General features: G+C 25.6%; 9 protein-coding genes across 20 annotated transcripts; 6 read left to right on the plus strand and 3 right to left on the minus strand.

Moving 5' to 3' along the window:
- Window positions 1–315: 315 nt before the first annotated feature.
- LOC132921225 (ABC transporter G family member 23-like) lies at window positions 316–12,315 on the minus strand. Of its 4 annotated transcripts, none has more exons than XM_060984118.1 (15): window positions 12,218–12,315; window positions 6,764–6,938; window positions 5,567–5,699; window positions 5,158–5,312; window positions 4,883–4,990; window positions 4,697–4,790; window positions 3,426–3,578; window positions 2,817–2,944; window positions 2,323–2,539; window positions 2,056–2,233; window positions 1,846–1,961; window positions 1,707–1,777; window positions 1,392–1,480; window positions 1,109–1,285; window positions 316–911 (listed from the first exon to the last, which is right to left on the minus strand). In XM_060984118.1, exons 2-15 carry the CDS (start codon window positions 6,904–6,906, stop codon window positions 592–594), a joined length of 2,082 nt encoding a protein of 693 aa, XP_060840101.1. In that variant the 5' UTR covers window positions 6,907–6,938; window positions 12,218–12,315; the 3' UTR covers window positions 316–591. The 4 variants fall into 4 exon arrangements, with proteins under 4 accessions (XP_060840101.1, XP_060840097.1, XP_060840100.1 ...); XM_060984114.1 differs by lacking the exon at window positions 12,218–12,315 and adding an exon at window positions 10,847–10,983; XM_060984117.1 differs by lacking the exon at window positions 12,218–12,315 and adding an exon at window positions 10,843–10,919.
- Window positions 12,316–24,732: 12,417 nt separating this feature from the next.
- On the minus strand, window positions 24,733–36,466 carry LOC132923313 (hamartin). Of its 5 annotated transcripts, XM_060987217.1 has the most exons (23): window positions 36,121–36,465; window positions 35,641–35,693; window positions 35,496–35,564; window positions 35,281–35,420; window positions 35,093–35,210; window positions 34,886–35,021; window positions 34,715–34,827; window positions 34,463–34,649; window positions 34,317–34,390; window positions 34,006–34,136; window positions 33,427–33,572; window positions 33,245–33,334; window positions 29,375–29,596; window positions 29,163–29,258; window positions 28,914–29,091; window positions 28,622–28,821; window positions 28,428–28,557; window positions 28,087–28,358; window positions 27,874–27,999; window positions 27,706–27,807; window positions 27,406–27,643; window positions 25,791–26,187; window positions 24,733–25,112 (listed from the first exon to the last, which is right to left on the minus strand). In XM_060987217.1, exons 4-23 carry the CDS (start codon window positions 35,381–35,383, stop codon window positions 25,109–25,111), a joined length of 3,063 nt encoding a protein of 1,020 aa, XP_060843200.1. In that variant the 5' UTR covers window positions 35,384–35,420; window positions 35,496–35,564; window positions 35,641–35,693; window positions 36,121–36,465; the 3' UTR covers window positions 24,733–25,108. The 5 variants fall into 5 exon arrangements, with proteins under 5 accessions (XP_060843200.1, XP_060843199.1, XP_060843201.1 ...); XM_060987216.1 differs by lacking the exon at window positions 35,496–35,564; XM_060987218.1 differs by lacking the exons at window positions 35,496–35,564; window positions 35,641–35,693.
- Window positions 36,467–36,659: 193 nt separating this feature from the next.
- On the plus strand, window positions 36,660–39,629 carry LOC132923322 (selenoprotein K-like). The gene is given in 5 exon segments (XM_060987233.1): window positions 36,660–36,925; window positions 37,949–37,977; window positions 37,979–38,031; window positions 39,009–39,092; window positions 39,193–39,629. Coding segments are annotated over 5 exon segments (276 nt in total). The 5' UTR covers window positions 36,660–36,906; the 3' UTR covers window positions 39,284–39,629.
- A 254-nt stretch (window positions 39,630–39,883) lies between these two features.
- Window positions 39,884–48,317, minus strand: LOC132923315 (phosphatidylserine lipase ABHD16A). Its single transcript, XM_060987224.1, is given in 19 exon segments — window positions 39,884–40,158; window positions 40,244–40,336; window positions 40,338–40,378; window positions 40,983–40,992; window positions 40,994–41,117; window positions 41,181–41,365; window positions 41,422–41,448; window positions 41,450–41,527; window positions 41,529–41,549; window positions 41,551–41,589; window positions 41,675–41,806; window positions 41,808–41,823; window positions 41,932–42,046; window positions 42,122–42,273; window positions 42,344–42,414; window positions 42,500–42,736; window positions 43,342–43,371; window positions 43,373–43,393; window positions 48,003–48,317. Coding segments are annotated over 19 exon segments (1,536 nt in total). The 5' UTR covers window positions 48,069–48,317; the 3' UTR covers window positions 39,884–40,080.
- On the plus strand, window positions 46,726–73,251 carry LOC132923316 (uncharacterized). 2 transcript variants are annotated; one of them, XM_060987226.1, is made up of 4 exons: window positions 46,726–46,879; window positions 64,762–65,686; window positions 71,463–71,891; window positions 72,046–73,251. In XM_060987226.1, exons 2-4 carry the CDS (start codon window positions 64,769–64,771, stop codon window positions 72,172–72,174), a joined length of 1,476 nt encoding a protein of 491 aa, XP_060843209.1. In that variant the 5' UTR covers window positions 46,726–46,879; window positions 64,762–64,768; the 3' UTR covers window positions 72,175–73,251. The 2 variants fall into 2 exon arrangements, with proteins under 2 accessions (XP_060843209.1, XP_060843208.1); XM_060987225.1 differs by lacking the exon at window positions 46,726–46,879 and adding an exon at window positions 62,044–62,538.
- Window positions 50,438–55,974, plus strand: LOC132923319 (sentrin-specific protease 3-like). Of its 3 annotated transcripts, none has more exons than XM_060987230.1 (4): window positions 50,438–50,548; window positions 50,624–50,682; window positions 55,247–55,685; window positions 55,743–55,974. In XM_060987230.1, exons 1-4 carry the CDS (start codon window positions 50,542–50,544, stop codon window positions 55,865–55,867), a joined length of 630 nt encoding a protein of 209 aa, XP_060843213.1. In that variant the 5' UTR covers window positions 50,438–50,541; the 3' UTR covers window positions 55,868–55,974. The 3 variants fall into 3 exon arrangements, with proteins under 3 accessions (XP_060843213.1, XP_060843214.1, XP_060843212.1); XM_060987231.1 differs by having other exon boundaries at window positions 50,440–50,548; window positions 55,247–55,530; XM_060987229.1 differs by having other exon boundaries at window positions 50,446–50,548; window positions 55,247–55,974.
- Window positions 73,252–79,421: 6,170 nt separating the features above from the next.
- Window positions 79,422–87,292, plus strand: LOC132923318 (eukaryotic translation initiation factor 4 gamma 3-like). Its single transcript, XM_060987228.1, has 8 exons — window positions 79,422–79,680; window positions 84,243–84,287; window positions 84,390–84,476; window positions 84,549–84,593; window positions 84,655–84,789; window positions 84,859–85,103; window positions 86,785–86,932; window positions 87,020–87,292. Exons 1-8 carry the CDS (start codon window positions 79,624–79,626, stop codon window positions 87,149–87,151), a joined length of 894 nt encoding a protein of 297 aa, XP_060843211.1. The 5' UTR covers window positions 79,422–79,623; the 3' UTR covers window positions 87,152–87,292.
- A 2,939-nt stretch (window positions 87,293–90,231) lies between these two features.
- On the plus strand, window positions 90,232–95,933 carry LOC132923321 (sentrin-specific protease 1-like). Its single transcript, XM_060987232.1, has 3 exons — window positions 90,232–90,413; window positions 90,487–90,543; window positions 94,484–95,933. Exon 3 carries the CDS (start codon window positions 94,499–94,501, stop codon window positions 95,096–95,098), a length of 600 nt encoding a protein of 199 aa, XP_060843215.1. The 5' UTR covers window positions 90,232–90,413; window positions 90,487–90,543; window positions 94,484–94,498; the 3' UTR covers window positions 95,099–95,933.
- Window positions 95,934–97,910: 1,977 nt separating this feature from the next.
- On the plus strand, window positions 97,911–107,076 carry LOC132923314 (zinc finger MYND domain-containing protein 11-like). Of its 2 annotated transcripts, XM_060987223.1 has the most exons (13): window positions 97,911–98,452; window positions 100,206–100,314; window positions 100,371–100,522; window positions 100,584–100,708; window positions 100,772–100,933; window positions 101,000–101,092; window positions 101,169–101,335; window positions 101,397–101,512; window positions 101,651–101,847; window positions 101,909–102,025; window positions 102,168–102,896; window positions 104,003–104,131; window positions 104,651–107,076. In XM_060987223.1, the coding sequence occupies exons 2-13, from the start codon at window positions 100,304–100,306 to the stop codon at window positions 104,771–104,773; spliced, it is 2,121 nt and encodes a 706-aa protein (XP_060843206.1). In that variant the 5' UTR covers window positions 97,911–98,452; window positions 100,206–100,303; the 3' UTR covers window positions 104,774–107,076. The 2 variants fall into 2 exon arrangements, with proteins under 2 accessions (XP_060843206.1, XP_060843205.1); XM_060987222.1 differs by having other exon boundaries at window positions 100,206–100,522.
- The last annotated feature ends 13,258 nt before the right edge of the window (window positions 107,077–120,334 follow it).

Below are 120,334 nucleotides of genomic sequence, written 5' to 3' on the forward strand. Positions count from 1 at the left end.
GAATGTCCTCCTCTTCTTCACCAATTGTTTGAGACGTTTGAGTGACGCTAACATTACAATAGTGGTGAATGACTGTATAATTCTATAATGTGAACTAGGTTACGACCCATTTTAAATTGTAATAGGTAGTTTAAGATGCCTTTTGACGCCTCAACAGGCGTATGAGGCGTTACGCTTATACGACAAGTAGAAACATCCTGCATGATGTTATTATATTCGTAAAAACCACAATACCACATAGACTAATAAAATAATTGTCAGCAATAAGATTCAGATATTATATATGGTACACAAATAAAGTTAAAATAATAGTAATTTTTCATCAATAAATTTATATAATTTGTTCAAAACTATTATAATTGTCGGTAATTCTATAACATTATATAATAATATAATATATATATATAATACATATAGGCTATAATTTATTATAATTATCTAATAACCGAGAAATTAAAAAAAAACGCTGATAAACCTAATTTTAACAGTATAAAACACAATCTGCATCATTTTGATACAATATAATAAACGGACGTAATCTCAACTTGTACATGACTTATAATACATTTATTTACATTTTATTTATAAATATTATTTGGTAACATTTCGTAAACCGTTGTTTTTCTTTACCACAATTATGGTAACCAACATAAATACACCAATCCATCCAGATGCGGACAAAAATCCTTTATAAACCGTTGGATGCGTAATCGACCAATCTCTGGCGGACAGGGCCCTGAACGACTCCGTGGACAACGTGATCGGCAAAATCCATCCAACCGATCTCAGTATCCAATGCATGCCTTCCAGCGGCCAAATCATTCCACTGAGCATAGCTAGAGGGAAAAAACTGCCCAAGCCCATGAACGTGGCAGACGTATCCGTGTTGCAGAACACCGAGACCATAAATCCTTTATTAAAAATAAAATGTACATATTTAGTACCTATTATATAACCACGAGTCGCCGAAACTTGAACGTATAGAATGCGACATAGGTAAGTTTCTAAATTCCGTTCCTATAGTGTCCGCTTTCTTCCGTGCTGGTGCTCTAGCTACTTTTTTATATATACCTTGTATACACCTATATAGTATATAGTGTTCACTTACCGTAACACATGCCACTGGTCCCCGTCAAGAATAGTAAAGACAGAGACCACACCAGACTGCCCACCATGGGATTATCGAAGAACACAAACAACACCAACATCATCAACGCCGTTTGAACGCTCAAAACGATGTACTGTACAACAATGTGAGACAATATTACTTCCGTCACAGTGACACCTTGTCAAAAAGAAAGATTCGATAAGTCGTATTAGATGCACGGGGTGGTTTCGGACCGCTTAAAATTTAAATATAATTAATTAATTGTATTTTAAATAATTTATACCGGCAACGAGACTTCGCTCCAACAATCCTCCCATTTTTTCCATCAATATCGCTCCCACAGTAAATACCATCGGGAGATAGAACTCAAATCTGTGAATTAAATTTTTTTTATATTAAAAAGGTTATTATACACGCCGTTATTAGTTATTCTGATAAGCGTAAAATTGTATCGTTTGTGTATTGTTGAACACCAAATAGTGTACATAAATACATTTTTATTTATATTTCTATAATATATTATATGTATCGTAAGAACATGTTTATCAGTGCACGTTGCTATTTAATTATTTATTATTTAATATGAAAATAAACCAACAATGATATTATGGCCGGAGCTGTGAAATGTCCGAAACTTGGGTTATTATCTCCATAAATCGCATCTTCCAACTAAACAAGTACAATGAAGAAACATATTATTATACTATAATGACCAACAATTATTTCCAAATTATTACCTTGATCGGTATATCAGCCAACGCAATGGGCCAATCACAGTCCCTGAATACACTTTCTAAAAACATCACATACCTTGAAAGCATATCCCTTCGTAACAGGTTACTCACATACTGGTCTGTAACAACAACGAAGAAAGATTTTTAATGTTAAAACGAATAACAAATTTCATAAAATAAAAATTATTTTTGAAAAATAATATATGTACTTACTGGACATGTCTTGCCATATATTGACATCGCTGATGTTTAAGACCCTATCTGTTATATTTTCGGGCATTTTGATACGTGCACCGAGCGATTCTGAATAACCTTCTTCGAAATATAACACTCCCCAAACCTTATTCTTCTTGACGGCGAATTTCGCTTCGTCCAGAGAATCGTACTCTATCTGTTTTTTTTTTAATCGTAGGAGTTATGATTTAATTTTTATCGACAATCGAAAAAGTTAACTAATAACTATAATAGTTTAATACTAACCAATTTGTAACTCTTGTCCTTTAAGTTTTGTAAATACCGACAACTTAGTGGTACACTGAAATTGCATCCACTCGACGGATAATTACTGCAACTTGACATACCATTTTTAAGCTCTTCGTTGACTACTCCTAATTTCAATCCTTGGGGATCACGACCAATACAAGTGCAAAATAAGTAACATTGCACGACAGGCAAGATCATTAGGAAACACATAATCCTACACAGAACATTTGTAAAATTAACATACGATGGCATTAATATACTTAGTTTTAATTCTTTTTTAATGCAATAATAAGTTGTATAATTTATATGCCGATCACTGCGACCTGTATTGTAGTACAAAATAGTAATTTATGAATATGATTGGTCAAAAAATAATAGATTTTTTTTATGGTTTACTATAACAATTTCAATTATTGAACTATAATTTATATTCTGTGGTGAGTGACAAAATATAGTGACTAAATGTACTTATTCTGATATTTAGTACTTACGGTATATTTCTTTTCATCCAGTAAAAGTTTTTCAATAATTGTGCTACAATTCTCGATTTTGAACAAATATTATCCGGTTTCAGTGGTGCCAATGGTTTTCTACTTGGCACGGGATATGTTTCAATATTCTAAAAATATACATTGATTATTTATAATTGTTTAGAGTTAATTCCATAATAAATTAGTAAAAAATATTTATCTCATTTAGAACTATTTCTATTGGATTTTACAATAGGCACGTTATACTACTACATTTGAATGTAAATTAAAATGATATACTCAATAGTTATCATACAACAAAAAATACCAATAAGTACATTTGGTTTTAAAAATATTTAAGAATAAAAAAAAATAATTCAGTAGTTACTTTTCTAAAATAATTTAATTTTAATTTTAATATGTTTTTTTCTCAAAATTTTCAGAATTTTTAACATTAATTTATTTAAAAAAATATTTGAAATAGTTTTAATCCAAAATAGTTGTGTTTTGCATAACAAAACTTTCCTAAGGATTTACAACCAATATTATGAAAAATAAAAATTACTTTAATAATTATTTTAAATAAAATCTACAAGCAAAATTAAACATAATTCTGGTAATTCTACATACACAATTTTCATCTTCTTTATCCATAATACTACTTCTTGTTTGGCGTTTGCTTAGTTCTAGGAAAGCTTGTTCTAAAGTTGAGCAATTGTGTTTTAAAAGAAGTTGGCTTGGAGATTCTTCAGCTAATAATGTACCATCTCGCATTAATCCAATCTGTAAATAAATAATAAAATAAATTAAACAACGTGTAAAATATCTTTATACCACCAATTAAAAAAGGTTTAAACATAAACGAAAAGTACTTTTGGAAAAAAAATTATGAAACATTTTTATTCATCGCTGCCTTTAGGAATTAAATCACCATGAACTTAAAATAGTGGCTCTGACATTATTCATTATCTAAATATCCCTTATTTGTTATTCTGTCCTCATTAAGTGTATTAACTCTCAGTATATTTTATACTCTTCCCAATAATTCAATAGACGCAACTGAAATTCTCTCTCGTATCAATCAAACTCATTTTTACATTCCTTCACAATTTACTTCCTACACCCACAATGATTTCGTGCACAGAATACTACGGTTAGCCAATCAAGTTTTACTTCAATCTAATTAAACGCTTTTATTCAATTCAAATATCATTCAATATTATTTGGTATCTTACCTAATTATAGCATACACTGTTGGGAGGATGTATATGATATATAGTATAATATTATATACACTACTTATAAATTCACACTTATATATACATACCTATTACCTATTAATTTCTTAATTGTATAATAGCCGACTTGCATTTATTCTAATGTAATATTAAAAAAAATTAAGTATAATAATTTATTAAACTATAAAATTTGACTACCCATTATGTAAAAATATAGATATGATAAATGGGCCATCATAAAGTACTTTATTTAAACTCAAACCAAAATTGTAATAATAATAATAATAATAATATCTCAACTTGTTAAAAATGATTGTCGAATTGAATGAAACTCGATTTACCCAGAAATATAATTTCAACATTTTCATAAAAAATTAATACCGAGGTACTTGCTCATATTTTTATATAATTTAACATAAGTTTCCTCAAAAAAGCTTTTCGAAAATAATTACAATAATATATTTCATTATATAATTATATTGTTATAATCATCAAAATACTTTAAATTTAAAATTAGATTAAATATACATTATACAATTAATATATTAATATATTAATTTATATTTATTATAACCATCCATTATATCCTGTATTATTTTATAATGTAGTATATTATGCACTGTTGTTCTCGTATAAATGTTTATTTAATTAATAATTACTTACCGTATGTGCTTGTCTGGCTTCTTCAATATAATGTGTGGTAATCACAACTGTTTTATTTCCATTAGCCGTCATGTCTAGAAGATGTTGCCAAATGCTACACAAATACAGTCATTTATTACCAAATAAATAAATAAGACAAACAAAACAATTGGTTAATTATAATTAACATTATATCTATGTACTTACCTAGCACTCAACACGGGATCTACCCCTACGGTAGGTTCGTCTAAAATAAGAAGTTGAGGATCGTGAAGTAATGCAACTGCAAAAGACACTCTTCTTTCTTGACCACCACTATAAAATAATATTACTATAAATGTCAAGTCATAAATACTTTTATATTTAAATACATGTTTATATTATCAATCTTTAATAGATTTAAAATTATAAATTATTTGAATATATTGTGAGTTTATGACTTGTGATAGCAATATACATAAACAATATACGTTTAAATTTACCTCAGTCGACTAACAATATTATTTTCATTTGGCAGTTCTAAAAATTTTAACAGTTCATACGTTCTGGTTTCTATTTGTTTATGGCTCATACCAAATAAACGGCCATAATAGGTCATTGTTTCTTTAATACTAAATTCTTGGTACAGAGCGAGTTCCTGAAAAAAAATATACATAATACTATTAATACTTAATTAAACTTATTTATCAATGTATCTACGTCAGGGGCGGATTTACGCATAGGAAACCTAAGCACATGTCTAGGGCGTAACATCTTTCGGGGGCGCCGCAATTTTTCTGTGTATTTCTACTTTTATTTATATAATATACCTAATAGTGTTGTAATGCCTTGGTGCGAAAAAATGGTAAATCAGTCCCTGATCTACGCCTAAAATATTTTAACAATAATTACTTGAGGCATATATCCGATGTTAGACTTCGTCCTAGCTTTGACTTGTATATCCCCAGCATCGAGCTGACACCGTCCAACCATACAGCTGAGTAAGGTAGTTTTACCACAACCACTGGGACCGAGAAGACCATATCTATGAACCCAAATAATCCAATAAATTATACAGATATATTATAACATTAATTGTTATATTATACTTTTAAGCTAATATAGGTTACGTTATTTACAAAGATTTTCTTATAAAATCTGATAGAGCAATAATATCATTATTTGTAGTTATATTGTATGGTTATTTAAGTCTAATAGCTTGCCATAAACAGTTAGGTACCTTTTACTTTCTAAATTGTAATTATATTTATTTTTTAAATATGTTATAAGAGGTTGGTTTTGCATACAAAATTGCGGCAGCTTTTTTAGCCGGCGTATGAATTCAACAAACCTATATTAACTATATATAGTATATACAAATTAAAAATCATAATATATTACCTAATATTATTATCAAGTCTTAATATTTCCATCAGTCGTTATAATTTAATTGTTACATTTAAAAAATATTATAATTATATGTGTTATTCAAAATGTTTATTGTTTCATATCATTGAGTAGTATGTGATATTTTCAACTTTTAAAAAATAACAATTCCTTTGTGTCAATTTTATTAAATACTACCTATCTTTAAGTTTTTATTGTATGGTAGATATATAAAATATAACTGATATAGAAAGTTTACATAATTAGTAAAGACATAATGATGTACAACATATTTATATTATGCCATTGCATCAATGACCCTGATGTATCGTTAATTGTAATCGCCTTTCTCCAGCTATGATATAATAGATATAGATATGTTCAATACAACACACAAATTGTTGATTAGTATAGGTACTTGTTACTTGTATATTAAGATAGGTAAAAATATTTTTTTCTAAATCATTTAATACCGTTCTGTCTTACCTACTAATTATTACTATAGAAGTAAGAGTAAAGATACTTTTTTTAAATAGCAATAATGTATTTTTTCGATTTCATGCAGATAGTATTATACATTCATGTTTTAAATCTCAGGAAAGTTTTTTCATCTAGAATTTTAACTATGGGTTTATATTATGACTATATAATAAATTATTTAAATATTTGTATTTTGAACTAATTTCCAATAGGAATAATAATATTTAATATTAATTTTCTTACATAGTTCCTTCGGGTACAGTCATGTTGAGACCTCTAAGAACGACACTGTAAGGATTGTATCTCTTGTATGCGCCTCTGACCATAATGGCTGGAGGATTATCACCCCCATACTTATCACTTAGAGCCATTCCGGGTGATTCCATTTTTAAACAATTCTATACTATCAACTCATCACCTGAAATAAAATCAATCATAAAGGTATACATTGTGTGAAAGAGTTAAACAAATTATTATTATTATACAAACAAATATACACAATATTATTTTCGTATTATTGCAATATGCTTTAGGTGTCTTTTCTGACTCTTACTATTTTCATTTTCATCTTTATTATTATTATTAATTAAAAATGTTCGTTACATTAATGCTTAATTCGAAGTTTTTGTTTCGTTAATGTTACCTAGGTACTATTTAGTATTTAGTACTGAAAATGTTCTACTATTTCACTAATTATTTATCAATTAATATTATAAGAATCAGTCAAGCATATATACATAGGAGCAGTAGAAATTTCATATTTATTTTACATTACAATCCTCGTCTACATATAGATATTAAATAATTATACTTAACTTTTTATAATTTATTTAATATGTCTTTTTTTAATTATTTAATTTTTTTTATTATTATTATTATTATATTTAACTAACCGTATTTTTGTTATCTTAATTATTTACCTACAAATTATCGATGTAATTTAATATACACACCTAGAGGTCAAAGCTCTCAATGCAATTTTTCTTAAAGTTCTTAAAGCATATCCCTATATACATTTTCACAATAATCTAGTTCTTTAATAATATTCTTGAAATTTTCTTTGACATTTCAAGCCAAATCACTGAGAAATTATGTGAGCATTATGATTTCTACAGTTATTATAGTTACGCAAACTCCACCGGAGGTGCGCATTATGCACAGATAATCACTAAGATTAATTCAATTGAAATTTCTTAAACACATCCAAGGCTATATAATCAAAAACAACCCACATAGAAATGTGTAATATTTATGTTTGTTACCTATTACACCTATTTATAAAAAATAAATAATTATTTTTGTTATAAATTTAAAATATAGCTACCTGTAAATACATATATAAAAAATGGTACCTATACAATAATACTTTAAATGCTTTAAATTTATAATACTAACTAATTAACTAACCCAGATTCGTCGTGGAAAAAATAAAAATATATAAATTATTCAAAAGCTTCGTCAGAATTAAATGAGCATTTTTTAAATATATATAATTGATAAAAGTATACGATGAAAATAAAAATAATATTGTATTGCAATAAAATAATACTGAATTGCAATTGAATAAAAATGTTAAGTACCCTAACCTAACTAGATATAAACAATATGGTGTATATTTTAAAACGTTAAACTAATCAAATAATTAATGATTTTCAAAATTGAATTAAAAAATATCATAATTTTTATTCCGTAAAATAAAATATTACTGTATTAGATAAATACGTTACATTTATTACGTTACCTAAATTTGTATCCAAAAATTATATATTATAATTCATATAATCTATACTAATAATTGATCTGTATATATCAAAAATTGATTTTTGTACAACTTTATTAATCTACTCAGAGTTATAAAAGACATATTAACTATTAAACATCTTATTAATAAGTAATAACAACAAAATGTTTTGTCCATCCTCTCTTGTAGTGTCCATTAAGTAGATACTAAAGTAATTAAAATAATTACCTAAATTCAACAAATATTTTTTTCAGTTTTACTTTTTATAAGCTAATTATAGATAATAAAATCTATATATATATAATAAATATCTTTATTACTTATGATTCATTTTTAGTTAAATATTTTCTAAACAAATTAGAAAATTTACAATAAACAATAGATGTATAGATGTATACTATGTATGTATATTTAAATATTATACAATATATAATATAAGTTTTCCAAAAACTACATTCTTCGTGTTCTGTGACGTGTTACCATGTAAACCACATCACCACAGCCCACAAAACCGCTCCCTCTAGTGCTCCTATGGATCCTAGTCTACCCGTTGCGTTAAATATTTATAGGTATCACCTTCCCATCCGCGTTGTGAGTTTAATAATGACATAGGTACACCAACCTATATTAAATATCAATTGTATATTAATATATAAATTTGATGTTGTATAATTAGATAATAAAGTTAACGAAAAATTTGCTTTTAAATTAATTTATGAATGTTTTTATGTATTTCATTGTATTGATTATTACGCTTTATGACTCAACGAGAACAAAAACTTACAGTTTTATGATTTTACCAAATGCAAAATAATATTTGTTGAATAGGTTGTCGATTTTCACATTGATATTTATAATATTTATGCATGTCACATGTATAATACGTGTATGACGTCATAAAGCATTGTATACATATTTCGTTAATCGAACTCGAAGTCAGTTTGAATGTAAAAAATATTATTATTATTATTATTATTATTTTGTTTTGTATTTCACATAAGTATTCGATGCAATATTTTTTTGCCTTGTATTGAAGTTCTCAATAAATATTTCGAGGACTTAAATGAAAGAATTCTAAATCTATTGCTATATAAAAATCTAGGTACTTTATTATTTATCATTTTCACCTTATTCGAGTTGAATTGGTTCATATAGAATACAGGCATATAGTACCTACATTAAAAAAAATATTTTAAAATTATAATACACACAAATCGTTATTGAATACTGAATAATAATAAACTCTATACAACTTTTATTCGTATCGATATTAAATCAAACGCGTTGATGAATGTCGATGTATTTACAACTATTGAACTAAGATTATGAAAACGTGTATATCTAAATAAACAGAAATAAAATAAAATGAGACATAACTGAATAAAAACTAGTATTTTATATCTTGTTTTATTATTATACGTGTATGTTATATACACGTGCGTTGGTATTTTTTATATTATTATTATTATATATCCTGGTATACGGAATGATTTCTGAGTGAAAGTGGTCAGCGCGTAAGAAACCAGTTGGGTGCTCATAACAACCACGTCTGTTACATAATTGTGTACAAAATATCCAGAGAGCAAGTGACCTAATATTATCGAACTCGAACGGGTTATTGAACACAGTTCCGACTTTTAATGATGAGAATTTCCGGTATCTAACCATAATTGTAATACACGATATTAATATTATAGCATTATGTACATATATATTATAATGTGACCACATTATATCTATAATAATATTATATTATAATTCTATGCATGTATATTTTAGTAGAATATTGTATCATACTCTTAAAATTTAAATTCAGCCCTATTGCGGAATGTATGTGCTGAAGACTTAACACTCAAATACTCGATCAATTTAGAAAACTTTGGAATATTTATTCAATCTACCTTAGTGGTACCTATCTATCTGCTTAACAATAATATCATGTCAACATTTTTATTATTATTATTATGAATGTGAGCTAGGTGTTTTATTCTAATTTAACACATGACATTTATCTTCAATATATTATGTTCTTTTAAATTTAGGGCGACTTTACGATTTAGAATACGTGCATGGAGGTACAATCTGAACCGTGATAGTGACATCTAGTAAACATTGCACATATAATTATAATATTAACTATACAGTACCTATATTATATTCATATTGTCTACAAATACTTGCCATTCATAATATCGTACAATAATTATCATGATTGTTATATGTTTTTAGAATAAAATAATTGTATATTATTTATTGATATATATTATAATAAATGTATCTATGAATTAATAATTAATAATTACTGATTATATTAATATTCAAATTACTAGAAAATTATTAAAACTATTTGCTTTTTTTTATAAACTATTCATAGATTTTCCAAATGTCAAAAACAAATTCAATATATTCAAAATAAAAACACTATATTTACTTCTCAAAAGTACAATTAATACAACAGTAGGTACAGTATTAATTAAATTGCTTCTTAATGTTCATTAATGTAAAATAAAAAAAACAGCCTGCATAATATAAATAGACTACAATTTTGACGTTTTAAATGTTAATTAAAATTATTACTTACGTACCATTAAAGAGTGAAACAAGTAAGAAAGATCGTACGGATTACACGTGTGTCTTACAAGACTAGAATACGCATACTGTGGTACATGTGACGGGATAACCAATTGTTGATGGTAGCTCAGAATAATGACGTAACCCTTTTACCGAGTCCTTCTAAGATAGTTCTGTTATAAACATAGGGAAGGGAGATGGTAGTAAATATCGCTCGTCTTAACATCAAAGGTGCAGTATTTACAATTTGGACATTACAAACGAAACGATAACATAATGAATAATAATTATAAATGGATGGTAAGGTTCGGATTGAGTTTTATCGAATTATTACACTGATCAATTATCTTATTATTTTTAATGTTGTAACATGGCAATAGAATATATCCTTATGTGAATATTTTTATTTAGATAATAAAAATATTAATTATTTTTGATATAAGTATAAAGATCAATATGTTAATACATATTATATGCAAGTGCAAAATGTATATCTGTGTGTGCTTAGATGAAGTATGAGGGGGGAGTTTTTGGGTGTGTTTATAATGGATCTCCCTCATATTTTATGTAATTTTTGACTAATTAATTTTATATTGATAATAATATTGTTGAATAAGTTATTAAATATGTGATTATTGAATTAGTGTATGCATAGGCGTATTTTGAGGATACTTTGTGAGTTTTAGCTCCCTTAAATCAGCCATAACCCTACAAAAATTCAGAACTTAAATTTTAAAACAATTTTTAGGAATATGTTTAATTCCTTAGTGAAATAATATAGTTTAAAATTTAAAAAATCAGATTTTGAATAGCTGTATTATTGAAGAAAAAGAGGAAGTGAACATATACTTAGTACATCACTCTATATATTTAAAAAAAAAAATATCTGAAATCTTTCAGTGGGTTGACATAAAAATGCATCAATTATTTTTTGATTATTATTTATTATTATAAAATTTCACGTTACTTACCATTTTCACGCCCCAAAAAATAATTTTTACCGTCACTTATCAACACTTCTCAAATGATAATCAGGATCCAAAAAATAACAGAAAGTTATGGATTTAAAAAAATTAATTTATATTTTAAATTATAAAATAGCTTTTTAATATATAACAATAGACAATCGTCTTAATACTATACGTCATATTTATGATCATTTAGAGTTATGCAATCCTTTAAATACCAATGTGATACAGTATAATTACATTTTTATCATTTAACTATGTGTTAAATACATCGATTAATAAGAAATAATAATAAAAGGTATGGCTGCAATATGATGACTGGCAAGACGCTTTAAACTTAAAAACACTTGATAGTAAATTAATCACATCATATTCAAATATTAATATTCAGTATAGTATAAAGTTATTATATGTTACCCAAAAGTGCCAAATGGTCAAAATGATGAAAGGAGTGATACTCGCTATATATATCTTCACTGTTTTTTGTCGTATTTTTGGAGAGTCACTGCAAAGAACTTTGAAAATTAAAGATTTAAAATGTAAAATAGTATATTAATGATCACATTATAAATCATATGGCCGATACCTACAACTGTTTTACTTAAGCTTTATGCACTTAAGATAGCAAGATAGCTACATCTGATTGTTTTCACCAGTTTCTATAGGCGGTTTATAATGTTAAAATTTCCGTCAATGTTTAAACATTTTCCTTTAAACAAAGTTAAGTATGAAACTATTCAAAATGTACATAAGACACAATACCGTACCATATCTACTGAAATACTGCACTAACTCACTAACTACACACGCAACAAAGCCAAAAAGGTTTTTAGATAAGTAATTTAAAATGTCTATTCGTAAGATAACAAATAATGAAATAATCAATGAAACATATATAATGTGTTTCCTATTAAAATTAATGATTATATCAATACAAGAATTAATTAAATGTTTATTAGTTACATAAAATCACATATTGCATACAGTTATACCATACCCATATTATAATTTATATAATGTACATATAAAAGGTTTAAAATTAAAAAGTTGATATTATATTGTATTATAAATACTTGTAAGACATAGATCTTAATAGTAAAGATCGTATTATATAAGTACTTAAACATTTGTTTATATTATTGGTTGAATAGAAAATTTACTATCCATATAAATGATACAAAAAGCCACTAAACAGGAGAGGAGAAAATTCCTACATATTTTATCGAAATATTATATAAAATATTAAAATAGATGATGTTCATTTGTATCATGGTATAGCTCGTACAAAATTAACTATGTAGGTTTAAATATTCGATATTTAATTTCGGTTTTGGTAGCATTAAATATAATAAGGGGTGGTATATATTATATTAAATATATTAATGGACAAAAATTGTTAATACCTAACTATAAGGCTTTAAATGTAGTGACAATTTTAAAAATGACCCATTAAAAGTATTTGTGTCGAATTTCCAATTTAAACTGAACCGTTCAACCGTAAAGAACTCTTGGAGCATTACTATCCAAAAATTATACACTGAACACTGACGTATTAAAATAATAAAATTAGCTACTAATCTAAAAATACGATCACATAGATAATTAAAGTACATATGTATTTAGAAATATATTTAAATATATTTTGTAGTATAGAAATAATTATACTTATAGGGTACATTGCATTTTTTTAGATTGGACATCTAAATACCAACTATCATATTACCATTATTACCTGTAATTCTTAAAAAATTGAGTTAAGAACCTAAACCTTGGGTAAAAAAAATATTAATTTTTCATATCACATAAATATATGTAAAAATATTAGGCCGTTCTAACTTCTAAGCCACTCAGTTATCCTTGAAACAAACAGAACCATTTAAATGCATTGGAGACTGGAGTATATGAATAAATACTTTTAGAAAGTTTATCCTTGAGTTTTATAAGACAGGTACGTACCCAAAATAATCGTTGATAAACTTCCTATATTAAAAATATTAAGGAACGAATTGGTGTATCGCATGGTCATAATAAATAATAATATAAAATACGCAACGTTAAGGTTACAATACGTATATTGTTGTTTACGATTACGATTGCTACGTATAGATAAATAAACAACTGAAGACCAAATGACCTATACCTAGTGTACCCATAGTGTGACTAAACGACTAAATCTATAAATCTAATATATTTATGTATTCTATATACATACCATTCATTGCATATTTGTATAGTTTACATGTTTATTTTAGTGAATCTATTTATCAATATCTATACAAAAGTTACTGACCACAGTTAACAAAATAATAAACAGATAATTAATTACGTCATTCGATGTTAGTAGTTGATGTAATAATTTAAATAAAATTTAAAAAATACCTGAAGACTGTAGTACAACTTTTCGAAAATTATAATTTTCATTTAAATAATAAAACTGTGTTAAAATTAACCTTTTAAACTATAACACATTATAATTTATAAGTACGGTTGATAAATTATTATTATATATTAATATGAAAACAATTTCACAGCCTCATACTACTTGTGTTGCTAACCGATCTATAAATACAAGTATGTATAAGCAATGAATAATAATAATAATAAAATAGGTGTATAATGTATAATAATAATAATTTAACCCACTATCAAATAAGTTAAAGTTAATTAAAAACGAATAGTAGTAATTACTTGAAATTTTCACCAAATGATTATGTTAGAATTTCTTAATCACGTATAATTTTAAATATATTTTGACTCTTTTTGAGCTACATAGACACATAGTCATTTGATATTTTCCATTTTTCTTAGTTCTTTTTTATACATAAATGGCAATAAAAAAATTTTCGCTGGATCAAAATACTTGAAAATGGTGTATATGATTCTTTATACATTTTTCATTTACTAATTAAAAAATATCCAAAATAATTACAATAATATTCTTTTATAAGAATTTAATAATAGCATTTTTACAAAATTCGTATAATTTCAAATATTTTTTAATTATACTTTGTACATTTTTTTTTATGAGGACGCATATTATGTTGTATTCATCTTATAAATAGAAAATATAGAAAATTTGCATTAACGGAATCAATTTTATGCTGTCAGTTTTCATATTGAGTTAATTGTCATGTTATGAATGGCTTTTCATAGGATTTTATTGCTATTTTAATTTTTAAGTAAGTTACGATCATTTTAAAGTTTTAATATCTTACATAATTATAACTCACTTTAAGTTAAAATATCAATAAAAACTAATGAGATTCCCTAGATAATATTATAACCTTTAAATTTGATAATAAGTAAATGTACTCTTGCTAACAGCATAAAACTGATGATAATAATAATAATACAAAAATTACAAGAAATCACATTAAGTATTTCAATATAACAATAAGTCAATCTTAATTCATTTATTCAATAGTAAGGATTAAATTGATTAAATGAAAGTAGTACCAATTTTAACATCTGCAATTTAAATTTAAAAAAAAAAATAAAATTTAACTATTTAACTATTACGTGTATAATATATTATTATTATGTAATGCCATCTTTTGAATTAAGATAGACGATAGTACTAACTACTACTAAGTGTAATACACGATCATAAGGATTTGAATTATGGATGTTTCTAATCAAATTTATTTCATGGACTGTCTTATTTTTTAGGATATGGATTTAAGGCTTAAGATTTTAAGTATACTTTGTTATTAGTGCATATAATTTGCATATTTTATACACTCTTAGTGAATGAATGAACTATTTCCTCTTTTTGTATCTAAGTAATATAATAATTTACGTACCTATAACCTAAACTTCAATAAATATTCAGTCTTCAAGTAAAATCTGTACTAATTTGGCAATTATATTGATAATAATATTATATAAAACAAAACCAAGGAACTTTTTGCCTTGTTAAATAAGCAGCTAGTAAAGTTGTGGATCGCCATTACAAAAAGGTTGGGAAACACTGCTTTTTGCTGTTCCAAACTAGCTAGTATAAATATTAAGATATTTTATGAACATAATTTGAACGGAACGTAATATTCGAGTACATATATTATATAATTATGTAGGTAATTACCTACAGTACGGTTTTACGATTTGACCGTTTATCGTATATACATATTTGTATATTTTTAAATCATTGAAATCGTTAATCTTCTCTGACGTTTGGAATTAGCCAAAGATAATAGATATTATAAATCACATGTTCATTTATAGAGTTCTTACAACTTAGCTAGTCATCTGATTTTCTATATCAGCTGATTATTGCATGCCAAACTAAACCATCCAAAATAGTCCATACGTTTGTAAAATAGCTGCAAGACCTACAATTTGTTAACCAAGTATGTTTAATTAATAATAATTATTAAATATTTATTAAAATAATTAACATTGGGCGCACATTATATAACATAGTACAATTTTACTTTTTTTTTAATTTAACAATTTAACTTAGTTAGATTTAACTATGGTGTATGCTTTGCTAATTACTGTACTGTCTGTACTTGTATGTTTGTCCAAAAAAAAAATTAAATCCAACCAAAAGGACAATCCACTTCTCAAATCTCGATGTTATACAATATACATTATTAATTAACAGTTAACGCCACGCGTAATGACAGTTCTGTAACATTTTCAAATATTAAATTTAATGAATTAATTAATATTTATTACTTATTCAGTTATAGTGTTAGGTATATAGTATATTATACCACAGAATAAAACAATAATTTACTGATAGCTAGGTGTAATTATTAGCTATATAAATTCTATTTTATAAAATATCTTAAAAATAAAGGATGATATACTACAGATAATGTATTTGTCATAACAATGCTAAAATAATTATAAGATAAAGATTAATTGACATGTTTAAACATTTTAAAAACTAGTTAATGGGTTTCCATGACAGCAATATTTTCATTTTATTTTTTTTTATCAAAAATAAATTTTAATTTCAATTTAAAAAATAAACTCTGCCAAGGAATTAAAAATCAGGTAGATTGTATAACGTAGAAAGTAAATAGGTAGATTGATTTTAGATTATAAAAATTGTTATAAAACTTAATATTTTTACCTACCTACCTACCTATATGAATAGAGATAATAATAAAATGTAGAACATTTTTTTTTTTTAATGTTGAAAGTATAGTAATAATATAACCATCACACTGCCTATTCGTGGGGATATCGATTGTACCCCATCATTGAGAATTGAGGAGTAAGTCACTAAAATGTATATGTTAAATTTAAATTCAATGATAAATTGTTGTCTATAAAAACAATTATGATCCAAGGCGATCTGTAGTCAGCCTATATTTTATTATATTAAAGTAATTTATATTTTACTATTATATGTATACTGTATAGGTAGTAATATAATAGGTTGAGCCGTTGAATTAATTTTTGCCTGTATTTTAAAATATCATCATAAAATATTAATATAAATTAAAAATTTTAAATATGTGTGAGCCATATTTTTAATTACAAAAAAGTTACTAAAATAAATATTTTTAGCTACAAAATAAATTACAAGTACATATTTTTATGACACTGGCAAATTAGGTAATAAATAATAATTTAAACTTTAAACACATAAAAAATGATGAATGTATTTTTGATATTTTTAAATTACTATAAGTTCAATTTAATATAAGAAACCTTAAAGACCGAGAGAGTTCGTTATTAAGAGGTTTCACTGTATTTGGTGAAAATTTCTAATTTCTATATTATTTAAAAATTTTGAGAAATTACCCATTTTTCCCAAATTTGTTTTGTATCTTACCCGATTATTTTTAATATTAGAGATAAACCTACTTAAATAGTCTTATATTTGACCACCCAAAGTTCCTAGAATGAATTTGCAACCAGAAACCACTCTTACAGTTGAATATCAAAGAATTTTTAATCCAAATGTGATGATGGATGACAGATAAATAACAATAAAAACTCGCATCATTATAAATTCAATACAATATGATCGCTCCGCTCAAAATCTAAAATGTATGCAGCCATTCAATTGAGTACTAAACTTAAAATATCATAAGGATAAATAGTTTTTTTTATTTTTTATTTTGCTAATAATAATTTAATCAAACCTATTTAGTTATTATTTTATGTTTCTATTATACCTATACAAAATTAAATTATATTCATAATTTATATCTATATTCTAAATAATGTTATGAATACTGTAAGTATTATATTACTATATGTCTATATCTATATGTACTGTTAATGTATATTCATTTTTAAATTGTATGATAAAATAATAAGTCTGTTTATATAGAATAAATAAAAAAATTTAATTAAATAAATAATAAAATCGTACATTTTTTGTAAAATAGTATTTACTTTTTTAAGTAACTCAATAGTTAATATTACTTGTGTAAATGTAATAATGAGTATCTCACGTAATTACGTTAAAAGCATTATTCGGCAGTATATATTATAAAGGTGCATCAGCTGCACATTACCTATTATTGTAAATTGTAATAAATATAAGAATGTATATTATTTACTATAAAATCGCCGAACATGTAAAAATTTCAAATATATTATGATTTATAACGTATATAATATTATATAGACTATATTATTATAGTCGTCAGCCATACAAAGTGAAATAAAAATTACTGACAAATATAATTACCTATACGGCTATACCTACCAATAAAATTAATAATATAAATAATTACATATTTTACAGTTGTCTCTGCAGCTATTACTATATAGGTACCTTGTATAAACCTATAGCTAATAACTTGTCATTACAACAAAAATAACTACGATGATATTACCGTCAAAACTGCAAGCGCAGGCGGTTTATAAAACGGTCATGTCGAAAACTTCCTGTATATTATATTATTATTATCATTATTATATAGATATAGGTACAGGTAACACGCCGACAGCTGCTGTTATAGGTACCTATACCGCGACTGCCACCGCTTGTGTAATGCATGCAAGTACGATACGTTCAGTATAAATGTGTATATTGCTATTATACTATATAGGTAGGTGCAGGTATTTATATATATATATATATGGTGTGTATATACATGCACGCAGATTTCTCCGTCTATAAAAACACTTTCCTCCGTTTCCGCACACCTTAAGGTCAATACAGGTACGGCCTTCTTTTTATTCGGTAACCGTTGCGATGATGATGATGATGATTACAACGCATTACACAACATATAATACATAGAGGTATAAATACCATCTGATCATATATTCTGTTTATTTATGTATTATATATATTTATATATAAGTACTATAGATACATTTACCCTACACATTAAGAACATATAATAATACATTTTATAATAAAACTGTGACGAGCCGTTCTTATATCACAAAACAATAAAATGTTTATATTAGTTATATTCAACTGTGTACCAGTGTATAATATACCCGCACCAGATCGACAGACATTATTTGTTTTAAAAAACAGAAATAGGCACTAATGAAATATTTTGACGAAGTGGTCGTTCATTACTGCAATATACATTGTTTTTGTTGTATAAATATGTAAAATAATGTAGTCATATATAGACATACGTATTATAATATGCATAAATTTATAATAGATTTCATCAATTTTAATATTGATAATTTTAAAAATATGGATACTAAAACAGTTAGAAACGACCATATATAATGTAAAATCTTTGATAAATAGGTATTTTTTAACGCAAATTTATTATTACTCTGAATCTACGTTGAACATTTTTTCATAATTATTAGCTATAATACCCACATGCTACCTAACCCGTTACAGCAACACAGGCCACAGCGTTATAATATTCTTTAATTCGTCCTGACAAAGATTTTGACTTTTAGAAGGTAAACACAAATTCATAGAGGTCAGATTAGTGTTTATCAAACAACCAATAGTATTGGTTGAGTTATATACTCTAGAAAAGTTCCGCACATGCCAAAAATGTCAAATTAAGTCATTTATTTTGTAATTTACTCTACTTAAATTAATTTATATGACAATAATAAGTTTTTATCACATTTAAAAATTCCATATTAAATCTATGCATAAGCTATTATAATTTATGATCTAGGGTTAAGATGTTTAAAACATTTTATATTAAACCTGTTATTTTTTTTAAAAAGAAAAAAAATGCAATTCGGCCTATTTGTATTAGCTATTTCAAGTTAAAGCTTATATTTTTTTTTTATTATTTGATTATTCATTTGAAATTCAGTCTAACATTTCTATACTCCTATAATTAAATTAGATAATAATTTTAATAATCCAGTTTATTGATACTATTAAATAAATAATACTTATTACTTACTAATAAGTTCCATCTCTTCTGATGAAATTATTATGTATAATGTTATATATACAATTAAAAAATTACAACCAATTAGTGTATACAATTTAATCTTACGAATAAAGAGAAAATAATACAAAACTTAAATTCAGAACAAGTTTACAAATTAAATTTCAATACATCTTAAAAGTATAGATAATCTAATTAATTATATTCCTTTAAGCTCATATAATAAGTTTACATTATTTTTTTTCTGGTACCAACAACTATACCAATATTTTAAATTCAATTAAATCATGTTTTAAACATGTTATTTAAAACCGTTTTAAAAAACCAATTGAAAAAATACATTATTTTTTATTTTTAGTTTTACATAAAAAACATGTTTTTATCAACTCAGTAATAAACAATTATACGTACAGTTATACATAAACATAATACAGTTATATATACCTATACGGTAAGCGGTAACTTTGTACGATCTATTGTTTAAACTGCATAACGCAAACACTTTTTACTAATTGTACTATTATATACATAAAGTATATATTATTGTATATAGTAATATACCTAAGTGTTATGTGTATATAATGTAAATTATTAAAATGTAAAAATTAAATATAAAAAAAGTAAATTTATTAAAAACGTTATAAAATATAGTATATTACTATTAGTCAAAATAATCAGTTTAAATCAATTAAAAATGTGTACAATATAAATAAATATGTCAAAAACGAGAAATAATGTTAAAACCGACATATTATATAATATGTGAAATTTAAAAATTCAAAATTATTTCTTTGTTTTGGTACTAACGGGCTATAGGTGCCATTACCTACCTTCCTACCTATAATATAATTTATAAATATCTACAATATTTATTTAAGAATCTGTGACCATAAAATATTTCATTTTCATTTAAAATGCGTTTATTTTAAATACAATTTTTTTTCAAAAGTAAAGTTTTCACTCATCTCAGCCTAAAAACTTGCGTTAGCGCAGATTCACTGCATCAATTACAAATTACAATTACCTAACATTTAATTTCTAATACTTCCATGCGCGATATAAATATATATATATATATATATATTGTGTATGTGTATGTGTGTGTGCGCGCGCGCGAGTGTGGGAACGTGTGGTGTGCACAATATACCTAATATAGTAAAATAGATAGGTACTTAAATAGTTATATATGAACACAAAAATGGAAAGCTAAGTATAATTATAAGTTAAAAAAAAAATGACTAAATTATTATAACATCATATAAGTTATATGTTATATGTATTAATATTTTATACAGGAACTAAATACCTAAGGAACGACCAACGTAATATAAGTTCATTTTTTCTTTATTTTAAAACAACATGAATGATTGAGATTTATTTTGAAAATAATAGCGATGATAATATATTAATAACTAATGTTGTTTTTTTAATTTAATCAAATAAGTCGTCCGTTTTATTGAATACTCCAGTTCTAGTTATATTCCTAGAATTTAGATTATATAATTATTAATTTAATAATCGATGCATTGGAAATGAGTTTTCATATGATGTCTGAAAAGTGCAAACGAGTCAATTATATATTATGATGATTGCCGATTGGTGACGTCTGACCGTCTAAAAGATTCCGAATTCATCATAGTGACATAGTACAGTATACACGCATTTATGATTGTATCATTAACGTAGCGAAGTGGGATGTTATATTAAGACGTGTAGTAAGTAGTAATATAATTCTCCTTCCACGATCGTATTGATTTATTACAAGTAGATATAGAATAAAATAATAAAAAATGTATTGTATTACAATATATACAATCATCATTTAATCCCTACTAGGCCTACTATCTCTTCCTTATTGTCCCTAATCCCTATCCATATTATTATAAATGGGAAAGTATAACTCTGTCTGTCTGTTACGCTTTCACGCCAAAACCACTGGACCAATTTTGATGCAATTTCGTACATAGATAAGACCTCGGGGGAAGAACATAGGCTATCTTTCTGAAATTTAAAGTAAAATATACTAGTTCCCCCATATTTTGCATATATATGTACAGGCTAGAGGCAAAATCTCGCACAGCACTCACTGTTGGGAAAAACAAACGAATACAAGTATCTATTAAATAATAAAAATTCTTACCGTAAACTTGAAATATATGTATATCCTTACCCATCTAATCTATTCTGTGTCCATTCATCGATGTAATTTTGAATAATTAATAATCGAATAACCTAAAGTTGAATAACCGTAATTGTGATTTGTGTAACACTGTAACAAAAAATATATGACTATGAATATACTTATACGCAGAGCCGTGCCGTTAAGATTTGGCGCCCAGGGCAAAATTAAAAATATTCGCCCCCTATTTTATTTATCATTATGCATTTCAATTTTTTTAGCGCCCCTTTAAACCATGCCCCCTAGACCCCCCCACCCCGACAGCACAGCTATGCTTATACGTAGGTAGGTACCGTAAACCCAAAAACGTAAATTCAATCGTAAAAAACGTTTTTCGACGTATATTATACAACATACAAGTATTACATGAATATTCGCTACGTATTTGTATACACCAAAGTTATTCTTATTAAAAACGCAAATTATACGTACTATAAGCGGAAATTTAATGAAGTTACTGAGAGGCTAATCATTACACCTATAAGTACTAGGTACTATACTAGTCACTCACAATTATTTATTTCAACAATACAATTTTTCCATAATAAAGTAGAATAACAATTAGATGTATTATCCTAAACATTTTAAAAATATTCTAAACATAAATTATTAGGTTACTAAATTAATTGAATTATAACCAGTTTGTCCAATTTAATATACAAACAAGAAATACGTCATACGTCATTATCGGTCCAACCATCAATACATCTAATCCCCATAAAACATAAGTTACTTACCTTATAAGTAGTATTAAAAAATAATACGATTTAAACCCATGCTAAAAAGTAAAAACTTAAAATATTAATTAAAATAATTTATTAAATCCCATTTGCATCAAACCTTTGAAGTTAGATGAATACTGAATAGACAATAGTAGTTAATAACGATAGATTATCGAACGATTGGTCACAAAACTCTACTTAAAAACTATGTGATGAACTGATGACTATTTTAATTATATGGGTAGGTAATCGATAAAATAGTGATGATTGGTAAAGGAAAATCTTTTCTCATTGTTTTACATAGCTGCATTGGCGCAACTAAGTCTAAAATATTAGGGGGCTGCAGGTCCACAAATAAATACCTAATTTAATTTACTTACTTTCATGCTTTCCAAAAAACTAGGAGGATCGTCTAGATTATTTTCATATCAATAGTAACAACTATATAAATACGGATAATTTTTTTTGTATATTAAAAATACTAAATAAGTATTTTTGTCCATTTTTAATCACCAAAAATTAAAATATTGCACGGTGACCTCCACAATGCCATTGGTTGATATGCCCGCATAATATTTATTAGAAAAAAATATTTTTATTAAATTATAATATGTATATTGCAAAATAAACTTTAATATTTTATATTTATACAATTTACTTTTGAATAATTCTGTTATAATAATTCTCTATGTTATATTACATATAGAATGTATCTCCTATTCTCACTATTTTATGTTTAAATTTTTATTTAATCTTAAATAAAAAAAAATGGGGGCGAGCTAAAATATATTTTGAGGGGGCTAAGCCCCACTAAGTCCCCCCCTAGTTTCCCCAGATAAAGATGACATTTTTAAAAATGTTTAGAATCCAGAAAAGAATTTTTCATGCCGACAAATGATTTACTGTTTGAAAATATAGGTAGATTAAAAAATAATTCTAGAGCCTTTGACAATTGGGTAGGTTGGTGAGCCACAGTGGCACTGCATAATATAAAATGCCCACATAATATTTATATATGTATATGCAATATCTTTTGTAAAAATTTGTTCAATATATCACACTATTAATTGATTAATATTCTACTCATTGCCAAATAAAAAAATTATAAATATCCTTAGAAAAGAGACTTACACACAGAATTAGTTTTTATATGTAATGATTTATCATTGAACTAATTAATTCAAATTTAACAGAAAATCAAAGAATAATTTTTTCCAAATAATATAAAAATATTATATATTATAGGAACGCTTATAGATTAAACAAAGGAAAAAGATTCAATAAACACTGAAAGATAGCTTGTGAAGTATCTGACATAAAAAAATAGCATTTATTGAAAACATTAATAATAATATATTTATGAACTGTAAGAAATGTTTGTGGAATAAAATGTGTAATTGAAATCATTCTATATATTAATAAGGGATAATAAAATTTGTCTTGTTAAAATATATGTTTAAAATGGTCACAAGACGTAATATTTTGATTAACAGTGCTACATTTGAACACAGTTATTTTTTTCATCTAAATTCATTGAAATTATTAGAGTCCTTTAATACATATACATATTATACATAGGCCAAAAAATATAAACTCTTCATTTACATTTAAATTCAAACTTATCAAAAGATATTTACAATATTACATTTTCAATAAGTGCATATTGATTATTCATTATTCATTTGAAATAAAAATTTTTCAAAATAATAGAAATAAAAATCAATATAAAAATGAACAATTTATGTAAAAAAAAAACCTACAAAGACAATAATTTTAAATTCATTGGTTAGACACAACAATTCAATAATCAATCAGACACATATAATATATAATAGTTATATAATACAAATTCACAGATTGAATACCATGCATTTATGAGTGTATGTATGGTAAAAATTATGTATGAAATAACTTTACTACTACCATAAACATAAAATATAACATTATAAACAATTAATGTTTAAAAATAAATGTATAATTTATGTAAATAATTATTCAACAAGAATGTTAGCTTTGTTTAATTTAATATCCTTGTACACAGTACGCTTAAATCCTTTATATAAATGATGTTAAGTATCCAGTACCATTGAGATCATAATGTTTACCTGAAAACATTAAAATGGATTAGAGCAATATAGTTATACCCTTCGGCCTACATCAAATTGTCTAATTAATAATTTTAATAGGTACAGTAAAATTATTTAAAAATAATATTAAAAATTGTATTAAGATTAATTATTTCAATTTTCAGTATTATAATTATGGAATATATAGATTTAATTTAATTTGTTTTTGTGCATATTTGAAATAAATGATAATACTTTATCTGAATATTAATAAAAAACCTTTTATTATAAACCTGTATAAATAAAAAATTTTAATAATTCATTGCTAATGAAGTAATGAATATCTAACAATTATCAATATTTGAAATAATTGATACAACATTCAGAAATCACAATTATTGATATTTTAAATAATTTGATTCACAATTATTATGTGTTTAATAATATGTCCAATATTTTATCATATTAAAATAATACAAATTATTATCATATACCAAATATCGAGAGAATAAAAAAAGAAAATACAACAATGTATCAATTAATTTACAAAACTTTATTTAAGACGAAAAATGTCAGGAACTGCTAATGATATTACACAACCGATTTATATTAAGACAATACATTTTTATTATTTTATTATAAATTATAATGGTCATATTGTAATGTTCAATACTATACATATATTAACTATTAACACTAATAATATTTTGTATTTACTTTGGAGTTGTAGGTATAACGGAGATATCGTCACGGCTGTCATCAATATTTGCCAACATCATACTAAGCCTAAAGTTTGCATCTTGATCACTTACTGAAGTGTTTGAGTCCACCATAACCAAGTCAGAACTGAATTTAGGAAGCTCTTCAATAAATTTTTTCTTAGATTCTTCTTCTTCTTTATTTTCTTTATATTGACATTGTATTTCTTTCAAAATTCTACATTCTTCTTTTACTTCAGATAATTGTTTGTTAAATTGTTTTTTAACCAATTCTATTTTATACTTATCATTTTGAATACATGCATTCTTATTATTTAATTTCAACTCTAAATCAGCTATACGAGCGTTTGATGCTTCTAACAGTGCAGATTTATGGTATAACATATTTTGAAGCTCTAATAAAGTAATAACAAAAATATTTATTAATATTAATTTATTAAAGAGAAATGGGCTTGGACCCAGCATACATTTATAGTAAATAGCAGTAAAAATAATAACAATATAAATATAAACAAATTATTATCTAAATTAAACAAGGAATTATGGATTGTCATTGGCAAGTTTTATCTTACAAGGGATAGGATTGTTTTTTTTATATAATTGAAAAATGGAAAAGTAGTATAAATTTCAAATTAATCAAGCAGGAACTTTTAAGATATTTATAAATGATAAAAGGAAAGAGGAATCTATAATACCTGAAAAGAACTTAATTCTAAATTGGATTGAATGTAGTCTAAATATAGTTTAAAATTTTTAATCCATTTTTTTTTAATCAATAATATTATTAATTAAAACTTAAATAACATGTGGGTGTATGCATTTATTACAAATAAAAATTTAAAATATAATTCAAGAGCATTTATAAAAATGTTACTCAATGTAGTTGTATTGTCAAAAACATAAAATAAATGATAATGGTTACATAAAATAAAAGTTTAACCTAAAGGTAAGAAAAAATTAAAAAAAAAGTTATATTAATTTATATTTATGTTAAAAATAACGAATGATTAATATTTTGATAATACTTGAACATTAGCAACAATTGTTAATAAATTAACTATAAAAAAAATATTATTGCATTTTTCAATAATATATTCAATGTGTATTTTGTTCTAGTATGTCAATATTGTCAACTATAAATCATCTAGTTAAAATATCTCATTATAATACTATATAAATAATATTATTAATAATAATTAATAAGTATAAAGTTCTTAACATATATTTTTTTGATTTCAAAAAAGATTTTGACTAGGGATATGAAATATAATAAATACTCATCTCATGATATACTCATCAAAAAAATACATTACTGTGACATAAGTATAAACATATTAAACTTACTAAAATCACTTAGTGATGATAACATAAGTGGTCTTTTAAGACATAAATAATAAATAGTACATATAATAATATATTATAGTCTGTAGTCTTTTGTTATGTCAATGACAGTTATTTTATTAAAACATAAAAATTATGACTAAAGCATATTATGGTGCATATTTAAAATGTTTTAAGTCATACTAAGTTTTTATTTAAATATGTCTTGGTGCTATCAAATTGTAGCCTGCCCTCGTTACGTATATAAGTAATAAATATTTCATAACACATACCGTTTATATTATGTTTGTATGATTCTTGACTTAACATAGCATTGCTGGCATCATATCTAAGAGCATTTACATGAGAAACAACATCACGCTGTTGGGATTGCATCTCACCACTCATAACTAGTTCGCGTTGCAAATTTATTACTGTACTTTTTAGTTCTTTACTAATGTTAGCTGTTGCTTGCACAATAGTTAGTTCACTTAAAGTATTGAACAACTCTGCTTTAGTCTCGGATAATTGCTAAGTAGAAAATAATGAAGTCAATTTTATATAAAAAAATCACTGTTTTTTAATACTCTTACTTTGGTAACCTCGGCAGTCTTTTCTCTCTCCCCATTATAAAGCTGTTCTAATGATAGACATTTATTTTTGGCTTCTTTAGTTTCCTCTTGATATTTTAAACACTAAATCATAACAAGTGATTAATTTTTCAAGTGTTATAATAAATAATATAATAAAAATGTTCCAACTTCAGTTTGCCAATGTGATACTCTTTCTTTAAGGTCTTTAACTTGTTTTAATGAATCTTGCCTTAATTTTTCAAACCCTGAAGTTGCATCTTCAATTTCAATTTGTAATGTTAAAACTTGATCTTTCTGTAAAAAAAAAAAAAAAATAATAGCGTATTTTCATTTTAATTTATTTTATTATTTTATGCTAATATTATTTAGTATTTGACTTACCAGAGCAGAATTGTGTTCATCAATGGCTCGACTACTTCTTGATTTACCTAAAAGTCTACGATTTCGTTCAGCATGAACTTCTCTACGGTTACGCTCAAATTGTAATTGTAATGTTAATAAAGCGATTTGGTCTTGCAATAATTTGACATCATCACTAGATTGTGCTGTATGGCGATGATTAAGAACTATTGCCGATGTGCGAACATATTTTTCGATTAAACTTAATGACTCATCTTCTTGATTATTAAAAATATTTTGTTGATTTTTAGCACCTTCAACAAATTAATAAAACAGTTAATAATATAATATAAAAAATGTATTAAAGTAATTTTAAAACTTACTATTGTGTGGATCATTATTATATGCAGGAAATATGCTATAAAATAAATGTTCATAAGGTAAAATATGTTCTGTTTGAGTGGAAACAGTCTGAACTTTAGTTATATTAATATCATTTTTTGATTTCTTTTTCTATAAAAATGTTTTGATTATAATAAATAATTTAAATGATTGATATCAGTTTTAATAAACTTACTGGTAATGATGTAATATGACCATTGCTAATATTTATACCACCTCCGTGATGATCCTCTTCAGTTTCTTCTTGTAATGGAGAAGTGCCAGAAGAAATACTACTCCCATTAGTTTTTTTAATCTCAGGACATGAATATGCTCTTCGAACACTATTTAATGAAAATTCGGGTCCTTTTTTAGGGCTACTATCAGTACTTTGTCCTAAAATAAAATTTTATTTCATACTAAATATTTAAAAACAAGTTGAATAAATCTATTAAAATAAATGAGGAAATTATTAATATTTTAAATACCAGAAACATTTATAGTTTTCTCTGGAGTACATTGACTATAATAACGTCTTCTTGTCCGAACACTCATTACAAATTCTTTTATTGAAGCAGAATCAGGCATATGTAATCCTCCCTCATAAGTTTGACACGGTGACCCATTGCTCTGTTGATCACATTCAATGATATCTTCGTCTCCAGTCTTATAAATATTAATCGCTTGTTATTATAAACAAATATTTAATAATATTATTGTAGTATTGAGTATATTACTTGTATTATTTCAGGATTATTTGGTGGTTGAGTTTGAGCTGCAATAGGTTTTGATTCAGAACGTATATTATGTTCATCTTTAATTGATTCTGTTATCTGAAATTTAAAAAAAAAAATGTTCCAAAATGTTCAAAAAAGATATGAAAAAACTTTATATAACAAATATATAATATATTTATAACACATTTCTTGATAATTTGACCTAATTCTACCTGATTACGTTCCATTATCATTCTGTCCACTCTACGAACAAGTGACTGTGATTGGATATCTTCTGAAGGAAAAATAAAACCTTCTTTTTTCAATGGTGAACTAGGCTGAGAATTTGGTGTTGATGAATTACGTCTAGATAAATTGTCTATGCCAAATGAATTCAATGCTCTGACTACAGTAGAGTTTATAGATGGCAACCTTGATTGTTGATATATATCATCCTTTCAAAATTGATTGAAATAAGTCATAATACATATACTTTTTAACATAAATGAAGCGATAGAAGAGAAAATTTGTTTGAAGATATTTAATCACCACATAGAATACTGTAATGTTTTTTATATAATATACTACAATTTATAACATTTATTATAGCAAAAACCAAAATCAAACAACATTAGTATTCAGTAATTATACTTTATAATTTGTCTGCATGTGTGATCATAGGCGTGCGCAGGGGGGATGCCGGGTATGACATGATATCCCCTGCAGGTCTGCGGAGTCACCTTGTTTTTTGTATTTTACTTTTTAGTAAGGAATTTATGATAAGGTTATTTTCACTAATAGTTTAAATTAATTAAAACATAGTGTTTAAAAATATTTTTGAATGTTACATTAGAATTTTATTATGTTACTGTCTGTTTTATTCTATGTTAATTTAATATTAGGTTTAATTTGTATGTATTTTGTATCCAATTATGTAATGTAACTCTCTACCAGCATCACAAGCATTGTGCTTAAAGGGGGTAGATTCTTTATTGTAAACATTTCAATAATATGTAAATCATCTTATTTATATATTTTACAATAAGAAAATAAAAAAAAAAGTACTATTTTTTACTATAAATACTTATTTTCTAACTACTATTTCAGACAACTAAAAATAGATAGTCGTAACCAGAGAATGATAACTTTATAGTTTTAAGATCCAAAATCAGTGTTACCAAGGGAATATAAAATTTACAAATAATATTTTAAATGTCATGTGTAAATATAAATCTTCAAAAAAATACACTTCTAATTAAATATAAAATCAAAAAAATTAGGAATTCAAGCATTGTACTAATACAAAATTGTTTGTCATTTAAATTGTGAAATTTTCGGCATATTAAAATTTTTATACACTAAGATTTAATAGAAAACAAACAAATTCTCAACAGATATAAAGTTTTACACAAAACTGTCAACCGATAAGAAAAAATACTCAACTATATAACAAAAAAAAAAACAATAATAGTTTACGATTACTATTAATTACTATTAATGATTTAAGGGTACTTGTTTGTTATCGCCCCGCCAGTATGCCGCATAAAATTTATCGCCCCGCCATATAGTGTGCCGTTATTATACCTACAATTATCATATTCAGCTCATGATGGATAATCTAATTTGGGAAATGGAAAAACTATTGTACATTTTATATTAAACCATATTAGTACGCTGCTGGCTTTCGTTATTTTATTAAACATTGACTTCGTTTGAAACCAATACGAAAAAATAAATTTCAATTTTTTTATTTTATATAATAAAATGAATTTTAATGAATTACTTACAGTTGTTTTTAACAATGATACTGCAATTACATTTTTACAAAAAAATAATATAGTTAAAAAAAGTGAAATATGTGAAAATGGCCATATAATGTTTATCAAGGGGTCGCGATGGCGTTGTCAGAAAAGAAGTTGCCGGAAGGAAAAGGGTTTAAGAGTTAACAATTAGTTAATTGGTTCTAGACTACCAATACATACAATTGTCCATTTCATATACTACTGGGCTCAAGAAATGTCTTCAGTAACTTTTTGTAAACATTAGCTTAAGATGGGACAAAGTGCTGTGGTCGATTGGAGTAACTATCTACGTGAAATATGTACATGGAAGTTAGAAAATAACCAAAATAAAGAAATTGGTGGTCCCGGTCTTATTGTTGAAATAGATGAAAGTTTATTTGTGCGCCGAAAAAATAATGCTGGACGTATTCTACCTCAGCAATGGATTTTCGGTGGAATATGTTTGGAAACCAATGCATGTTTTATAATAAGTGTACTTGATCGATCGGAAAAAACATTGTTACCTATAATCAAAAAATATATAAGACCAGGCTCAGTAATATTGTCAGATTGTTGGAAAACATATAATAATTTGCAGCAAGCGGGATTCCAACATAATACTGTAAACCATACATATAATTTTGTTGATCCGGACACAGGGGCACACACCCAAAATATCGAGACGTTGAGGGGTTCTGCTAAATGGGGAAATAAAAAGCGTCGTGGAACAAACAGAAATTTTTTTGAATCATATTTAGCAGAATTTATGTGGAGAACACATCTCGGAAAACAAGACGCATTTGAAACCATTTTAAAAGATATATCCAAGTTCTGGCCTCCACTATAATTATAACTATATTATTTATTTACTAATGCATTTATACATATTTTTTTAAATGTATAAACATATTTATTCATTTATTTTTAAATTTTTTATTATTAATACATACATATTTTATATTTATTTATTATTTTGTTTATTTTATTTAATTGAATTAAATAGATAAATTTTATGCGGCATAATGGCGGGGCGATAACAAACAAGTACCGATTTAAGATTTACGTCACATACACATTTTAAACGAAAGATAATATTACTATATCCTTATTCCTTAGTAGTGTGTAAAGATTACTCCACATCATTGTTAATTACTAATCTATAGTAATGACAACAATCAATATTAAAAATTGGAAAATAAAATAATAAAATCATAAACTTTTAGATAAATTATTGAAATATGCACATAAATTATATCAAAATAGAGAAAAATGCATTCTTTATAAAATAAATGAAATATGAATTTTTTATTTTTGTTTTTAAATCTGTCATTGAATAAAAATGTTTAGCTTGGTTTACTATAAATTAAGCACATATAGAAAAATACATACAACTCTACTACTTCCTAGCCTTAGTTATAATTTAATTAAAAATTAACGAGTAAATTATAGTGACTTCTCAATGATGAGGTACCTACACTTGACACCTATTATACAGTAGAACGGGTAACTACTTTCTCTTTTTTTAAATGATAATTTGCAACTTTTATCAAATTAATAATTAAATACAGGTTGTAAAAGCCAAGATCAATAGAAGAAAATTATTAATGGTTTATAGTTTAATTGAAAAAATTATATATACAAGAATTAACATGAAATATAAATATAATATTAAGTTTTTTTTTTAGAGATTTAATTTTTTGTGATTCATATTGTAAGGTGGGATATAAAAAAATAATGAATTAAATATGTAATATTTCATTAAATTTTAATATTTTAAAATTTAGTTTATAGTTTTAAAATCAATAAAATAAACCAAGATATTTTAAGTTTAAATTTAATAGTTCCTTAGGGCTTTAAGGAAGTAAAAATTAAAGAAAATAACAAATTTTATAAAAAAAATATATAATAACAAAATAATAAGTATTTTAGTTCTAAACAGACTACTTTACTTAAAGGATAAATTTAATTTAATTTGATTTTAAATTTATTTTGATGATAATTGATAATATTAAGAAAAATTTATAAAACCTAAAAATCAGTTTGAAAATAAATTAGTTGTTTTATGCACTATATATAAATAATTACAAGAAACATGTAATCTTATAGCCAATGTTAATGGTTAGATTATAAGTATAAACATTAATATTAATTTGTAGAAAAATTAATTAATTTTGTGATTTCACAAAAACAATGTACATTGTAATGTGTCATGAATTATTTTTGCAGTTAATATAACAGTGATGAGAATACAATTTTTATGCAACGGTATACAAATACAATAATTCTAACTAAGAAGAAAAACAAATAATTTTAAATATTTACCCTGATTGGAGTTGTTTCTGGTGTGGCTTCTACAGCTGCTTCTGGAGGTGAATGCTCATTATGGTTGAAAACCAATGGTTTATAGTAATTCTGAATTATAAAAACAACAGTTATACATTTTTTTTCAATACTTAATAATATTTGTTAGTTATTAAAAATATATCAATTATTATCAATTTTACCTGTATATTTGGAGTAGTGGGCATAGATTTAACAGTATCTTTATGAAATTCTCCACAATACAACATTGGACTCCATAGTTCTTTATCTCTGATACTATTAACACTAACAATATCTCCCGTTGCTCCAATACTTGACTTTAAAACTTCTAAATAGATTTCACATAAATTAAAAATTGATTGATTTTATTTAAAAATAAGTTTAATAATTTTAATTTGATCAACATATTTATTATTGCAAATAGAAATTATAATAAAACAAGGATTTTAATTTTGTAATAAATATACTAAAGTTACTAGATTAGCAAATTATTTAATTATTCTTATTTCTTAAATAATTTTACTATGGTTTATAATTCAACCAACTAAATTTCAGACTCATAAATAAGCTAGTGTATTATTATAGTAACTATTTTTTTACTATAGATTTTTTAGTAAATTAACATTTTGATAACTACAAATTCCATTTGTAGTCTTTATTTACCCATGATTACATGAATACAGTGTAAAATAGTAATAATTTAATAAATTAAACAACAATTAAAAAATATATTAAATATCATAATTTAATTTATATATTACCAAGAGCTGATGAAAAATTTGACCCCGCATTTGTCCAAGTTGAAGGATTTTGATAATTTCTATCCCCATTTTCTAATAGAGTATATCTTGTACATTCCATAACAACATCATGTTGCTCCATTTTCTTCCACCTGTAAAATAATTATATTTAAAAACTAAAATAAGAAATCAAAATTTAACTAATTTTTATATTATTAGTTGCAAGTAATAATCCGACATGTGTTTATTAGATTGAAGAATTTCATAATGATGTAAAGTAATAAACATATTTACATTATTAATGACATTGTAATAAAAAATATATTTTATACCTATGAACTGATGTTTCCACATCTTTGCTGCTCACTATTAAACTTGGATGCATACGCATTGTTTCTACCATGGGCTAAATTAAAAAAAAAAAATAATAGTTTTATACATAATTTAATAATTAACTTAATTCATAAATTAATCTTACTTTAATTGTATGAGTGAAAACTAAATGGTTATCAGATGTGCTATATTGTTGTTTTAAATATAACACAAATGAACATGGATACATACTATATAGCTGAACAAATAATACATATAATGATATCTGAAGATGGAATAAATGTATTTCTGAAACTTTGTTTTTTTGTGAAGTATTCCAAGCCGCCAAACGACTAAAGTTTAAAAAATATATATTTTATTATTTATAATAGTAAGTAAATAAAATAATAATACATACCTAAATCCTTCAAAAATATCGGGTAGAAATGAAGAAATTAGTGCAGGAATAACAGTCAAAAGAACATTAAGAGCAAGTAAAGCACTAGTAATAATAATTATTTCATTTTCGGACTGAAAAAAAATTGTAATTAACAAATAAAATATATTAAATTCAAACATTAATTCATACCTTTAAAAGTTTTATTAATTCCTTGAGTAAATGATGATTTGTAATTTTAATCAACCATGTTGGTTGTCTTTTTACTACGTGACCAAGTAATGTAAGTGCTTGAAGACGATTTGCACTTCGTAAGCCATCAACAAGCCTAAATAAATTATTCCAGATACATTTTAAGTCAATTTGTTTTTTAAATTTACGATTAATGAAAATATTTACCTATCAAAGAGATACTTGTCATGTGGTTCCCTAACAGCCACTAATACTTCTACAGCTCTTTGAGATCCCGTTGACATAAAATAATCGTACATTCCATTTAACAGCCATGGTTCTTTTACTGTATATTAAAATTATTAATAATCTATAATTTGCATTTTAATTGTTTTAAATAAATTTAAATTTTTCACCAATATTAAATTGATCATGAAATTTGTGTTTTACAACTTCTACTTCTTGTGGAATGTTGGATTCCAATGATGTGAACAGTTCCATTACCTCCATAGCAATCATTTTTCCAAATGAACATTCTATGTTAATGATAATTTAACTGAAATACAATTAAAACTTAAAATTATTATTCAAGTAAAACCAACAAGTTATAAATAATTATGTAAAAACATACATAATAGCTGTTAACCAACTTCCAGAACAATATTTCCAATTTAAAGTTACATTTAAAATTATTATTTGACTTGAAATTTATAAAAAAGTAATAACAAAAACATAAATTTCAGAAAAACATGATATTGCCATTCTACTTTACTTACTACCATCTAATACCATATCACATTAACTCATTGTCATCAATTAATTGTTTGTTCTGAAAAACAATATATTAAATTTAACAAGTTTATCAATCCATCACCACATTTTATCAATGATAATTCGCTACGCATTTAAATTCAGAATAACATGTAACTGGTTTATGTGGCGTATATATAAATAATAATAACAACTATGATAATAGGTACCTATTATTATTAGTAATACTGCCAATACACAACAAGTAGCATGGACTTAAAAATATCTCTTATAAAACATGTCTCTTAATTATATAAAAAAATGTGTTCACCATACGAAACAATAGCCATATATAGTTATATTCATCTACTTGATGATTATCTAATAACAATGATAGTAAAACATATAAAACGGGAATAGTTTAGTGATTTTCTGATCGATTTGAACAACTGAACAAGACAAAAAACAAGTATTTGATCTTTATCGTTAGTCTATACACAACTCACCATTATTAATTCGAATTGGCAGTAGACGTTATAAATATGTATAAATATGTATTCTACCAGCAGAACAGGCAGAATAATATGATCGGTTCAACGATGTTTTCCTGTGCACCTTGGAGTAAATTAAAATTTTCGAATGTATCGTGGGCTTAGATCGCACTCGTAAAACTGAAAATGTTGAAGATAAAAAATGACAGAAAAACAATGAAATAAGCTTTCATAGTTTCTTCTGGACGGTCGTTCATCGTTTTTTACTAGCTCGGTGCAATTAACTATATAGTACACCAGAACATACGTGCAAACTACAAGTCTACAAATTAAATATACCTATATATATATATAACAAAAATAATATCTATAATATGTTAAATTTAATAATTAATAATATATTAAACGGTGATAACAAACACAATGCATCCAACCGAAGTTGATCAGATGTTTAGCTCTTTCAAGGTCAGCTGTCGCCGACTGATGGTAAACATTATTTACGTGGCATTGATAACAAAGAAGAAGTAAATCAAACTAATGAAAACAATAAGCATTGATTATCATTCATCAAATCAGAAATCATCATAATAATAATTTATAATATAATGTTGTTGTCTTATTAATCTTATTAATATATAATACAGTTAACCGTAAACAATATTTAGTTATTATACTTGTCCGTCTTGATTATTATTAGTTGTTATGGAAATTTAGATTTTACATGAGTCTTAAATTTAAAACAATTTGACAAGGAATAACTTCGTTTTTATAGTATAAGAAAACAATTAACATCAAAGTAAAATGGTTTACATATCTCAAAGTGAGTCAAATTTTAATAATTAACTTGTTGTCTCTTATATAAATTTGTTTATGGAGACTGATTTAATGAATAATATTGTAATGTTTTAATGAATAATGCTTATTAATTTTATTACGAATTCATTCTAAAATTATAACAAGTCCAACAATTATATTGTGTATTTTATGTTTATTGCTAATTATTAATTAATTATTAATATTCTGAAGGCCAACAATATAATGTACAGTTTTGTACCTTAAAATTAATATGTATAAAATGTTTGTTATATTTGTAAAATAGTAATTCATTTTATTAGATTATGTGTGACATTGTGTGTTTTGTATTTCAGATTAAGATCTTGAAATATTTTTTTTTTCATTTTTAAATAATTCTTAGTTTTTATTCAAATTAATTGTAATCTATACCAACGGTTCTTAAACTGTGGTACGCGAAATACTACATGGGTGGTATGCAGAGCGCTGTTTTTAGATAATAAACTCATTCAATTATTTAATTCATATCTTATTTTAAAAAACTAATACATAAATAAAAAATTATTATACTGTAGTTGTAGCATTTTACTGCCTTATTATTTAAAATAAATGTATTTAACAGTACAATTTGGAATTTGAATCGTTCTATTTTTAGTTATTAATGGTACGCATTGATTGATAATATACCTATGTGGTACATAAAAAAAAAAAAGTTTGAGAACCGCTGATTTATACTAATATGTACAATAAGTACATGTTATTATGTAAATTATATTATATAGTTTGGATGGTGAAAGAAAAAGACAATAGATTAGGGTTTTTTAATTTTTTTAAATAATATTCATTTTTATCAAATATATAATTAGATAAAGTATAGCTTACCTCCACAGAGGTATTATTAAATTGTGTATTACAATTATTGTTGAATGAGTACTATGTTTAATATTTTTTTAAATCTATTCCACACAATTCATGTACGTTTTTAATTTATTCAGAAGTATTTATTATTAAACACAATATTAATAATACTCTTTTATTTTTTACATTTTAGGTGGAAATTTACATGAAACTGTTCCCATGAAAAAAAAAAATAGTGGATACATTTTGGGGTGTTATTAACTTTGTTTCATTTTTGTGAGTATTTTAATTATTAAAAAAAACTCCTTATGCCTTATTGATACATATGTCGTAACTTGTATGCTATCTATGCGAAAAAATGTCTTCATAACTTACCTAAACATTTTTCTTGGAGTTTGTAGTTTCACAGTTGTCATTTAAATTATAATTATTTTATACAAATGTCTTAGGTCTCTTAAAAAATTTTCAAAGGCAATGGTCAGATGGACTGAACACCATTATCTTCCTAAAATTCGAGTAGATTTGTTGCTCCACGTGATTTAACATTTTATTTTTAAGTATCTCCATAAACACCCAATTTTTTGTGTTTGAGCATCTGTGTGTGGATTTATGATGTTCTTGATGTGGTTAAAAGTTGGTGAAGAAATTTGTTATTTTTTAAAATGCTGTGTGCTCTCTTCTTTGAACCTATTGATCCTGGTTTTATTTATTGAATTATTATTGGTAATTATGATTCTCGATCCCTCAATTTTGACTATAATAAAACAGCATTCTAAAATCCTATTTTTACGCTAATAGCACATACCAAAATTCTTGAACTCTGCTGCCATAATTTCAATAAGTATTGTAGTTTTGATTTTCTTTGTCAGAATTATCCTTGGCAGTCGACAGTATCCATAGTATTACACCATCAATATCTTACAAATACCCACACGTTTATCAAACACCGTACTCATCTATACGTCTAGACGACAAAGCATATACGAATGATATAATTGTAACAAGTTATTAACGTATTAAAAATAGAATATGAAAATGTGTAGATAACTATTAGATAACATACAACTTATGTACCTGTCACACATGTATTAAACATACATTTTTAATAGCTTAAGAATATAAACATTTAAAATCTGCACATCGAGCATCATTTTTCTTGTTCGGCCATTCTCTTTATACCCACAGAAATTTACTGAGTAAAGCTTATTAATTTTAGTATTTATATAAAACAAATATAATTATCAATTTTTCAGTGTTCAAAGTTTAGTAAGGCCTAACTCAACTAGATGGGGTAATCAATATACAGTTACATACAGGCGCCCTGGTTCTTCAAACGGGTAAGAATACTTTATTGGAATTTGATTTTTATTAAAAGATTTCAAAATAAATTTCTATTTATCTCAATATATTAAAATACATGCATCATTTATTTTATAGGACTGTGAGACCTCAACGACGTTTTGGTGGATTTGGCCCTAGTACATCTGCTCCAGCTCCTCCATCAACCTGTAGTAGCTGTATGGGATAGATGTTTGTTGATCTATTATATAAATATTAATTCACTCAATCTAAGAACTATTAATTAATAAACAGATAGAAATTATTCTAGTCTTCAAAGTAAAATTTATTATTTAACATTAAGGTTTATTTAATTTAAATATTATCATCCAAAAATAATGATACTAATATTTAAAAAAACTATCTTTAATCATCATTTTATTATTATTTGTATTGAAATGATAAAGGACCAATAATTTAAGTTAAGGAGAAATAAAATAAAATTGTAAACCATAATAGTTTACTAACTTTTATATTTTATCATTTATTTTATTTACTTGACAAATATTTACTGAAATAAACACATTACTTGTTAATCATGAGAAATTATATTATTATTACTATTATTACAAGAGCCAAACTTAGAATTAAAGAATATAGGTGTTTCATTTTTATTTTTAAGTCTATTGGGTCATATATAAGCATATATTTTAGTGATTTTTTAGTTCTATAAGTCCTGAACCCTGATTATGAAGTTCCGTGGACCATTTAATTAGTAATTGGAATGTGGGACACTTCAAACTTTACATTAAAAGATGATAGCCCTCTTCAAAAATAAATACAACCAAAGTAACCTACTAAAATTAAAAATTATTATTTAAACTCACCAATAACATTTCACAATTATAGACAAATACAGAAACGAAACCTTATTTTACAATAACATAACTAATGAAAAGATTTTGTATAAATATTAAAAATATTATGACTGAAAATATTATACCAACATATTAATACAAAAAACTTAAAAATACTTTTATTACATATTTAAATTATAAATCCCAAGTAACGTGTTGGTAATGGAGTGCAATGTGTGGAATTATAATCTTTCATATAATAATCAGCCTAAAAATAAAAATATAAAAATTAATCATCCTAAGATATATATTTATGAATTTCCCCCAGAAAAGTCATGAAAATAATAACTCACCAAGTAAAGTAACATTTTTATTTTTTCTTGATCATTCCAGCCATCACCAAGATTTAATGGATAATTTTTACTAGATGAAGGAAATAGTTTTGAATTGATGGTTTAAGTCAACATCATATTGTGAACGTACTTGATCTGAAATAGTATCATTCAAGGAATTTTATATTTTTAATAAGTCAGTACCAATTAAAAATAACACAAATTTTAATAAATTCTTATAAAAACAGTCTGTGACATGAAAAACTGGCCCTTTACCATCACAAACTTGGTGGTTGTTTCACCTCAAGGATCCAAAATATAATTAAATTAATTGCTGCAATTTTTTTAAATAAAACTTAATTTACTGACAATACTTTAAAATATTTTATAAACCAATTAGTTTATTATAAATGTACTATAGTAAGGACTAAGGATACACAAAAAAAAGCCGGATCTACTGGATGTCTGTATTATACAATATGTGTAGTACTGGGATAGCCACACAATGTGTGATAAACAGTGTAAGTTGAGAACCCATGAGTAACTGGTGAGGTAAATAGTACTAAGGTATTCAAGAGCTAGTTTTCGTGCCGTGGACTTATGGTTATGTGAAATTTTTACATAGCTATTCACATTATTTAAAAATTCTCCTGTTGTTTTTATAAAATATTCATGTATTTATTAAGTAAATAAATATGTATTTATTTAAATGAGATATTTTAAAATGTATTAAATGCTACTTAGTATTGCTATTACATACTTTGTTGTTCAACCAGATGTAGATAACCAAACCCAAAGAGCTGATCGAGATTCATTAGAAAAAAGTTTTGGAAATCTTCTTTCTAATAATAATTCTAGAAGGTGATTTGCTCGATTTGTAGCTACATTTTGGGGACTTTAAAAATAATAAAAAATTGAATTAAGATAATATACATAAATTAATAGTTGTATGTATTACTCAAGTGCAATAATTTCATCACTGGATCGTCTAATTAATAGAACTGGTCCTGGATATTGAATTAAATTTTCAGCCACATTCAAGTTTGTAAATTCTTTTACAGTAAAATCAACTAGTTTCTCAGCAAAGCCTGGCATCCGTGGAATTGCTAATGGTGCCAGATCATCAAATGTAGCATCCAGTATCTAAGTATAAGCTAATGGATTAAATATTTTTAAGCACTTATACAATTAACATTTACCACAGCATGTACATCAGGAAACTTTTTTGGCTAAATGGGTTGAAGCAAAACCACCTATACTCCAACCGTATAATACAATATTTTTAGGACTAAATTTTAAATGCTTTTATAGCAAACTCTATCACAGTTTTCAGCAGCATTTCGTTCTTGCTCTATGTATGGTACGCCCTATTATTAAATAAAAAAAACTATAAACAATAGACAAATAATTATTATATATATATATATATTATATATATATATATGTATTTACAGTACTATATCCAAATCCTGGATGATTCCATCCTAAAACAGAATGATGAGTTTCAATAGCTGAACTCATAATTCCCGCTTCATAGAACCCAGCATTTCCTTCAGTACAAATAATTAATTTTGGATTCAAAGAAATTTATATTTGAATGTCTAGAACAAATGTATATAATTAGCTTACTACAACCATACAGTATCTTAATTTAATAGCTACTGAATTCATTCATATTATAGAAATATATTATATAATTAAACCATAACCTTTTATCTATGAACATTGAATCTACAAAATTTCCATCAATAGTTTTTAATTTATATCGTACACCTCCAAATGAAGTGATTAAAGCTCGTCTTCCTTTCTGTAAGTTTTGATTCACTGTAATAATATTAAGGTTACAAAAAATAAATGTAAATAAGTAGGTAATTAACATCAGTTATAAAATAACTTTACTTAAATAGAATAGAAGTGAAGTAGAACCAGGATAAATTAATGATATTCCAAAAGTATGTAATGCTATAAACCCAATAAGACGGCTAGGGCTACTTAGAAGTTTTAATGACATCTTAAAATTATTGTTTATTAAATTTGAATTGTAATTTTTTTCTAAAAATATATAAAGTTCATCAATTACATTCTTAACAATTAATACAATAAAATAAATTAAATACATACTCTTCAGCAGGAGTCCATGAAAAGTCGGTAGGCCATGCTGAAAAATCAAAATCGTAGCTGTGCAGTTTTTTCTAATAAAAAAAAAAAAAAAAAAAGGAAATATAAAATATAAATAGTTAAAATAAAATAAGATTTAACAAAATATTCTTTTTATACCTTATTATCAGTTGAATAATTCAATTTAGCATTAAGAAGATCGTTATAAAAAGTTTTATACTTTGGATTTATAGCTCTTCCATAACTTCTCAAAATAAATGTTGTCATCAAAGTTATACCTAATATTGATCCTCGAAAAAATAGTTTGGTTACAAATTCTGGACTTAACAGCCATTTACCATACATGTATAATAATGCTGGAGAAAGGTAAGTGGCTACTTGTGTAACAATGTAAGTCTAAAAAAAGAAAGAAATAGTAATAGATTTATAGTATAGTTTATGTTATAGATTACAAACATTGGTTTATTAAAAATGTTTCTATTCATAAACCTTCTAAATCTTGTTTGTTTTTATATACCGTATTCTATTACAATTTACTTAGTGAAAAATATAATTTTCAATTTTTTTTGTAAAATGAACAACTAAATATGTCTCTTTTAACTAAGCTAAATCTTAATAATTAAACCAACTATTTATACCATACTAGTTTACTGAAATCACTATTTTTACTCTAAGTATGTTTCAGTTCTAACTTCTAAAGTCTATAGTTCTATATTCAAACCGTTACCGTGTTTACTACTTTCATTGTTGTCCATTTTTAATAAATACACTCGCAAATTCAATCTACAAACAAATGTATTTAGATAATATACATAATATATGATGTCTTAAATTTGAATATTAATTAATAAATTTAATAATTAATAATTTTAATAACTATAATACATTACAATTAAAAATTACATATATTAAGCAATTGATTGTTACAAATTTAAAAAAAAAAAAACACTAATTTAATGATGTTAAACAAAAATAAAATTATATACATGTTTTATACATACAGTCATTAATATTTTGTCTGCTATATTTTCCTTGCCATAATTGAACATATTCCTGCAACAAAAGTTTAAAAATTAATATTTATTTTGTTTATTATTTAAACTTACTTTGTTATACAATTAGGATAAAAATATAAAAGTTCATTATACTATAGAGTAGTGGTCGGCAACCTTTTTGGACTCCCAGGCCACATTCATAAATTAATAAGAGTTCGCAGGCCAGAAAAAAATAAAAAATTTTAATATTCAATTAAACTTTGTTGTCATAGAATTTAAAGCGGGCCGTTTGACGGACGGGCTGCTGGTTGCCGACCACAGCTATAGAGCCATTGTAAACCATAGGTTTGTTGTGGAGCAAAAAGGGGAGTTATTCAATGAAAGTTTAAATGAATGAAAGGGAACTAAAGGGTAACCAAAAAAGAGGTGGAAGAACAATGTTGCATATTTCCTAGAGAGATTAAGGTTATGAAACCAGAGTTTTAGTGATATAGTTGGGGATATATTTTTTATACCAAGTAGCGAAATGGAGTGGTATTGTTTCCCATTATTAAAGCCATAGGTAGGTTATACAAACCCTGTGGTTTGGGATGAAATCTGACTAGGGGAGAATTTAATATTAAAACATTTTAATAAAATGTATGTCAAAAAATTAAAAATTACAAATATATTGACTAAATCTAATCTTTAATTTCTTTATAAGAACAAAAATAATTATATTACTTAAATACAACAAGAATAAATTTAAAGACATGCAGTAAACAATTGTGTAGATTAAATGACCGATGAGTATACAATTTAAATATCAATGTTTTATAAAAGATCTTATAGGGATCTTATACTTTTTTTTATGATTTTCTCCTGCAGTTGTTAAAAATAAAAATATTCTAACATTTAAAATAGAACTGGAGTTCAGGGATATAAAGATTTTTTTTTAAATTTTTTAGTTAGAAAACTTTTCCTAATCATTTTATTTTAATATTTTTTTCTGATCTTTAATTATATTATTTTTAGCACAATTAAAAATTATATCCAGTACCTATTATATCATGTAAAAAGAATTTTATTTTTTGATTAAATATTTTTTTCTTAAATTTAAGTTTTTTTAATGCTTATTTGAGTGCTTATAACAATGTTTTTAAGCGCTTATTTTAATGATTTTAAGTGCTATAAGTCCGAGCCATGTTTATATATATATATACATATAAATACATAGTTATACAACTATAAATAGATTTTTTATGGCACACTTCAAGAGCCCTTATGACACAACGGCTGAAAACCACTGTAATAGAACGTATGGCCACTTATAAACAATGTATAGGGTTGTTAGATATTATGAAAGAATAGTTTAGATATGAGAAGGTTTGCATATTTGAAGGATTTTTTATGAAATTAATTATAGTCATTATAGTCAAGTATGGATATTATTGTTATGCTGAAATCATGATGTAGAGTATAATTGCTGATGAACCAGAAAGCATTAAAGAGGAGACAAAAATTATTGCTTGGAACATTTAAAATTTGGTTAGGTTTGAATTTTTTGATGTTTGGTGACAACATGTAATCCAAAAAACTTATGCTACCGTATCCTACTTTAACCAGAAAATTCCATACCTAATAGTCATAGTTACCGAATAATAAAAAAAAAAACTAGGTTAAAAATCAATAGTTGTTACTTATTTTAATACCTTTAGATTTTGAGTGTGAACAATGATGTATCATTTTTACTAGGATGTGTATTGTTTATAGCTTAAACTTTGACTGTTTCTACTTCCTTATAGGAAATTGAATCTATATGGTACTTTTGAGGATTAAAATTCTTATTATTTTCCAAATTAACAGGGGAAAATAAAATTAATAAATTAGGGAATAGGATGAAAATTGTTATACAATATAGTTATTGACAAAAACAAATAAGTAATTTAAGCGACTTGGAATTTATTCACCAAATATTTATATTATCATTTGCTAAGCTTGACATACTTTTCAATAAAATGAATACACTTTTTGTAAAATCTTTTTATTCTTATACAAAAATAAAATTTTTGATTTTTTTAAGTAAAAATGCTTAAAAATGTAATATAAGATTCCTCCAAAGGTTTCTATTAAGTCTTTCATATCCCAATTAAAAAATATCGTAAATACAATTTGAATTTAACAAAATTTACATTACAGTGACCTACATAATGATGAGTACACAGTACACATATCAATATTATATAGCAAGCAACTTTCTAGTTTTATTATTTTTTCCAAACAGATTAATATTTTACAACTCTCAATTATTATCAAATACATTTTAAAATATTAAACAATATAATATAAAATAGTTAAAGAATACAATTTATTACATGTATACAGCTGCCTACATACTAACATTAAGAAATTTAAACGGTTTTTATTAAACTTTTAGACATATAACTACCTATACAAATATATTTTAATAATCATGACTAGGGAGCAGATGTTTATGTATTTATCATATTTTTTAATGACATCTATAAATTATAAATTAATGCTGAATAATATAGAAATTTGTTTTATTGCCCAAAGAATTCAAATTTATCAATTTAATTTTGCATATTTGTTTAATTTTTACTTATTTGATCATATTTCTATATTTATCATGCTTTTAATTCATATTTGAGGTTTTTTGTATTATACTTGGACTCAACACGACTTATATTAATAGATCAAAATGTCCCGAGGCTATAGGCTTATGTAATATTCGCGCAAACCGGGAATAGCAAGTAATAATCTAGATTCTAGACATTTCGATTACTGTGCTTTATCTTCTTATTGGCAATGTCCCACAACAAAAATATATAATATATTATATATTGGTTTCTAGTATACATCCATGTATATTATTTTCAGATTAACAAAAAACTCAACAACAGTTTGCAAACATCTTTTTAATTTTTAATTTTAATAATAAAAAATTTTATTTTATTTTTTAAATTATTAATAATTTATTATTATACATTTTTAATAAATAAAAAATGTCATTGATGCATATTTTTAATAAATTCTAAGCATAGTTTTATAGTTTATAGTGCATAATTGCATGCATATTTTTAAATTTTTTAGAGCATAAACATCCGCTCCCTGATCATGACTCATCAATTCCTAATGAAATAGTAAGAATAACTTTATAACCTTTGTTATATATAACAAAATATAACTTATATATAGTAAGAAAAATGTTAAAAATAATGCATGATGGTTTGTTTTTTATCTTATTATTTATTTATACAAGGCGCATTATCTAATCTATAATAGTTTTTCTAACTTCAAAGGTCATATTATTGATTAATTATACAATAATAAGAATAATAGTATAATTAATCAATGCTTATAATATATTGGTAATTTATCAGACAGAACTGAAAATAGAGTAAATACATGCTGTATTGTAAAACCTTAACTGTAATAATTTTGTCCTTGGTCACTAGTACTTCAGTACCATACCAAGTGTTAATTTAAAATCTTAATTGTTCAATTTTTTTTATTGTGTATACACCTTAATAACAAAATGGCGGTAAGTGTAGAACATATTATTTTACTTATATTTAATTTATAATGATTATTGATTAGGTTAGGTTAGATTAAGTTTGGTAAAATCAAAGAATATTATGTAAAATAGTATAACAGTTATAACTAGTAAAGCTAAAATTGTACTTATTCAATGTTTTTACTAATTTGTATAGCTTTATTAAAATGAATTAGAAAAAAAATTTAAATAAAATTTAAAGTTTAAAACTATATTTACCATGTTTTTATTTAAACATAATTAATAAAAAGAAAAATACAATAAAATAGAATTTAATATGAGGTACCCATGTTTCTTATAATTAAATCAAATTAACCTATATGGCCACATATTTGGTATTATGGTTGCAACACACAAAAATAAATCTTATGTTTGTTTATCTATTAACTAAGTAAATAAATATGTTTAATAACTATCTATGTACTTATCCCTATAGGCTATAAATACTAACTAGTTAAAACAAATTCATAACAATTTGCATTTATTATAAGACATTGAATCATATACCTTTTAACAGAAATTAAACATATTAATGTAAAAATATATTTAAGTTTCAATAACCAGACAATTTCTAATTCATTAATCTAAACTATATTAACTTATTTTTAACAAATAACTGCCCATAAATAAAATAAACAAAGAAATTATTTATAAAAATGTTCATCAAAAAGTTATTTTTATTTAGAAAGAACCTTGTATAATAAACTATTTATGTATTATACCTAATCTAACCGACTTAAACAAAAAAAAAATAATAATTATAATTCATTGAAATTAACTAAGTATATATTTTTATTAATTCTTCAAGATGATTATTAATTATGTATTGCATAATTATAACCTAAATATGAACATTTTTTAAAATATCTTAATAGGTAGTTAATAATTACTAGATACAACAATATTTATTACCTAAATAAAAGTACAAATCTAAAAATATTAATGATAAAGCTATCAAATTTAGTAATATAACTATGAATGATCAATTTGTTTAATGAAAAATAGACACATTTTTTTAGTGGTTTATCCATTAAAAATTACTTGTGATTTTGAAATACAAAGGCATGAGTGTATGACAAATTGAAATAAACAACTTATAGTTTATGCTTACATCGTTTCTTCGTATTCCGGTATATACTTTATACAGTTTAGGTGTAAATATATAGTCGGTAAACATTTTATATTATATTGTATGTACACTTTTAAATTTTGTAAAATAATGTTAACTAAATAATCAACTAATAGTTGTTAAAATTATTAACAAACAAGTCCATACTGAAGGTTAAAAAATTATACAAAACCCGTTAGTCAAGAATCAAGATTTTATAAACCTTGTATAACTATGATATAATAACCAATTTTTAAGAATACTGAAGAAAGTAGTGACGAAAAGGCATGACTCAAGAGGTCAAAAACTCCATAACTATAGAAAAATATTATTGTGATAATCACAATGTGATTAAATGTGATATTTAAGTGATAACCATGGTTACAAATAGAACCATAGATAATAATATCAAGATTAGTAAAAAAACAGAAATGCATAATCACAATCAAAAAAGCACAATAAATAATAATATAGCCAATATAGGTACATCTAGAGAGCCTAGATATAAATATAACTATATAGGCTCTCTAGGTACACCCACGAATTAAGATATATATATATATCTTAATTCATGAGTACACCGTACAAACTTCGGGAGAATCAGTAGTTATAACAGCAATGCTATGGAGCTACTTACTGAGTAGTGAGTATAGTCACCTAGCGTTATAATAGGTTGTCGATATGATTATTTTTAAATTGGTATGGTACATTGTACATATTATTGTGATATTATTATGTCATACAACCACAATATTTTCATGCTAGATTATTTGGATGTAATTTTTGAATTGTTGAATTTTTATAAAAATGTTGCTAGATGGCGCCAGTCTGTAGTTCCACAGCTGTTTTCGCGACTAAAGGTATCTTAAAAAGTACATTATATTCACGGTATTACGGTATTACTCTTTCACCGTGTTATATCATTGATTTTATATTTTTATATTTTATAATAATTTTATCTTAGGCCAATAGGCATAAACATGAACCTAGTTTAGCGCCCTCATGAATTTTCCAATTTTTTTTTACTTAACTAGATTTTATGTTGAATCTGAATATCTTAAATCGTACTTACAAGTCGAGAATTACTGTAAAATTAATTCTGTATTTCTGTAGCATTACGACTAGAAACTTTGGTTACCTACCTACTCTGCTTTTCAATTAAAACAATAATAAAAGCAGTAATCTTATATAATAATATAAAACATATATAATATGCATTTATGTTGCATTCGCTATATATTTTCCTCGTATTTTTATTTCTTTTATTACACTATTCTATAATCAATAGTCAATACTATTTTGTTATATAGTTATATAATATTTTATCAATGATTGTTATTTGTTACTCTAGTCTTCAACAATATTTAACATTAAATTTCCTAATCGGCCTATAATATGAAAAATAACAAGTTCTCACAGCAATACAGCATGTTTCAATAGTTCTTTTTATTATTATAAGCTCTGATACGGTCAATTTTCCAGCTTGCGTTACGTAAAGACTGACATCCGCGCATGTCTGGGAATCTGGGACAATCTTCCAAATAGTACCGTATAGATATTTGTAATTTGTATGCCCCCGGTGCAAATTGATTTAGGTGCCCCATAAATTTAAACACTATTAATGAGGCTCCTTAGTCACTACGAAAGCCACCTAAAACATTTTAATTTTGGCTTTTCAAATTGCGCTTATGCCCATAAAGTTATATTAGTTAATTTTGGTATTTGGTATGAAACTTATTAAAATGTCATTTTTTATAATAATAGATATCAAACGGTCAAAATTTACCTGTAAATTATAATTACTTAATTAGTATAATTTATAGTGTACCATTTACAAATATATGTATTAGATTAAATATATGGAGACAAACAAATTTACACAAGTTTTATATATATAATTTAATAATTTAATGTATTATCAAAGAATTTTAATAAGTTAACATCTATATAAAACGTTATGAAATACATTATAATAATATAACTATATTATATTAGGTATTCACTATTTAAAATTACTAGATCACTAATATTAATGATTGTATTACCTACCTATATTATATTCATATACATTTACAAGACACTAGTGGCGTAACTGAGGGCCCGCATACCACGCTTTGCGGGGGGCCCACGGTAATTTGAAACCTTTGGTTAAAATAAATTTAATTCTCGTGAAAAAAAAATTGAATAATTGCTTTTTTTAAATTACATTAGTGTTAATCTATGCACAGTTTTATACGAAACACAAATAATACCAACCGGACAAAATGTGCATGGAATGATTCATTTATATTTATTATTTTACATATATTCTCAAATAATCTCATTCACTCTGCATATAGATACTTACTATATTTTATAAATTATTATTTATATACAACATTTTAATAGGTACTCAGTGCTTAATGTATTTTAACATATTTTCATTTCATACGTGTTTTTGTATTATAATGTAATTTAAATTTATCAAAGTAAACCACATTAAAAAGAAACATTTTATACACACAAATTTAGACAAGTAGTCAAGTAATAAATATTTAAATATATGAAAGGTAAGTGACTTTTTACTATAATATAATATACTATAATAATTGTTGTTTATTTATTTATTTATTTTTTTTTTTAAGGTAACTTACGATCAATTAATTTTTGTACAGCAGCTAAGTTAAAAATGACATCAATTAAGGTACTCTTAACTACAATAATTTATCAATAAAATGGTTTATCAATCTCTATCACCAAGTGTTTGCTTTTGATAAAGTTAATAATTGTCATTTATTTTACTTTTAGTATTATAGTAAGCTAATATAATTTCTTCTGAAAATATTGGATTTATTATTTAATTTATACTTGAACCATATTATTTCAAGACTTCAAGTTAAATAACTAAACATTTAATTTAATAACATCTTTCTGTAAATTTTGTAAAACAGTAAAGTAGATTCACATAAATACATGTGTATTATACATAAATAAATAATATTTTAAAATACATCAAAAATGTTTAGAAAAATTCATAAAATTATAAAATACGTATGTTAACTTTAGATTGAAATACTTGAAAACTATTAAAAAACCTTGTATTAATTTTTTAAATCTTAGATATAAAAACAAAAATGTTTATAAATTTCTAACTACAAAATAATTTAATTAAGTAGGTACTAATTTTTGCGATTATTATGAATTTTATTGAAATTTGAACTTGCAAAATGCAAAAACATTTATCGCTCCATTTAGAATCTAATAGGCGGGCAAGTGCTCATCATGTGTACCGCTCTGTTGTACGTTAGGTGTCAAGTGGGCGGTGGGCCACTGCAAATTGCAATGGATGTGCTAAATTTGATTTCGATGATTTTTATTGGATACTAGCACACATATTCAACGTTATACCCATGAAGGCTAGATATATCTAGTCTTCATAGTTATACCCAAGGTTTATAGAATCTATAAACCTTGAATCATGATTAACAAACTAGTTAATCATGCCTTGAATTAGTTGAATTATATCGTCGGATTTCATGACTTTATCAACTACAAAATCTTTAATCGTGTTATAAAGTTTGCGTTTAAATATTCCACGTTATTTTTTTCATGGAGTAAACGATATTATTGATTAGGTTTTATATTGTTACAGAATAAATTAAATTTCATTTATTCCGTGATATTGTTCTGTGATTATATTTGTGTTCACTGGAGTTTGTTCGTTTTATTCCATGGTTACTGGTTAGATTAGGTTACCTCGTTTTCTAGCTAACACAGTAACTTAACGGGTTGCTATAGCCTATAAGTATAGTACAAATAGTACAATACTATTTAAGTATTTGTGAGTTGAGATATTGTTTTAACTTTTATTATATACGATTGAAGTGTCTAATATATATTTTATTGTTTATTATATTAATTTTAATATTTCATTAAACATTGGTTGAAAATTTTATATCGAGAGAAATACCAATTATCTACCTATATATTTTGGTTTTTTTTGTAAGGTAAATTATATTATATAAAATTATATTTTAATTGTTTTCTTTATTTTAACGGTTCTAAAGACTAGAATGATATTCCTATAAAGATGTTAGGTAGGTAATATTATGTTATTAGATTATAATTTGATGTCCTTTTGCTCCTGTAAATGGACATTTGACATATAGTGGTAATATATATATGTAATGTTAGAAGAGTGAAAAACAGCATTTGAATAGAAGGGACTGAGGTTAGAACTAAATAAAGCTAAGGCAATTTTCTATGATTTTGGAGGAAATAATCTAGAAATTAATGGAACAAGACATAATATGTAATGAAGTTAGGAGATGTGTGTGAACTGTGAAGTGAATACGTTTAAACACCTTGTATAAGTGGTACTTAAATAATGGTGGTTTTGAGAATTGTATGTGGATACAGTAGTTGAGACAAACATAAGGTATTTATGTTAGGATGACGATGCTATTAAAAAGTAAATTTTGTAAAGCAGTTGTATGGATTGAAATATTGTGCTATAGAGTATAGACATTAAAACAGAGCAGAAGGTTTTTATAGCATAACTGAGAATACTAAAGTAGTTGTATTGACTAGAGAGAATAGAATAAGAAATTAATTTATTGGTGTAGTGTAAGAGTGGCATAAATTGTAGACAAAATGAGAAAGAATAAGTTATGATGGTTTAGTTATGTTCCGAGGAGAGGAGACAGTAAAAGTGGCAATGGGAATTACAGTTGAAAAAAAAAGTAGAAACTGAAGAAAAAATAGATAGGCATATTAGGTAAGAGTAATGGTGGGATGGGGAATATAATTCTATAGAACTAATGGACTTTGATAGCCAATCTCATATAGTGTAAGTAAAATATGAAAATAAGAAAACGTCGTAGAATAACAAATGCCAAGTACGTACTGTGTACTCTAAGTCTTTGTTTATTATTATACACAAACACAATTAACATAGCATTTGTATATTTTATTTATGGAACAAATGCTATCTCCAAATTTGATTAGAGTATTCTATCAATTAAATACAAAAAAAAAAATACATTCTACGACTAAGAAAAAACATGAAAATAAATGTACAGTGAAAACTCTGTAACAAATTTGAAGAGACTGAAAGATTTCTTTCGTTATAGAGAGTTTTCGTAATAGAGAGGGTGTAAGAATTATATAATAGGTTTTAAATCAAACCAATCATAATGTAATATTTACGTTCTATAGAGATTTTTGTTGTAACAAGTTTCGTTATAAAGAGTTTTTACTGTATCATTTAATTCTAAACAGAGTGATGAATGTATTGTCTTTACAATGTTGTGTGGTTTTAGTTTTTTTTCTATCTATCGTCAGCTTTTTGGGCAGTATAAATGCTTTGATTTTTAACTTAGGGTATTGTTTCTGGTACAAAATTGGATCACTTTATCATTATAACTGGGGACCCCCCTCCCCACCCAAAAAAAAAACAACTAAAAATTTGAATTTTTTGTGCAAATGAAGTATTTGACAAAATAGATTTTTTCTTTTGGCACAGCTCAAGAACAAATAACTGATAAATACTTGAAATTTTCATATTAGCATTGTCTATTAATAGGCATTTTCAATTCCCCCTCCCTTAAAATGTTGATCAAAATGTTTGAAAATGTAATACTAGATTCTTTATAAGTTATACTTTTACAAATTAAAAAATATAAAAATTACATAGGCATTTAGGAGTTTTATAGCTATTTAGGAGAACAAAATTCACAAAAATTTGCAAATCATTTTGTATATAAATTTATATCAAAAATTTGAAAATATAACTCGGGGTTCTTTATCCTATTATTTATAAATTCTTCAACAAATATAAAACAAATATCTGCAAGAAAGTTACATTCATTTTTTTTGTTCACAATATGACATGCTTTTAATAGCAATATTAATATATAATACAATATAGGCTGACAGATTGTTCTCTCTGAATTATTTTTCTTATACTATGATTTATCATTGAATTCAGTTTTGAATATTTGATATATACTTTACAGCAGTGGGGTGCTGAACATTTTTCAGACTTGAGGCAAACCATAAAATTTGACCACCCACCTTACTATCATCAGTTCTTTTGCATATTTTTTTTTTTTATTACCTATTAAAAATTATAAATACTAATATCTATACGATAAAATAGACCATATTCTTGTAAAAAAACATCAACCATTATAAGATTATATAACAGAATAACAGGTGCTAAGTTGCACACGACACACCTAAACCCATCCCGAATGTTTTTCCTTGAGGCAACTGCCTCGAAAAATGACTGTTTAGCATGCCACTGCATTATAGTGACTTACTTAAATACTAATTTTACTCAAAACCTTTGATATAACAAATCATCTACTTTCTCCCTTTTATAATTTAAATTAAAGTGTTTTAAAGTTTTACAAATCCTGTACATTTTTGTGTTAACCACCTTAATACTAAGCTATTAGTCTTCTATTATTTAGAATTTAAACCCAAATTAATATTTTATTATTCTATGTATCACATGTCCAAGATAACAGGGAACAAAAAATCTAAAATTTCATAAGTGAGAGATATTTTAATTTTTTTTTTTTTTTTTTTATAAAATATATTTAAAAATTGGTTTTAATACGTACAATAAGTAAAAAATACTAACAGTTATATTTACTAAACTGGTTAGATTGATTTAAAGGGAAGTCCAGTGATACTACTTAACATATTTAAACTTAAAAAAAATAAATATCTGCTGGAAAGTTACATTCATTTTCTTATCTTTATTTTTATGATATTTGATATTCACCAGTAATCAGTATAATAATTAATAACTTTCTCCTCAGGTTATTTTTTTTTATTTTAATTAAAAAATGTATAGCGATAGATATTTGAAATTTTAAAACCTAGTCATTACCTACTGTTATTGTAAAATATTAAGGGAACAACTGATAAATAGGGACAGAACTTATGGCACGACTAGGTAATATAGTTTGTTTAAAAAAAATATGTAATGTATGTGAATACTACAACTGCATTTAATTGTTTAGCTTGTATACATCATTCATTGTTTTGTAAAAAAGTTAGATTTTGTAAACATTTAGCTCAGTTATTTAAATCACTCCTTATTATACATTAATTTTTATTTATAAATTAACTTCTAACATTTCTAAGCTACATTGAAATCTGTGTTAATAATTATGTACTAATCATTTTTTAGATATTGATAATGTCTTAGCATCAAACAAGTTATATTTGTAATTAAATATTTTTCATAATTTTAGGTTGAGAACAGAGATATGGATACAACCAAAGATACAACAATAAATTCTGAAACAAGTTTGGACTACTATGAATGTCTAAATGATATATATATTAATAAATATATGGATCTAATCACACAACGTTCCGCAAATGAAGTATATGTGTTCGATACTTTTTTTTTCACTGCCTTTTCTGAAAAGGGATTTTCAAGTGTTTATCATTGGACAAAAAATATTAATATATTCTCAAAAAAAAAATTGATGATCCCTATTTATACCAAAGAAGAAAATCGCTGGAGCTTAGTGTATGTTGATATGACAAAAGAAAAAATGATATATTATGATAAATTTGGAAAAAATAATTCCAAACACATGAGATTAATAATGAAATATTTGAAATTAGAACATTTTTTGAGGAATGGAGTGTTTCTTAAAACATTTTTCATCCAAATTCCTTCAAGTATATTTAGTTCTAATGTTTTTTTTGACTGTGGATTGTTTATTTGTGTTATTGCAGAACATCTATCTAGAAATGCGCGGTTGCTTTTTTCTCTTACAGACATGAAGAGATTCCATAAACAAATAGTATGTGATGTGAAAGATGACAATATCTCATTCTTAATCTCAAGTTACAATACTTAAATATTTTCTGAAAATTTAGCATATATATTATTATTGTTGAAACATCTTTATGTGTTATTTAATTTTATTGTTAATAACTAATAAATAATGTACTTTGGTAAATTAAATATTGTTATACTTATTATAAAATTTATTTATAAAATTTTAGTATGATTTTCTTTTATTATTAAAAATTTTAATAATAAGATAAGTATCTGAGTACTTAGTCTCATAGGGGGTTAAAAAAAATGTCCATTCTTAAATTACAATATACTATACAACCAAAATCAATGCCCATACCAACCATACATTTCGAGAGGGAGGAGGTGTTTGATCCCCTAAAACCCTGCCTATGTACTCCATTGCTTAGTCTGTATATTTTAAATGAAAACTAAACTATATATATTTATTTCATAATAAGTAAATAATTATACTTCCAATATTTTATTATTATATATTGAAACAATTAGTTTCTTCACTATCTCACCAAATTTAAAGAATAATAATATCTTCTTATTATGTTATTACATACAATTTTATGGAAAATATATTTTTATAAACAATATGTTATATGAAATAAATAAAAATTAAAAATGTTAAACATGAAAAGGTTCAGGTAATGGTGTAATTATACAGAGTGATTCTTTTATCATAAAACACTCATTATTTCAAAAAGTATTCATGTTTTTGAAAATATTTTTTCATAGTTTCAAATTGTTAAAAAAAAACAACGTTGCGAACGGAGCCCTTGATAATCCATTGCGGAGCATAGTCTGGGAACCGTTGCTTTAGAGGATGGCTCTCAATCTACGACGTCCTTCTCGTATTTTTAAATTACGCGCCAATTGTTTTTAGAAGTAAGAACACAGACGATTTTACCGATAGGTTCGCGGCGGTCATATTCCAGTTTTCGTCTACACAACTTTTTATAATAAAATCTATAATACCTAAATCAGGCTATATTATAAAGATTATTTTTTAACTGCACAAATAATACATTTATGTTATAACTTGGAACATAACAAATAATTTAGGGTTACCATCAGTACTTTTTAAGAGCACATGATGACTATATGTCTATATGTACTCTTTTGAGCTCTTAAAATTTTTATACTTTTTTTATATTGGCAACAATGTACTCTTTTTTTCTATTTATATATTTTAATCCCGAAGATACTGAAATGTTATATTTCTAATCTTATAAAGTTATAACATAAATATAAATATAAATTTTGATCAATTTAATGTTCTAAAATTGATGTCTCTAAAAACCAAACCCTTGTGGACTGATATAGAAAACGGCATTTTATTTTTAAACAATTATACCCAATCTAATTATTTGATCAATCTCAAAACTTAAACGTTTTTTTGTCAGAAATGAAGATTTCTCATCGTTATTATCAAACGCAAAAAGTTGGTAAGATATTTTGAGCAAAGAAGCTTTGATACATCTACAGTACTTTTAAAAACATGCACGTTATACTTGCTCGAAATGACAATGTCGAAAGAATATTTAGTCTTATGAAAGCACAATGGACTGATGATAGAAATAGACTTTTAAGTCACGTCCATACCAAAGAAATATTTGTCGAAAACACATGTTTTTGACATTCTCATCGACGATGTTTCCGATTTCCGCTCATAAGAGCTAATATAAATATTTATCGACGACAATGTCGGAAATAAATGTTGTTGACAAGTTTTTCTTGGTGTGGACGCAGCTTTACCCGATTCTGTAAAACATTCGTTGATGACACAATACAATTTTAAGAATTTTGACTGTATTTAGTTATGACTACTGTATTAAACATTTGTTATCAACAATTCGAAGCAATGATAAATCTTAGATCTAAATTCTTAATCTTTTTTCTTTATTAAGTATATAAAATGCATAGACCTTATACTAATAGACGGGTATAAATAGCTCTATATGATACTATGGTACATGGTAGTAGTTTCGGCGTCCACACGTGGGAGCGATGATCAAGGTAGTACATATTATACACAGTGGAGTAGCCCTGGGGGGTGGGTTGGGTGTTGACCAAGTATTTTTATCAAAAATATAATGTTTATAATATAGGAATACAATCATTTATTCGTGGGGAAATGTATTCTGTTATGCCGTAGGTATTCACGTTTTCGACTGCACAGGTGCAGATAATAATCATTGTCATTCAATTATTCTATTATTTTACACAGTTTTAGATTTATTTTATTAAAAAAATCATGGCTACGCCACTACATGTACACCGCACGTGCGTACAAGAATCATGGGATTGTACTATCATTGTAACCGTGTGCCTTACCAATACTCACGCCGCGTACTATTACAGTTATGAAAGACCGACACAACTACCCCGAATTATTACGTCTATTAGTATAAGGTCTATGATAAAATGTCATGTTCATTAAATAAATATTAGTTTTTAACTATAAAAGTAAATTTTTCTTATTACCTAGGTATATGGTATTATATATTATGACTCTTTTCTTAAAGACACATCTGGTAATTATGTTACATAATAGAAATTACAAGTTTATCATCGATTCATGGGCTATCACAAACTCCAATACTACACTTACTTACACTACGTCTTCTATACTATTATATAGAAATCTGTGTGGGCTATTATCATTTATCAGTAAGAAACAATAATTATTAATTTCTTGCATAGACATATTATGATATATTATCATAATATGTCTATGATTTCTTGCAAGCAAATAATTTTTTTTTTTATAGTTTTAAAATATAAAAAGCCCAAAAACGCCTAAAAATATTTCTTGAACCGCCCAATTTAAGGGAGACCACCAAATACAATTTATCACCGCCATTCGGCTTTCCGAGGACCGAGATAGTCATTGACAACTATTAAAATCCCATTATTCACTGATAAATATTTCAGTCGACCTTGAAATTTTGCTGTATACTCGCCACTCGGTATGATGTACAGATATATAAAAATACTAGATATATAGTCAACTTGGAAATGATTTTGAAGCCGACAAAATGGCAGAAAATCTCTTATATAAGAGGCGAATGTTTACATTTTCACAACACTGATACAGATATCATTGTTATTTGTTAGGTATCAATTTATCATGTGAATTATTAGTATGTATATTTACATATCTGTGGCATGATGTAACCGTAATGTCATTTTAAATCCAATGAAAACAAATCGATCAGCTGTTTGACTGTCGCTTCTATTCTGTTCTTTGGTATTACGGTTATAGTGATTTTAGAGGGCTTTCCACCATAACCTCGCGTATTAAAAAAATGCTTTAAAAAAATCTTGTATAATATAGTTTTTAAAAATAAATTTTTTTTCTATATCTTGTATTGTTTTTTTTCTAATTCATCTCGGAAATGTTTAAGTCCATTACACTGCACCAAATAACATAAAGTTTATATAATATTAATTATTTTTTTTGCAACCCGGGTTGAAGGCCGAAGGTTGGTTTACAACTCTAATTCTCCATTCTAACCGCGATTACTCGCCTTTTCTTTAAGTTCCTTAAAGGTTTTGAGTGTTTTGACTTTTGCATCATATTTATTTTGCCATTTATAAGAATTCCGGGGACGTCCTGCAGTTTTCTTTCCTTCTATCATACCATCTAATATTATATTATGCAATTTTTCTGGGTGTCTCAGGGCATGTCCAACCATTTTCCAGCGTCTTCCTCTAATCGCATCTATGAGTGTACATTTTTCTCACACTGTTCTAAGTATTAATTATTTGTTAATAATAATTGCCATTATTTTACAACAATTACATACCTATTAGTTTATTTGTCTTATATATTATTATTACATTTATTTATAATAATTTATAATTATATTTGGCTCCCTTTTCCCTCTAAAAATTTAACTTCTAGCACGGCGCCCCATTTAAGAGACTCATAATTTGGCACGAGGGGTGAATGCCACCCTTCCTCCCCCTCCCTATAACGCCACTTTTAATAATATAGGTACATAATTATATGAGAATAAGATATACTAGGTACCACATAACGGTTCAATGAGAATTATTAATATACATGACTTTAGAGTACAACAGAATAAAAAATGTTTATTTACAAAAACCAAATATCATTGCCCCAGTATCCAAATAATGTTTACATTTTTATTTACGGATTTTAGTTTTTGTATTTTATTGATTATTGTTGTTACAATTTCATTGAAGTGGAAATTATTTTATTAATATTCTTCTTTTTCATCAGCTGAACCATTCAGGACCAGCACATTATTACAATATTTATACATAAGATTATTTAGGTTATTATACTAGGCTTTGGAGAAATTTCCGGGGGGGGGGTACAACCCCTTAAGCCCCTCTACTGGTTGCGTCATTGGTTTAGTAAATTGCATGTTTAAAATATTTAAATAAGGTAGTGATTTAATTTAAAAAATGTGCACCCCCGAAATTTAACTCGATTTGCACTTATGTATATAATAATACACGTATACATATTACATATAATAATATAACCTATATATATAGGTAATTGGAATTTTGGATTTTTTTTTTATTAGACCGATTATTATTATTATTATTATTGCTGGTAGAAAAGAAAGAACACTGCCGGTGCAGGCGTGCAGGGTGCAGCAGCTGCAACGTGCTGGGCGCTGTATGTCTACCGCCTACGTGCGTATATTGCGCATCTGCAAACTGTAGTTATCACGAATCGAGATTCGTAGTCGTAGGGAAAACGCGGAGTATAATTTTTTCGTTTTATTTTACCGATTACTATTCACAGAACAGGGGATTGTATTGTACAATAAAAACCATTACATTAAGCTTACGAGGTCAGCTTTACCATTATCTAACGAAACATGTGGCTAGCAACTATAAAATATATACCTACCTAATATTATTATACGTAGTATAGATATTAATATATCATCATTATTATAGATTTTGATACCTTTATAGCATTATTGCATATGCCATATTATACTATTATTATACTATTATACTATTTTGATTTGTATTATAATTACTACTACTATTATTATGTATTTCACATTAATTAATAATATAAAAATGTAAATAATTAAATTTATTACACATAAATAAAAAATAAAATAATAAATGCATATATTTTATTATATTAATATAATAATTATATAGGTATATTGAAATAAAAATATGGGGGGGGAAATGTCCGCATCAAAACATTTACGGGAGGAAAATGTCTTACTATGCCGAAAATATCCGGGTGGAAAATGTTCACTTGACCACTTACCCAAATCAGGTATATAGACTAATATAGTACAGTACACCATTAGAAGTCATAAATCTCATATAATATGTTGTTTGGTCATTTGGTGGTTTGGGTTTGGCAGACCACTCTAAAGTCCAGAACACGATACCTATATTAAAATAAATAAATATTCATATATTATATGTATGCCAAAAGTAATATCTACTATCTAGTATTCTAGTACAATAGTTCAGTAGTATATTGTATATATATATAAGTTATTATAGGTGTAAATGTTCGAATAATAAATTATAAATATGACATTGTATAGTCTATAATAAAATATAAATCCTTTATTGTGATTTAGATTAATAATAATGACTCATCACTCATTGGTACTCGATGTCGTTTTTATGAGCGATAATAAAAGTAATAATGTAATATACCTATTAATTATTATTATATTTAACTTATTTAAGTATTACAGCCGTATAGGTAATAGGTATCGTTTATATTTATAATAATATAATATTATTGTAACTGTAGTTGCACATATTTCGAAGTATTATGAATATTATGATTGTCTTTTTCGTGTAGGTACCTACTATTTCCACTGGAATATTACAGTAAATAATAATCTGTTATTTAAGATAGAAACCGAGAGGATAATAATATATATTATTATTTAATAATCTATAATAACTATACAGTCATCACGAGTTATAGTTAAAACCTTTTTTACGAGTCGAGTCGAGTAGTCGAGTACCCCGAGAGTAACCTCATTAGCCTCTAGGCTCTAACTGTGCCGAGGCGAATAAATTGTGCAAATTGCATATTGATAATAGTATAATACGGCTCAAAAGATATTTCTTTATCTATGTTTTTGCGGCGTTTGAGCGTTTCCCCTTCCTGGAACGTCGTGACAAAGGGCGATATCGTCTTCATTTAGATCGAACGTGCGCGCGCGCAATATTGCTACTCACTAAACAGACCGGCGCAATCAGGGACGGCGGCACGGCGCACGTTTTATTGGCAATCGTCGACGATAGTAGCATAGAATAAAGATTAGAGTACCACTATAGAACGACCACGCACAACAGTCGTCACGTCGTCATACATCACTATATACATCTGACATCAGTCGCGTCTCACTGCTCGTTCGGGTTTATCGTTTATACAGTTTAGCGGCGTCGAGCGTAGTTCCCGCGATCCGACGACTAAATTATTATTACTATTATTACATTGTACTCGGTGTAGGTAAAATACCGTATATAAATTTTTAATCGCGTCGTTTACTCATTTCCCTTGGTCGTACGCAGTTTTCTTTAGTCATGTTTTTCTAGCTATTTTCGTTCGGTTTCTGTTTTACTGCCCGCCGTGTTTTGTATTCGTTACGTCATATTATTTCGGACGAGGTATCTTCATCCGAATTCACGTCGATCTCCATCATTAGCCTGCAAAGCATCCAGTGAAATAAAATACAGGTAATTGGGATTCGGAGCAGAGTCCGCCGCTTGGTCTAGACACGGTAGACGGTGGGTAGTAACTAGTGTGGCAAGATACACCTGGGAAGATATACCTTCCTATAAAATATGTAATAATATATTATACTAAATTACATCTACATATGCAGTCCTACTATAATTTTATAATTTATAAATAATATAATAAGATATTTGTTTATAATTTTGTTCTCTGACCCTTTTTCTGAATAATATTGTTATAACTTATACAGCTGTTATCCTTGCCTACACTGTACTTTCAGTATAATATAATAGGTACACTGGTTCTTTAATTATTATTTTGAAGTTTCAACTTTTTTGAAAATATTATTTTTACAAATTTCTAAAAAAAATGTAACGTTACAATTTTCATTATTACCTATAGGTATATCAAAAAATATTTTTAATTTTATTTTCACACAAGAAGAATATTTTCTGAGTACTTTGATACTTAAAAATAGAATTTTAAACTTGTAGTTATACCTAATTAATTTGATTATAATTATTAAATTATCAGATATAGATCAATTTTAATATTTGTTGTACCTTTCAAAATTCTTTGTAATATTAAATTTAAAATGTATATTATCATTAAAAAAAATAAAATATAAAAAAAATTGTTTATAATAGGGTAATTATTGTACAGAATTAGATAGTATACATACATATTGCTTAGAGAGGGCCAGGGGGTCCTAAACATTTCTAAACAAAAAACATATTATACTTTATACTATCGACTATCATAAACACGTATACAAATATATAGATAGAGGTATGACGGTATGTACCTGCTATCTATATTATGTATATTATGAAGAATCTATAATAATAAATTAATAAAATATATACTATGACTGCGTGTTAAATTTTATTATGTTTAAACGATTAATTGCGTAGCACACATTTCTATATGGATTACGGAAATACCAAAAATAATAAGAAAAATTAAAACTAAGGCCCCCCTTTAACCAAGTCTCTGGAGGTTATTTTATACTTTCTAAATCTAGAAATAATGTGTATACATATATATTTATCATGTACCCAAATTGATGTATAAAATAACTAAAAAAGGCAAATTTACTTTTAATGCGAGCTTGTCAATGTTTTTAAAATGTTTATATGGGTAATTTAAAATTTAAAAAAAAATCAAAGGAAACTTTATATTGTGATTTATGAGTTCCCACTAATTAAATATGAAAGTTAATTTTATTAGAGTGATGTATCCCATCAATGGGATAACTTTTGAAATATATGTAATTTTGTATATTATGTAAGTACCTACTCAAGTTAATTCATTAAACAATTATTAAATATCTAGATAATCATGTTGTTTACTATCAACATTTTATTTTTACTATTACTAGAATGGGATAAAATTGTTTCAGGGTCTTTGAACGAAATTAGTTTTGAATTTTGGCTACTGTTAATAGGTAGTAGAATACACAGTTAAACAAGACGTCATAAAATAACCACGCTATCTTTCAATTTAGTACCTAATAATGAAAATAACAACTGTCAGTTGAACAGTTTATTAATATAAATTGTTGAAGTATTTTTTTTAATGCCAATTAGGTAATAAACGAGATATTAAACTAAATGGCACTACTCTATAATAGGTGTTTATTTTTTTTTATTTTAAATTAAGATCAAAAATTCTAAACTACATACCTTATACATAGAAAAATGTAACATCAAAGTAATAAATGTCATACTGTTTTTATAATTAATAATGTCAGTAATGTTTGGTTCTATATACTTGTATTATTATTGGGTGGATATCTTTATAGTTTTAGTAGCTTACCACTATTCTAAAATTAATTATTTACTGCTATCGAGTAAATAATTTTTTCCAGATTAGAGCCAAAAGCTATAATTTCTGGTTAATAATATTGTTTTATAAACGTGAATAAAAAAAGCTAAATAAGCCTACTAAAATTTAAAAATAGATACCTATATATTGATTTTTAAATTTAAATATTGTTATTTAAGCCAAGTATATTTTAAATCTTAATTAAATTCATATAAATAGTAGGTAGGTACTTAGAAAATATCCTAGAGTGAAAGTACAAATTTTTCAAAAAAAATGTCTTTATCTATTATTAATGTAATATACAGATTATTTTAAATGCTGATGAAATTATTTAAGGATATTTTTGTATTATGATATATTACCTTATACTTTTATTTTTTTTTTTTTTAATATAGTTCCACGATGGATTTGGAATTCGACTCTCCTACAGTGTTAATTGAAGATGTCACATTGCCTTCTTTGTTGACCAGTTTTAGTACATCAACTACAAGTTCAGTAGAATTTACATCATCAGAATCAGAGTCAGAAACTACTCGAGTACCCATTACAAAACAAAAACCTTACAAAGGTCCAATAAAATCATATTCACTAGCTGATTTGACGACAATAAAGTCATTCAAACCCCTGATACGAGAAGATTCAGCTATTTATTCTACAGAAACATTAACCAGTGCCATGACTACTAGAACAGAATCAGGTATTCATAATTCTAATAGTTATCTGACTTCATTAGGTAAAAATAAGAAAAAATATGCACATGTTGAAAGTAAAGTAAAACAATACATTAAGGATATTAAAGACAATGAAGCTAAAAGTAAAGCTACTAGATATAGTTTACAACCTTCATCAAGAAAACAGCAAGTAAATAAATATGTTGATGAAATGATTAAAACTGAAGGTGAAGAAATTATAAATTTAAAAAGCAATTTGAAAAAAATGGAAATTCAATTATTGGAGAAAAATAGACTTATAGAACAACTTCAATACAATTATAAAGTAATGGAAAATAAGTATAATTCTGCAACAAATATCATTTTAAAATTGGCTAAACCTAGTAGAGATGTGTTAAAATTTACTGAAAACGAATTAATAGAGCCATTATCCCCGGGTTATAGTATACCACCACCTAAAGAAGTATGGGGCCGTGGTTATAAATTAAAATCATCCAATACGTTATCAGCTATAAGAAAAGAAAACTTAAATCTAGAGAAAGAAAATGGCCTTAAAGTTCGAAAAGTGAAATCAGGAGGTGACTTAATAAATTATTCCAATATTGATGCCTATAAGACACCGAGAGATTCAAGATCTGCTATACAAAAGGTGAGTAATGTTTTATGTCAAATAATTAATAAAGTTTTAAATTCTAAGAAAATAAATAGTTGTTTTACTTCAACTAATATTTAAATTTAAAATACTTTCAAAGAATAAATAAGATAAAAGTTTAATACTATAAATTATATTAAGATGTTTGGTGTTCATCTAAAATATTAATAACAGGTAATTCTAGTTATTTATATTGAAACTTTAGTAAATAAAAGAGCTATTACAAGTTTGATTTGAGAAGGTACGAGGTCAATAAGTATATGATTTAATTTGAAATTTTAATTTATGACTAATCATTGCATCTAAAAAACAATTCTGAGTAAAGCTTTATTCAAACTATGCTTGCTTATAATTTTTAATCCGCTAAAACTATGAATAAAATTGAGAAGCGATCTCTTCTAAGTTTAAAGTACCAATTACCAACTAGATCAAATTTCTAATTGACATGAAACTTGGAAGGTAGAATTCATTTTTTTCAAAAGCATCTCCATAAAAGTTCAATATTTTTGCAAACTAGTAATTATTTTTTAATTTTTGTCATTTAAAAATATTAGCAACTCGTAGTCTGTAAATTTGATTTTCTTTAATTGAATATTTTTTTAACTTGTATATTAATAGATAACTATTTTAAATAATATCTATGTTTTTATTTTTTTATTTTAATCTTAGTATAAACACTAAACAGTTTAATACATTTTGTTTTGTATCAAGTTTTAATGATTATAGGCTATAATATTATTGTTGGTTTATTACACATTAAATCATAAACTTGCAATTTTTATTCTTTAGTTTATATATTATATATTTAAATATATATAGTATTGCTACTTTATAATGCTTATATATATTATATTTTTACTTTATGTGTATACATATTTTAACAGATGTTTTAGTGTATATTTCAAAGTATTTAAAATAATTTACCCTTAAATCAAGTTTAATATTAAATTCTCAATTCTTTTTTTTTCCCAAAATATATCAAATTACACCTCTGTTGACAATACTTAATAAATATTATTACATATTATGATACAATGTGAATCAAACACAGTTGAATTGGCAAATGTTTATTTTTTTAAATATATTTATATAAATACAAAAAAAATGTATTCAAAATTTTTATTTATATAAGTATATAATTTGTGAGTAGTTTAAGTACCTACTATATTTTTAATTGAACTTACCTACACATTTTCAATTTCATACAAATACTTGTAACATAATACATTTGGCTATGTGTCCTTTTGGCAATCTCCCAGTGGTCTCCCTGTCTACTAACTTTTACATAAAATGTGTTTATTTTTAAACATCGAAGACAGCTTTCGAAATGCCACAACTTCTAAAAAAATATTCTAAAATATACACAATAAGAAAACTTTAGTATTAAATGTTACATCTGTATAAACTTTACTTTATTATTAAATATATTAAATATATTTACTAAAATACTAAATAACTTTTGAAAATTAAAATACTATAATAAGTATCTTAGCTAATGTAAATCTTAGATTTGTGTATTATATCCCATAATATATTAATATTTAATATTAGTTTAATATTTGCAATTTTCTAACGCTTGTATATTTGGTTAAAAAGTCTTTTATATCTAAAGAAAAAGAAGTGATAATTGTTTTAGTATAACAATCATTAACCAATACATATAATATATTGAATTATATTACGGTAAATTTTATGTACATAAGAAAAAAAATTATTTTTATTTCGATAGCTTATATTTAATTTAACAATAGACATTATGTAGTCGGCTGACGCTGAGATTGTTACATAGGCTATCAATACTGCTTGCGTACCTTTTTTATACAATAGAAATAACACGTGCTTGTCATTGTACGTGTTTTTGAGGCCATCTGGTTGCAAGCTGTAAATAACCGGAAACGGATGAAGTCTTTACATCCCTTTTAGTTCGCGCATGAATACAAATCTCATATGAAATCTAGTTATTTTTGTTCAAAACTGCCACATGCGTATACCTACGTCCTGTAAACTATTATTTTGTTTTTCAGGAAAAGCAACTAGCAAGACATTAATAAATACACACGTTGTTTATAAAGGACTTACTATACACATCGTGTGAAATATGCATTTAGTATTAGTAGATTTTTTTATTAAATATCTGTGTGACTATATTATTAAATATAACACAATAATACTAAATACAACTAAAGAAATATTTAAGTTCAGATTTTGGAACTTGAAAACTTTAAATTGTCCCCACGAAACTTTTGAAGTCTCTACAGTCCTACACATTAATATTTAAATTTTCGTTCCGTTTAGTAGGTATTAAAAATAAGTATATTTATTTATACGTTTTAAAACATAATATATAGTAATATAGTATTTTTGTTTTATAATTTATGTAAAATCAGAATTCTTGACATTTATTTTTAACCATAAGTATTTCAGATTCTGAGTTGAGCGATTTGTAGTTTATAATTTCATATTTCATAATGTTTCTTTTATGTGTGTTTTCGTGTAAAGAACAAATATATAAATTTGAAATGTGAAGGTGGTTTTTGGATGTTTAGTTAGTAATTTGTGGTTAAGAGTAAAAAGCTCAGTCATTTTCAAAATTTTTGGGAAAAAAAGAAAGCACGGAACTTCAAAAATAATATTTGTAGCGTTTTATTTTTATCAAATATTTATTTTAGCATTTTAAAAATATTTTGGTTATTTTTGCTATCTATTTAACATTTTATTTTTCGTGTAAAATTCTTTAAATTTAAGTATTGAATACAAGGCTTATCATAAGTTATTAGTACTTAGCTGGTAAAATAGGTATTAATTACTTACTCTCAATTTTTTTTTTAAGCGTTTCAAGTTAAAATTTTTACAAAATTCATTAAAATAATAAAACTTAGCAAATTATTTTGTAATTAAAATTTATGAAATTTTCAATAATCATATCTAAGGTTCAAAAATGCAGTACAGGGGTCTTGATTCTTAATATATTGGGTTTACTGGAGTTTTAAAAAAAATAACTTCGTATATTTTTTATTGATTCACGTGTAAAATAACAATTTCTCCTCAATTAATTGATTTTTGTTGTAACTAAAGTATTTGAAAAATATTAATTATAAGATTTTGAAACATTTCGCTTTTATTGAAATTATAATATTCTATAAAAATTATGTTAATATTAATTAACTAAACTATTTTATCATATTTTTTCCTATAAATGTTGATAAAAATAATTATGTTCAATAAATAAGTTTTAAAATTTAAAAGATTATTCTGAATATGTTTTTTAAAGACATTTCAAGCGACATTTTAACGAAATAGGATATTAAACGAAAAACAACAACTTTACTTATTTTGTTTTACCTTATTCAAAAATATTTGTAAAATAAAAAATTATTCGTAGGGAATTGAAACGTTTCACTTTTATGTATATTATTATTTCCTATATACAATGACATTTTTAGCGTTCAATAATAACTCAAAGTTGTTTTACAGATTTTTAAACGATTTTAGTTATAATATATATAAATTCTTTTTTTTCATTTAAGATACTGCATTTTATAATATTTACTATTTGAAAAATTGTCATTCCATTAAATTCTGATTGCAAAAGAACCTAACTTTTTTGGAGGAGTAAAAACTAAAAATGATTCCATCGTCAACTTTTAAAATATTTATTTTTTGTAGAGACTTGAATTATTCAATAAATATTTTACGAGTATTTATCTAGGCATTATAATTTTTATAATTATAAAAATATATCGTCTTTTATTTTTCGATTTAATTATGATAAAATTTTTGTCTGCAGACAATTCACATGTGAATAAAAATATTGAAAATCTGATGAAAGGATCCTAAAGTTACATTGGTATACCTGTTTTTATTTACACTACAAAATTGGGTATTAAAATGTCTTAAGTTACTTTAAACATAGTTTTATGTTTAATGTTAATTAAAAAAATAATATCTGTAGAAAATTGAGTATTTTATATTAAAAATTAGTATTTAGTATATACAATGAAATTTTCACAATACTTAGATTAATTTATTTAATTATTATTTTTATCACGAATTTCCTTTTCAGTGTTCCAATCACCAAAGTATATTGACTTAAAACATATTAATAACTGTAATCAGGGTCGGCCTGGCCAGGGCCGAAGGGCCGGGATTCCTGCCTGAGCCCCTGTGTTACCCCAAAATACAGTATAAAATTATTATTGGGCTCCAGAAAATAATTCCTGCCTGGGCCCTCAGGTACCCAGGCCGACCCTGACTGTAATCATAGTAATTTTAATAATGAATATGTTTTATTAGGTATACGATTTGTTTTTAGCAAAAATTAGTTTAACTTGACAACTTATCTTATTCCTTAAAACATAATAGTCTAATACTCGGTATCATTTTTCGTCGTATTATGCAATGATTTCTCAATCACAAATATATAGGAAATTACATTATCCTATAATAATAGGCTAATATAATATAGGTCTAATGTAGGCTATATTCCAAGAAGGTGAAATTTGTCTTTTATAATATAACAAGCACGTATTCAGGACATATGAGTGCGCACAGGGGCATCAGGGCGTGCAGCTCTTGCTGCCCCTGGACGGTTTGAATATATTTGTAAGGACCTAACAGGTCCAAGTTGGGCCGCCGGTATAATACTGAATAAAAAATAAGTCGGTTATCCAAAAAGTGTAGTATTGAATTATTAAGCTAATCTTTTCTGTGTTTAAACTTTAAATAGGTTATGCGTTACAAAAAAACATAGTGATAATAGTCTACCGGGAGGGTGGGGGGTAAAATATTAACAATACATGAATTAAAAGTACATTATACATTTTATTGTTAATTTGTTTCTACTTTAAAAATTGTTGGGGGTTTAAACCCTTAACCCCCCCCCTTATTACGGGCTTGCTTTACAGTATATTTTTTGTTGCCTGATGTGGGAGATAAATATAATTTATATGAATAAACATAAATTGCGGCGTTTTCGACCAATATGTGACTAATGAGTAGGTAATGAATATTGTATATAATTGCCACATGACGTAAAACAAGTCTGTAACAAAACAATACAACAAGACTTTTCCAGTTTCCTACTAGTTGCTATTTTTAGAATATTTACGTATTATTGATAAATGATAAGAGATTTCATTTTTCCATAGACTTATAATATATGCATTTTTCGCACAATATTTTATCAATTGGACATTTATTTCATTATTCATTGTTTATTTACCTTGACAGTGATAGATGCGTGGTAGTGTGGTACACTACGCACACTTCTTGTAGGTACTTAAACTTGAATTTTTTTTTTTTTTAATGTTGAACATCACTATACCGAGTATTAAATTTTGAATTGAATAAAACCTTCACTTAGATAATCTATTGAAATTGCTATAAAAATCTTTACAACCATTCCGATCCTTCTTTTTATTGATTGTATAATCTCAATTGGCTTAATTTTACTATTATTTTTATAAAATGTAAGACCTTTACCGGCTACCAATCTCCGGTTTTTCTACACTCTACTCAAATTGTATTTCCTTAAATTTTTCTTTAACCCCCATTCTACACACCCCTCCAAAAATGTTATCAGTTTATCATAAAGCTCTTACTCATTACTTATGCAATTATGTGCTTACCTCATGTCATTTCTTTTTTATTTCACAATCATAAATAATAATACATACAGATTATTATAGGTACTAATAAATATAATTTTAAAAATTTTTTTTTCATTAAGAAATTATTTGGTACCTATTTAAGTTTTTTCAATTATGTGTTTTAGGTAAAATTGTGGCAAGAATCATTGGCAAGCACTGATGTATCTGAAATGGATACAGATCAAGATGTAGGATTTCCATCACCACATTCATATTCTGTATCATCTAATGATTTATCGTTGAGTTCATTAGAAATTGCACCAGTGATGAATAATAAATATCCCAATAAACATGAATGTCGTAGTGATTCATCTGGTTGTGGTATGTCTTCAACCAGAGTATCTAAAGAAAATACATTAGTTAGCGGTATTAATATATTAATTGATAACAATGAACTTTGCTCTCCCTGTGAAATGGTAAAACTACATTCTTCTACACCTATAAAACATATTGGGCATAATTTATATTCAACTAAAAACAAAAACACAGCTGGATCAAATAAACAAAACGATGAATCACAAAAGCGCCGTTCATCAAAAAAATACAGAAAAACGGTAACTATATTATGACTTAATTTATTATAAGTAAAGTATTGATTATTGGTAATAATTTTATGTTTATGTTTGAACTGTATATATAATATAAATAAGTTAATTTTTTTTTGTATTAACAAAATATTAGGTAATATTTATAACAATTTGATTATAGAAATCTAAAATTGAAGAAAGCCAATGCCCAAATGAAGTCGATGAATTTATGTGTCAATTTAAACATTGTATTGGCGTCATAAATGGTGTAGTCACAAAAATGGAAGAAAGCTTTATGTCACAAAGATAAATTTTTTTTATTTAAAATTTGTTGTGCCTATTTTTGTACTCCAGTGTTATATAATAATGAATTTAGTTTAAAGGTTTATTAAAGGTTATCATTTATACCTATTTATAACTATTTTTATATTGAAGGGTTTCTTATATTATTATAAAAATTGTTTTGTTATGATTTTTGTTTAAATGTTTGTTTTTTTTTTTTACATATTGTCATTAAAATAAAATAAAATAATTTAATATTTTATTATATTGTTAGGTATATAACCAAAACTTATATTAGACTGTTAGGCTAGTTATCTTCTCTTAATACAAATTTAATATAATATTACATTAAAAAACTGTATTCCATGAATTACTTTACTATATCTATTTATTTTAAAACATATTGAAGTTCAAAAACTATAATTAAATGTCTTAAATTCTAGACAACCCCCCGTGATAAATTATGCATATATATATACAAATAAAATTTCCCCAGAAAGTACATCACCTTATCATCCATATTATCATGACTTATTAATTGTAGTTCTTATTGAACTTATATGATATATTAATATAAATTATTATAATAATAATGTAACAATTATATAACTTTATATGCAAGCTTTTGCCAATTAATACATTTAAATTTAAATTATTAGTGTATGAAAACATTTTTCTAAAAATGCAAGTAATTATTTTGTAAACTAAGGGTAGAGAAACTTTTCGTATTTTGTAACTTATGTTATTAAGTACCTATAATTTAATTCATATATGTATGTATTTATATTGTTTTTTAATTTAAGTTCTACATCTTTAACAAAATATTAACTCTGTTAATCTAATTATTCTTGTGTTTACTATTTAATTCTTTTTTTTTTTTATTAAGTGTTAAACCTTATGTTTATTTTTTATATGTTAAGATTTTGTTTATTTTTTCATAACACAATTATTTGCTAATTCATGTTTAATTATGCAAGCAGACATTTTTGACTAATTGAAATAATTGTAACTTTAAGTGCCATATTAGTATCTGTCTATAGGTGTGTTTGATTGTTAACGACAAGACTGATTCTACATAAATAAAACACTAATTTATTATTTACAATTTCTATTTATGATTTGTTATATGTTCAAGACAATATATTGATTATCTTGTTTGAACACATGCTCAGCATACAAAAAAAATTGCTGTTATTTAAGCCGTATTCATAATTCATAGCTCACCAATCATCCCATTAATTATAACTTATAATTTATAAGTTTATATAAACAGTGACAAATTTAAGGTGGGCACAATATATATCCAAGTTAGGAAAGGAGTCAAAATACTATTAAGTAATGTATAAGTAGTAAAACAATTATATTATTATTATCTCTAGCATCAAACTCTTATTATTTCATACTTCATTTTATTTTCATTTACTTTATTTTACTTGATTACTATTTAACAATTTAATTTCTGTGTTTAAGGATGGACTCCTCTTATAGGCCAAGGCCCTAGGACTCACCAAGTTAAATGCCTAACACATACACAATATACAATACCAGATACCTATTAAATAATTTTTAAAATACTTTATACAATTTGTATGTTATAATCTTGTGAATTCAAATAGGTATTAAATATGAGTTATTAGATGTTGCAGCCTGCAGGTTATGGTGGTTTAGTACATGCCACATGGTATAAACATTAAATCTAAAATTATTGACCCAGTTGGCTCGCCACTAAAGCCCTGAAAGATTAAATTGTACCTAATCAATAAATATAGTGACTTCAAATTTTAATAACTCATATTTCAATGATTGATTTAATGTTATAAATTCATATTTTTTTTATTAAAACGTCTATGAACAAAAAAATTGTGGGCTGAGTAAATTATTTATGTGATTAGATGTGTTATTTCCATAGACATGATAACTAGTATATTCTTTATATTTTTAGACATTTATATAACTATTTTATATAAATTGTACACAAGGCTGTAGCCAGCAAAATATATTTTTTGGGGGTAAATATATATATATATATTTTAATATGTTATATTATGTAATAAAATATGGAATCTTATTTCAAGAAAAAATTTCAGGGGTGGGGTCTAAACTCTCTCCCTGGCTACGGCCGTGATTGTACAGATGTATATACTGAGTAGTGATCCATTTAACATATAACATTCATTATTTTATTTCATAAAATATTAATATTTTTCTTACATAATTTTGTTAAAAAACAAAATTTTCCTTTTTTAACATCGTTTATTTACTTTTTTAATGACAAGACCATATGCATTTTTAATTTCTTATTTCAAATGAAATACTTTTAAGTTTATCAGTGAATGGAAATTGAATTCTAGATCTTGTGAGAAGTACTTATTTAAAGTTTTAAAGAGCAGAATGGAGTTGTACATGCAGAGGTAATCTATAAAATATTTGCCTTCTACTACACTTGTTTGTATTTAATTAATAAACTAGGTATATAGCGCTACCATAGGCGCAATTTGAGTTTTAAATTTGGGGGGGGGGCTATTATAATTTGCATGTATATACTGTGTGTATGCTCCCTGAGATATATAAAGGTGGAAGGAGATATATACAAACCATTTTAGGGAGATTTATTTTGAGAGGGCTTAGCCCCCCCAAGCCTCCTGAAATTGGACTTATGGTACCTACTTTTCCAAAATTTGATTTGTATGGATTGAAGTATTCTGCTTTTAAATACAAAATGTATGAAAAAAATAAAAAATGCATGTTGTCATTCAAAAGAATAAAATACTTAAAAAATAATAACAATATAATTTATTAACAAAGATGTTTTGTAACAACTTAAAATTATGTAAAATAAATATATTCAAAAACACTAGTTTTCTGAAGAAAAAAAACTGCTTTTTAATAGAGTGCAATAAAATATTTATTTATTTTTTTTTTTATTAATTAAAATTTCCTTGATAAAGTTATCTAAACTTATATTGTAACAGAATTCTTTGTAAGTAATTAAAATTATTAAAAACAATGTTGGTTTTAAATTTTTTTTTTACAATAATTAGATACACATAGAATAAAAAATATTATACCTAACTAGTAACTGTAGAAAACAATCATTCAAATCATTGTCAATTGAACATAAATAATATTAATTAAATAAATAATTATAAATAATTATTAAATTACTAAATTAGTATTTACTGCTGGCTGTGCTGCAGATTCTATATATGCAGTACTAACTTTGGACTCTGGTACCTACCTATGTCCATAACCTCTGGATTTTATAATTTCATCTTTGTTTATTAATATTGAATGATGTATTGTTGGCTAATCAAAGATCTAAGTTTAAAGCTTTGACTTAACAGTTACTTATGTGCTCGGAAGTATAAGAATTTAATACTGTGCACTATACATTTAAAAAAAAAGTTTGAAATGTCTTATTCACGACTCATAAATGATTTAAATATACGAGTAAATTTTACCATTTGGCTATTAGTCTCCAATATTGAAAAAATATCTAAGAGCCCGTTACAATAACCTGATGACCAACACTAACAAAGTGACAATTGACATCATCAATCACAAATCACAATCATACTTTAATATAGGTACCTAGTAAGAATCGCGGGCGAAAAGTTGGAAACTTTTTGTCCGGATTCAGTTTTTAGAGTCTGATAAAAAGTCCGAGCTCCGAGCACATTTTTAGTGCTAGACAAAAAGTCCGAAAATACAAATTATCTTATACAATTAATATTTATTTTAAATATTTAAAAATGTTTATACACATACACAATACACAAAATATTATATTGTTATATTTTCGTATAACCATTGATTATAAATACTAGTATATACTAGTTATATAGGTAAATACAATCAATGGTATAACTACTACTATAGACTATAGTCTATAACTAACAAAAATATAACGGATTTCCAGTATAGTTAGGTATCTGGCGTATCTATAGTAATAGCAAATTTATTTATTTTTTATTATATAAACTATTTTTTTTTAGTTTTAGTTGACGTGTTTATAAATAAAATAAAATTCATTGATTGTTGAAATATATTTAGTTATAAATAAATTTTGATATCGTTGTTTCTAAGATATCGTGTGATTCTATGTTAATATTTTCAAATACATTTATCTACGTACCTATTAAAATTAATTAAAATTATATAGTTATAAATAAAAATAAGAAAATAGAAAAAAAAAATATAATAATATAAATTATAATGTGTATAATGCAAATATTTTTAAATTTTTAAAATAAATATTAATAATATAAAATATTTTATACTTTCGGACTTTTTGTCTGACACTAAAAATATGCTTTGAAGTTTTTTCTGACTATAAAAACTGAATCCGGACATTTTGTCCAACTATTTTTAAAACGGACTTTTAGACCGATTACCACCTAGTAGCTAGGTTGTAAACGGTAGTAGGTATATTAACATCATATATAATAAGTATAAAGTATAATCTTTCATAATATAGTACAACATTTCTGCATTTCTATAAAATATTTGTTGATGTTATAATTTACGATATCTCACGTACCTACTATTTTTATAGGCCTAATATAACCATAATAATATCTAAAATCGTAGCTAACAAATTAACAAATATATGATTCGTCAGTTCGTAATACAAACGGAATTCGTTTATGTAAATGTATTACATTTAAATTTACAGTGACTATATATAATACTATTACTATACTGCAAGGTGATGCATTTCCGCATTTCATATCATTCATATACCTACAGCATCTACTTTTATTATTTATAGGCGATTGTTAGCGAGTAGCGACTAGTCACTAGTGCAATAAAAAATTAATTTTTGGGTACTACTATTTATTATATATATATTGGTATATTTTATTATACAATAATATTTGCATTTTTTTTCAATACCTACCATATTTTGTTAGAAATATGTCCAAGGTATATGAATTTATTATGCATCATCTTCGTCTGGCATTATTTATTAAATTAAAAAAAATACCAATTCGGTAGGTATTATTATTTATACTGCAGTTGATAATAATTAATATGAAATAATTTTCAATTATACCTACTTAAATTATTATATTAAGATATTTAATGGTTTTATTTATTTCGTTATAGGTCTATACCTAGATGGCTAGAATACTGTCTCACGTGGGCTGCTTACATAAGCAACGAACTAGATACTAGTTTTCAACAATCGTCAAAGACAGCTTCGCCCCCTCTTTTCGTCCAAACATTGAAACATGTCATTATGTCACTCTACATAATAAAATTCTTATCTCAGTTCTACAAGCTAAGTACTCCTCAAACTCACCTGGTCTTACGGAATTCAACTCTGGGTTCAGCCAAAGACTCAAATTTAAACAGAATCCAAATATTTCAATCCAAATGCCTCCGGCAGATAACTAAAGCTTCTTTTTATGTTTTGAATGATAATCTCTACAGAGACCTCCTTATTACGACAGTCAAAAACTTTGCTAAAACTAGAAAATTATTGAAACCCCCTCATCCTCCAAAAACTCTCTTCCTAAACAATTCCAAGTAACCCATGGCCGACTTCTAAAACGTTTCTAGTGTCTAGTCGACTAACCACTACTACCCACGCCATGAAGTACTATTATTAAATAGTTTCTTCAATCCAGCCAACCAAGCCCTTTTATCTAATTTCCATCTATTGTACTCATTGTAAAATTTTTTTTACAGATTTTACAAACAAAAATAAACATGATAAAAAATAAATTTATTTCGTTTGTATATTATTAACCACGGTAATTAATCAAAAAGTCTAGAAGGCAAAATAGTCCGTTTTAAAAAAAATTGGGTACATCTATTTACTGTCGGACAAATAGTTCAAAAATGAAAATTAGGTGTTCAATTTACGAAAATATAATTCAAATTCAAAACTTGTATCTTCACATTTTTCAAATTATAATTGTATATGAGTATAGGACATAGGTATAACTGTGTAAGAAGTAATAATTAAATAAAATATTCTATAAGAAAATTAAATTCATATCGATTATTATTATTTTTTTATTATTTTAAATTTAAATGTTGTGAATTGATTGTATTGGATAAGTAGTTTATATTTTCGGACTTTATGTTCGATAACATAAAAATAAGTCCTGGTTGTTATAAAATTGAACTTTTTGTCCCTAGATTTTTCGTCCAAGATTTAGTAACCACTTGCCAAGCGGTCAAGAAATATGATAATTGAATAAAGAAATATAGGTCCCTATACTAAATAGATGTATATCCCCAGTAGTTGGCAAGCATGACAAATACTTATGAATACTCATGCATTACCCAGCTAGAGGTCGAAGAGTTGTTCTAATATATTACTACTGTGTCTCCTATTTAGATGTATAAATACATATGTTTGTGTAATATATATATATATATACACTATATATCATATATTTATATCGAAAGAATGTAACTAGAATTCTATTTATCACCAGCCACCAACAAGTTAACGATCAAGAAGTGAATGTCACTCTGTCGAGCTAAAAAAAATTCAAATCCTAAACCGCTGGTATAGGTATTTAGTGTCAAATATGCCGCCTGCATAAGAATGTTCCTTATACAAACTGTCTGATGTTAAATGGGAAATAGCCAATGCCTAATGAAGAATTAGATACCAGTGAAAAATAAATTTATTCTTTCGATGAACTGTAGAATATTCTAACTACTAACCACTAACTAGGACTTTTAACCGATATGAGTTCCTCTTAAAAGTTTAAATAACTGGTGAAAGCTACTCGATTATCAAAGATACGTAGATTTTTTAGAATTTTTTTATTTTTAATGTAAAATAATATTTACAATTTGTACGTCATTTTAAATAAGCAAATTGTTGGAAGCACAATATATATAAATACATAAACACTTAAACAGGAGTTATAGTGAGTTATTGTTAGTTATAGTAAGTTATGGTTCTATCCAATGATAGAACCTAATTAGTTACCTTTTGGCTCAATCATTGAAATTAATGACAGTTAAGATTTTAAAATAGATTATACACTTGTGCTCTAGCCCTTAAGTATAATCATTGATTATAGAATAAACTATTCTATTCTATAATCAATGGTATAATCTACTAATCTAGTACTAAAAAAACGGACAGATTTCTTTAAAGTTTGTACATTTGGTGGCCTATCCACGGCACCGTGTGATCGTTGTTGAATGTTTGAAAAGCAAAATAAATTTTTGCTTATCTTTTACTGATAACAATATTTTCACAGATTATATAGGTACCTATCATATTATATTTTTTAGAATATTAATATATTATATTAAGTAATTTCTTAATGATTTAGTATTTAAAGTTTACCTAACATTTTACATTAGTAAATTTTGGAAAGTGTTAAATTAAATACATTCTTATAGTTTGTTTCAATAAGAACATTTTATTATTATTTATTAATTTCAATTTATATTTCCAATTTTCTTAAATTTATTCATAAAACAAAATTACATTTTTATAATGGTCGTAAACAATAGACATAAAAAGAACGTGTTGAATAATTTTAGAATAAATGAGGTAATGTCTTCTTTATCTATACCAGGTTAACGGTCCATTAAGGACCTGCACTGCCACTAATAAGCCTCTCCATTTTTCTCTGTCCAGGGTCCAATTTAATGTTGCACTTCTTTCTACGAGTCTTATATTCTTTTCTACTATGTCCTTCTATCTTGTTCTTGGTCTTCCAAGTTAATATTTTTTATTTACTTTTCCTATTAGGACATTCCTTAATACATCTCCATTATTTATCCACACATGTCCCAGCGACGTTTTTATCTTATGTATGTAAATATATTGGGATTTTTCATATAGATCATATAGTTCTCTGTGTCTTTTTTTTATATTATATTCTTAGGTTGTTATTTTACACCGATCCATGCATATTTCTTAAGATTTCCTTTTCCTATATAGCAAGTTTTTTATTATTTTCTTTTGCCTAGGACCAAGTCTCACTTGCATAGATTACTATCGGTCTAAGATAACTTGTGTACAACGTGATTTTTGATAACAAAGTAACATTTATTTCCATTTGCTATTCTTTCTTTTTTTCCCCACGTATTTTGTTATTACTGCTTATATTAATACCTAAATATTTGAAATCATCCACCTATATAAAACTCATACTTCCTACTTTCAGGATTGTTTCTAGTAAAAAAAAAAAAAACCATAAATAGGTCCTTATCAAACTCATAGTATTTTTCCATTCTTTATTTTAAGGTAAATATGTGGTCAATTGTGGACTTCCGCTTTATAAAGCCACATTGGTATCTTCTTATGATGTCCTAAGTGTATGATGTTATTCTTTTCAATAGGAGTGTCGATAGTATCTTATAATAAGTATCCAATAAGCCAATAAGAAAATCCATCTATAATTTTTTGGGTCTAATGTGTCCCTTTTCTTAAATATTGAGCATAATATTGCTGTGTTCCACTCTTTTGGCATAACTTCATTTTCCTAGATTACCTTTATCATCTTCCAAATCTCAGTTTCAATCAACTCTCCTCCATTTTTTAGTAATTTCACTACTCACTACTATGTTGTTTTCTCCAGGTAATTTGTTGTTTTTATTAATTTCCTGTTTTGTTGGTTTATTTATTCGGGTAATTATGTTGGTGGTAATTTATTAAGTATGTTTTCAAAATGTTTTTAAAATTCTTTTACTACTAATTACTCTTTTGTCACTTATTCACCTAGATCATTTCTTAACATTTCTAGTCTGTGGTTTATTTCCTCGTTGAATACTAGAAGTATTGCTGAAGAATGTTCTGGGGTTATTTTTATTTTTTTCAATTTATTTGTTTTTTATTTTTTTTAGTCATATTTTTTTACTTTTTAGCACTTTACTTATTTATTTTTTTAATGTTTTATACTTTTATATGTTTATGTTATTTGGTTCCTTGATAGAATTTTATCATATGTTGTTTCTCCTCTCTACTGCTACCTTGCATCTATCATTAAACCATTCATTTTTTTTTTATTATTATTTCTAAACAATAATTGGTACTATACTCTGTCCAGCGAGAAAACGCGCCGCAGACTGACCATAATAAGTTTTACCGCGCATTTCCAAGTAACACCCAGCTATAGGCGAAACAGTTTTGATAGCAGGGTGTCAGGGTAACGTGGGGGGTTGCGCATAATCGGCACGTTCTCTTGCTGAACAGAGTATAGTAACTACTGCTATTCTGATTCTGTTACATACCTGTTCAACATCTCCATCTTCATCAGTGTTGAATTTTTCTAGTTCTTATGTTTTACAGATGTACTCCTCTAGAACCTCTCTTTCTGGCAGTTTTTCTATATAGTCTTTTTTGGTTTCCTTCCTTTTTACTTTTTCCATCTTCCAAAAAATACTCTATGTGTTGCAATGGTCTGAATTAGCATCCTGCATCTCTATAGCTCTTGGCAATTGTTATGCATTGTTTGTGTATATTTTGTATCATTATTTGGTCAATCTGGATTTTTATTACCCCATTAGGTGCTATTCAAGTCTGTTTGTAGATATTTTTTATTCTTTCCTCGGAAAGTATCTACTACTTAGGGTAAAGCTTTTTGTTAAGCACATGTTGATTAATCTGGTTCCATTATTCTTAATTACGTCATGTAAGCTATTTGATCCAATTGTTGGTCTGTATATATCTTTTTTCATTATTTTTACATTGAGATCACTTATTAATATTTTGATATAGTTCGGTGTTGTGTCGAGTATGTGTTTCAGTTTATCATAAATTTCATTCTTAAAGTTTTCTTCAGTTATTGCATATGCGTTTATCGTTTATGATAGTGTCAAAAATGCAACCTGTTAGTTATTTTAATATGGCTAATATGTTTGAATTATATTTTTTAATAAATAGTATTCGGTAAATACTGTAAAGTTTCCAGTTTGTTTAGTCATTTCATGTACCAATTTTAATTCTATTATGTGAAGGTAATGTAATAAATTGTTAAGCCGTTTAGGAATGGTTGATTAGTTTTGAGCCTTTAAATCACAGTTATCTATAAAACTATTATTTGGATTGCTTTATCAGCTGATTGAAACTAAGTACATACAATAGTTATAATATTTAGATACATTTCAATAAAATTAAAATATTTAAAATAATTCGAGGTTTATAAATTTATTGAATTAAGAAAAATAATTATTGATCAGAAATAATTTATAACAATTGATTTATTAATTGTATAACTTAATCTTTAACTATTGTTGTTAGTTATTACCATGATATTATTGAGATGTAATATTTTGTAATTAATTAAAGCTAAAAAACAAAATTGCTTTGTTATTGGTACTGCACTATAGGCATGCGTAGACTTTAATTTCCGGTCGAGCCTGGAAGAATTAGTGCCCCTAATTTTTTTTGACACATTAACATACTAAGTACATACATTTTAATTGTAATAATTGTAAATTCAAAGCTGACAACATTAATGTGCTAGACATAGGTACTTGTTTATTTCTGAAGTTAAAAATAAAATAAAATATTATATTAATACATCCCTAATGCATATTTTTTTATGTAACTATACATAAAAAACTTAGTAGGTAATATATAAATGTGTAATTATATAATAATTGGTAAATGATTTTCCTATTTCCCATAAGTGATAAGTTAAAACTTAAATGTTTTTTTTTTTTCAAAATATTCAAAAAGAAAATTTAGAAAAATCTATTATTTATTTATAAAATACTAATATATTATTTTAATTTTACATTTAGTTAATTAAAGTATGAAATGTATATAAAATAATAGTATATTAAAGTCAATATTATTTTGTACTAATATAATATAAGAAAGGTCAATATTATAATATTAAAAGTCAAATATTATATTACTTTTGAATGTTATAATACCTTCTACAGGGCCGTCCCTAGAGCAGGGGAGCGGGGCTCTCGCCCCGGACCCCACGCTCTCGCCACAATGAGAAGGCTCCGCTTCATAGATACAATAAAAAAAAGCCAAGTTGATGAGCAAAAAAAAAATTTACATATCATTTTTTTCATGTAAAATTGTAAAAGAAAATGTCACTAACTCAGCTATAATCTCTATAGAAAAAGAAATTGCTGACCAATTAAAATATGATTATATTATTGATCAATTTGCGGATTGAAAAAGTAGAAAAGTTAATTTTATATTGTACCTATTATTATATTTTATATTTATTGTTTTATTTTTTCAATATTATTATTTATTATATTATGACATGTAGGTGTGCAAGGTACTATATTTGCTTAGACTATTTGCGCACACATTTGAGTTTCAAATTTGGGGAGCTATACAGGGTAATTCTTTTATCATTAAACACTCATTATTTTGTCAAGTATTGACTTTTTAAATTTTTATTTTCAAAATATTTTGTTTAATGCTTTTCTCAAACTGTATGAAATTTTTATTTTTGTCACCCTTTTATTTAATAGGTAAGCCACTATCAACTTTTTATTTTCAAACGGCAACCTATATTTAAAATGTACTAAATTAATAGGGCTATTTTTTTTTATGAATTTTAATGTTCAAATTATTATTTTCCGTTAATTGTTTAGCGAGATATAGCTTTTAAAAATTTGTTGGTTTTTGGATTTTATAATACTTTTTGTTTCATATCTCAAATGTAATAAACTCGTTTGCACCTGTAGTTACCAATGCCTCACAACCGTAATTATCTGTAGGAAATACACCTAAAAACCTCAAACCACTCAACTTTGAGTAGCTATAAGTCACGGTTAAATGAAAAATAATAATTTTAACGTTAAAATTCATAAAAAATAGCCCTACTATTTTATGACATTATAAATATAGGTTGCTGTTTAGAAATCAAAAGTTGATAATGATTTCACTATTAAATATAAGGGTTAAAAAAATAAAAATGGTATATAATATATATAGTTATAGAAGAGCACAAAACTAAAAATGTTGAAAAAAGTTAACACTTTTTGATATAATAAGTATAAATATAATAATATTCCAGCTTGCCCTGTCCGCACACAAACGTACTGCACTACTACTGCCATTGATAATAGAATATTCTACCTACCTTTTAATTTAATTTTTTGGTGTTTATAATTTTATAATTCATTTTTAAGGTTGATTCGGAAGATGTAAGCTTAGAGAATCTGAGTATCAATGAAGTATGTAATATTTATGATATGAAGTTGTAGTTTATTAATTTTTTAATAATTTATTTGTAATTCATAAAATACATTAAAATAATATAATTTTTATAATTTTAGATACAAACAAATATAATAAAGCATTCTTGGCAGTATACTGTTCAATTAAATCCAATTACATTCTATGAAAATAATTCAGATATACAGGTAATTATCAGCTAAAAAAATTTATAGATAATTACAATTTTTTTCATTATATTTTTATTATATTTATTATAGCCAAACAATGAACACCAAGTCTGGAAAGAAACTCATTACTTATCAGTATGTTGCAAACATATTTTTATTTTTAGAACACTGTTAATTTATTATTAATCATTTTAAGTTGTATAAAAGTGTGTTATCTATATTAAACAAACTTACATGGACAACATTTGATCAGCTAGTTGAAGAATTTCAAAAATTGCCAATAGAGAATATAGAATGTCTTGAAAGTATTGCTAATATTGTTGCTCTTAAAGTAAATAAAATAGTTACATTTTTACATAAGCTTTTTAAATAAATTTTACTAAATCAAATTTTGTTTCAGGCTTTTGACGAACCTTCATTTGGATCTTTATATGCTTCTCTATGCAAGGTTCTTGACATAACTATAAGTTGTCAAAATGGAAATGGTTTAACATACCAGATGACATTTAAAAAGTGTGTAATTACAGTTTGTCAGAATTATTTTCAAAAGCAATGTATAGATGATAACACTGAGACAATAGTTATGTCTATTGAACATGAACAAAATCAAAGAAGACTTAAAATGCAAGCAATTGGTTGTATCAGGTACATAACTTAAACTAAATACTCACAAACAGATATTTTATGTACTCTCATGCAGTAATGTATGCAGGATTTTAGTTCGGTTAAGGCTTTCATTATGGATTGATCAGAGACCAGTGGGGGGCTCTGCCCCCCATACCCCCACTGTTCTATAGCAAAACTAGTAAATATTACCAACATTTTATATCACTAAATAATTCTTTCAAATTTCTATTTTAGTATTAATTGTCTTCTCTTAAAATATAAAATATTTGATAATAACATAATATATTATTAATATGTTATTAAAAAAACAAAATAATAAAATAACTAAACAATATTCATATAGTTATAAAAGTAACAATTTTATAAATTATATTTATTTATATTTTTATATTTAATTTATAATAAATTATTATAGATTCACTCTTAAATTTAATCTACGATTATAATATTTAACTAAGTCATTTAGGACCTCTTCAGGTATTACACTTATATCTGTATAACCACGGACTAAAAAAAAAAAATTATTAATAAGTCTATTGTCTATAATGTAAACCCCAGTTGTAGGCATAAACATTCATCTAAAACCTTGGTGTAAACATTACTAGTGTCACAAAGGAGGCCATACTTCAGTGATAATGTTGAGTCAGTAAGTTCAGCCATGCTCACTATCTTAGTTCATGGTTCAGCTAGTTGTTTGTTCAAAAGACCATAGGTCCATAGATAATAGACATATTATGTAACAAATAAAATAAAAAATTGGGATGAGGAAGAATGTTCATTGTTCAGAATAATTAATTTTTATCTGTCATTTGTAACATTAAAGGATACTAACTTACTGTCAAATTTAAAATGAAAAATATAATCTAGTGCCTCACTTACAATTTTTTTGATATTAAAATTTTAAGAAAGTTATACACATTTTAAAATTTTAATTTGTTTGTAAAATTTAAAATCCACTGTCCAAAAAGATAACCTACAATAAAAGAGTTTAAAAACCTACAAGATTAACATATCATAATTTACAATAAAATAATAATTTATAAATGCAATATTCAAGTATGTTTAACCATATAAAAATAACAAAGTTTTAGAACTTAAAAGTCAAACAATTATTTTACTCTACATAATTATTTATGTTTAAACACTATAGTAATATTTTTAGAGAATAAACATTTCAATAAAACACATTTTATTACCCAACTGTTTATAAAAAAATTCATATTTTTACAATGTTTAAACTTTAAACAAGTATAATTTACTTTATTTATATAGTTTTACATTTATCTATTATCTATGTTATTTACTGTGCAGATTATAAAAAAATAAAGTTATAATTGAAAATATAACTTAAAAATAAAATTTTAATTTATTAAATTCTAAATTGACTAAACTAATAACTATTATAAAAATTTTTTAATTTAAATCAAATATTAAAACAGTTTTAGATATTTTTCCTTTGCTAGGTTAACTTTCTCTTTAAGTTTTTCTTATGTACATTTTTTTATAGAAAATTGTTTCCTTCATTTACCATTTATTGTATGGAAGTCTACCAAGTCTAAAATATATAGATTCCTTTAACTTATTTAAGTGGTTTTTTTTTTTCATGATTTCTATAACTTAATTACTATAAAATAGTATGATACCTAATTTTTGTTTTTATTTAAAAATTATTAATTGTTATTTGTATTTTTGTTTTTAGATTTATTGGTGAAATTTATAAACAGTCATTATTATCTCCATATGTTGTCCATTACTGTATAAAAACGTTGATATGTAAAACTAAAGAAAGGTCACTTGAGTATCTCTGTAATCTTTTAAAAGTTGCTGGCAAAGAGTTAAATGAAAAAGTATTTTTTATTTTAATTTGCTATTCAAATATATTAAATAGTTAAATTTAATGAATATATAATTAATTTTTTCTTCAACAATTGCAGATAAGTTTGGAAGATATATTTGAACATTTAATATATTTAATATCTGATGAAATGAAATCAAAAGTATCACCTAGGATACGATTCATGGTAAAAGATGTAATTGAAGTGATAATGCCTTCAAGATTATTTTGAATGAAACTGATTCTAATGCACAATATTAGATTATATTTTATGTATAACATAAACTTTTAAAAAAAGTAAAAATTATATGAAATAAAAAATTGTATTTTAGAATTATTACAAAACTATTAATATATTTAATGATATAAGTTATATGAACTATATTTAGTCTTGGAACTTACAATATCTTACAAAGTTCACTTTTCTAAAGTTTACCACTGTGCTTTATTTTGATGTTTGATTGATTGTTAGTAGCAATGTTCACAAAAATAACTTAAAATAGTATTTCAATTTGAACATTTTTAATTAGTGTAAAACCTAATAACTGTTTAAAGTAATCTGTGATATATTAATACAAAACTAATAATGTATACAAATGTGACTTCATTTTTTTTTTACATCTGTTGCTAATATGACTTTAGATTATTATAAAATAAATATTTTCCATAAAAAACAATGTTGATTATTCAATTTAAAATGTATAATCTATGATAAATTTGTACTCATTTAAAATTAAACTTATAGTGTTCAATATATTTCATTAAATACAATGATTACATTTGAATTTTCAATCTTCAAGTATATTCTCAAATAAGAAAATATTACAAAATATTGTTTGTTTTGTTTTTTGATCAAGTTCATTGGATGGTCAATGATTGAATTGGCTAATTATTACATGTGGCAGGCTGTTAATAACACATAATATAATTAAATATATTTAAACTAAGCAATTATTATTATTTGCAAAATATATATAAAAAATATGAGTACTCTATAGACTAATAAGTAATAACCAATTAATTTTGATATCAATATTGTTTTCCTTCATTATTAAAATAATATTATTATAATTATAGAATAGACTAATAGAGATTATTTAAAGTATGAAAGTATTAAATTGCTGAAGTGCTTTCATATAAAAAAGTCACATGGTTTCAAAAACTTTATTTGGAGACTTGGAGTACCTCGAGATGAGGTAAAAAAAGAAAATATTGCAAATCTTAAGTCCTGGTCCGTGCTAATAACTGCATTTCCCCTGGAAAGTGGAAATCTATGAGTTTCATAGTGATACTATACTATGTAACTTAAATATACAACAAGTATACTCGTGCATGTGCAGACAACGCACCTCAATGAGACTCAATATGTCCATACCTCAGATATAAATGATATATCTTATGTATAAAAATCTCGTGTCACAGTGTTTGTCCAGGATGAACTCCAAAACTACTGGACCGATCTTGATGAAATTTTTTATATTGTGTGTATTTTGGTCCTAATTAAAAAATATGATAGTTTTTATCTCGATTAAAGTCCTCAATATTTTTGCATTGCAATAATTGTGAAAAAGAAAATTATAGAATTATTCAATTGTCAATTATAGTTAATATTTCTTAAAAATAACTAAGTAAATAATGTATAATATTTTGGATATTATTTTACATTCTAATATGCAACAAAAACTTATAAAAATTTAAAATAGTCTCAATGTATAAAATGTAGACCTAATATAAAATATAAATTAATCTATAAGTGTATAATATGGTTGAACTATTATTGGAAATAATTATAAATTAAAATTACTCAATCCAACAAATAATATATTAATTATATTATGTAAATATGATTATATAAATCTATATAAATCTGAAATGAAAATCTTTGTACAGGGTAAATTCTGGAACTACTTATCAGATCTTTTTGATTTTTTTTTTTTTTTTAAACGAAGAGTATATTACGGAGAATGTGTCTATTGCAATAGCATTTGTCTAAATTAAAAAACCTCTGAGTTATCTACTAATTAAAATAAATGTATAAATTGTATACTTATAAATATTCGAGTAGGTACATAATATACGCATATTCTCGGTGCATTCCGAAACTACTCAACCGATTTTGATGAAATTATGATCAATGTGTGTAATTTTATCTCCATCATAAGATAGGATAGTGTTTATCCCGGTTAATGACCTCAATATATTACCTCTTTATTATGTTAAGGGCTGTGCGATTATTTTATCGATTATTCGAATAATATATTATTTTTAACAAATGGTACATAATCGGTTAATCGATTGAAAAAATGCAACTCTAGGCGGGACAGTTATGTAAAATTGATATGTCAGAGATATCATCTATACTCTACAGCAATAATAAGATTATTATGTCTATGCTCTATAGTCTATACACCAAATAAATCAGAAAACCAAAAATAATTTTTATTCTTTCGTTAAATGTTTGTATTGTTAGCATTATAGGCAATTAATGGGTGCATTGCGGGTGAATTTGGTACGGGCGATGAAGTTCACGGAGACAGCTAGTAATAATATAAAATAAACATGGTTGACAACTGTAGTAAGACGTATTCTATATATATTTTATTCTGTAGTAGTCTTGCTAATATGTGATTCAAATTTGTTTACATAATAATATGATCTAATGTTATGTCATGGCTGGGAGCTAGGAACTGAGTAGGTCCTAATAGCACAATATTAAAGATATACTATCTTAAACCGTGCGTACTTCTTCTAGAGGCACTGAACTAAATAGTAAATTCAATTCAGTGCCCAGCACAGATATATAATAATATTTTATACATATTCTGTGCTTCATCCAAATTCCATAGTATATGATAGGATATCATTATTGCATTTATATGAAATAAACTAAAGAATTGTATTTTGTATTTCTTAAATTAAATTTATATATGCTTACGCCTATTGGTGCTCCTAGCTCACCTATTCTACTTTAATTCTTTTTTTTTTTTATAATATCCTTTTAATATTTAGTTGGCTTTGGTTTTCAAATAAAAGCGCGAAATCATTGTATTACTTTTATCATAATACATTTTTATCAATAGGTGTAATATAATTACTATAAATCTACTAATAAAGATTACTATAATAATTTTTTATTTAGCTATAGAACAGATTAATCTATTCTTCTATTATAATATCTATGATATATATTTTATTTGCATGATAATTTTAAAATTAAAAATTGGTGGTACTTTTTGATTTGTGACACTTATCATATTTTGTCGGGTCCTTATCATTGTTTGAAGTGTTCATCAATGCAATAATACATTACAGGCAACAGCACTATACAATACACGCTTTAGCAACAAGCAGACTATTGACTGCTGAGTGCTGACCATGGTTGTTGTGTACAGTGCACAACCGCGTTACTGACTACTAACTAGCGAGTGCAGTACAGAAATGCTGTTGTGATGTTATAAAATAAAAACATTTTTTGTATTGTTCTTACCTTAATTGTAATTATTTTATTTTTAATTGATGTGTTTGAAACTTATATTTATATAAGATAAATTTAAATACATTTTGTAGATTGATGATTTCATTTCGGGAAGAATACCTTTACATTACAGTTTAGTGATCTAAAAGGTAAATGGTATTATTTTATATTAAATTTTAGTAATTAGTTTGCAAAAATTTTTTTTTAAATATTTTTATTTTGGTTTTTATAATGCTTAAATACAGTGGCACAGATGTCAGTTTCAATTGGTATTGCATGATACTAGTAAACAGTTAATTTATGGCACTAAAATACTGGACTAATTCCATGTGCTTATATCCATTTACCATGTAAATAATAACTTACCCATTTCTTAAGGACTACCATCATCCACCTAAATTAGGTATTGCATCTATAATACTTATACTTAGTGATCGGCACCATTACTTATATGGACTTATAACTATGATAGCATTATATTATTGGATTTTAGTATTTACCATTTGCGGCCACTTGTGATTATTTTTCTCATGTGAATGGATATTTGACATATTATAATGGTAATTGGTAATAATAATTAGTTATGTAGATAAATCAATTGTTCTAAATAATTATTATTCAATTTAGTTTTTCTGTATTAATATGACAATAACATTTAGTTTTTAAAAGATGTAGTAATGAGTGACAAATGCTGTTTATTATTTATTTTAAATATTTTGCACAACTAACATAACAATATAACATTTGTATAATTGTATATTTGATTTTTGGACAAATGTTATTTGTTGGTACATTTTATCTATTTTTCATCTTCTTAAATTTTTTCAGAGAAAAATACATAAACCTCATGTTCATTTAGCCTAGTTAAAAACCTAAAATTAAGTTAAGAATAAATGTATTATATGTTAGAATAATATTTGGTAGTATGGCATTTTTATTTATTTTATTATACATATTATATATTATCATTTATTCACGGAACAAGGAACACTGTTTCTACCTTCTATATATAATATATATATATGTTACGGTAATGTTAACATTTGGATAATGTCGACATTAGCCAACTGTTATCATTACCCGCCATGAATATTATTAAATGTTGGCTAATGTTAACATTAACCGGATAATATGATATTAGCAAAGAACTTTTGGATAATGTTTTAACAACCATAAAAGTATAACATGCATGAGATAAAATCATTGTAAATCATTAAAAATATTAAATATTTTTAACATACAATAAATTAGTAATTACCATAAAATACATAATATTATTAATATGAGTTTATTTTCTTTTTTTAATAATCTAACCTACTAATGATACAATATTGAATTTCATTTTATATTATAAATTATTTCTTAAAATATTATTTTATGTACCTATAGAATTAAAATGCTAATGTTTTAACCTTTGTGTTGACGTATGTTTATTGTTTTATTGCAAACGCTATATACTTGTAGCACGACGATGCATATAAAAGAAGGTTTTGTTCATTATAATATTGGACACCCATGTCCATGTATGGTAGTTTAATATATTATACTCTGGGTTTTCTTAGCTTGCCATCCTAGGCCAACCGCCTTACGTAGGAGCCTGGTGGTCCAAATATTAAACCCAAAAATCGATATATTGTTCACTTAATCGGTAAGATAACTGACTAACTCGGTTACAAGTCAAGATAAGATATTATACTCTGGAAGTCCGATGCTTTATTATTGTATAGAATGCTAATAAAAACTCTATAGTCTATTTAATATACAACTCATCAACATACTCATACAACATTATCCAATATTAACTGGTTAAGGTTAACGCTATCCGGATAATATTAATAATTTCTGCTTATAAACGAAAAATTACACATTAGCCATAACAGATGGTTAATGTTGACATTATCCAAATGTTAACATTACCCGTAACATATATATATATGATTTTGGTTTGTGGAATATGAAATTAAACTACTATACCTTAATGACTTATCATTTTTATATATTCAAGTAATTTTGATGTTTTAACTTTTATTTTAAGTCCATAACTGCATAAATTAGAGGTATTTAAATTAAGTGAAAAATTTTTATTTTTTAAAATATAATTATTCTTTTATTTCAATTTATATAGCGTATTTAAATTTATAAAAATGTATTTTTTGTTATTGTATGGAAGTAAAATTCTATGTTTATAATATTTTTTGGTACTTGTTTGTTATCGCTCCGCCAGTATGCCGCATAAAATTTATCGCCCCGCCAATTAAATAAAATAAACAAAATAATGAATAAATATAAAATATGTTTGTATTATTAATAATAAAAAATTTAAAAATAAATGAATAAATATATGTTTATAAATTTAAAAAAATATGTATAAATGCATTAGTAAATAAATAATATAATTATAATTATAGTGGAGGCCAGAACTCGGATATCTTTTAAAATGGTTTTAAATGCGTCTTGTTTTCCGAGACGTGTTCTCCACATAAATTCTGCTAAATATGATTCCAAAAAATTTCTGTTTGTTCCACGACGCTTTCTATTTCCCCATTTAGCAGAACCCCACAACCTCTCGATATTTTGTGTAAAAAAAATTAAAAATTAATTTTTCGTATTGGTTTCAAACGATGTCAACGTTTAATAAAATAACGAAGCCAGCAGCGTAATAATATGGTTTAATATACAATATACAATAGTTTTTCCATTTCCCAAAATAGATCATCCATCACGAGCTAAATACGATAATTGTAGGTATAATAACGGCACACTTTATGGCGGGGCGATAAATTTTATGCGGCATACTGGCGGAGCGATAACAAACAAGTACCTATTTTTTTAATAGTATCTAAGTATATTTATTTTATTAATTTATGACAACACATTTGATTAGTTCTCATTTATGTAATTTTAGATTTAAAATACAAGTTTTGTATTAAAATTAATTGAATTTTTAGCCAATCCAATAATTATTTAAATAGTAGTTTTTCATAAAAAGTTAAAAAATTGTGTTGTACATTTGCTGAATATATTAAAAACATGCAATTTAATTTAATTTTTTATTAAAAAAAAATATTAAGAACAAAAAATTTGATATGAATATGTAGGTATACATACTCCGATTTATGTATGAAATATATTTGGCTTATGTCTGCTTTGTGGGCAAACTTCAGTTCTAGCCACAAAATTGCCTATCACTATTTTTTGGTTGAAAAGTGATCTGTGACTGAGTTTTAGTATCTTGCACTGATCCAGTTTCCACAAATTTAGTCATTAGTTAACAAACTGTTGACTCATTAGGCACCTCATTTTGATCCAGGATCCGCCAAAGATTACTCATTGTTTCGGCATAACATTCATTGTGACAATAAAACATTGTAATGATCAAAACATGTTCTTCAATAATAAGTCTTATGATTACACAAATAAAATAAATCTCAAAAACTTTCATAGTATCTCACTGCTAAGAGATAATTGTTGAGATTTTTAAACAAATCTAGTCAACCAACCCACAAAACAATAATTACTGGGCAATTTAAATCCAGTGTTATTAATGAAACACCCTAAATAATTAATACAAATTATAAGTCAGAATAGTTGATAGTTTAGTACTGTTTCATATTCTATAAACAAAATTAAAAAAATATGTGCAATGTACTGGGTTAAGGATATTTTATTTTACCATGTACATACAGAATATAAATACCTATATAAAAATACTTAATGTTATTCAGGTATTATTTAAGTAATAAAAAAAATCATATTGCTTACAATAAACTAATGAATGTATTGATTGTGGAGGCACATGCACAATAACTGAATTATAATTATTTTTCAATAATGTTCTAATAAAATAATATTTAGTCCTCATAATATATTTTTTAGACAAATATCATATTATTCTTACCCAACATCAATACTTATTAAAAATGTCTGATTTCCCTTGATTTTTATTTTATAATTTTGTGAAAATTGTAGTCTACCCTACTAACTTGCATATTCTTAGGCTGTTATAAAAACAATTGTGTATTAATAATGTCTAACTTAAAGTTGCATGAAATAACCTATACTTTATATTAACTATTTTTATGATTTTAGGTATAAAACAAAAGTATGGGTTCCGATGATAATCAATTTGATTCTATGGTCGACAACAGTCATCTTTATTTAAATGATGAAGTTATAAACAAATATATGGATCTAATAGCAGCACGTTCACCCAATACAGTGTATACATTTAATACATTTTTTTACTTAGCTTTGTCTGATAAGGGATATTCTCATGTTTGTCGGTGGACAAAAAAAATTGATATATTCTCAAAAAAAAAAATATTTATCCCTGTTCATATTGAAGAAGACAATCACTGGTGTTTGGTTTATGTTGATTTTGTTCAGAAATTTATTAAATACTATGATAGCCTAAGAGGACGTAATTTTAAATGCCTAAAATTAATATTGAAATATTTGATGATGGAACATGTTGATAAAAAAGGAGAAGAGTTTCATCCTAGTGGTTGGTTATTAATGAATGTGAAGAACTGCCCACAACAACTAAATTATTGGGATTGTGGAGTATTTGTTTGCATGTTCGCGGAATACTTATCAAGAGATGCTACACTGAATTTTTCACAAAAACATATGGATAGATTTAGGAGACAAATAGAATTTGAAATCAAGAAAAAAAAATTAAGAAAATCTGTATCGGAAACTTAAGCTTCTATAACAAAATGTAAATGATGCATATTTCTACCTTATACATTTGTAGGTGTTATTGATGTTGGAATATCATTATGCATAATTTGTATTTAATGTTAATAACTAATATGTTATAAGTAATTATAGTTTGACATATTATTTACTTAAATTATATATTGACGTATTTAAGATATAAATGTATAATACTTTATTAAGCTTTATTTTTAACCCAACACAATTCCTATACAATACAAACAATTTTTTATAATTATATAACTGATTTTAATTTATAGTTGAAAGTAATACATATTTAAAAAAAAAGTAATTTGATGAATATTAATGATTCAATTTACTTAAACTGTATTTTTAAATAAAGTATTTTAAATTAGATGTATTGATTCCTCAATAAGTAAATAACTAGTTCATTGTTTAGTTAAGTGTATTTGTTAATTATCCCAGCAATTTATTATAATATGTTAAAATAGTTAACCCAGCCAATTTGATAATAATAATAATAATAATTTAATATTATTTTAATATTAACAGCATACAAATTTTTAGAAAGTACAAAATAATATTTTGTATAAACTATATAGAACATGTTTTTAGAGCACGAAAAATGCAAATAATGCTATATAGGTATTTATATAAAGCAGTAGATTTATTTTTTTAAATAGTTTTAAAAGATTGTTCAGATTGAAAAATATTACAATGAAACCTTGATTATCCGGGGTAATGGTGGGGAGGGGTCACACGAATAAATGAAAACCACGGTTAATCAAGACTTATTATAATAATATAATTTTTTATTTAATTATAATTAGAAATATATACAATAATGTTATACACCTACTGTAGTCCATACTTATTTTTAAATTTTTGGAAGAGTGAGCATGGTTAATCACGAACACAGATAATCGAGTTTCTATTGTATATACTATTTTAAAATTTAAGTTAAAACAAAAAAATAGTTGAATATTTTTGGGATATAATGTATTTCATTAAAATTCTTAATTTAGTCGCTTATAAAAATTATTTCGATTATAATATATTTTAAATATCTTTTAATTAGTATTTGAATAACTCGTACTTTCCCGTTATACGAGCAGGGTTGGGCAGTATCAAAGATACAATTGTATCTTGTATATTGTTTCATGTACATAATTTTAAAGTATCAAGTATCATGATACATTGTTTAGAAGTATCTTGTATCTTGTTTTGCCAAAAGATACAAGATACTATTATTGTATATATTTGTACTGAATAGTACCAAGAAATTTGAATTTGAATTTCGACCTTCAAAACTTAGATAAATGAAACAATAATAATTTTTATTTTGTGTTTATTGTATTGTAAATAATTTTGTCGTGGATTGTATTTTTAATTTTTTACAAATAATAATTCTCCAGATGCAATCTAATCGAAACTAACGATAACAATTTACAACATAATGACATAATGAGTATGGACAGTTTTGTGTATTGTGTATACTGTATAGAACTTTTACGTTTAATAGTTAATAAAATTCAATTGGAAATATAAAAGTATCATGTATCAAAAAGTATAAAGATACATGTATCTTGTATCTAGATATACTAAATGCATGTATCATGTATCATGATTCTTTTTTTTCAGTATCTTGCCCAACCCTGTATACGAGACTACCTTCTTTTAATTTTTATTTTATATTAAGAGGACGTCGCACCCGTATGTACGACGTCCTCTTAACAATTTAATCATAATTATTTAATTCTTTGATATTTTTTTTAATCTGGTGGTATTGTGGGGATAGCCACATTCGAATTATATACATAAAAAAAAGATTTAAATACACAGTAATCGTTAGTAATATATTTTACACGGCGTACGCCACCGCCACGGCTGGTGCCTGGTGCTACACTGCTACAGCCACATTTGACGTACGGTTAGGTAGAAACCACATCATAACTTTCATTGGACTATAATATTATAGACTACTGCGAAATTACTGTAAAACAGTCTACTTTCCATCATCTAAGAAGCATCAGATAAAAACTGATAATATATAGTGATTGACTTGGAAATAAAGTAGTAGAGGTACTCTACCTACTTTAAAAAAAGTAGCGTCCCTAGCATTTTAATAAAACTTATATAACCATGGTGGTGGGGGTCACTCCACACCACCCTTTATGGTTAAGTAGGGGTATGCTAGCGTATCCAAAAAATTAGTTGAGGTACTCAGTCCCCCCCAAGTCAACCACTGAATTAATATAGGTAATGATAGATTTAACAATTGTGAATTGCGACGCTAAAACCAAGGTGGATATGGTTCAGCTAATTGTGGTAGTCGCGATAAGCCGATAACGGATTTAGTCTTGGCCACGATTAAAGATATATATCTATAATATATATCTTTAATCGTGGTCTTGGCCGTTGGGTGGTAATCACTAGTCACGACTCGCGAAAATAGCCGTAGTCTCGTATAACATATGAGGAACTTCTTGTAATGAATTTTCAAGCACCAGTGAATATTTTTTTTATCGACATTTATAAAAAAAAAACAGCTAAATACAAATGGAGAATTTAAAATATCTATAAAATATTTTGAAATATATAATATTATATATAGAAAATAACCATATAAACATTAGGTGAGATTCAAGCACCTTTCTACGGTAACGATTATCTGTTTTTGGATTATCTTAAAAACAAAAAAATTGAATATTAAAAACTGAATTCTCTCAATGCTAATATCTAAATGACTGGTATGTGGGCTGTGGATTAGTGCCGACTATTGACTATAGTACTATACTAAAGCTAATAACTTTTCGCTTTATAGTATAAACTATAAAGTCAATGGTACCGCACTCGGAACTACCGATTGCCGGCCTCGGGCCTAGTGGGCTCAGCTTGTGTATTTTTAACTACATCGTATTTATGATCAATGGTTATTGAAAAAATGATAAATAGGTTCTATCAGTAGTTTACGGAAACCGATTGGTCACACTGATGTGCTTATGCTTCGACAAAATTGGTTGGACGGGTGGGTAGATTGTTCGATAGAAGAGAAGAGCGGAATCCCACCCAAAAACGGCAAAACCTAAACTCGAGTACTCGACGTGCCCCCTTCCATATCCCTTTCATTTTCGTTTTATGTTTGTAAACAACAATATTAATCACTGTTTTCATTTTTGCGCTATAATATTTTTCACATCCGTGAAGTTTTTGATTTGAACGTGTCCAGCGATGTCGTTTGAGTTCGATGCTTTCCCGCCTGTGACGTCCGTCCGCCAACGTCGTCATCACCGCAATGTGTTTGCCGCCATTTTCGTGTGAGCAGACGATCACCGGACAACGGGCGCCAACTCCAGTCAACTCGACGAAACCAAAAACGTAATATATTCACGTCTAGGTTTTCTATGTTTTCAATACCCACTTGCCCATTTATGAGATATTATTCTATAAAAGTATCAATTTCTAGTGCCGTTTATGTCGATTATACGACTATATGATCCTACCTTTTCAGTGAGTCAATTCTATGAGATTTACGTGTACATTTATACAAGTTTTGAGTTACGCACACGACTGTTACGCTGGGTATTTAAAGTTGAGTCGTCATTTATATTTTTACTGAAATCGTTTAGGAACTCAAGTATACTGGTATTAAACAAATTAGATACATCTATAATGTATATTTTGATCAACTACAACTTGTTTTACTGAGGTCACGATACTTACCGTTATGTCAAATATATTTGATTCGTTTTTTATACCATGTCTTTAAATTTGATTGTGTAGTGTAAGAATTTAGTGAGGTTTGCTTGACATAATCTCATTGACTTGTTTAATTATTAGTTTTTATAAGACTTATTTAAATGTTATCCTAGGTACTTACAATATTAATATTTTAACTAAGTATTAATCAGAATAAAATCAAAGAATCTTTGTATCAAGTTGCGTATTGCATATTTCATAATAGATTAGGTTAAGGAAAAGATGCCATACAGTTAGTTTCAATCTAATATTGAGTTCAAATTGACTTAAGTAATCTATAACATAAGACATCTCTTACAAATCAAAATGTATTTGTCACTATATATTTCTATGCAATGGTTATCAGTTATCACTGATGTATCAATAATATATTTATATTTACCTATACCTTGATGCTTCTTTTTTTTTTACTGATTTATGTTTTATTCTTAAAAATATTTTATCTCAATATCATTATGATTTATAATTATCTATAGGTATATCACAATATTTTCTTACTTAATTTTTTATTTGTACATCAATAAGTATCACTATTGAATTTTATATTGTTTGTTATTCTATGAAGAGCATAAATGTGTTATGTATAAGTATAATAATAAATTAGAGTCCTTCGTGTATCTTAAATTAAAAAAAAAATATATATTATATATTATTATTTAATCAGAAAATACAATTTAGTTATAAACTTAATATATCTATGTTTATTTTGTCTAATAGTTATTAGGTTGTTATTTATTGCATCACATGGTTTGTTGTATATAAGGTTCAGATTTTAGGTTTTTACACAATATAGTTATTGAACATGACTTATTTTTATGTTTAATAGAGTAAAATATTTCAACTCAAGTTTTTTTTTGTATTTTTGAGAATTTTTCTGAGGTTAAGGAATATTTTATGTTGTGAGAAAAATAATACTATATTTATTATTTAGTTATATATTTTAATTTTTGTGCCTAACTTTACAACATTTTTTATTATACATCAATAAACTAAACAAAATATTGAGTTTGTGTTCTATTTTTATTATTATTATTATTATTGGTTTTTCATTTTATACATTTTACGAAAAACAAGTTTATTAAAAAATTATAAATTTATATATAAAAGCATATTTTGATGTTTATTGATTATTTTTGCATATTTTTTTTACTTAAATGAATTTATGGAGAATTTGTATATTTGTTTTTAGAAATTATTAATGTCATATTTCAACTTAATTTGAACCTAAAAATTTGAACCTTAATTGTAAATATTAGATTATTGCCTATTATTTTTAAAATGTCATTTTTACTTTTTAATATATACTTAAACATATATATTTATTAGAAAATTGTTACTTTCTATATATTAATTAGTTTTGTTTTTCTTTCAGATTGGTTTTTATTGGATATGTATTTAGGAACAGTCATTGTGTAATTAGATCAATAATTACAAATTTGACAAGTGTTGCTTAACTTGCATCATTTTAAAATGAATAAAAAGTATACACATTTTTTTCTTTGTCAATAACTGGTGTACTAATTGACATGGGTGATAGATTATTTATGGCAATGAGTCGCCGCCGTATATCATGCCCATTGGCTGTTCAACAGCTGTGGGATGCTGTGAAAGTGATACGTTTTCAAAGGCAGGTACCAGATATTGATCGCATCACAAAATATATGACTAAAGTCCACAATATGTCACCGGGTATAACATTAGTTTTATTTAAATATATATTTTTCTAAACTAATTATTTTTTATTCAACAGAGGAAGTGGGAAGACAATTAAATTATTGTGTACGTGATGGTCTTTTGATTTTAACCAAAAGAGTTGGTAACAAAGGTTCAAAAGCGGGAGTTGAAACTGAAGGATATAAACTTCCAGAAGAAAAAGTTTGTGACTTATTCTGCTTGAATATATTAATATATTTTACAACTTGTAATGTTTTTCTTTAGGCTGACAAGGATAGTCATGATTGGTACTGTTTTCAATGTCATAGTGCTGGAGATGTTATAAGTTGTACATCTTGTTATCGAGTATTCCATCTTTCATGTATTGAAAAAAAGGACTTGCCAGAAAATGATGTTAAGCATAAGTTCATTTGTAATATATGCAAAGTAAGTATTACTTATTAGTGCAATAAATATTATTTAAAATGATATTAAATAACCGTATTCTTTTAGAATTGTGCTTCTACTAAAGAAGCTTGTAAAAAGATTAAAAAAAGTCAGCTTAATAGGCTTCTTTATCATACTACTGGCAGATTAAGAGAAAAAGTAAATATCCTGAATACATTTTAAGCAGAATATATGGTGTTTGATATTAGTAATAAATATATTTTTTATTAATTAGATACCTTTACCATGGTCAGAACGAAAAATTGCTACCACAGCTCCATCAACATATGTTTCAGACAGACTTCAGTTTCAGAGTCAATTAAAAGGTAGTGATTTACACTTTAACATGAAATCTGCATTAAAAGACAAAGATCCTTGGAGGATAGATCTTCTTATTTTCAAGTAAATTTATTTTGTACTCTGATTAAAATGTATATTTTTAATTTTTTTCATTAAATTTTAGAATTATAGATCTTCAAATGATTGAAGATAAAGCTGATGATGATGAGTATAAAAATGTTGAAGAGTTCCGAGCAGATATATTAACCTTTGTTCACAATATTATTATTTTTCATGGCGGTAAATTATAACAATAATTCTATTCTTTCCTTCATAAAACTAGAAATATTAAACACATACAAAAATAAATAGTTTATATAAAAATATTAAATTCAGGCAATATAATAATTTATATTACATTTTTTATTTGTTTTATAGTTCATAGCAGTTTAGCTGATTATGGCCGTTTAATGTTGAGAGATTGCAATCGAGATTTGGATGAAATAATGAGATGTCGTTATTGTTACAAATATTCTATACAAAAAAATTCAAAATTTTGGTTTTGTAAGCCATGTAAACCCCCACACGAATTAGTGTATGCAAAACAAGAAGATTTTCCATACTGGCCAGCAAAAGTATTAATAATAAAATTAAGACTTATTTTTAAAGTTATTTTATTTTAAAATAATATTTCAGGTTTTAAAAATTGAGGGTGATATGTATGAAGTAAGATTTTTTGGTAGTGAACACCAGCTTGGAATTATTGACAAATCTCAAATACGACCAATATCGGTGAACATTCATACCTTACAGGTTAATATTTAAAATATAATTAAAAAAATGTATTACCTACATTGTTGAGTAATCTATAAACTAAAAATATGTTTATTTAAGACTTATGTAAGGTTACATATTTTCAATTGTGTTAAATATTAATAAGCACTTATTTTTTTAGTCTCAGGGTCGTACTTCTCAATGGAACAAAGCATGTGAGGAATTGCGTCGCCATCAACTTCAACTGGACAAAGTTATATTTGGTCTTGCTGCACAATCATCATCCTCTTCATCTAGTTCATCTTCAGAAGATGAAGAAGAACCACCTAAAGTAGAAGCTTCACCTATTCTAAAACGTTATGAAAGGAGAAAAGTTAAAGAACAGAAAACATCAATAAAAGCTGAGGCAAAAGTTGAGACAGATACTGAGGAATCAGAATCAAAAGATGAAGTAAAACCTGTAAAAAGAAAACGAGGTAGACCATTATCTCTAGAAAAAAAAACAAGTCCGCCAAAAAAAGTTGTAAAGAAACCTTTATTAATTAAAAAAACCAGTCCTGAAAACATTGTAGAAAAAAGACCTAGAGGTCGACCTAGGAAAGTAAGCGAACCCTTACATGCAGATAATACTCCAGTAAAACATGTGAAAACTAAAGTTAAAAGTCCAAAAGAAAATATCAATGCATCCGAAGGAATTAAAACATCAAAAAGTGCATCACCATTGAAAACAAAATCTCCAGTTAAAGAAAATGAAGTAGATGAAAATATAACATCTACAACTGAAAGGTTAAAAGATCCTGATGTCGTTGAAGATGAAACAGTTAGTTCTTCATGTCAAGATTTAGTACGATCAGTTAAAGTGCAAACAAAACCAATTAGTAAAAAACCACCTAAAAGCTATATAAACAAGGTTAGTTTTGTAATTAAATATATTTTATCAGTGGCGGCTTGTGGGCTCTGAAAGTGGGAAGACAATTGAAAATGAATACAGTAAAATATATTTTTAGTTATTATGTATAGTTTTCTGTAGTCCGTCGGATGATTATTTGTGTTGCTCCGGCGGCCATATTACTACCAAATCCCTCCTTCGTTTTTGTACTTTGATCATATTTTATTATGGTATATAAGTTAATAACAGGCAATTGTTAATGGATAATTTTAAACTCTGATTGTCTGATAGTATTTTCATAATAATTGAAAACTGTTTTTACTTTCATTAATAATATACAAGATAATTGTTAATATTTAAATCAATATCCAACTTCTTAAAAAGTAATTTGTTACAATTTTAACAGGGGAGCAACTGCCTTGTTGCCCATCTACACAAGCCACCGTTGTATTTGAAATATTATTATCTATTATAGGTAGTTATGTAGTATACTACCTACTATAAAATACTGTCTACTAAAAAGCCGTATGAGTGTAATATGTTACTTATCATAGGTATTATTATTTCATTTTATTACAGAAAATTACCTCTAATTTGAGTCTTTAAAATAAATAACATAAAATATTTGTACAATATTATAATTAAATATTTTAACTGGTAATTATCTACCAAGAGCCATGATAACTTACTTTTACGTATATTATTTTAATTTACGCTGTGCCCTTTCGCCTTGCTATATTTGCATATGTGTTTTACTTTGTATATATTATGCTTTCTTGGTATTTTAAAATATCATAATGAATAATCAATGCTCAAAAACCAAGGAGCAACAAATTTGTTAGACCACCAACTAAAAAAATAATGGTAGTGGTCCCTTAATTTACAACACTACTTATTAGAAGTTTTCTGGGATGAGGTTAAAATAATATGTAATTACATATAACAATATTATAAAATACTTGAAAATGATCATCATTAGTTATAGATTAAGTAAGTTTGAGTTTGATAAATTGTAATTATCAATTGGTAGTAATTTAACATACTATATTTCTCAAGTTTTTTTGGTAGGTAGTATACTACACAAGTACCTATTCTATTATATTCTCAATTAAAATTTTTTGTTTTAGATTCGAGCTGAAATGGAAAATGAAAAACGTAAAGCTATTGAACAAATAATTGAACAACATAAAGAGGAGATTGCTTTATTGCAAGAAAACCACAATATTGCACTGTCTGAAGTGAAGAAAAAACAATGGGTAATTTTTTTTTATTTTAAAGTTGATACATTTTTAAAATCAATTAACATTTTATGATTATTAATAAATTACTTTATAGAAAGAATACTCAAATAAATAATTTCTTGCCACCTATTTTATGTTTTTTTTTTTTTAGTTTTTATATATATATAATCACTTATTATACTTACAAATGGCTGTGCTATTAAATTTTGATATTAAAACCTAATGATTTTTATTAGAATTAATTCAATAAATTTAATTTTATATTCTTTACATATATACACTTTGTAATTTATGTAAATATATTGTTGTAAAATGCATTTGGTAACAGTCAAACTAGAGAATATAAATATATTAAACTGACACTATCATATAATAGGTAGTCATTGGCTCTTAACATTTTAATATTTATTTTGGATAAACCATGGCTTAATATATAATGAGATTCCTTTTTCACAATATATCATTTAACCCCAAGTATGCAGTACCCTCTATATTAGAATTACTAATTTATATTTATAAAAATTATATTTTTAGTGTGTGAATTGTGAAAGTGAAGCTATTTATCATTGTTGTTGGAATACAGCATATTGTAGTCCTAAATGCCAACTAATTCATTGGAGTAGTGAACATAAAAGGCATTGTCGTCGAAAAAGATGATCTTAAGCTATTTATGGGAGTATTTTAACTAAAGGAATAATATTTTAGTTGAAACTCTGCCATGTATGTACATACATACTTACAATATATTTATTTTTAAAAATGTATTATTAGCTTATACTAACTAACTCAATATTTCACTAAATTGAGTAATTAATTTTATGTGTAATACTATAGTGTTTAACATTAAACATTAATAAGAACAATATTACTTAAAAGTAACGTGATTTTTCAGAAACACAAGTATTATTAAATTTACAATTTTTTATGTTAATTTATGTATTTTTGCTGATTGACTTTGTACCATTATTATGAATGTATTTGATTCATTCGTTTACAAGGTGTACAGTAAAAAATTGTCCAAATATTTCAAACATCTTAAAATGTATGTTTGGTAATTTGTTTTTGAAACCCTATACAATATTGTATTTTTTAATTTTACCTATTTTTTTTTTCAAGCTAATCGGCAATAAATTATTTTTATATAAATTATTTTACAATAGTTGCTTATTGGACTTATGGTTAATTGACTCATTTGTCTTTTGGACTGAACAGGCTGGCCAGTATACTTGCATGTGTACTAATTATATTTTGTCGCCCATAGAGCACAACTCCCTGCTATTTTAAATTAATATCTTTATGTCTAATTTTTTTCACTTAGCAGCATAACAAATCATAGGAATGCACAGACTACAACATATTTTGATCACCTTTGACTATTGCTCTCTTTGTGTGCAAAGTATACCGAGATTTAATGTGTTTATAGGACAAATTATACCGGTTTAATGGGTCAATTAATTAAATCATATAATTAATAACTATTAATTATATTTAATTAAGTGAATATAATTAAATGCTAATAAATAAAAAATAATTAAAATGTATAAGTACATTTCTTTATTTTACTTATTATTACATATCTATATTTATACATATAACTTTTTATTCCAAACCTTTCGCCTTATTGATTTTTTTGGTTAATGGACATAAATGTTCTGGTCCCAAATCAAGTCCAATAAATGGCATTTACTGTATTTATTAAAAATACTTATCAAATTTTATAATATTTTGGACACTGTGTAGTTAAAGTTAATTTGTTATAATTTTCATCTTCATTTTATTCATTTAAAAAAATATATTTAAATTTTCAAATTTTACCTAAGCAAAGAATGTATTGGACTATTGGTTTTTTTATATTGTTTTGTTGACTTTTGTACATTTTTTTTTTAAGTTTATGAATAATGAATATTCTAATTTGTTAAACAGACTTTTTTTTTTTACATATTATTTTGTTTTATTATTATAATTTATAATTAGAAATTAGGTCTTTATTATTCTAAAACGGTGCTTTAAAATTAGTTATTTAATAGTATTTATACAACTAAAGGGGTAATTCCATTTTAGAGAGTATAAATCAATATATACAACATATTTAGATTATTTAAAGAGCTTTGAAAACTAAGTTTATAATTAATAATTATGATAAGTTTATATATAGTATATACAAATTAATATTCATTTAATCGTAATTCACTAAGTTTGCTATATAATAAATCAATAAAAATTTTAAATTCCTATAAAATTGTGAATAATCAGAAATATATAATTCTGATTAAGTTATATTTTTACTTATTTAATTATTACTTCCATTTTTCTCCATTTTTTCATAATATTTTAGTTTGTAATAGTGTATTACTATAATATTACATACTTATAGAAGTTGTATTTTGAAATATGTCTAAAATTTATTTAAGCAATATTTTAATAATTAGACTGTATATGTTTCAACCCATTGCTACTAAATAAATGGGAAGAAATAATTAGATATTTTTATCATATAATTAGATAGATTTTTCTTTAATCTTAAATTTAAGAATATTCATAAAATAGTGTAATATAATATATATTTTTTTACAATTCAATATTTATATCATGGTAGATATGTTTGATCTCAATACATTATTTATTTATTTTTGTTTGTATGTATTTATAATTAATCCATCCTTTAGTGTGTAGGCTTTTGATTTGTATAAATGTATAATGGTATAAATCATTTAATCATCAATCATACTTAAGTACATTAGTTATACATTGGTGAAACAGTGTTAAAATAATGTTATTGTTATTTAAACCATAAAATATTGTTGGTGATTGTATTTATTGTATTGTAGATCCAATTAAATATTGTAAATCAGATTCATGAGATCTTATAATATAAGTATTTTGGAATCAACTGATTGGTGAATGTCATAAATCTAAGATCAATATAATCAAATAAATAAATTGCAAATATTTGAAAATTATTATATTTAATATTAATATGAAGGTCTTAGCTAATATACATACATATATATCTTGTATGTATAAATTTGTATTGTTTATTATATTTCCGAAATTGAATTAATCACTGTTTTCTAAAATTTTTACATATTTATTTAGAATTGTAAATATTATAACCTTACCGTATTGGCATATTACTATTTATTAATAGAAAAATAAATTACTTATGTGGTATATATTTTTTATAGGTAGATTTTTTTTACACCTAGGTATTACTGGCATTAGAGAATGAACTATCTCTAAATTAAATATTAATTTTTGAATAATATGTAAAAAATAGATTTATTTATTTACAAAAACTAAAAATTCTGAAATTAGAGAATCCATATTTAATATGTTTCTTTGGTTTTTCGTAATTACCGTTAAATCAAGAATTGTTCATGATTCACAGCAATTAGTTCGTTCTATACTACTGGTATATTCAACCCACATTGTTGGTGGAAATGAGCTATCTATCTTTTTCAATATAATTTTCTAAAATATAATCAAAGAATTTATTAAGTTTTTCATTTATCGGTTTTAATGACATTAAATACTTCTACATACTTCTTGGGCGATAGTAAAGATAAGCTAAAAAAACAATTTTTATGTTCGTCCTATTTCGGATCGTTATTTTTAAATTCCATTGAAAGTCCTTATGTTATAATAATATTAAATATTTCATTTATATTATATCGTATTTTGCTTCTTCGAAAATCTTTATCGTTAACCAATTCGGACGTATGCCGCCTAACTATAGTTACGATATTCTATAGAATATCGGGAACCAATTCGGATGCAGCCAAGCAATATTGCTGTCAGTCAGCGACCAGCGTTATATCTTTTTGGTTTGGCAAGACGTTAAAACCGTTACCTACGTATTTACTTTAATTTTAAAAATGTTGCTTTCGAAAATGTATATTCAATAAGGAAAAACTTTAAATGTAAATAACACCTAATCTAACTCAAAATCCTATACTATGATGGCCTATATGACCATGTATTTAATGATCAATAAAAAAAAGGAAAAACTACTTTTATCAAATAATTTTAAATTTAGACTATAGGAATCATCTAAAAATGGGAGAAATGTCCTGAAATTATACTAATACAATATACAAATTGTAATGCAAAATTATTCGCCTGGTACATGGGCCAAAATACATGTTTTCGAGAATGACAAATTATCATACAAATTAAAAAATTATAAACCAGACATAATATTCAAATATTAAATAGACAGAAGCATAACTTTAATAAGGAAAGCTTATGAATTATCATTTTCAAAAGGCCAAGGAAAATAATTTGTCTAAAGTAATCTCTCTGAAAGATGTTAATATTTTGAATACATTAACAGAGACATGATTTGCATTGGTAAATAAATAAAAATATTTTTTATTTATTGAGTGGAATTTATCATAAGTGTGAAGTATTATAATGTATGTATATAGTATATTGTGAATTTTTATTTTTTAAATGTGTACCAGATACAATACAAAAAAAGTTACAACATTTTATATATATATTATATATTTAAATAGTTATTTGAATGTAAAACTATTCATTTTTAGGGAAAAATATTAATCGTGGCAACCGTATTAAATTACAATTAGGTACCAAAGTTACCAAAATACATGGGGATGACGTACCTGATTTTGAATATGGATGAAGTGATATTCAGTGGTGTAATTTGGTCATATTTGTGGTGAGGGGGGGGTGATATTTTACCTATTATCCCTCCCTCCATAAGAAAAAAAATGTAATTATCATATAAGCATTTCCTTTCAGTGAAATAAATGTATGTACGTATGTAACACGGGGTCAGACGGAAACAAATAATTACAAATTGAAAATATTCAATATAATATTGAATAATATTTATCGCTAAATCCGTAAATAAATATAGCTAAACAGTTCTTTAAAAAAATGGTCATGGTGGATACGACACCCAAATCTTCCTTCCCCCCGTAATTACGCCGCTAGTGATATCTATGAAAGGGGAACATTTAGTAATATTAAACGATAAATAAAGCAATGGCAATGTAATATTTTCTTGAAAAAGTAAGTAAATTGAAATTTATGTGCAGTGTTGAGACACTTTTTTAATGGATGCGACTTTTGACTATTGTACGAAATTCTTTTAGCAAATAGGTATCAGTAATTAGTTTTAAAAATAATAAAATGTTCCTAAGATTTGGAAACTATTAAAAACATTAAGAGTATTAGTTAGAAATGTATTAAAAATAAAATCAAACTATATTTGACAAAAGAAATTGGTTCGCTGAAATTTGTTAAATGTGTCATACAAATAATAATATGAACCAATATTATTATAAATATATTATTTTCTTTGTTAAGTGTGTACCTATCAATTTGTAGGTATTTTAAATGTAGCTGTAGTATAATATCTATAACTAATAACTATCAATATTTAAAACATGATAATATTGTAGGTACGTATTTCCGAACTAACTGTACACAAAAAAAACCTCGTACTTAACTGTTGAATCATTTCACAGTAATATTATATTATTACTCTCTATCTCTAACTCAAGCTATGCTTAAAAGAGATAGATAATCAAGTATTGTAATTATCAAATTGTGTATTGAAAATTGTAAAATTTTTATTGATAAAAAAAAAAAAAAAAAAAAAAAATTATAATTTATACCTAACTCTAAAATTATTAAGATATAATTTTATCATCCGCATCATTCTTGTATCATCAAATTATTAATGATCAAAAAAAAAAAATCAAATAGAGATCTTATTCTTAATTAGAGTTCATTGGGACTTGTAGACTTGTTGCACTTGACATTACCGAAATATATAGTAAAAATCATCAAAATATGCAGTTAATTATTCATTTTGTTTTTGAAAACGCATAAAACATATTATATAATTATAATAATAAAAATTAAAAAATTAGGTACCTAAGCACATATATTGAATTATATATTAAATTGATTATAATTTTTAAAAATCTGGCACATATACAATTGTTGATATTGTTGATAAAAAGGTTAATACTTACCTAATACTTAAGCAACATAGAAACTATTTTAAACAGATGTAGGTACAAGTTAGATACGACCGACTACGACCTTAATTTATTTAAAATAATATTTTTGAATTTTTTTCAATTACGATTTTTCTCGACAATTTTACGTATTTTACATATAAATTTTAAAAATGCAAAAAAATGATCAAATATGCACTTTTCCTAAAATATGCAAAAATATGCAAATTTAAACTTAATATTAGTTTCACCATTTCAAACACAAATTTATAACTCACCTATAGAATAATCTACGCGACCACTACAAAAAAACACGTACCTAAATGCAAGAAGTCCCGAATTCTACTCATAATTAATTCTATCAATAAATAAAAAAATATCAGTTATATTCCATATTAATGCAAAACATAACTAGAATATTTCATTAAAACATGATTTTTTTAATGAAGAACCTTTGGAAGAATGTCAAACATGGAAATTAACAATAATCGATTATATTATAAATGAGTACCTATTATGCAATACCTAACTAATAAAATAGTTTAGTTAAAAAAGAAAGAAAAAAAACGATTTTAAATAATTGACTGTATAATATTGTTGAGGCACATCCAAAAAATAATTCGGATGAAGGTTTCTTATAACAAATTAAAATAATCAATAATACATATATATTATATACACCTATATACGAGTAGATATACTAAACATTTTTTTACTTACACGTGAAATCCTGAAATTTTTGAAGGATGGGTAGGAGGATTGAACACTCTGTATACATGTATGAGTGAATGATATTGGTACAATAAAATAACTATTATATAATATTTATAATTAAACGATAGTTTAACAATTAATAGCACATAATATATATATTTATATACCTATTAGATATTACTTATTAGTTATTACCTATAGTTATATTATGACAAATAACAATTATTTTTTTAACAACATCTTTTATTAAGCAAATTGTTATACCTACTTAAACAATAAGTTTTAGAGGACTACATTATACCCGCATGTATATTATCTCTGTCTTACACTCTTACTAACGTAAATCATAGCAAATTTGCGTTCAGCAGAACATACTTTATGATGTTAGCTTTAATATTAGAGTAAATTTACCTATTATCAAATTTAAAGCTAGAAAATGTCATATGTTTTTATTGATATTACCATTTAATTTTAAAGCTGTAATCACGATTTAAGATATATCTTTAATCGTGTTTAAATCATACTAATCATAGTAATAGTTGTAATACAGTCGAGTCGCAATAACTCGAAGTTGAAGGGAGATAAAAATTCGCTTCAAGATTTGTATTATTCGAAATATCTAAATTATATATAATTTATATTTCTAGAGGAATAAAAAAAATTCGAGTTATCAAGGTTTGAATTATTGTGACTAGTTGTTTATTATATAATAGCTATAACTTACTTTAAAATCGATTAAATAGATGGATTCCTATCTATTCAACAGCTCGCCATTATCTAGATTCCTATATCACTGAATTTGTTTAGCTACAAAACTTGATAAACGATACATTTTCTAAAGTTTTTATATACAAGGTGTCCTGATTGTCCTGTGAGGATTAACCCATTGCGATGTCTTCTGAAATATGGAGATATCACAATTCTGGTTTTTTAATAAAACTCAGACAGAGACAAGAACTACAAATATTTCATATTTTAATTTATTTTAATGTTTTGGTAAAAAAGTTAAAAAATATATTTTTTTATTTTAATTATCTCAAAAAAATTGAAGATATTCATTTTGTAAAATTCATTTTTCTGAAAATATTGACGTTTCAATATTTTAATTTCATTAATCTCCTGATTTTTAATATTTTTTCTAGTTTCGAGAAACCGGCCGTACTAGCACGCGGGTTACATGTTTGATTCAATGATACTATTATCGCTTATTAAATAATTCGCAGTTTTTTTCAAAACTACTAGTCAACTAATACTAAACTTTGGAAAGATATAGTTTCCAAAATAATGATTTGTGAGAATTTTTGAATTATAGACATCTGTATTCAGTGTTTTAAAACACACTTTTTTTGTGGGGGGGGGGGATCGAAAAAATCGCGAGGGAACTAAACTGCATTTATTCTGGAAATATATATTATTATTTATTATACTGGCGGTAAACAGACTTGTCGGTAAATGGAAAGGTCGATTTTGGTGGAAAACGGTGATGCCTCTGCGATTAAGTTCTGGTCCCTGGACCCCTGGTGGTATATTTATTAACTGTAGTGATGTGACATGTGAACTATAGTAGTATAGTTTTTTAGTGTGAACTCAACTTAGTGTTTGTGTACGGGGTACGCAGGTATCTCTTTTTTAAGATTAAAAATAATTTTAGTTTAGATTACCAAATATTTTTGAAACTTCATGGATCGCAGTCGTGATCGACTATCGTAAAATGTATATATACCGAACTTGTGGTACCTGGTTTGGAAGGCAAAAGTTATTTTTTTTATCTACCGTGTTCATTAGCGAGTCCGTTAAATGTGGTAGTAATCATAGTTACGATTGCAGAAAAAGTGTAGAAAGAGCTATCTAACCTAATCCATCTATAACCGTGGTCATGATAGAAATATCTAGGTATAATCACGTAGCTCCCCGATAGGTACGCATGACGCGTTGACGTAAACAAATAATTTTTCGATTTCAATGTTGCATAGCTGATGTCACTTTACACAGAAGGCTGTGTTATTTTCATTGTGCGCAAAACATCATTAAAGTCGTATTTGAATATTTGATGTGATCATATGCCACTGTAGTGGCATATCTAAGATTGTTTTTAAGGAAGGTATGTATAGTTAATATGATGTATTAATTTATACTATTATTATATATAAATTAAAATATAATTAAGGTTATATTTAAGTGTAAATTCAGGCGCGGATAGGGTTGTTTTATATTATCGGGGAATTGAATTCAAGAGCCCAGAACGAAGAGCCCAAACATTTTTTGATCGCTACGCTCGCAATACATTTACAAGACAAGTTTATATAATTCTTACTCTAATATTATTTTATTTTAATATAAAACTATTCAATCATAATTATTAATACATTAATTTTTTTTTTAATATATCACTTTATGCAGCCGCCTTATCAATAATATTATGAACAAATGCACTTTACCTCCCCCTGCAAATTTTTCGATTTTTTTTTTGAACTTACTTATAGTAACTATTTAAAAACAATGGTTCAATCAGAATTTGTCGGTTGGATTTAGTTTCGAAGTTATGGCATTTGATTAGCAATTTTGCGTTATTTACGCATACACGCACACTCTAGTTTACTGCGCCTATTACGAATATCGATGTTCTTTTTTTTGGAAACTTATGAAATTCAACGAGTTAAGGATGATGGTGATGCAATCAGAATTTATTGGTCAGGAGAATAATCATTACTTAACTAAGCCATACACTTAAATTTCACTATGAAATATGAATAATATAAGTATGTATTTATTTTAGTGACTCCCTTCGCCTGCCGGCTCCGGTTGATTTTAGATAATAATTATTATTATATATACGATTTTAGATTATATTATTATATTATTAGGAAAACTTGATATTAATTATACACAATTAAAATGTTATTACACCAAGTGCTGTATTCTAGTAAAGTTTATCTTTCGTGTTTGCATACTAGATTTTTTTCATTTAACATGGAAACATATAATTTAATTAAAATTTACAAAAATTTTTAACTGTGAGTAAGTGACCATCTCAATTCTAATATTATCGAGCAGCTTCAAAATTGGTGTCTTATTCTAAAAGAATCCTAGAGGGCATAAATTACGACTCGTAGAACGAAGTCATGTTAAAGACGCATATTCTTGGAGGTAAATTAGATATACACATATCGAATGAAATTATTTACCATAGGAACTTCTATAGTAATTATGTATGTATTGCATATATTTCTAGATGCAGTGAAAAATACACGGATCGACATAAGAAATTGAGTAGATGTGAATACAAGGTTTCCATGAGAAATAACACATTTTTTTTCAAATTCACACTTATCAATTGCCAAAATTATTTTATTAACTTATCTGCGGATAAAACAAACCAATCAGACGTTCATTATGGAAGAACTAAGCATAAGTCGACATACGATGGTTGATTGGGTTAATTTTTGTCGTGAGGTTACTTTTGACCATATGCTTTTTAAGAAAAATAAAATCGGAAGTGACTTTGTTTAGGTAGAAATTGATGAAAGCAAATTTGGTAAACGTAAATACCATAAAGGCCATCATGTAGAAGGCCAGTGGGTATTGGAGGCATTGAGCGGGGCATTAATCGATGCTTTTTAGTCCCAGTTGAAAAAAGGGATAAAGAAACTTTATTAAAAATTATTAAAGATTGGTTTCTACCAAATACTAAAATAATTTCTGATTGCTGGAAAGTATGTATTTTACAAATATGTATGAATATAAAATTAATACATTAGGTACTATATTTTTTAGGCATATGATTGTTTAAACGACGAAGGTTATAAGCATTTTAAAGTTAATCACAGCATTAACTTTAAAGATCCAGATACTAATCAACACACTAACACAATTGAGGGACTATGGGCTATGGCGACATGCAAAATATTTACTGCTCCAATATAATAAAAAAAAAAAAAAAATTATAGCTGGATACTAAATATCGATCCATTTACTGAATTTTTAAGAATTGCAGGTAGTCTTTACAGCCCAATTACGGCCGCACACGCTGATAATGATACTAATGATAGCGACGATAATGAGGTTGAATTAAGTGAAAACGAAACCTACATTTAGATATTATATTATATAATAAATAATTGATAGATATTAATAAACTCATTATATTATTAAAAGCATTTGTGTGTTTTAATATTAATCTATATAAATACTAATATTTATAAATTCAAAATTAACTTGATTGGAACCGTGCGTGACTAACGCAAGTAATATAAGGGCATTATAGGCGTAAAAATAAATAATACTCATTGATAAACGTAAGTTTCGTGAAAAAAAAAGAAAAAATCGTGAAACGTAGCGTTGCGCTCACGCGTAAAAAACGCAAAATTGCTAACTACCAAAGAAGGCTATAACTTTGAAACTAAGTCTGACCGACAAATTCTGATTGCACCATTGTTCTTACACAGTTAATATAAGTAAGTTCCAAAAAAAAAAAAAATCGAAAAATTTGCATGGGGCGGTAAAGTGCATTTTAGCCTAGAAGCGCTTGTCATTAAAAGATCATTCTTGTTATTTTTTTTTTTCTGAGCACCACTACCACCACTCATACATACGATACAGTATAATAGGTAATATATTCATTATCCAATATCCATAATATACATAGAAAACGGGCATGGACCAATTGCGCTTGTATAATATATTATATTAAAATGATCGCAAATTAAAACTTATTTATTGATCAATATAAGATTTAAGTGACTGGGTATTTTATAACAGTATCGTGAATTTTATGACACGAATTATAATGTAATATAACTGGTATTTAATTTAAAAAAATTAACGATAAAAAAATAACTTGTACAATGCAAAAAAGAAATTATTTATTTTACTTATTGTTATATAAAGGGCACAAGGCCCAAGGTGTAATTATGTATTAATCATAAAAAAATCGGTTAGCGTTTTCATTTATTATATAATAATTATAAGTTATAATATATAACTAACTAATACATTTTCCTTAGGTACTGTAAAATGTTTTGAGCGCAATTAGTAAACTGCCTAGAAAATGTACTATAATATGTATACATACAATGTCATGTATTTTTAACATAAACGCAAAAGTATTTATTTACATTATTAAAATATACCAATAAAATAAACTTAATAAACTGTTTCCAAATTGTATATAGTTCGATATTATCATTATATTATTAATAACATTTAAAACATAAAATATCGTGTTGAGACTGGGAGCTCCATAATTTGGTACGGACAGGGGCCACCGGGAAAATCCCGATTTCCCGATAGACCTATCCGCCCCTGAGTGTAATTACCCCTAAACGCCGCGGTTTATATACGAAACTAACCACGGATACTTCTTGGTTATTTTTATTACGGTACTTTGATACTCCTGTTCCGAAAGTAATCGGAATTTGTATTTTAACTATTATTCAGAGTTATTTTTATAAAACTTCATGACAACCAATATTTTTTTTTTTTGTGGATTTGGTCAGTCTAATAAATGGCCACTTATAAATAAAAATATTAGCCCGTAAATAATAATAAGTAGGTATCCATATATTGATAAATGGTTATTATACAGTGTGACCACCAAGTATGATCATTGATCATCCTTGCCTTTTCTTAAATAATGAATTTATTCAAATTCTGATTTTTAGTATTTTCTAATATAGGTAATTTAAGATTATATTTTAAAATTCTTGATATTTTTGTACTACTTAAGGAGTGTGGTGATATAAACTTATAATTTTCAAACAAATTTCTTTTTTTACTGTATACTATTTCATAAGTAGGTATGCATCAACTTCAAAATTTGAATGAGCAGTTTATCAGTTATTAAAATGTTTATACTAAGAATAAAAGTTTTAAAAAAAAAATAGATATAATATTGGGTATAATATTTATTAAACTTGGACCATTTTTTAAAATTATAAATGTTGATAGATTACTGATTTACATCAATTAGGTATTTAGGTTTTCAAAACGCATAGCCCCCATATCATCCAAACCCATTATCCTTAATACATAAAGTTAAATAACTCAAAAACTACTCGTTTGAATTTGAATTTTAATATGTCAAAATTTTCAGAAAAATTATTCGCTAAATAACTTAACAGCAGAAAGGAAGGTTGTCATTTGAAAAACAGAAGTTTGTATATTGTATCTCCATAGACCGCTTCTTAAGTAGTACATAAAATCTTAAGAATTTATATAATAATCTTTAACTTTTAAGTAAACTTAAAATTCCCAAAATTTTGAATAAATGTATTATTGAAGACAAAATAGGGGTGACAATGCTTTGTTAATCATTCTGTATATAATATGAATATTATAATAGTCATTGCCTAAATAGATATCAGCCTATTCTTATCATATCTCACATTAGTCATACCATGTATATTGTACGGGCCACCATAAATTATTATATTACTTTTTTTATCCTCGTATATATAGGTACAAATACCTAAAACACAATTCCGACAACCCAAAAGTATATTCGTAAGAGTCAATTCAATATCACTGCTCTAACGTAGTGAACAATAAATTATTGAAATAAATATAAATAATTATAAATAATTATTACATAAATAATTACATAGTTAATATATATATATTACAGTATTACACTATTTACACTTTACTTGTACCTACCTACTGTTTTATTAATTTATAAATTAACTTGTTATTTCATACAATATCACTAATTAACACTATCTGTAACATATTCTGTATGAATGAAAATTTTATAGTTAGAGAGGAACACGCTTTATACGATAAAGCTTAGTGAACGATGCGATTTTCAATATAGAAGACGGGTGGTGACTCAAACGCCTGAGCACCGGTTATTTGACTTGTAAATGCAAATACGTACACATTTTACTTCCAGGCTCTAAGTAGATTTACTACCATCATTGTAGCCTTAAAATAGATATACTTAAGAAACAGAAAATCGAATATTATCTAGAATAATAAGTGAGCAGCATCGACGAATGTTCGACAAGTGATTAAGTGCTTTCTGGCTTCCACGACTATAGATATTTGTTGGACAGTGATTTTCTAGGGGGGTTACACATTTGCGCAAAAAAAATTAATTTGTTTTAGATTCAGCCTATTTGCGCCAAATTTATCTGCGTAAACATTTTACATTAACGACTTGGTTAATTCATATATTTAAAATACGTCGTGTCTGTAACGTATTACGTATAATAAAGTTATTTTTATAAATTTATAGATTTTAAAGCTTTGCATATTATTAACTATTATTACCTACATTCTATAGTTTTTAAAAACAATTTATACCAATCCTGGTTATTGTTTCAAAAAAATGTGTATTATTGGTTATTATTTTAAAAAATCCTACAATTGACTATGATTTAAATAAAATTGTATTGATTATTATTATTTAATTGATTATTAGGTACTTGAAAAAAAAAATTATATTACCTACTTTATTATAATTATATCAGGTACATTTGGCGCAAATAGGCTGTACCCAAAACAAATTAATTTTTTTTGGCGCATTTTCCGATATCTACCAACAGTTGCCCGGTGAATTAATCTAACTGATATCAATGCATTTATAAATGTTATGTATAAGTTTTCCACTTAAAAAAAAAAAAACCAAAAATTAAATGGTTATTTGTTTATAGAGTAAAACCATTCATTATAGAATAGATCTATTCTATATTATAGTCAATGGTAATATTTAATTAATACTTAATATTAAGTTTGATAAAATCTGGTATTTTGTGATAAAAAATGGTTTTTGGAAAGTAATATTTAATAAAGTACATAATATATATAAATATCTATATCGGCTACATACCAGTACACATGGACCCCAAAAAGGGGGAATTGTACTTTGAGTACAGTGGCCCGGTGAAATGAATTTGTAATTTTCTAAATTTTGATAAACTTATTTTAAATTAAATTTTATTTTATGATATAATATATGTATATATATTTGTTATTTTGATATTTTAATCTATAAGTTAACTATTGAAATAATATCCTAAAAATTATCGTGTAAGTGTTTGAGGCATCCATATCGCTTGTAATGGGTAGTAACTTCATATTTTCGATTAGAATGATTATAGAAAATAGAATATTATAAATATCCTCTAGGCTAGATGCTTAAATTTGATCAGCATTGTACAATATCCTGCGTCTTATACATCGATTCTTTCGAATACGGATCCGAATCATTTAAATGATATGTTAATAAAATAAAATTTATTCTCAAAATGCTTATTATTCCTGATTCTTAATAATTTATGGTAAATTGTATTATTGGAAGTTTTGTAAAGAACCCGTAAAAATATTTAGTAACAGCCAACGGGGACTCAAAATGTTATGTAAGGGGGTTGCCAGCACAGTCGTCAGTTATTATACTATCATTGACTACCAAGTACTTTAAAAGTAAATATTATTTAAATTACATTTCTAGTATTTTTACGAATAAAATATTTAAATAGGAGCAGATAGGTATATTATCTACTAGATAAATACATCACACATTTTTATTCTAGGAAATAACGTTTTTATAAGACGATTATATATTTATAGGAACACTGCACACTTTTAAATTAATTTTTTTTTTTGTGAGACGTTATCAAGAATTTAAGAATCCACTTATCCTCATCAGTCATCACCATCTAATTAGAAATTAAAAATTAAAAAGTATACATACAATTATATTATGGTATAATTTATTCTACTATATCATTGATTAAATACCTATTCAATAAAAGTCTATAAGTATTTAATTAATGACTATATTATTTATATTATTTCCATAATATTCTATGATTACTTCACTTTTACTTAGATTTTAATTGTTCTTTATCTTTACCTAATGGGTGTGTTGTGGTAATGTTGTTACTCCAGCAGTCCAGCCCCGTTATAGGTAAATACTGAATATACGTCGTGAGCTAAAAATAAAACGTGTTTTCTAGTAGGTTATTTGGTGGATTTTCCTTGTGATTCCGATATTGTTGATAATTATACAAACTTATTAGTTTCTCAAAATGTATTTATTCGTTTGGACGTGTTTATTGTTGCAGCCCCATTTCTTGACATGATTGTATACGTGATGGATGACCACGAGATCCCCCATATGTCCAAAAAAATATAAAATATACTCAATACAACTGTAGTAGCACTCATCTTATTATTTATTAACTATTAAGTGTTTTCAATTATTGGTTGAGTATAGATGTACTATATGACAGTTGATACTCAACAGAATTATTTTAATTTAATAACTATTGCTTTTTAGATAAAGTGTATAATACTATAATAATAACACAGATATTTATGGGAAGTTATGGTTACAGCTGGTATATAAAGGTAGTGAGGACGCAAGGCACTTACAAAGACAATGATTATAAACTATAACACTGACGTAGGTAATCCGCCGTGTAGTCGTCATTCGAATTCACGTTGATATATGTAGGTAGGTACGTTCCAAATGTGCTCGAACTTAACATCCAACGGGGCGGTAAATATC

The sequence above is a fragment of the Rhopalosiphum padi genome, chromosome 2 (assembly GCF_020882245.1).
Source record: "Rhopalosiphum padi isolate XX-2018 chromosome 2, ASM2088224v1, whole genome shotgun sequence".
Classification (NCBI taxonomy): Eukaryota; Metazoa; Arthropoda; class Insecta; order Hemiptera; family Aphididae; genus Rhopalosiphum; species Rhopalosiphum padi.

Coding starts and splice junctions, on each gene's coding strand:
- LOC132921225 (XM_060984118.1), bottom strand. CDS start 6,906: ATGGAATCACCCGGAATGGCTCTAAGTGATAAGTATGGGGGTGATAAT. Junction 4,791..4,882: donor GATCCCGTGTTGAGTGCTAG/GTAAGTACATAG, acceptor GTATTTGTGTAG/CATTTGGCAACATCTTCTAG. Junction 2,234..2,322: donor AGGACAAGAGTTACAAATTG/GTTAGTATTAAA, acceptor AAAAAAAAACAG/ATAGAGTACGATTCTCTGGA.
- LOC132923313 (XM_060987218.1), bottom strand. CDS start 35,383: ATGATTGCTATGGAGGTAATGGAACTGTTCACATCATTGGAATCCAAC. Junction 34,828..34,885: donor AATTAATAAAACTTTTAAAG/GTATGAATTAAT, acceptor ATTTTTTTTCAG/TCCGAAAATGAAATAATTAT. Junction 28,558..28,621: donor GTCATATTACATCATTACCA/GTAAGTTTATTA, acceptor ACATTTTTATAG/AAAAAGAAATCAAAAAATGA.
- LOC132923319 (XM_060987229.1), top strand. Junction 50,683..55,246: donor TAAAAATGACATCAATTAAG/GTACTCTTAACT, acceptor TCATAATTTTAG/GTTGAGAACAGAGATATGGA.
- LOC132923316 (XM_060987226.1), top strand. CDS start 64,769: ATGGATTTGGAATTCGACTCTCCTACAGTGTTAATTGAAGATGTCACA. Junction 65,687..71,462: donor CAAGATCTGCTATACAAAAG/GTGAGTAATGTT, acceptor TATGTGTTTTAG/GTAAAATTGTGGCAAGAATC. Junction 71,892..72,045: donor CAAAAAAATACAGAAAAACG/GTAACTATATTA, acceptor ATTTGATTATAG/AAATCTAAAATTGAAGAAAG.
- LOC132923318 (XM_060987228.1), top strand. CDS start 79,624: ATGGTCGTAAACAATAGACATAAAAAGAACGTGTTGAATAATTTTAGA. Junction 84,477..84,548: donor AAAATAATTCAGATATACAG/GTAATTATCAGC, acceptor TATTTATTATAG/CCAAACAATGAACACCAAGT. Junction 86,933..87,019: donor GCAAAGAGTTAAATGAAAAA/GTATTTTTTATT, acceptor CAACAATTGCAG/ATAAGTTTGGAAGATATATT.
- LOC132923321 (XM_060987232.1), top strand. CDS start 94,499: ATGGGTTCCGATGATAATCAATTTGATTCTATGGTCGACAACAGTCAT.
- LOC132923314 (XM_060987222.1), top strand. CDS start 100,360: ATGGGTGATAGATTATTTATGGCAATGAGTCGCCGCCGTATATCATGC. Junction 100,934..100,999: donor TCATTTGTAATATATGCAAA/GTAAGTATTACT, acceptor GTATTCTTTTAG/AATTGTGCTTCTACTAAAGA. Junction 101,513..101,650: donor TATTATTATTTTTCATGGCG/GTAAATTATAAC, acceptor TTTGTTTTATAG/TTCATAGCAGTTTAGCTGAT.